The sequence below is a fragment of the Oncorhynchus gorbuscha genome, linkage group LG19 (genome assembly GCF_021184085.1).
Source record: "Oncorhynchus gorbuscha isolate QuinsamMale2020 ecotype Even-year linkage group LG19, OgorEven_v1.0, whole genome shotgun sequence".
NCBI lineage: Eukaryota > Metazoa > Chordata > Actinopteri > Salmoniformes > Salmonidae > Oncorhynchus > Oncorhynchus gorbuscha.
The window spans coordinates 17,821,988-17,965,817 of NC_060191.1; the positions used below are offsets into that span (position 1 = coordinate 17,821,988).

Genomic DNA, 143,830 nt, shown 5'->3' on the forward strand with positions numbered 1-143,830 from the left:
TGTTTTTTATAAGATATGTTTAATGCTAGCTAGCAACTTACCTTGGCTTCTACTGCATTCGCGTAACAGGCAGGCTCCTCGTGGAGTGCAATGAGAGGCAGGTGGTTGGAGCGTTGGACTAGTTAACTGTAAGGTTGCAAGATTGAATCCCAGAGCTGACAAGGTTCTGCCTCTGAACAAAGCAGTTAACCCACCATTCCTAAGCCATCATTGAAAATAAGAATGTGTTCTTAACTGACTTGCCTAGTTAAATAATGATTTCCGATTGTTATGAAAACTTGAAATCGGCCCTAATTAATCGGCCATTCTGATGAATCGGTCGACCTCTAGTCTGGATACTGTCTGGTTGATCGCTGCTAGTTGTCGTCTTCATCTCAACTAATTTGAGTCTCAAAGTGCTGTTGCGGCCTACCTCCTTTTCCTCCTCAACCTGTACTGTCACTGCCTCGATAGGAGGATCAGGCACGTTTTTTCTTTCATTCACTGCTTTTCTCGCATTGGCTAACTGCGATCATCTACTTTATTCACATACTGTATGTATATTCTTCTACATTTTCGAATTTAGTCTCTCTTTACGTTGATTCTTTGCAGGAGATGCTTTCAAACAAGAAAGTGCTGTGCGGCTCTTGAGGCATTTTAACCAATCAGGTTGCCGGAAGGGCCATTAAATGCCAGTAACCAGTCGCATGTCAGGACATTTCTCATCTTTCAGCACTACGTCTACAAAGGCTATTGCAATGTATGGACTAGCTAATGATATGCTCCGGAAAACAAGCTTTTGCATGATATATGATTCAACATGGAGAGTTTTAAAAATAGCGATTGAAGTTCTACATGAAACATGCTATCAAGAACGATATTTATGGTAGGTGTAGTTGACAAAGTTAATATAAAATTATACAAATAAAGTATTTATATACATTATTGCCGGTGTATTTGTACATTTTTTGAAAGTATAGAAATTATAGTTGCAAAATATCCCAATATCAGAAAATTGATAGATGAAGCAAAATCACAATTTTTGCCTATGGCCTTAATGGGAAAAAATCATCCAAAAGTAACTGAAAGTAGCCTAATCGGATTAAGTTACTGAGTTTGGGTAATACAGAATTACGTTGATTACAATTAGTTACCTGTTTGATTACAAACAGGTAACTAGTAACTAACGGATTACATTTAGGGTTACCTACCCAACCCTGCCTTTAGGGTACTTTTTTTTACCACATCACACAGTAGCCTACAACCAGTGTACTGTGCAGTTGGCCTATTTGCAAATGGCACGTAACATATCCAAGAAATTTGATTGTAGTAGACTAATCAGTGGATTGATTCAGGGCCACCACAGGCACCTTTTATAGTCTACATGAACATTGAGGTTTTTTTAAAGTATGCGAGGGCTTTCCTTGGTGTATGTCGCGTTTCTCTAGCTCCCCTGTCGGCTTGGGTAACCAAAGCGCATTGAAATAAAGGAGCCGTCGAAACAGTCTGCCTACTAATCTCTCTCCGGCACGGAAACAGGTTGCTGTCGGAATACGGCACAACCTAATTATTTCATTTCAAGGGAGACAAATTTACTTTAAATTCGGGCGTTCGTAAAGCCTACTACAACGTTGAAGAAGTAGAAAGTTGTGACACGCCCAACCTCACATCAAAACTGCGCCCGAGATTATCGTGAATTTATTTGGGTGAGTAGCTTTAACTATAACCACCGTCTACCTTTTCTCAAACGAAAGATGACCCAAAATCAATTTATTTGAGTAGGCTTATTTATGAGGAGCCATTTCCCTCGTCTGTCTGTTGGTTCCATTTGATGAAAATCAAGCGGTGTTGGCCATTTAAAACACTATTATTATTTTTATTTTTGTAGGGATGTGTAATGTCATACAAAACCTATGGACGCCGCTTTTACAATGTCACAAATTACGCATCAACTTTTCCATTGTCACTTGTTCCAGGCTTGAATGGATGATTCCACGTTAGACTCTATCCTTCACACGCAAGTGGCCAAAGCATTCCCCTCCCATTCTTCATGTCAATTCTCACAATTGTTTGATATAAATAACCCACTTCTCATTCATGCACTCTCTCTCTCTCGCTCTCTCTGTTTTATGGGACATAGCTGTGGTGATACCCTATATGTGTCCTAATCTCTGGGGCTATACAGATGGCATATCTTAATTTGATCATCCCCGTTGCAGTAATGTTCCTCGACAACAGGAAATGCAAACTTGTAGTGTATTCGATGTTGAAAAAGGCTTTTAAAATGTGTAATTTCCACCTAATCTCAGACTTGGTTTGCCGTAATGAAAAATGTATCAACCACAGGAGGTTGGTGGCACCTTAATTGGGGAGGATGGGCTTGTGGTAATGGCGTGTGCGGAATTAGTGGAAAGGTATCAAACGCATGGATTCCATGTGTTTGATGCCATTCCATTTGCTTCGTTCCAGCCATTATTATGAGCCGTCCTCCCCACAGCAGCCTCCTGTGGTATCAACCCCTACAAAAAAATGTCCATTGATTATAACAATTCACATTTCCTGTTGCTCCAGGATTATATTCCTGTTGTGTGAAACTGGCTCAAATTTAAGATACAGCATCTGTATATGTTTTTCCATTTGGACAGTTAGTCCTTGACAATGGATGTACTGGAGTAGACGTTTTACTAGTGTTACAGTAGTCTAGTAGTGGACCAGAATAGGTCATCCATATGACATGCAGTCAAATACACATGTACGTACACAGAGTTACATGCACACAGTCACACGTTCACACACAAATGAACTTTCAGGCACACCTGTTAATTAATTTAAATGCATTCCAGATGACTATCTCAACTGTGAAGTAACACATTTGGAATCATGTAGTAACCAAAAAAGTGTTAAACAAATCAAAATATATTTTACATTTGAGATGATACAAAGTAGCCACCTGTTTCCTTGATGACAGCTTTGCACACACCAGCTTCACCTGGAAGGCTTTTCAAACAGTCTTGAAGGAGTTCCCACATATGCTGAGCACTCGTTGGCTGCTTTTCCTCCACTCTGCGGTCCAACTCATCCCAAACGATCTCAATTGGGTTGAGATCGGGTGATTGTGGAGGCCAGGTCATCTGATGCAGCACTCCACCACTCTCCTTCTTGGTCAAATAGTCCTTACACAGCCTGGAGGTGTGTTGGGTAATTGTCCTGTTGAAAAACAAATGATAGTCCCACTAAGCGCAAACCAGATGGGGTGGCATATGGCTGCAGAATGCCGTGGTAACCATGCTGGTTAAGTGAGCCTTGCATTCTAAATACATCACAGACAGTGTCAACAGCAAAGCACCATCACACCACCTCCATGCTTCACTGTGGGAACCACACATGTGGAGATCACCCGTTCACCTACTCTGCGTCTCACAAAGACACCTGTTGGAACTAGAAATCTCAAATTTGGACTCATCAGACCAAAGGACAGATTTCCACTGGTCTAATTCATTCATTGCTTGTGTTTCTTGGCCAAAGCAAGTCTTCTTATTATTGGTGTCCTTTTAGTAGTGGTTTCTTTGCAGCAATTGGACCATGAAGGCCTGACTCACGCAGTCTCCTCTGAACAGTTGATGTTGAGATGTGTCTGTTACTTGAACTCTGAAGTATTTATTTGGGCTGAAATCTGAGGTGCATTTAACTCTAACTTATCCCTTGCAGCAGAAGTAACTTGGTCTTCCTTTCCTGTGACGGCCCTCATGAGAGCCAGTTATATCAAAGCGCTTGATGGTTTTTGCAACTGCACTTGAAGAAACTTTCAGTTCTTGACATTTTCCGTATTGACTGACCTTCATGTCTTAAAGTAATGATGGACTGGTGTTTCTCTTTTCTTATTTGAGCTGTTCTTGCCATAATATGGACTTGGCCTTATTTGGTAAAATACCATCTTCCTTATACCACCCCTACCTTGTCACAACACAACTGATTGTAGCAAACGCATTGAGGCGGCAGGTAGCCTAATAGTTAGTGTTGGACTAGTAACCGAAAGGTTGCAAGATCGAATCCCCGAGCTGACAAGGTAAAAATCTGTCGTTCTGCCCCTGAAGAAGGCAGTTAACCCTCTGTTCCTAGGCCCTCATTGAAAATAAGACTGACTTGCCCAGTTAAAAAAGAAATAAAAAAACTTAACAAGGCACACCTGTTAATTGAAATCCATTCCAGGTGCCTACCTCATAGAGCTGGTTGAGAGAATGTCAAGCTGTCAAAGCAAAGGGTGGATACTTTGAAACATCTCAAATATATTTTGATATATTTAACACTTTCTTTTTTTAGCTCCAGAGTGCGCAGCGGTCTAAGGCATTGCATCTCAGTTCTTGAGGCGTCACTATATACACCCTGGTTCGAATCCAAGCTGTATCACAACCGGCCGTGATTGGGAGTGCCATAGGGCGGCTCACAATTGGCCCAGCATCGTCCCGGTTTGGCCGGTGTCTGCTGTCATTATAAATAAGAATTTGTTCTTAACTGACTTGCCTGGTTAAAGGTTTTTAAAAAATGCAAATACATTATTACATGATTCCATATGTGTAATTTCATAGTTGTGATGTCTTCACTATTATTCTACAATTTAGAAAATAGTAAAACTAAAAAACCCTTGAATGAGTAGGTGTGTCTAAACTTTTGACAGGTTCTGTATACTCGTCACATGTCCTGCTATTGTCTCCCAACAAAGGCATAGACACAAACACCCTGTCATCAGACTCTTCTCTTTTCAAACAAGCACACAGACACACTGTCATTTCACACATGCATGCATGCACACCACACAGACACACACATCCTGTTTTTTTTAACATATTTTTCCAGTTTGCATCAATGCATATTGTCAGATAAATGCACCGGTGTGAGCGAACACACACACAGACAGAAAAATAATTGTGAGCCCATAGCCGCACGAAGGTGTTTGGGAGTGCGTAATTACAGGCAATATCCACACTGAGCTGAAGACCAGGGTTACGGCTTACAAGGAATTGGACATGGACGCATACAAGGAAGCCCGATATGACCTCAGACGAGACATCCCTACATCCCTTCCGTCTTCAAGAGAGCGAGAGTTGCACCCCTTCTGAAAAAACCTACACTCGATCCCTCCGATGTCAACAACTACAGACCAGTATCCCTTTCTTTTCTCTCCAAAACTCTTGAACGTGCCGTCCTTGGCCAGCTCTCCCGCTATCTCTCTCAGAATGACCTTCTTGATCCAAATCAGTCAGGTTTCAAGACTAGTCATTCAACTGAGACTGCTCTTCTCTGTATCACGGAGGCGCTCCGCACCGCTAAAGCTAACTCTCTCTCCTCTGCTCTCATCCTTCTAGACCTATCGGCTGCCTTCGATACTGTGAACCATCAGATCCTCCTCTCCACCCGCTCCGAGTTGTGCATCTCCGGCGCGGCCCACACTTGGATTGCGTCCTACCTGACAGGTCGCTCCTACCAGGTGGCGTGGCGAGAATCTGTCTCCTCACCACGCGCTCTCACCACTGGTGTCCCCCAGGGCTCTGTTCTAGGCCCTCTCCTAATCTCGCTATACACCAAGTCACTTGGCTCTGTCATAACCTCACATGGTCTCTCCTATCATTGCTATGCAGACGACACACAATTAATCTTCTCCTTTCCCCCTTCTGATGACCAGGTGGCGAATCGCATCTCTGCATGTCTGGCAGACATATCAGTGTGGATGACGGATCACCACCTCAAGCTGAACCTCGGCAAGACGGAGCTGCTCTTCCTCCCGGGGAAGGACTGCCCGTTCCATGATCTCGCCATCACGGTTGACAACTCCATTGTGTCCTCCTCCCAGAGCGCTAAGAACCTTGGCCTGATCCTGGACAACACCCTGTCGTTCTCAACTAACATCAAGGCGGTGGCCCGTTCCTGTAGGGTTCATGCTCTACAACATCCGCAGAGTACGACCCTGCCTCACACAGGAAGCGGCGCAGGTCCTAATCCAGGCACTGTCATCTCCCGTCTGGATTACTGCAACTCGCTGTTGGCTGGGCACCCTGCCTGTGCCATTAAACCCCTACAACTCATCCAGAACGCCGCAGCCCGTCTGGTGTTCAACCTTCCCAAGTTCTCTCGCGTCACCCCGCTCCTCCGCTCTCTCCACTGGCTTCCAGTTGAAGCTCGCATCCGCTACAAGACCATGGTGCTTGCCTACGGAGCTGTGAGGGGAACGGCACCTCAGTACCTCCAGGCTCTGATCAGGCCCTACACCCAAACAAGGACACTGCGTTCATCCACCTCTGGCCTGCTCACCTCCCTACCACTGAGGAAGTACAGTTCCCGTTCAGCCCAGTCAAAACTGTTCGCTGCTCTGGCCCCCCAATGGTGGAACAAACTCCCTCACGACGCCAGGACAGCGGAGTCAATCACCACCTTCCGGAGACACCTGAAACCCCACCTCTTTAAGGAATACCTAGGATAGGATAAGTAATCCTTCTCACCCCCCTTTAAGATTTAGATGCACTATTGTAAAGTGACTGTTCCACTGGATGTCATAAGGTGAATGCACCAATTTGTAAGTCGCTCTGGATAAGAGCGTCTGCTAAATGACTTAAATGTAAATGTAATGTAAAATCAAACATGCAAAAGAACAATATAGTAGGAATCCTATTACATGGGCTCCAACTCGCATTTTATGTGGCAGGGCTCGCAGACGATAATCGATTACAAAGGGAAATCCAGCCATTTATAAACGTTTTGCTCACATTGGCCATAGAGAGCGAGATCACACACCAATCCTAAAAACGGGCTTTCACGAAGGGAGCATAAAAAGATTATTGTGTGATCTCTCTCTCTCCATGGCCGCTGTGAGCAGAACGTTTAAACGGGTTAACAATCACAAGGCCGCCTGCCAGACAGAATACCAGGGTTCGTTCTCAAAGCATGCGCAGACCAGCTGGTGGGTGTCTTCAGACATTTTCAATATCTCCTTGTTCCAGTCTGTAATCCCAACATGTTTCAAGCTGACCAACATTGTCTAAATGACTATTGCCCTGTAGAACTCACATCTGTAATTATGAAGTGCTTTGAAAGGCTGTTCATGACACACATCAACAACATCATCCCAGACTCCCTAGACCCACTCCAATTTGCATACTGCTCCAATAGATCCACAGATGATGCAATCTCAATTGCACTTTCCCACCTGGACAAGAGGGGAAATAACTATGTGAGAATGCTGTTCCTAGACTACAGCTCAGCGTTCAACACCATAGTCCCCACCAAGCTCATCACCAAGTTATGGACCCTGGGACTGAACCCATCCCTCTGCAACTGGACCCTGGACTTCCTGACAGGTCGGCCCCAGGTGGGGAGGGTAGGCAAGAACACCTCCACCACGATGTCCCTTAACACGGGGCCCCCCCCATGGGTTTGTGTTTAATCCCCTCCTGTACTCCCTGTTCACCCACGACTGCGTGGCCACGTACAACTCAAACACCAAGTTTGCTGACGACACGACGGTGGTAGGCCTGATGATAGACGGCGATGAGTCAGCCTACAGGGAGGAGGTCAGGGACTTACCAGTGTGATGCCAGGACATCAACCTCTCCCTCAACTTCAGTAAGACCAAGGAGCTGATCATGGACTATAGGAGAAAGAGGGGAGAGCACGCCCCCATCCACATCGACAGGGCCGTTGTGGAGCGGGTCGAGAGCTTCAAGTTCCTTGGCGGCCACATCATTAATGACTTAACATGGTCCACACCTGCACAGTCGTGAAGCGGGCATGGCAGCACCTCTTCCCCCTCCGGAGGCTGAAAAGATTTGGCATGGGACCTTGGATCCTCAAAGTTCTACAGCTGCACCAACGAGAACATCTTCACTGGCTGCATCGCCACTTGGTATGGTAAATGACAGCAAAGCACTACAGAGGGTGATGTGAACAGCCCACTACATCACTGGGGCTGAGCTCCCTGCCATCCAGGACCTTTTATATCAGGCAGTGTCAGAGGAAGGCTCGAATTGCCATAGACTGTTCACTCTGCTACCATACAGTCGTGGCCAAAGGTTTTGAGAATGACACAAATATTAATTTTCAGTCTGCTGCCTCCGTTTGTATGACGGCAATTTGCATATACTCCAGAATGTTACAAAGAGTGATCAGAAGTATTGCAATTAATTGCAAAGTCCTCTTCGCCATGCAAATTAACTGAATTCCCAAAAAACATTTCCTCTGAATTTCAGCCCTGCCACAAAAGGACCAGCTGACATCATGTCAGTGACTCAATCGTTAACACAGGTGTGAGTCTTGACAAGGCTGGGGATCACTCTGTCATGCTGATTGAGTTCGAATAACAGACTGGAAGCTTCAAAAGGAGGGTGGTGCTTGTAATCATTGTTCTTCCTCTGTCAACCATGGTTACCTGCATGGAAACACGTGCCGTCATCATTGCTGTGCACAAAAGGGCTTCACAGGAAAGGATTGCCCATAAATTAACCATTTATCGGATCAAGAACTTCAAGGAGAGCGGTGCAATTGTTGTGAAGAAGGCTTCAGGGCGCCCAAGAAAGTCCAAGTGCCAGGACCATAATCTAAAGTTGATTCAGCTGCGGGATCGGGGCACCACCAGTACAGAGCTTGCTCAGGAATGGCAGCAGGCAGCTGTGAGTGCATCTGCACGCACAGTGAGGCGAAGACTTTTGGAGGATGGCCTGGTGTCAAGAAGGGCAGCAAAGAAGCCACTTCTCTCCAGGGAAAAACATCAGGGACAGACTGGTATTCTGCAAAAGGTACAGGGATTGGACTGCTGAGGACTGGGGTAAAGTCATTTTCTCTGATGAATCCCCTTTCCGATTGTTTGGGGCATCCGGAAAAAAGTTTGTCCAGAGAAGACGAGGTGAGCGGAGGTGAGCGCTACCATCAGTCCTCTGTCATGCCAACAGTAAAGCATCCTGAGACCATTCATATGTGGGGGTTGCTTCTCAGCCAAGGGAGTGGGCTCACTCACAATTTTGCCTAAGAACACAGCCATGAATAAAGAATGGTGCCAACACATCCTCAGAGAGCAACTTCTCCCAACCATCCAGGAACAGTTGGGTGACGAACAATGCCTTTTCCAGCATGATGGAGTACCTTGGCATAAGGCAAAAGAATGGGCTGCCATCAGTCAGGATGTTGCCCAGAAGTTAATTGACAGCATGCCAGGGCATATTGCAGAGGTCTTGAAAAAGAAGGGTCAACACTGCAAATATTGACTCTTTGCATCAACTTCATGTAACTGTCAATAAAAGCCTTAGACACTTATGAAATGCTTGTAATTATACTTCAGTATTCCATAGTAACATCTGACAAAAATATCTAAAGACACTGAGGCAGCAGACTTTGTGAATTAATATTTGTCATTCTCAACCTTTGGCCACGACTGTACATTAATCTGGTACTCCCTGTATATAGCTCCATTCTTGTGTATTTTATTTTCTTCCTCTTACTACGTATTTTTAGTTATAGATCTTTAAACTCTGCATCGTTGGGAAGGGCTCGTAAGTAAGCATTCCACGGTAAGGTCTACACCAGTTGTATTCAGCGCATGTGATAAATAAAATGTTGATTTGGTATGTAGTGATAGAACTTCCCATGACTGAGTGTGAGGAGTATATTGATGTATTATCGGACTATTGATTGGAACCCGTTATCAGGCCGTGCATCACTCATACACAGTAGAAACTCCCAGGCCCTGTAGACGGGCCACATAGAGAGGTGTGTCCATATGCCCCTGTCTTTCTCTTTTCACAGAATGATTCTCATCTGGGTTGCGTTTAAGCAGAACACATTGGCCCGTAGTTAGTTAGTTAGTTAGTGTGTGTGTGTGCGTGCTGACAACACATTGGGGTGTTCACTGATAAATGAAGGATATTTCTGGGGTTATGTAAATATTTACAGATACAGAGCATGCCTTTGTGCTTCAGCATCAGCATGGAAGGATGTGTGTTGGTGGTTGTGAGTGAAGAATAATTATTTAGTTTTCGTTGCTAAATCAAAAAGCCATGATGGAACATTTTTTTAAAGCATTCATCAACGTGACGTAGTAACATCTCTATTACTCATTTAACATTCATAAACAACTTCCATACCTCAGGCAAGGTGATGTCGACACACACACGCACACACACATACTTATATATACATACAGACACGCAGTAGAAAATGTCTGTTCTATATAAAACATCCCCCCCCAAGCCAACCTAAAACATCTTAGAGCCAACCTAAAACATCTGGAAAGGGAAAGGGGGAAAGGGATACCTAGTCTGTTATTCAACTGAAATGTGTCTTCCGCATTTAACCCAACTCCTCTGACTGCCAGCGAACACGGTTGTGTGCGTGTGCCTTTTTTCAATTTATGTCCATGTCTGTTACCATTAGTTTATAGTTTATCTACTTTGGTCTTGCTGCTATACGCTTGTCATAATTCTATCTACACACAGAGTTCTGTTTATTGTCCCGGCATTCTTCCATGGTTCCTGACGCTGTCTGGTGCCTTTACTTGCTTCTATCTTTGAAATACATTTTAGTTTACCTCTTCTGTCATCCCTCTTTCTTCCCTCACTTCTACAGAATGCAGTAGCTCTGGGAAACAATCAGAAAAAGAGTGTGGGGGGGAAAGAGAGAAAAAGAGCAAGACCATGGCTCAGATTAAGCTGCAGAATGTGGAGGACTACTATGAGATTGGAGAGGTTCTTGGCAGGTGAGTGAAGGTTTGGAGTAAAGAATGAAACGGCGCTAGACTTGAATTTACGTTCATTTGAATTGATTTGAATTTAACTTTACGTAATTTACTTAAAGCTAGGAATACACTGCTAAGTAAATGGTACTAGAAAGGTGCAATGCCCCTCAGTTACTCTCTCTCATCTCAAATTCAAACAAGCTTTAGGCCTATTAGCATCACAGGAGTAGTTCAGCGTAATATCGAGCACAATGCAAAAGTTCTCTATAACATCCCTCTCTGGCCCCCTCTAGTGGTCACTTTGGGCAAGTGCGTGCGGTGCTGGAGCGTGCATCTGGGGTCCGCTGGGCAGGGAAGTTCCTGAAGCTGCGTCGGAGCGCCAGTAGTCGCCTGGGCCTGGAGAGGAAGAGTGTGGAGAGGGAGGTGGAGATATTGCAGAGCTTGCAGCACGCCAACGTCATGGCCCTCAGGGACGTGTTTGAGAGTCGCGCTGAGGTGGTGCTCATCGTGGAGCTGTGAGTCAAGTGGGGACAGATGGAGGGAGGGGGAGATCTCTGCTGGTCTCTGTCTGTCTGTCATCCCCCCTCAGCCCACAGCAGGTGGGATGGAAATAGTTGTGTGGAGCACCACTCTCACTCCCACCCTGTTTAATGGGAACACAATGAGAAGCACTTGGTCCCGTCAGCCCATCTAATCCTCCTATCAATACGAATCTAATAGTCCAGGCCAGACAGACCACTCAAAACTATTAATATAACTGAACAACCCACAGACACACACAACTGCATTCAACCTGGTGCTGTACTCCAAGAGGCAAGAGTGTGCATGAATAAAATATCTTGAAGCAAATTTTTAGGCTGATTCGCTTTTGAGTAAGTTTAATAGGAATGACTGAGATGCTATTTTATAAGTCGATAGATGTAAGATCTTAATTTGAGCCAGTTTGATACAGCAGGGAAACAATTCTGCAGCAAAAATAAATGTTAATTATTATGTGGATTATCATTAATGGACATTTATGTAGGGGTCGATATATTATTCATAAAGGAAAATCAAGTCTGAAATTTCAAAGTGGAAATTCAACTTCAGAAGCCTTTTAAAGTCTCAAATATATTAATGGTTTTAAATGTTCTCTTGTAACAGGATGGTCAAATTAAGATCCTACATCTGTATGTGAGAAAGATATTCTACTGGCAAACTTACATCTATTTAATTATCTTTATTTGTTGTATTTTTTTTCTCTCTTTTTCTCTCTCCTCCACTCCCCTCCCATCTCTGCTCTAGTATCAGTGGTGGGGAGCTGTTTGATTTCATAGCAGAGAAGGAGAGCTTGTCTGAGGAGGAGGCCATAGAGTTCCTGAAGCAGATCCTCAAGGGAGTTGGCTTTATGCACACTAAGAACATTGCCCACTTTGACCTCAAGGTGAGACACAAGGATAGCAATAGAGCCGATAGAAACCAGTGTTGTTCCGTGAATTAGGTGGGACGGGCCCCTCCTTTCCTGACCCTTGACTAAATCCAGTTGGGCTGTTTTTCATTCCATCAGGATTTGGCATTGTTTGTGTAACGCTCTCTGTTTTCCATTTAGCCAGAGAACATCATGCTGGCAGACAAGATGATGCCACACCCCCACATCAAGATCATTGACTTTGGACTGGCCCATCGCCTCAAACAGGGGGAGGAGTACAGGAGCCTCTCTGGGACCCCACAGTACATCGGTAAGTGGAACATTCCACGTGTTTACTGTCTGTGTTTGGTGGTGGAATTTGTGTCAGTCAGTATGTGTGAGCATTTTGTTAGTGTGTGATAATGGTGTGTGGCTTCCTGTCTGTTTTAGTTTTTATTTAGCCTGAGCCTCTAGAAAGGTGCTGAAGTTTCCATGGAGACAGTTTCCAAGGGGTAGTAGTGTGGTTGTGGACAGGATGTGACATCAGAGCATGTGGTGGGGCACTGGGGGTAGTGAGAGATGTGTGACTAGGTGAGGAGTTTCAACAGGCCTGAAGTACGTGATGCAACCTGAGTCGCCAACACAAAGTGTAACGGAATGAATACTTGCATGGGGATTATTGTAGGGCCATGGATTCTACCATAACCCACTCATTCCCCAACTAGTTGCCCATTTTCATGTGTTTTACTGTAAGAATTTAGAGCATTTAAAGTCGGTTAGAGAATACCATTCTACTGTGCAACAGCAGTCTTAACATCACCCAGTGTTTCCCTAACACAATGACACAGTGACTGTTGTGACAAAAGGAAGTGACACGCTCCTCTATTGTATTCTCAGGTCCTTACAAAATATGTCGCTCTATTTTTTTTTGACTATCTGTTCTTTTCATCTCTTACACATACTCTCATACTCTCTTTTTCTGGATAAGGCTGGATTGTGTTGTGTGTATCTCATGATTTCTCTCTTTCTCGCTCTCCCTTTCCGTTCTCCTCCCAGCCCCTGAGGTGATTAACTACGAACCCCTGAGCGAGGCAGCCGACATGTGGTAACCATTACTACAATGTTATTCATTAGAAAAACAAAATGTCCCAGCTGCCTTGACTGCTGGGGTAAATAGTTTTGTGGACAAAGTCACTCATCTCTCTTCTCTTTCCTCTCCAGGAGTATTGGTGTGATAACCTACATATTGTGAGTATACAGAACAAGTGGACAATTTGAACTTGACATATCGTAGCTACCAGTGGAGGTTGGTGGGAGGAGCTATAGGATGATGGGGTAATTGTAATGTCTGGAATTAAATTTATGGAACAGTATCAAATATGAAACCACGTTTGACTCCCTTCCATGTATTACATTGCAGCCATTACAATGAGCCTGTCCTCCTATAGCTCTGCCCACCAGCCTCCTCTGGTAGCTACACATATTCTCTAATACCCCCCTATTCTACAGGTTGAGTGGTTTGTCCCCCTTTCAAGGAGATAATGATGAAGAGACACTAAAGAACATCGTGGGGATGATCTATGAGTTTGAAGAGATCTATTTCACCCAGACCAGCGCCATGGCCAAAGACTTTATTGAGAAACTGCTGGTCAAAGACCCAATGTAAACAAATGGTCACGCATTCATTTATTAGTGTAATTGATATGGTTGTCTATAACGTCTGTATACTATGCAACAGTCTATTACTTAATGATGTGTGTCCCTCCTACAGAGAGAGAATGACAGCGAATGAATGTCTAGTACACCCTTGGATCAAGGTGAGATAGAATTGTGATTTGATTGGGGTAACTTTAATACATAAACCCAACATAAGCACATTACAAGGTTTGAGTAGGAAAGTTGTTAGTGATTCACACTGGAAAGCATGTCACTTTGGATAAAGGCTAAAGCGTCTATTAAAATATCACGTTAAATTCCTTGTTTATCAGCCCCTCACGCGCAAACAGGCGACTAACAGAAGTCGATCATCCATCAACATGAAAAGCTTCAAGAAGTTCAACGCCAAGAGGAAATGGAAGGTAAGTGCCAGTGGTGCATCTCAATACTCCAAAGTAGCTTCCTCTTCTTTTCTCCTACCCTGTATCTGCATTGGTGTGCAGTAGTCCTACAATACTGGTGAGAGGGGGACACCTGCTGGTCCAGACATTGTATTGCACCATATTTTCCTTCTTAATCTTTCAAAAGTACTGCGTTCCTATGGACACCTCTTTTCATACCCTTCTTAACCCCCCCCCCTCTGTAGATGTCGTTTAACATGGTGTGGGCGTGTAACAGATTATTTCGCCTGCAGTTGCAGTGTAAAAGCAGGTCACAGGAGGACCCGGAACTGGTAAGAGAGCAGAAAGGACTGGGTCTAGACCAGGAGAAATGCTGGCTTCTGCCCTTTTATTAAAGTCTGATTAAGACCTGTAGAACTAACTGTGTGTACTGTCTGGGCAATCAATAATGCCAATTTTAATCAATTGTAATATACAATTAATATACAAGTAATCAATTACATGCCATGGAAGGAACAAAAACAGGAAAACTACACCCCTAGCAGACAAATGTTGCACCCATATTTCATAATATTACTATGCCTTTTATTTGAACTGTTATAAAGCCTTTATTATCCTCTCAATATCAACATATTGATGAGGCTGTTGATATGCTTATCTGACTATCTCTGCATTTGTCCCCTTGTCAGAGACAGTGTGAGAGCGACCAGGAGGACACGGAGACCAAGCCTGCTTCTCTCATTCGCCGTAGACTCAGCAGCAATTCCTAAATAAGACACTGGGGTCACTAACACAGCCTCAGACCACCTCTATCATCCCACCATGGGGAAATGGAGAGAAGTCTTTTGTGAGTGATGCACCGGTCAACACTACTCTAAGTTACAGAATGACTGACTATGGCAGTGACGATGCGCGTAACGAGCACGTGATGTGCAGGTGCCTAAAGCCAGTGTTGGTCCACAGAGTTCAATCTTAATGTCTCAGACATGGTTCCTGATAAAACCAGTGTAGTTTACAAACCACTTCTGTTGCACCTCACCCCCATTTGACCTAGGGTGTAGCCATTTTCTGAAATGTATTTGTCCGTGCCTTTTAAGTTTGACATATTTATTTTCTGAAAATGCCAAAACCTTTGTTTAGGTTTGAGGTTTACAGGATCGAGTTTGTCCCACTTATAGCTCACCTCAATTGCAATTATTCTGCCTTACAATATTATGTGGTTATTATTTAGCCTCTGATATTGTTGACTGCTGTGTGCCTATCAAAGGTCAAGGCTTTTCCAAACTGATTTAATTTTCTTAGACATATGCATTTCATACAATTAACTACAATTAGAGAGTACAATTTCTAATACAATTAGAAAAAGTACTTGGTAACATACATTATTTGATTGTGTCATCTTGATATAAGCTTATACAGAGCTACTGTACTATACACAGTTTTAGCCATGTTTGATATTACATGTTTGACACTGACATGTGTAATGTGGTCTTAGTGTGTAGAGCCTTTAAAAGCCTTACCAAACTTCATCTTAGATATACTTTGTTGAACATTTCAACTATCTTTGGCTTATGTCAAATTTACAGTTGTTTTTTTAAATGGAAAGCTATTTTATAACCTTGTGTAGGCTTGTTTTATATAAATATATATATATATAATGAGAGTTTAATACTGACAACCATGTTTTGTGAATTGTGTGATGGTGAATAAAAAATGTTTGTCTGATGTTAAAGATATTACAGGATATACGTTTGTTGCTTTGAAAACACACCATTTTTTAAAAGACAGCAGACTATTTGCACTGGGTTGAGTCATCAGTTTCTGTGGCACATGTTACCATATTAGAACCATGAGATCAAGATAGTCAAATCAAATCAAAATCAAATCAAATCAAATTTTATTTGTCAACCATGAGAGATGTTAAGATAGTCAGTGAACTGCAACCTGTATCTAGCTTGATCTCAGTGAACCTAAAGTGAACATCACAATCATTGTGAAAGTTCATTGTAAACAGACAAACAGTTTAGAAGAAGTGAAGCCTACAAACTTCAGTCTTTCAGTTCTTATTCTAAGTGTTCTAAATTGGTTCCGGGCTGTCATCCTCATGTTCTTATCAAAGGGTGGGAAATTGTTGCCATTTTCCTCTGGGTTTATACAAGGGTATGGAGGTTTTGAAACTGGGGGTTGAATAGTTGGCACTTCCAAGATGAGCAGGATCCAAGGAGTCAGCAGCATTCTTGGAGAGAGGGGGCCAAGGAAATAAAGAGCTTTCACACACTGTAAATTCCTGAATCTGCCCATGCCTTCTCTCCTTCCAATGTGCACCCTACAGAGCGCATGCCCGTTGCCATAGAGGACTCACAAACAGACGCACTCGAGTATGCAAGAGAGGTGAGTTTGGTATTAGGTTACCATTAAAACTGAATTAAAATATTTTGTAATTCGCACGAACACCCACACATACAGTTGAGAGGAGATGCGAAACTGAGTAACAGGATACACACTTATGACTAGCCAAGCATTATCGTGGGAGTGGCGACTCAAACACCGAGCAAGACAAACAAAACGTCAAACTGGTTTCCTCCTCGAGATCAAGTGACACATGACACGTTACCTGTAGACGTTAGGGCAATTCGGATGGTCTGTATTTCTTTAAATTAATTGGACAAAGTAAAATGTATTTTTTTTAAATCACCAAGACTATGGTAAACTTATAATTAAACGGTTATTACACTGTAGTTTTTCCTAATTAAACCGTGGAAGACGTGAAAAGCATAGGACAATCATTGCATCTGCGCGCTGATTGGAAAGTTGGCTATCGCAGCAGGTGCAGCCACCAAACCGGTGAGTCATTTGCAAGTAATTTATATATATTTTTTTACCTGACCATTAACTAAATGTCAGTTAAAAAGTCTAAAATGTAGGTTTAAATTAGACCTATTTGTTAAATGTATGTATACTGAACAAAAATATAAACTCAACATGCAACAATTTTAAAGATTTTACAGAGTTACAGTTCCTATAAGGAAATCAGTCAATTGAAATAAATTCATAAAGCCATAATCTATGGATTTCACATGACTGGGAATACAGATATGCATCTGGTTGTCACATATCTTTAAAAAAGGGTGTGGATCAGACAATATCTGGTGTGACCACCATTTTCCTCATGCAGCAAGACACATCTTCACATAGAGTTGATCAGGCTGTTGATTGTGGTATGTAGAATCTTGTCCCACTCTTCAATGGAGGTACGAAGTTGCTGGATATTGGTAGGAACTGGAACACGCTGTTGTACATTTCGATCCAGAGCACCCCAAACATGCTCAATGGGTGACATGTCTGGTGAGTATGCAGGCCATGGAAAAACTGGGACATTTTCAGCTTCCAGGAAATGTGTATAGATCCTTGCGATATGTGGCTGAGCATTATCATGCTGAAACATGAGGTGATGGCGGTGGATGAATGGCACGACAATGGGCCTCGATCTTGTCACGGTATCTCTGTGCATTCAAATTGCCATTGATAAAAATGCAATTGTGTTTGTTGACTGTAGCTGCCTATACCATAACCCAACCGCCACCATGGGGCACTCTGTTCACAACGTTGTCCATAGCTTATGCCTGCCCATACCATAACCCAACCGCCACCATGGAACACTCTGTTCACAACGTTGACATCAGTAAACTGCTCTCCCACACGACGCCATACACGTGGCAGCGGTTGGACTTACTGCCAAATTCTCTAAAACAATGTTGGAGGCGACGTATGGTAGAGAAATGAGCATTCAATTGACTGTCAACAGCTCGGGTGGACAGTCCTACAGTCAGCATGCCAATTGCGTGCTCCCAAAAAATTTGAGACATCTGTGGTATTGTGTTGTGTGATAAAACTGCACATTTTAGAGTGGCCTTTTATTGTCCCCAGCACAAGGTGTAATGTTCATGCTGTTTAATCAGCATCTTGATATGCCACATCTGCCAGGTGGATTGATTATCTTGGCAGAAGAAATGCTCACTGAAAGGGATGTAAACAAAATTGTGAACAACATTTTAGAGAAATAAGCTTTTTGTTCATGTGAAAAGTTTCTGGGATCTGCTATTTCAGCTCATGGAACCAACACTTTACATGTTGCATTTATATTTTTGTTCAGTGTGTTTTCAATGTGTGGCCTAGTTTATTTAGTCATGGGACATTCAAGGCATCTAGCCAGGTTCTCCAATAATTTTGTAGCAGCCTACCAAGGGGACCATACTTTTCTAAAATGGGTTGGAAATTATGGTTCGTTTGACACAATTTAAATATTCAAATGACACCATTATCAGACATGATAACATCTATCAGTACGACGACACATCTGTATCACAGGCAGCCTACTGTATTTACCGTATAACCAGGGAAACATTGTTTTCAAACATCTCATATTGACTGAAATATATTTTAAAGAACAAATGAACTGGGACAATGTAGTTTGGTTTATTCAAGTTGTGTTAACAACATTGACAGAAACATGACGTGTTTCTCCCCATCCTTCCCGAAGGACTTCATGACTCAAACTCATGCCTGGTTGGTCTGTAAGAACCTCGGTAATGATTAAAGGTAGACATATCTCAGAGGTATATCAAAGTGTGTTTGCATACTTTCAAGTTAAGTATTAGGTGGGTCACAGGAGTCATAAAAACGTCCCAATTGATGGCACTGATGGATGGGATGTTGGGGATGGGAGCTTTCTTCATGAGCCACAAATGTTTGAAGTTTTAAAAAGGACAATGAAAAGAGGAACAGGGACAACAGGAAAGCTCAAGATATATATGGTTAAATGGACATAAGGTCACAAACATGTTCAGCATGGTTGTACGTATGGTCCCAATAGGCCTATGTAACTCCAGTTAATAAGCTTAACCTTTTTAATTAGGCAGATAAGTCATTGATACAATGACTTCAAAGGATGCTGGGTAGTACAACACATTGTGCATGTGAAGCAACTGTGTAAGAACATTGGAGTGCATTAGAGCATCCTGAATGTAAAGCTGAATGAAGAGACACAGTTGAAGTCGGAGGTTTACATACACTTAGGTTGGAGTCATTCAAATGCGTTTTTCAACCACTCCACAAATGTCTTGTTAAAAAAACTGTAGTTTTGGCAAGTCGGTTAGGACATCTACTTTGTGCATGACACAAGTAATTTTTCCAACAATTGTTTACAGACAGATTATTTCACTTATAATTCACTGTATCGCAATTCCAGTGGGTCAGAAGTTTACATACACTAAGTTGACTGTGCCTTTAAACAGCTTGGAAATTTTCAGAAACTGATGTCATGGCTTTAGAAGTTCCTGATAGGCTAATTGACATAATTTGAGTCAATTGGAGGTGTACCTGTGGATGTATTCCAAGGCCTACCTCCTATCATGGGAAAATCAAAAGAAATCATCTAAGACCTCAGAAAGAATTGTAGACCTCCACAAGTCTGGTTCATCCTTGGGAGCAATTTCCAAACGCCTGACTGTATCCCGTACAAACAATAGTGCGCAAATATAAACAGCATGGGACCACGCAGCCGTCATACCGCTCAGGACGGAGACACATTCTGTCTCCTAGAAATGAACATACTTTGGTGCGAAAAGTGCAAATCAATCCCAGAACAACAGCAAAGGACCTTGTGAAGATGCTGGAGGAAACAGGTACAAAAGTATCTACACCCACAGTAAAATGAGTCCTATATCGACATAACCTGAGAGGCCGCTCAGCAAGGAAGAAGCCACTGCTCCAAAACCGCCATAAAAAAGCCAGGCTAGAGTTTGCAACTGCACATGGGGACAAAGATTGTACTTTTTTGGAGAAATGTCCTCTGGTCTGATGAAATAAAAATATAACTGTTTGGCCATAATGACCATGGTAATGTTTAGAGGAAAAAGGGTGAGGGTTGCAAGCCAAAGAACACCATCCCTACTGTGAAGCACGGGGGTGGCAGCATCATGTTGTGGGGGTGCTTTGCTGCAGGAGGGACTGGTGGACTTCACAAAATAGATGGCATCATGAGGTAGGAAAATTACGTGGAAATATTGAAACAACATCTCAAGACATCAGTCAGGAAGTTAAAGCTTGGTGGCAAATGGGTCTTCCAAATGGACAATGACCCCGAGCATACTTCCAAAGTTGTGGCAAAATGGCTTAAGGACAACAAAGTCAAGGTATTGGAGTGGCCATCACAAAGCCTTAACCTCAATCCCATAGAAAATTTGTGGGCAGAACTGAAAAAGCTTGTGCGAGCAAAGAGGCCTACAAACCTGACTGAGTTACACCAGCTCTGTCAGGAGGAATGGACCAAAATTCACCTAACTTATTGTGGACGCTTGTGGAAGGCTACACGAAATGCTTGACCCAAGTTAAACAATTTAAATGCGATGCTACCAAATACTAATTGAGTGTATGTCAACTTCTGACCCACTGGGAATGTGATGAAAGAAATAAAATCTGAAATAAATAATTCTCTCCTATTATTCTGACATTTCACATTCTTAAAATAAAGTGGTGATCCTAACTGACCTAAAACAGGGAATTGTTACTAGGATTAAATGTCAGGAATTGTGAAAAACAGAGTTTAAATTTAGTTGGCTAAGGTGTATGTAAACTTCCGACTTCAACTGTACATGTTTGAGGGCTTGAAGAGCGGATGACAGGTTCTTTAGAAAGAAACTTGACATGCCTGTTGTTTCACCTCCAACTGTTTACATTCCTGGACAGAGTCCTGTCTGGTTAGAGATGAGGAATGTGAACAATGGAGGAAGGGGAGTAGAGATCTAAGGGGGAGGGAAGGAGAGAGATGGTATATGGAGAGGGGAGAGACTGTAGATGGCCAGTCATTCAATTCATGCCTTAAAGCAGATATCCACAGACTTCCAGTCATCGTGCTAATGCTAGTTAGCATTGGCTCCTGAAACTACCTCTAACTTCCTTAATAATGGACAGAGACATAAAAATGGTATCCACAAGTTCATCTGACTCTGGGGAAGTAGATCCCAAAGTATCCCTTTTAAGACCTTTTGGTTTGACGAAAGAAAAACAGTTTTCTCACACATTGTGGAAAAGGCAGAAGAATTAAGAGGAATGTGAGAAATGGAAGAGAGCAAAAATATAAATAGGGAGAAGAAGACATGGCAGCTAGGCACAGAGGTACAGTGACATGCAGAGGGAGGCACCTGTCTGTTAATGCACTCAATCACTTCATCGCACATGTATATTTAATCTCTCTTGTTTTCAGTCTCTCAACTCATGCTCAAGCCACATTTCTTCAGCCTCCTGAGGTTGAAGAGGCGCTGTTGCGGCTTCTCCACCACACTGTCTGTGTGGTTGGACCATTTTCAGTTTGTCCGTGATGTGTACGCCAAGGAAGTTAACGTTCCACCTTCTCCACTGCTGTCCCATCGGTGTGGATAGGGGGGTGCTCCCTCTACTGTTTCCTGAAGTCCATGATCATCTCCTTTGTTTTGTTGACGTTAAGTGAGAGGTTGTTTTCCTGACACCACACTCCGAGTGTCCTCACCTCCTCCATGTAAGCTGTCTTGTCGTTGTTGGTAGTCAAGCCTACTACTGTTGTGTCATCTGCAAACTTTATAATTGAAGTTGCATGGCCACGTAGTCATGGGTGAACAGGTAGTACAGGAGGGGGCTGAGCATGCATCCTTGTGGGGCCCAGTGTTGAGGATCAGCGAAGTGGAGATGTTGTTTCCTACCTTCACCACCTGGGGGTGTCCCGTCAGGAAGTCCAGGACCCAATTGCACAGGGTGGAGTTCAGACCCTGGGCCTCCAAACTTAATGATGAACTTGGAGGGTACTATGGTGTTGACGCGGCTAGGGATGCCATCTGGGCCGGCAGCCTTGCGAGGGTTAACACGTTTAAATGCCTTACTCCAATCGGCCACAGAGAAATCAAATTGATTTATATAGCTCTTCTTACATCAGCTGATATCTCAAAGTGCTGTACAGAAACCCAGCCTAAAACCCCAAACAGCAAGCAATGCAGGTGTAGAAGCACGGTGGCTAGGAAAAACTCCCTAGAAAGGCCAAAACCTGGGAAAAAACCTAGAGAGGAATCAGGCTATGAGGGGTGGCCAGTCCTCTTCTGGCTGTGCCGGGTGGAGATTATAACAGAACATGGCCAAGATGTTCAAATGTTCATAAATGACCAGCATGGTCAAATAATAGTCATTGCAGTAGTTGTCTATGGTGCAGCAAGTCAGCACCTCAGGAGTAAATGTCATTTGGCTTTTCATAGCCGATCATTGAGAGTATCTCTTACCGCTCCTGTTGTCTCTAGAGAGTTGAAAACAGCAGGTCTGGGACAGGTAGCACGTCCGGTGAACAGGCCAGGATTCCATAGCCGCAGGCAGAACAGTTGAAACTGGAGCAGCAGTACGGCCAGGTGGACTGGGGACAACAAGGAGTCATCATGCCAGTAGCAGTGATCCAGTGTTTTTCCAGCGCGAGTGCTACAGTCAATATGCTGATAGAATTTAGATAGCCTTGTTCTCAAATTAGCTTTTTTAATATCACTAGTTCCAATAAATGCAACCTCAGGATATATGGTTTCCAGTTTGCATAAAGTCCAGTGAAGTTCCTTGAGGGCCGTTGTGGTATCTGCTTGAAGGGGATATACTAAACGGTCGGCATTGGATTGTGAGGAATTATAGGTCAGGTGAACAAAAGGACTTGAGTTCCTGTATGTTGTTACAATTCCACCATGAGTCATTAATCATGAAACATTCACCCCCACCCTCACGTGAGTGTGTCATTGAGGGTGGTCCTCAGTGTGGGGCAGTGGTGAAAAAGTACTCAATTGTCATACTTGACTAAAAGTAAAGATACCGTAATAGACAATGACTCAAGTAAAAGTGAAAGTCACCCAGTAAAATACTACTTGAGTAAAAGTCTAAAAGTATTGGGTTTTAAATATACTTAAGTTGTAAATGTAATTGCTAAAATATACTAGTTTCAAATTCCCAAATCAAATTCCCAAAATTTACCAAACCAGAAGTCACAATTTATTTTGTATTCTTTTGTATTTAATAATAGCCATGGGCACGCTCCAACACTCAGACATCATTTACAAACTAAACGTTTGTGTTTAGTGAGTCCGTCAGATTAGAGGCAGAAGGAATGACCAGGAATGTTCTCTTAATAAGTGTTTGAAGTGGACCATTTTCCTGTCCTGCTAAGCATTCAAATTCTAACCAGTAGTTTGGGGTGTCAAGGAAAATGCATGGAGTAAAATGTACAATATTTTCTTTAGGAATGTAGTGAAGTAAAAGTACAAGTTGTCAAAAATATAAATAGTAAAGTACAGATACCCCAAAAAGTACTTTAAAGTACTTTACACCACTGGTGTTGGGGTGTGGTTCGGTACTGTACCATGCAGGGCTGGAGTCTGTATCAGTGTTATCTAAACCTCATTACATGAAGCATGATATACTACACATAGTTGAAGGAATTCATTAAGTATACCACCTCCCTACTACTCTCTTGTCTCTTGGCATGCAGCACACACACACACACACACACACACACACACACACACACACACACACACACACACACACACACACACACACACACACACACACACACACACACACACACACACACACACACACACACCACCCGGTAAGGATTACATTTTTAAATGTTTCCTTTTTCTGTCGTCAAATGGAGGCCTATAGATTGTGATGTCGATGACCTTGACAAGACATCACCTTTTAGAGGTTGCTGTGACTACATTATTCAATGGGCTCTGAGCACAGTCCTACTCTCATACATATGGTATGGATTCCATCTGGTATTTGTTTATGCTCAGCGAGAATAAAGAAGAAACAGACCAGGAAGTAGGCAACAATTCCAGGCGTTTGACACACTGCGGTTCATTTGGTTCCCAATGCAGATCATCTTAATGATTCTTCAGGTCTTTATCCTTCTTCATCTCATTCTAGGTGTTTAGGACAGTGATGTCAATGAGAGTGTGGCATCTATGAATCAAACTTTTCACATTGTTCTTGTAAAATGCAGAAGGTTGAACCAGGATGTGGCTGCATTTGTGCTTTCACCTTTTCTCTGAAGTGCGCTAGTTGCGGTATCTTTTTGCTTTGACGTGACCTCATCTTGTTTCCATGACAGCATAACAAGCACAACATGCAAACCACCTAGAATGAGTTAACAATTTAGGAGCAACTTGAACTTTTGAACTCCTCAAAATCTAGCATGTACTAAATTGTCATTATAATCTAATAGTTGATTCTGTAGCTGCCATGAGGTGTATTTTTTAAATAATGAATTGCAGTGAAAGTATGAATTAAGGCCTTTACATAACATCTGTCCATTCTCTCGCACCCTTCCTCTTTCTCTCCCTCTCTCACCCTTCCTCTCCCTCACCCTTTACATTACATTTAAGTCATTTAGCAGACCTTATCACCCTTCCTTATGACATCCAGTGGGACAGTCACTTAACATCCAGTGGGACAGTCACTTCACCCTTCCTCCTTCTCTCCCTCTCACCCTTCCTCCCCCTCTCTGCCAGATGATCGCCACACCTCCTCACTCCCCTCGTCTCCCAGGCTCCCCGTCATATCTGGGAGGACACTGCGTCCCCTGTCCGGCCCCCCCACCCTCCTCCCCTTGCCCTTCCCCTCCCTCCTCTCCCTCCTATGGAGGGGTCACACTACGTCGGACCCCCCCCTCCTCCTGTCTCACACACACTCTGGACCACCTCCGCAGGCACAGCTGGCAGCCTGGAGCCATGATGTATGGCTGTCCCCCGCAGTACCAGCAACGCAGGTAGGTGGCGCACTAACGACCAATACTTACTAGTCCAGTGGTCAACAACCCGCTTTAGGTACAAGACTACAAGTTGCCCGTAGACACAGATCTAGGATCAGCTTACCTTTCCCAAATCCTAACCTTTATCATTAGGGCGGGGAAACCCAAGGCTGACGTCACATCAGTGTTGAGGGTAAAGGCTGACAAGATGGTGCCGACAGAGAAGGGCGACATCTTACGAGTTCTAACTCAACTTTGCTATATAGTAACTTTCAAAGTGTTTATCTTGACCTTTTTTGTACAGAAAGTTCATACTATTATTACATATGACCGCCAACCACTTCTGGACATCAGTTACTCACACACACTACATTGACACTCCCACACACATTCACATACACTACACACACACACATAAGCTCACACACACACGCAAACTCACACACACACACTTTTACACACATAATTTGCTGCTGCTACTCTCTTCTTTATTTTACTCTTATTATTATCTATCCTGATAACTACTAATTTTACCCTGCCTTCATGTACATATTTACCTCAAATAACTCCTACCTTTAAACTGCATCGCTGGGAAGGGCTCGTAAACAAGTATTTCACGGTCTACACCAGTTGTATTTGGCGCATGTGACAAACAAAATTGGATTTAGATTTTATTTGAGAGTGAGATAGTGATTTGAGGTAAATGCACAGCTTGCAACTCGACCATGTTCCTGGAGGGCTGCGGAAATCTGGGAGTGAGCTGTGTAGGAGTATGCTTGCTATGTTCTAATATTTGTTTTAGGGATTGGCTGATCTAAGACCAGTGCTACCAGTATATAACTTCCCACACATATAGTCAATGCTGTTGTTATCTCTGGCATTCCTGCTCTAACTGCTGGTGTTCTTATCAGTGCTGTTTTAGCTGGCCCTCTCCTACTCTCTTATTTGCTCATCTCTTCTGCATTTAATTCACTGAGCATGGCAATGTTCTTTCTCTTTTCTTGTAGCTTGTCCCTCTCTCTCTCTCTGTCTTTATCTATCGTTCTTTTTTTCCACCCATTTATCCAGGATGTTTGTTACAATTTTTCAATTTTTCATTATTATTTTTTTTTAAATTCACTAACCCTTCCACCCCTCCCCTAATTGGAGTAAACGAATGAACAACAACACTTAGGCTTCTACTTCCCGCTTATACATACTATATAAATGTTATGGACACAATCAATTTTACAATAGTTATCTTTTCAAATCAAATGGATTTATATAGCCCTTCGTACATCAGCTGATATCTCAAAGTGCTGTACAGAATCCCAGCCTAAAACCCCAAACAGCAAGCAATGCAGGTGTAGAAGCACTCTTTTGATTGTTTTTACTCCTTTCTTTCCTCTTCTTTCCTCTACCCCTCCCGTCTATTTCGAAACACCATCCAGTTTGATTTGCCTTATATTTGTAACTGTGCTGTTTCACAAAAGTTCTGAACCTATATACACTACCGTTCAAAAGTTTGGGGTCACTTAGAAATGTCCTTGTGTTTTGATTGTTTTTACTCCTGTCATTCCGCCAGTTTTATTGCTTCTTTAAGCAGGACCGTTTTCAGCTGTGCTAACATAATTGCAAAAGGGTTTTCTCATGATCAATTAGCCTTTGAAAATGATAAACTAGGATTAGCTAACACAACGTGCCATTGGAACACAGGAGTGATGGTTGCTGATAATGGGTCTCTGTACGCCTATGTATATATTCCATAAAAAATCTGCCGTTTCCAGCTACAATAGTCATTCACAACATTAACAATATCTACACTGTATTTCTGATCAATTTGATGTTATTTTAATGGACAAAAAAAGTGCTTTTCTTTCAAAAACAAGGACATTTCTAAATGACCCCAAACATTTGAATGGCAGTGTACATTTTACAGACACAGGCTACAATTTGGTTTCCATTGTCTTTTTCCTGACATCTGACATGCAAATGGATTTTAACAATATTTTGGAGAGAAAGCAGGAGAGGGGGAGGGAGACAAAGCAGGACTATAAGTGCAGCCGCCAGCGAATAAAGTCAGGTCATCAACACAACGTACTCTCAAAAACAAGAAGAGAGTGAAATCACTAAGCTACAGCCTCACACACACACACACACACACACACACACACACACACACACACACACACACACACACACACACACACACACACACACACACACACACACACACACACACACACACACACACACACACACACACACACACACACACACACACACACACACAAGCAGGATGACTGACTGCTGCTTTCTCCATTAGACCTCTACTCCCCTCCTCTCTACTCAGCTACTCTGTGACACTACCCTCTCTCTCCCCCTCCTCCCCTCTCTCCCCCAGTGTGAGTCTGGAGGGTTTTGACCCAGAAGAAATGGAGCGGGTGCTCCTTGGAGCCCTGGAGGGGTCCAGCAGAGGGGGGCGGGACCCTCGCCGAACCCCCATCACCTCCTTTGGCCAAGAGCTGGGCTCCCTGCTGTCACTCACGGAGGAGGAGGCGGGCTGCCAGACCCCGGTCTTCTCCCCATTGGAGGTGAAGCTAAGTCCAGACTGATGGGATTGAAGCATCATATGTGTGTGTGTGCGCACGTGTTTGAGTGTGTGATAAATATAATTTGCTAACATGAATGAAGATGGAAGACTTGAGATAAAGTAACCTTATTTAGAGCACAGACAGTAACACACACAGACAGTAACACACACACAGTCACATGCACACATGTCTCCTGCAAGCAGTGGCAAGCACGTCTTGGGTTATTTTGTTGCAAATACACACAGCCTCTCACTGATGCTCTTGTCTTTGTTTATTATGGAAAGAGCCGTTTATACACTCAAGTCATACACTCTATCTCTCCCTCCGCTCTCTCTTGCTCTCTCCCCTCTATCTCTTCCTCTCTCTATCTCTCCCTTCTCTCTCCCCTCTATCTCTTCCTCTCTATCTCTCTCTCTCTCTCTCTCTCTGACACACTGTGGCCCTTGTCTCTTGTCTGTGGTGTGTTAGGAGCAGTCGTCTCAGCTGCAGGGCTTCAGTGCCTCCGCTCCCTCCCTGTGTGCCAGTCCCAGTCTGCGCCAGCTATCCAATGCCAACCTCCACCATCCAACTCACACAAACACTGATACACACTCTTCGACACCTCATACACACCCCTACACACACTCACAAAACCACCAGCATCATCGTCATCAGCCTTGCCATCGCTCCTACTCAAACTCCAATTCCATCTCTCAATGCCACTACCAAGGTAGGACAGTAGGACTCTTCATTTGTGAGTGTGTGGAGACTCTCCTGACTGTTTGAAGGGCAGATATTAGTGTGTGTGTGTGTGTGTTCCTATCTGTGTGCAGCTATGCGGAAGTCTTCTTCCTGTGTTTGTTCTCACTGGGGGCTGCTGCTGCCGTCGTTAGCCACGGAACAGAAAGCGCTGTGTTCTCAGGCTCTCCTATCTCCTCTCTCGCTCTCTCCATTTCACCTTTTGCATGTTCACTATTCATCCTTTCATTCCACGGCATCAGCAGAGATCGTTTTAATCACGCCTTGATGGTGTTAAATCAACTGTCTCGTGTTGTTTCATCCTTGTCTTTCTTCATGCATTTGTTAACTCTTGGTCACAGCCATCGTTTGGATTAAACGTGTTTGCCAAGAACCTGCAGAGCAGAGAGAGAGGTTTGTCACTTATCAGGCGATGCACTTCAATCTATCTGGGATCTTAGGTGTATGTATGTATGTATGTATGTATGTATGTATGCATGTATGGAGGGATGGTTTTGAGGTAATGGGATGACTAAGTTTGTTTCTGCTTTCTGCCTCTCTCTTCCTCTCTGTATCTATCTGTCTTTCACTTTCGCTCTCTTTGTCTGTCTCTGTCTCTCTTTCTCTCTTTTTCTCTTTCTCTCTTTCTCTCTTTCTCTCTTTCTCTCTTTCTCTCTTTCTCTCTTTCTCTCTTTCTCTCTTTCTCTCTGTCTGTCTGTCTGTCTGTCTGTCTGTCTGTCTGTCTGTCTGTCTGTCTGTCTGTCTGTCTGTCTGTCTGTCTGTCTGTCTGTCTGTCTGTCTGTCTGTCTGTCTGTCTCTCTCTCTCTCTCTCTCTGTCTCTCTCTCTCTCTCTCTCTCTCTCTCTCTCTCTCTCTCTCTCTCTCTCTCTCTCTCTCTCTCTCTCTCTCTCTCTCTCTCTCTCTCACAGAGTCTTCCCTGGGCTCTGTATTTGGGGGTTCCACACAGAGGTGAGTTGTCTCTCTCTCTCTTCCTGATGGCCTGTGTTCACTAACAACCCTATAGAGCACATGATCTCATCTGTGACTGAGTGCTTTTTGTCTCACATCCCCATAGTAACACACCTTCCTCTAAGCTGAACGCCAACTCCATCTTATGGAAGGATGTTTCTCTTCACCTCTTTCTCAGTGTGGATGAGGAGCTTGGTGAGCTGTGGAGGCAGGAAGACAGGCAGCGGCTGGGTGAAGAGAGAGAGAGGCGGAGGGAGGAGAGAAGGACGGAGGGACTGAGGGGTGCTCCCCCCGGGGAGGAGAGGGGGGAGAAGACGGGAAGCCCTCTGGGACGCACCTTCAGCTTCCTGCGCAAGATGGCTGGCCAACGCAAGGTGAGAGAGTGAGAAAGAGGAGAACGTGGGTGTATTGTGGGTGCATGTGGAGGTGACCCTGTCACAGCTGTCACTATGCAGTAGAGTACTTGAGTAGAGTGCAGGACCGTCTCGAAGGACAGAGAGTTGGAGTTTGGTAGTAGGCTAGCTTTCCCCTGCAGTGTCGAGTCCCAGAGAGGAAGTGACCATATCTGCTTTATTTAGATTCACCTGTGAACCACCTCCGGTAACAGTTCTGGCAAACATATGCTATTTAATAACACAATGTTACAGCACTGATATGCAGTTGAAGTCTGAAGTTTACATACACTTAGGTTGGAGTCATTAAAACTCATTTTTAAACCACTCCACACATTTCTTGTTTACAAATGATAGTTTTGGTAAGTCGGTTAAGACATCTACTTTGTGCATGACACAAATACTTTTTCCAGCAATTGTTTACAGACAGATTATTTCACTGTATCACAATTCCAGTGGGTTAGAAGTTTACATACACTAAGTTGACTGTGCCTTTAAACAGCTTGGAAAATTCCAGATAATTATGTCATGGCTTTAGAAGTTTCTGATAGGCTAATTGACATCATTTGAGTCAATTGGACTAGTACCTGTGGATGTATTTCAAGGCCTACCTTCAAACTGCCTCTTTGCTTGACATCATGGGAAAATCAAAAGAAATCAGTCAAGACCTCAGAAAGAATTGTAGACCTCCATAAGTCTGGTTCATCCTTGTGAGCAATTTCCAAATGCCTGAAGGTACCACGTTCATCTGTACACACAATAGTACTTAAGTATAAACACCATGGGACCACGTAGCCATCATACCGCCCAGGAAGGAGACGCGTTCTGTCTCCTAGAGATTAATGTACTTTGGTGCGAAAAGTGCAAATCAATCCCAGAACAACAGCAAAGGACCTTGTGAGACGCTGGAGGAAACAAAAAGTATCTATATCCACAGTAAAACGAGTCCTATATTGACATAACCTGAAAGACCGCTTATCAAGGAAGAAGCCACTGCTCCAAAACCGCCATAAAAAAAACCAGACTACGGTTTACAACTGCACATGGGGACAAAGATCGTACTTTTTTGGAGAAATGTCCTCTGGTCTGATGAAACAAAAATATAACTGTTTGGCCATGATGAACATCGTTATGTTTGGAGGAAGAGGGGAGGCTTGCAAGCCAAAGAACACCATTCCAACCGTTATGCACAGGGGTGGCAGCATCATGTTGTGTGGGTGCTTTGCTGCAGGAGGGGCTGATGTACTTCACAAAATAAATGGCATCATGAGTAAGGAAAATTATGTGGATATATTGAAGCAACATCTCAAGACATCAGTCAGGAAGTTAAAGCTCAAATGGGTCTTCCAAATGGACAATGACCCCAAGCATACTTCCAAAGTATGGCATAAGGACAACTAAGTCAAGGTATTGGAGTGGCCATCACACAGCACTGACCTCAATCCTATAGAAAATGTGTGGGCAGAACTGAAAAAGTGTGTGCGAGCAAGGAGGCCTACAAACCTGACTCAGTTACACCAGCTCTGTCAGGGGGAATGAGCCAAAATTCACCTAACTTATTGTGTGAGGCTTGTGGCAGGCTACCCAAAATGTTTGACCCAATTTAAAGGCAATGTTACCAAATACTAATTGAGTGTATGTAAACTTCTGACCCACTGGGAATGTGATGAAATAAATAAAAGCTGAAATAAATCATTCTCTCTACTATTATTCTGACATTTCACATTCTTAAAATAAAGTGGTGATCCTAACTGACCTAAGACAGGGAATTTTTACTGGGATTAAATGTCAGGAATTGTGAAAAACTGAGTTTAAATGTTTTTGGCTAAGGTGTATGTAAACTTCGGTCTTCAACTGTATGTACAACAATGTTGTCAAAGCAGTAACCACAACAGTATTATTCATTATGTTGAGCGAGGCGCTCTCTCTTGTGCTGCTTATCTTATTAATGACGATATCTGGCTGAATTACAACAGGATCTTTTTTTTCTTGAACCTTTTACTGAACTAGGCAAGTCAGTTGAAGAACACATTATTATTTACAATGACGGCCTAGGAACAGAGGGTTAATGACAGATTTGTACCTTGTCAGCTCAGAGATTCGATCTAGCAACTTTCGGTTACTGGCCCAAAGCTCTAAACACTACCTGCCGCCCCACCTCTTGATTTTTTGAAGAACATTTTAAAGTGTTTGTTCTAGTGGGTTGGCAGTGTTTACTTTGTGTATGTGTGTGTGTGTGTGTGCGTGTGTGTGTGTTTGTTGTAATGACAATCTTTAAACAGCAGGGGAAGACTCTGTTCTGTGAGTTGGATATGAGAAGTGAAGTGGAATAAGCAGCACTGTGGACCTCAGCAGGATGATGTATGGCCAAGTTGATGATTTAGGCATTCCACACTTGAACTGAACTTGGGTACAGCTGGTGTTCTTGTGTGTGTGTTTTTAGTGTCCTACTAATCTCTGGTGGACAGACGGACGTCTCATAACTAGCATCAAGCTTCTGATGCAATTATGCAGGATTTAAATTCTGGGTTTCAGAGATTACTGTCCTACTAATAAGCCCGACCAAAGAGCAGTATGCACCATCACACTTTTTGGCAATTGTCTATTTTCTTTTGACATGTAACACCCTCGTATACATCAAGTTGATGTATTCTTGTCTGTATATTGTTCAATAATTTAAAAAAAATTAAAAACAAGGGAGACAAAAAATAGTAATTCATAAAAGCCCTACCAGCCCCTCTGACCACTCTTGCGTGCGTCCCTGATTTAAGATCCACTGGGTTGCCAGATTCCTTAGAGGTCCTTATCATGGGGGTTGCCAGATTGTGCCCTCCATCTCAACTGATTAGAAGTCTCAGTGATGTCACAGGGGCGTGGCTGTGATTTTGATGATCATTAGTTCATTTACGCGATGACACCATCGCCTCCGACGGCCTGTTAGAGACCGATAGCTGCTGGCCCTGTTTGACGGAGTTATTTCTGAAACAACATCCAACCTCTCTCTCTGTGTGTGTGTGTGTGTGTGTGTGTGTGTGTGTGTGTGTGTGTGTGTGTGTGTGTGTGTGTGTGTGTGTGTGTGTGTGTGTGTGTGTGTGTGTGTGTGTGTGTGTGTGTGTGTGTGTGTGTGTGTGTGTGTGTGTGTGTGTGTGTGTGTGATGTGGTGTAACCAGGTATGTGGGGTTTGTCCACACCCTTGGTGCTGTATGTTTAGTGGCTCCTGGACTCCAGACCATAAGACAGAAAAGAGACAACAAGGGAGAAAACCCAGAAGAGTGAAAGAACAGCAGTCAGAAAGAAAGAGACCGAGCTCACTTTTCCAGACCTTTCCTCTCTACAGCAGTTATGAGCTCTCTCTCCCTCAGTCTCTCTGTCTCTCTCACTATAACATGTGACGTCTCAAGAAGTCAGCATACTCTGGAATGTGAATCAGTCCTGTGTGCTTCTACTGTGTGTCTACAGGACTGTCTGTATTTCTACTGACCTCAGTGTTATACAGAGCTGGCTGATCTGCCTATGGATGTTAGACAGAGACATCTGGTGGCTTTAGATTAAGCCCAGTACTCTCATAATGATAATATGTCATGTCTTTCAGACTGGAGGGAGCTGAGAACAGAACACATTACAAGATCACAAGTCTGTTATTCATACACTCTTAGAAAAAAGGGTTCTTCGGCTGTCCACATAGGAGAACCCTTTTTTGGTTCAAGATTAAACCTACATTTGGTTCCTGGTTAAAATCATTTTTTTGGTTCCAGGTATAACCCTTTTGTGTTCTATGTAGAGCCCTCGGTGGAAAGGGTTCCACGTGTATTTAGTTTAGCTTATTAAATTGACAATTTAAAGAAAAACAGCACATAAAAGTGGGCTGTTATAGAATCTGGGACTTATTTCAATTGAGGTCCTCTTGAGACAAGATGGCGAGGCAAGATCAGTTAAACACAGTTAAACACAGTTAAACACAGTTAAACACAGTTAAACACAGTTAAACACAGTTAAACACAGTTAAACACAGTATGGCAGTGAAATAATAAAACAAAAACAGACACATCATGTTACATCATAGGGGTTATTCATATGGTCACAGAAGACATCAAACACATTTTAATTTTATTTTTAAAGCTGCCCGGGGAGGATGTTGTTTTTTATGGGCAGAGGCAACCCAAACGGGTTCTACATGGAACCAAAAGGGTTCTTCAAATGGTTCCCCTATGGGCACAGCCAAAGAACCTTTTCAGGTTCTAGATAGAACAAAAACGTTCTAAGAGTGTACCTGCACAAATATGCATTCTACTACTCTGAACAAAAATATAAACGCAACATGAGTTACAGTTCATATAAGGATATCAGTCAATTTAAATCAATTAATTAGGCCCTAATCTATGAATTTCACATGACATGGGTGGGCCTGGGAGGGCATAGACCCCCACAAAAGGGCTTTATTACAGAAATAAATCAGCTGTCCGGGTGGCTGGTCTCAGATGATCCCACAGGTGAAGAAGCCAGATGCGGAGTTCCTAGGCTGACGTTGTAACGGCTGTCGTAGGTGGAAGAAGGTGAGGACCAAGGTGCAGTGTGGTACGTGTTCACTCCGGCCGCAAAACCTGGGGAGGGTCTGGGCTGGCGTCTGTCCGCGGTGGCGGTTCTGGCGCGGGACGTGGACCCCACTACACCATAGTCTTGGCCCACTTAAGTGATGCCTTGGGAGCGGCGACCCTCACTGCCGACCTCGTACTGGGGACCCTAACAGCGGGCCCTGAATAGACGGGAGACTCCGACAGTGCCGGACAGGCGGGAGTCTCCAGCAGCGTCGTAGTGAAGGGCGACTCCGGCAGCGCCTGACTGACGGGCCGCTCCGGCAGCTCAGGACAGACGGGCGGCTCTGGCCTGGAGAGAGAACTTGGAGAGAGGAGACTGAGAGAAAGCCTGGTGGGTGGGGCTGCCACAGGACCCACCAGGCTGGGGAGACCTACAGGAGGCCTGGTGTGTTGAGGAGGCACCGGATGGACCAGGCTGTGGGGGAGCACTGGAGCCCTGGTGCGCAGCCTTGGCACCACTCCTCCAGGCTGGATGACCACTTTAGCGCTGACCATCCAGAGTGCAGGCACAGGTTGAACCGAGGTGTGGGTGAGCACTGGAGATCTGGTGCATACTACTCGCACCTCTCCCTTAGGCTCAATGCACACATTCGCCTGGCACGGGCGGAGTGTAGGCATAGGACGCACTGCACCCTCTCAGTGCCCCCGAGACACAGCACGCAGAGCCTGCACAGGATAAGCTGAGCCGAAACGGCGTACCGGAGACCAGACACTCTGAGCCGGCACAGCATGGTCTGGCTGGATGCCCACACTCGCATGGCACTTGCGGGGGCTGGCCTATAGTGCCCCGGGCTATGAGCTCATACTGGCGACACCGTGCTCTTGACCGCATAACACGGTGCCTGACCAATACTGCGCTTCTTCCCGTAAGCACGAGGAGTGGGCTGAGGTCTACAACCTGATTCTGCCACACTCCCCGTGTGCCCCCCACATTTTTTGGGGGCGGGGGCTGCCTCTCGTGTCTGTCGCGCTGCCGTGCTACCTCCTCATATCGCCGCCGCTCAGCTTTAGCTGCCTCCAGTTCTTCCTTGGGGTGGCGATATTCCCCAGCCTGTGCCCAGGGTCCCTTGCCATCTAAAATCTCCTCCCATGTCCATGAGTCCAGAGAACGCTGCTGATCGATACCACGCTGCTTGGTCCTTGGTTGGTGGGTAGTTCTGTAACGGCTGTCGTAGGTGGAAGAAGGTGAGGACCAAGGTACAGCGTGGTACGTGTTCATACTTTTACTAATGGAACTGAACACTGAATAACAAAACACAGAGAACAACCAAAACAGTTCTGTCTGGTGCAGACACAAAAACAGAAAGCAAACACCCACAACCAAAATGGGGAAAACAGTATGATTCTCAATCAGAGACAACGAACGACACCTGCCTCTGATTGAGAACCATACCAGGTCAAACACATAGAAATATAACCACATAGAAAAAATAACATAGACTACCCACACCAACTCACACCCTGACCAAACTAACACAAAGACATAATAAAGGAACTAAGGTCAGAACGTGACAGACGTGGTTACAAGTAGTCTGTGATTGTGAGCCCGGTTGGACGTAATGCCAAATTGGAGGTGGCTTATGGTTGAGAAATTATCTGGAAATCGCTCTGGTGGACATTCCTGCAGTCAGCATGCTAATTGCACGCTCCCTCAAAACTTGAGACATCTGTGGCATTGTGTTGTGTAAAAAAAAAGCTCATTTTAGAGTGGCCTTTTATTGTCCCTTGTACAAGTTGCACCTGTGTAATGATCATGCTGTTTAATCAGCGTCTTGATATGCCACACCTGTTAGGTGGATGGATTGTCTTGGCAAAGGAGAAATGCTCACTAACAGGGATGTCAACAAATTTGTGCACAGAATTTTAGAGAAATGCTCTTTTTGTGTGTATAGAACATGGTATGGGTTCTTTTATTTCAGCTCATGAAACATGGGAACAACATTTTACATGTTGCGTTTATATTTTTATAGTTGATATTTGTTGAGTAGGAGGAAGTTAGGAGGAAGTTATGTTTGTAGATTGACACGTACCTCGCTTAAGAGCAAACGCATCTGGACAACATATATCTGGGTTTTGTTGGTGTGTGTCCACTGTGTCCCATTGAGAGAAAGAGGAAGTGTGTGTGTGCTCAGCATCATTTATTGGTGTTGTGTGTGTCTCTCTGTGTTTAACAGTGAATGTACTTAACAGTTTTACGTTAAAAAAAGAGGTATTTAATAGCTCTTGGCCAAAGTCACACCTCTATTTTCCCTTCATTCCTCATTCCCCCTCTGTTTTCCCTGCTTTCTCTCTCTCCATTAGCTTAATCTCTCTCTCTTTCCCAGCTGGGCAGTTACTGCTTCGGGTGGCAGGATTGCATCAGCAAGCCGGCTTTTCTCCTCCGCTATCCCTCTCTCCCCAGCCCCCCCCCCTCTCTCCATCACTCCACCCCCACTCCTCCGTTCATTTGTCTCAATCCCACCCCATTTTCCTCCCTTGCTCTCAATGCCTCCCCTTCTCTGCGTATTCTCTCTCTTGCACCCCTTTCTGTTATTCTTCTGTGCCGTCCCTTCTACAGTCCCCACTCCATTTCTCTCCCTTTGCGTTTCTCTTCACCCTTTCATATATCCACTTCTTCCTCCATCTTTCCATAATTTTCTATTCTCCCTCTCCCTCCCATCTACAGTGTCTGATAATCTCTCTCTGCTTCCTCTCTTCATCTCTCTTCATCTCCCCTTCTACTTCCCTCTTTCCATCTCGCTATCTCTCTCTTCACCTGTCTTTATCCCACCCCTTCTACCTCCCTCTTTCCATCTCTCTATCTCTCTCTTCACCTGTCTTTATCCCCCCTTCTACCTCCCTCTTTCCATCTCTCTATCTCTCTCTTCACCTCTCTTTATCCCCCTTCTACCTCCCTCTTTCCATCTCTCTCTCTCTTCACCTCTCTTTATCCCCCCTTCTACCTCCCTCTTTCCATCTCTCTATCTCTCTCTTCACCCCTCTTTATCCCCCCTTCTACCTCCCTCTTTCCATCTCTACTATCTCTCTCTTCACCTCTTTATCTTTATCCCCCTTCTACCTCCCTCTTTCCATCTCTCTATCTCTCTCTTCACCTCTCTTTATCCCCTTCTACCTCCCTCATTCCATCTCTCTCTCTCTTCTCTACTTTTATCTCCCCTATTCCAAATGTCCATTCTGAGGTAGTAGGAGTTTAAACAAACTGAGGCAGGCAGAACAGCGGATATGAAACCCATAAAGAAGCCTGCGGAGGTCCAGAGAGCATTAGCCAAGCAAATATACCCTTCCTGATTAAAGCTGTCCCCCTATCGCACCACATCCTTTCCATATCGTCTAATATCCTATCATACCAACATGTTCACTACTAACTGCTCTTCGTCTCTCTCCTCTGTCCCTTCCCCATCGTCACTCTCTTTATCCCTCGCTCTCTTTGTTTTCCATTCGTCATATCGGAAACTATGCGAAGGGGGATGTCATGTTATAGATGCTTATAACTGTTTATGAGGACTCTTTCGCTAAATGACATGCTCCTCTTTTCTGTTTTGAAAGGGAATACTGTTGCATCACGCTGTTACACATTTTCTCATTATCTAACACACACACACTTTTTCTCTCACTCACTCTGTAATGTGAGGCGTTGTTGTCTCCCTCACAATAACTCTTCAGAGGGTTAGTGTGTGACAGTGACACTGTGTGTGTGTGTGTGTGTGTGTGTGTGTGTGTGTGTGTGTGTGTGTGTGTGTGTGTGTGTGTGTGTGTGTGTGTGTGTGTGTGTGTGTGTGTGTGTGTGTGTGTGTGTGTGTGTGTGTGTGTGTGTGTGTGTGTGTGTGTGTGTGTGTGTGTGTGTGTGTGTGTGTGTGTGTGTGTGTGAATGAGTGAGCGAGTGAGTGATGTTGGGTGACTATGGTCAATAGAAGTATTGTACTGTATCCAACACCTGTGTGCTATCTCATATCATACCACCCAAGTGCTGCCAGGCATCGCACACACGTGTGTGTTTGGCCATGTCGGAAGGCAATTGGTATCAGATGAGGACTCATGAAGAGAAGATGACGACCTGAGAAGACGGAGGAGGAGCTGGAGAGGATCACAGTGGAGAAGGAAGGATGCAGATAGCCCTCAACTGAACCAGAGAAGAAGAAAGAGAAACAGAGAGTGATAATACATAGTGCTCAGAGAGGTGGAGACTGGGAACGGCCAGTAAAGTAGAAATTGTGTTGAAAGCAGAGCAAGAGACTGAAAACAAGTGGGAGGATGAAGAGGCAAGGTCACACAGGCACAGTCCTGTTAGAGAGAAGGAATGGTGTGATATTGCAGTTTGGAGGACAGAGTTGTACAGAGATCCATTGGCTGTGGGTGCACGGTTGGGCGTTTTCCTCTCTCATTGCTCTCTAAATTTAGCCCTGGGTCACTCTTAAGTGCCTCCTTGATTAACCCGCCCTTCTCCCTCTTTTCCTTCTCTCCATCATAAAAGTCCATCTATTCCTTTACTAGTCTTCTCTTTTCCTTGTTATATTCCCAAATACATGAACCATCTCCAGTCCACATTTTGCCTTCAAGGCATCACCTCCCAACAGATGGTTCCTCTTCCATGCATTGCCCAAATGGGAGGTTTTCACGATGTGTTTGCCACGTCAACAGGCCAACTCACATTATGTGGCTCAAGTTGCGCAGCGTGGAAATTTCACACAATCTGAAATGTGCTGTAAATGTACAGTAAACCATAGGGGGCAACCATAGACTGTACAGGGGCACAACTCATTTAGCGAACCCCTAAACATGAAAGCTTGGTTTACACACCAAGCAACCTTCACCTCTAGAGGTGTGGTTCAAAAAATATAGCCACAATCTGATTATTGGCTTTTGATTACGTCTCTTTACCCAGTGGGCGGGTTAAGTACTCAATACTCATCTGTGGTTGGTGAAAAGAATTAAAGGCGGTGTTTTGCTCTGAATGTTCGCTCCTCCTCCCGAGTGCTGAGTTCGAGTTTCCTGCATGAGAAAATGTTCAGTTGTTCGTCGAGGCGTGTACTCCGACATATGGAGAAAAGTTAACGGATTCGCCCTCCATGCGCTATTATCTGACGCCGCCTGTTCCACTGGAAACATCTAACTGTCATTTTATCAACGTTTATGAAAATATTGTAATAAAGGGAAAGAGAAGGATAGGAGATCACCTTTGATTTAAATTGAGGATCATTCTCTGTTGATCCCGTCCTCGTTATGTCCCGTGTCACTGAACCGCTGCCAAAAACGCGTCAAGAGAGAATGAAAGAAATCAATTTACGGGTGAGTGAATAGTCATATGGCTAAATAACTGTTCAATAAAGTATTCAATAGCATAGATAATACATTTACATTTTCAATTGCAATTTGTTCAAATGTAGTAGGCCACTAGTAGTCTATATCAATAGTTCTGTAACATGGGTTATTCTGACATGTATAATAGCCTACATGTGTTTATTATTTAAATAGATCATGATGATGTCTTTACAGTAAAATACTGCAATGATTTGGAAATCCCCCATTTACTTACCCCGGGTATACCAAGATGAGTGGGGACTCCTGCTTTGTATGGTAGCAACTGGCAATGTAATGAAACAACCTTTTAATAATGATTTAGGCTATTATTAAGGCTAATGCTTTTGTCTTCTTTGTCAATGTTTGTCCCGCACCTTGCATATCATAGAAAACCATATCGCTTGGCAAAAGGGTTGCATAGTGCGGCACAGCAGCCAAAGCTTGAGACCCCGAACATGTTGTCGGTGATAGAGGAAATCGCTTGGGGGAGGGGGGAAAACCGCAAGTGTGTGTGTGTCATTGGTCTAGTCGTGGACTATACGGAATATTACGGATCAATAATATGTCGAACAGTAATTGCAATACGATGCAGTTATGCTATTAGACACATGACACGTATTCAAAAATTGTAATATTGTTCAACTGTTTTCTGAGCGAATCCGTTGCAAATGCTCTACAACGTTATACGTCAAAGAGATGCCTATAGCCTATTCTTATAATCATTGTATTTGTTATAAGTCTCCGGGCTCTGTCTGTCTTCGCCATGTGATTTGGTTGCTGCAGCATGATGATAAGGATACATTGTCTCTGTTTCGCAGTAATTGTATCAAGCACTCTGAAAGTGACGAGTGGAATATAGCACAGTTGTGGATGTGTGTTGCCGTCATGTGCTGCAGAGTACTAGGTCACACACATATACTAACATATCCAAATTGAAAAAGTAGTTTCTCAAATACACTTGTAAAAAAGAGGTGCTATCTAGAACCTAACAGGGTTATTTGACAGTCCCCGTAGGAGAACCCTTTGAAGAACAATTGCTGGTTCCAGGTAGAACCCTTCCCACAGAGGGGACAGTCGAGAGAACCCTTTTGAATCTAGTTTTTTCTGAGTGTATGGTATGGCTAAAAGATCAGAACGTTGAATGTGTTTGTGTTTACAGATCACTCCTTGTCTTGTGTGTCTGAGTTCTACTAAACATGCGTGGTCATGCTGTTTACTGTCCCTTCACACCTGTTTAAATCAGAAACATTTCTACAAGTTCAGCATCCGTTTAGTCCACATGATCTGTTCACTTCCCGTTCCCAGCCTTCTCTTCTGCTCCACTTTGGATCCAGATCTGGACCAGCTCTTATCTTCAACAAAGTCCCCATAGTATCATTTTAATGCATGAAATATTTTGGCTCTATTTTATAGTCTTAGAACACGGCAATAGTACATATCCCTCCTCTCTCTGCGTTAGCCTGCCTGCCCGCCCCCCCCCCCCCCCTGGGGAGGGAGTGTATAACCTGTTGTCTTGTGTTCCTAATCTTTGACAGGTTATACAGGTGTAATATGCTCCTCTTGCTTTATGCCTATCATTATTGCAGCAGTTTTAATTCATCTTACTGCTTCCTGATCAGAAGGTAAAGTGTGTGTGTGTGTGTGTGTGTGTGTGTGTGTGTGTGTGTGTGTGTGTGTGTGTGTGTGTGTGTGTGTGTGTGTGTGTGTGTGTGTGTGTGTGTGTGTGTGTGTGTGTGTGTGTGTGTGTGTACAGCGAATGTGTGCTACTATCTCTGTGTGATGTGTACGGTGAGGTTGGTCTGTGTGTATACTATGACACCTTATCTCACTGCTTTGTGTGTGGTTGAAGTCAGAGCTCAGATGTTTACAGGTAAGTTCCTATGGAAACACAAGTGTCAATGTAGTTCTGTCTTGTGTAGCCTTTTGCTTGGTTAACCTGTAATGGGGAAGGCCACAACAGAAGGTTTTGTTAGAGCAGGATCATGGAGAAAGTACAGTTGTTGTGAGCATAGATTGTAAGACCAAGCCAAGTAGTCAGAAGTCCAAATGTAGAAAAACATATTCTCCACTGGCAACATTACTAGCTTAAATTCCAGTGTGTGTGTCATTGTGTGCAGGGGAAATGTTGGTAGTTGATGCCCACTGAGTCAGAGAGGTTAGTATGAGATTTCCGTGTGTGCATGCATACGTATTTGTTTGAATGTGAACACGTGTGTGTGTGTGTGTGTGGGGGGGGGTTTTCGCCTGACTGTGGGATTTCAGCCTTTTGGCCAAAGCTAATTTAGCATCTCGGTGTTGTGACCCCCACCCCCACTAGAACAAGCAGACCCAAACACACACATGCCAGCAGATGTGACTGGCGGAAAGGCATGAGGGCTGGCATGCATAGTCACACGGAGCCACATGCCAATACAAACTCCTAGTGCCAGACAGTCACATATGAAATACCCCAGGGCTCAATGTCTACACATACACAGACACATGCGCACACACACACTTCTGGTCTGTGTGTATGTGTGAGAGAAAGAGATTTGGCATTGGCATACATTCAGATCAGCCAGAAATCCCATGTTTCATGCATTTCACAACCCAACCCTTTCTTTTCTCTTGGGGGTTTCATTGCTGTTCATTGGACCCTATGCACCCCAGCAAAGTTGCACATCATTGGGTAGAATGTGGGGCAGGACAGAGAAGGGATTGTGACATATACAGCCCTGGGGGAAGATGAGAGATGGGGTCTGAGTGAAAGAGATGGAATGAGAGGGAGAATCGGAGAGGTTGGGAAGGGATAGCGGACGATAGAGAAAGATATTGTGCGTGTGAGAAAGAGGGAGGAAGCTCTCTTGTCAGTTGTCACAGGGTCTCTATTGTACCAGTTGGGGAATGGCTCTGACTGGTGGGCTTTAACCACATCATCTCTCCCTCATTGCTGTGCCAATAACTCACTTCACACTGAAGTTACTTTAGATATATTCTATATGTTTAGGGCTTTGTTATTGCCAAATTGTATATCAGAGTTTTAAATCTACCTGGAGGACTAATATTATGAGATGTGTAGTTGGCTGAAAGTGTCTGGGTGAGTCAGAAAGACAGGAGGTGAGTCAGTCCTTACCTTTTTGGTAATCACATTTTGAGGGCGAGTGTTTAATTTGTGTGGGTTGCTCAATGGGTCGACAGGCATTGGGCACTTGTGTTGTCGTATATCTGTTTGAGACAGGCGAGGAGTGTCTGTTTGATCAGCCTGTTGTAGTCTCATTATGTGCTCCAGTGGTCGGTGCCTCCAGGAACAATAGCCGGGAGTCTGAATGGAATACCTACACTCACTCTCACGCACAGAAATGCGTGCACGCACACACTCCAGTTGTCAGACTGACACACTGCGCTCTTTCCTTAAACCCAAGGCCATAAGCTCCCTAATCTTAACGAAGCCTTTGATCATGTGACCTCAGAAACCTGCAATCTAACCCTCACTCTTCACTCCCCCCGGTATGCCAATATGACTTATGACCTGTAACCTTTCCTTCTTCAGATCTGCAGCCCAATGAAGGGAGACAGACCGACACCATTGAATTACAATGGATAGAACATACCTTTTTTTTAGGGGTTGATGCAAAAACAGTTGTTACAGCAAATCAAGTCTGACATTTGTTAAGTAGAACACATTAACTTTAGAAGCATTTCTAAACCTCGAATACACAACAAGTTTGCATTTCCTGTTGTGCAGAACAATTCTCAGCAACAAAAGAATGATCAAATTAAGATCCTACATCTGTGTGTGACATGCTGAAAGACCACAATAGAAGCAGGGAAACAAGTGAGCGGATGTCATTATTTACTCTTTAAACCGAATATATATATATATTTTTAAATAATGTTCTACCTAGTCAAAGTGGCATGTAGCCTTCCAAATGGTTATTTATTTAGGTTAAATGGTGACCTGTTGGTTCCATTCATGGTATTTGATATGGGCCCAGTACTAGATCAGCTTCCATTTCAGACAGTGCCGTAGAGGGGCCATTCTTCAGACTCATAAAGTGGGCATGCATCATATGTCTGCAGGCCCAGGAGTAAGGAGTGCCCAGTTAATGTGCCTGAACCGCTCAGTCATGTGACAAAATAGAGAGGGAAGGTTAAGGGCAGAGGAAGAGAATGAAAGAGAAAATGGGAAATAAACATCAACATCTCGGGCCACGTTCCCTTGCTCCCTAGTGAGAGTGAGAAGTGGTGTTAAAGTCATTGAGAGGATGGAGAGCTGGTCCAAGGCTTACTGGATAATGGTTACGGTTCGGATTGGGCAAAGGTGTGTTTGGGATGATAGACTGTAGGCTTGTAGGCCAAGGGAGGTCTGGGTAGAAAGCAGCAGCTGAAAGGTGTGTTTGGGATGATAGACTGTAGGCTTGTAGGCCAAGGGAGGTCTGGGTAGAAAGCAGCAGCTGAAAGGTGTGTTTGGGATGATAGACTGTAGGCTTGTAGGCCAAGGGAGGTCTGGGTAGAAAGCAGCAGCTGAAAGGTGTGTTTGGGATGATAGACTGTAGGCTTGTAGGCCAAGGGAGGTCTGGGTAGAAAGCAGCAGCTGAAAGGTGTGTTTGGGATGATAGACTGTAGGCTTGTAGGCCAAGGGAGGTCTGGGTAGAAAGCAGCAGCTGAAGGTTATTGATTGGTTATCCGATTTACTAGTTCAAATCCTATAACTTGAATTACCTCATAAAGAAGACAATTGGCCTGTATCAATGAACAAGGCCTTTCTTTGTGTTTGGTGGGGAACATGCTTGGTTTCAACTCTTCCAGCTTTTACAGACCAATGAGGGTCAGGTAAATGTAGCATGTTTTTTTTCACTCTATTTGTGCGAATAGAGTGATATAATAACTGGTGTGCTTTCAGAGCTCTAGGGACAGCAAGGATCCGGTTACAGGCTAGTGTGTGACTGATGCTGACAAAGCACCTCACCTGTCCCCCCCCCCCTCTCGCTCTCTCACCCTCTCTTGCTCTCTCCCTCCATACAGCACCTCCCTCTCTGTCCACCTCACCAACACACACATCTCCACAATGGCTTTCTCAAAGGTTGTAATATGAGAGGAATGAGAAGTAAATTAGAAAAAGGAACGGAGAGGGAGAGAGGTGATGTGGCAGAGGGAATTAGAGAGTGGGTGGTTTGGTTATAGTTTGGGTGGGTAGGGGGTCGGGGGGGTGGGTAGGGTGTCGGTGGGGTGAAAAGCCAGACAAACAGACCATACACTATACAACATGCACGCACACACACAAACACTTGTGTTCATGGGTTACTACTACACACACAAACACATGGGCACACCATCTCACCGTCTGTCGACAGATCACACACGGTCATTGTGGTCACCAGTGTGTGACTGCACCTGTGTCAACAGTGTTGCTTTAGGGGGCTGTGAAAACGTTCTTCCAGTCAGCCTGGTAACAGACCATGGGTTCACCTCACAGCTGTTGACTAGACTGGCAGGGGAATGGACCAATCACATGTGGAGGGAGGAGAGAAAGTGAGAGAGAAGGAGGATTAGAGATTGAGGAAGAGGAGAGCGACAGGTTTGGCTGGCTACTCAGCCACATGCTCCAGCCAAACGCCATGCTATGTTTCTTCTCGGCGGTCATAGAGCAGGGGGGAAGACTCAGTTGTCAGGCTAGCGAGTAGTTACAAAAGAGCGGGAGGAAAGAAAACATTTAGGAGAAATAAGGATAGGTGGAGGGGTGCTTAGTAGTCTGTAGGTAAAGGACTTTGTGTAAGGGGTTTGGGTGTTGCAATAGCTAGCATTTTATTACAGGTGTTTTCTTTGGAGTCTTAGCATTGCCTTTGTGAAACCCCCACTAGAGGTGACTGAGTGGGGGTCAGGTGTGGAACCCAAACTAACTAAAGCCAGAGTCACAGGAAGTGAACTCATCAGAGAGCTTCTTAAAACAAACAACACCCTGTGTGAACCTGATGACCAGTCAATAGCCCCAGTGCCCCCCTCACACTCCCCCTGAGTGGCTGCTACTGGGTTGAGTCTGCTACAGTAATTACCCAGCAGACTGAAATACTGTAGCTTCATCACATTATCCTGTCTTTCATAAGCACTGATCTGAATAGGATTACTAGTGAAAACCTATCTAGTCATTCTTATCAGTGGGAAATACACAAAATGAGACTATAAATTAGGGCTAGATTCAAATATTGATATAATGTTGTCCAAAATGTATATTGCAATATGTAACTGCATAGATTTTTTCCCCCCGATCACTAATATAAATTAATATTAGCACAAAGCATGTGATGGCTCTCTCTGACCATGCTGAAATGACTGTCTGGGCATAGATGGTTATCACAGCTGGAGCTGAAAGGACCTGGCCTACCATCTGAGCTCTGTCTCCTCTCTCCTCCGTTCTCATCACAGACAGACAAAAAGGCACTCTTCTTTCAGGGATCATCATTTTGAATTGAAGCGGTGCACTAAACTGGAATATTGTTCAGTGAAAACAGCAGTAACCCTAAATGCCCAGATTCCTCTGTTTGGTAGGCTAACAAAGACCAAGAGCAATCCATTTTATGTTTTGTCCTGGGGTCACCGACAACGATGAGACAGCCTATAGGGAGGAGGTCATAGACCTGGCCGTGTGGTGCCAGGACAACAATCTCTCCCTCAATGTGATCAAGACAAAGGAGATGAACAGGAAAAAGAGGACCGAGCACGCCCCTCATCGATGAGGCTGCAGTGGAGCAGGTTGAGAGCTTCAAGTTCCTTGGTGTCCACATCACCAACAAACTATCATTGTCCAAGCACACCAAGAAAGTTGTGAAGAGGGCATGACGAAACCTATTCCCCCTTAGGAGTCTGGAAAGATTTGTCATGGGTCCTCAGATCCTCAAAATGTTCTACAGCTGCACCAAGCTTCCTGCTATCCAGGACCTCTATACCAGGCGGTGTCAGAAGAAAGGCCTAAAAGTGGTCAGACTCCAGCGGCTCTGCTACCGCACGGCAAGCGGTATCGGAGCGCCAAGTCTAGGTCCAAGAGGCTTCTAAACAGCTTCTACCCCCAAGCCATAAGACTCCTGAACAGCTAATCAAATGGCTACCTAGACTATTTGCATCCCCCCCTCTTTTACACCTCTGCTACTCTCTGTTGTTATCATCTATGCATAGTCACTTTAATAACTCTACCTACATGTACATATTACCATATTACCTATCCGGTGCCCATACACATTGACTCTGTACCGGTACCCCCCTGTATATAGTCTCGCTATTGTTATTTTACTGCTGCTCTTTAATTACTTGTTACTTTTATTTCTTATCCATATTTTTTTGAACTGCATTGTTGGTTAGGGGCCTCGTAAGTAAGCATTTCACTCTCCTAATCCAATTTGTTTTGATTTAGTTGATAGTTAGCAACATTTTTTAAGGATTAAATATGTTTATTGATTATGAAAACAGATTTCCCCAGATTAAGATGCTTCTGTTATTTTATGTTGTAGTGGTAGAAATAAGACCTAGGGGAAATAATTGTAACCATAAAACATTGGTATGTGGACTCCTACTGGGCAACAACTCTCTCTCTCTACTGTTTATGAGTGCCGTACCTTTTGTAAGGAATTGTTCCATAAGTCAGTTTGTGTGTGTGTGTACAGATGTAGGATCTTAATTTGAGCCAGTTTGGTACAGCAGGAGAATAATCCTACAACAATAGGAAATGTGAGTTATTATGTAGATATAATGAATGGACATTGATATGTTTTTCGCAAAGGGAAAATCAGGTCTGAAATTTCTAAGTGGAAATTACAAACATCAGAAGCCTTTTAAACCTCAAATACATTTCAAGTTTTAAATCCTACATGTGTGTGTGTGGGCGGGGGGGGGTGTAGCTGTACTTGTTATTAATTAATGTGCCCTTGGGACAGTCAGGTGCTAACTAGGGGGCAGACATTTGTTTTCCCACATAACTGTGTGGGCTCGCCTCACATCATCAAGGTCATAGTGTACTAAGCCTCATGATGGATGCCATCTGTCTCTGATACAGATGTAGGATCTTTATTTGATCACTCTTTTGTTGCTGCAAATTTTAAATGCAAACTTGTAGGTTATTCAAGGTTTAAAAGGCTTGATTTGCCCTACAAAATATTTCCATGAATTATGATCCACATTTCCTGTTCATGCAAGGTTATTTTCCTGGTGTAGCAAACTGGCTCAAATTAAGATCCTACGTCTGTAGTCTCCTCTCCTACAGGAACATGCAAAGGATGGACACGTTCACACTATTATAATGACCACCTTCCCCTGCTACCACACACATACAGCACACAGATACTATATCCATGCCTCCCCTTTGCTGCCACACAAACACACACACACACATGCATGCACGTACTGAATGCACACACATACACACTAAGATGAGAACTATGGATCCACACACTCAATGTATTTTTCCGATACATTTAGTAACCCTTAGGATAGAGTTCTAAACACATCCAGTAGTTCTCTTCCCCAGTGTCTCCAGTTTCTCCATCCCTCTTTGTGTTCTTTGTCTGCTCTCTATTTCTTTGTTCCTCCATCAATACACGCTGAAATCCAGTTACCTGCTAGGCTCTCTCGCTGTGTCAGGTATTCTCTTCTCCTCGTTTGTTTCCTCGCCACATCACTCTCTCTATCTCTCTACCTCTCTCTGGGGTTCTCTCTCTTCCCCCTGTATCCGTTTCTCCATCTGTCTGCTTTTTCTCCCCCCCCCCTTTCATCCCAGATGCATTTATTTCTCACTTAGGTCTCTCTTTTTCTCCTTCAGTCGTTTCAGCCTCCTGCTCTCGTGGGTCTTCCCCTCCAAGCCTCTCCCTCTTTCCTAGGTATCCCTGTTTCATTCTCTCTCTCCCTCATACTCACTCTCTCTGTTAGATGACCTAAGAGGAGATGGAGGAGGACTTTTTGTCTAGACAGAGAACACCTTGAACTTCACTCCTTTTTTGGGGTGTTTAGGCAGAGACTCTCCATGTTGCTATTGACGATCTGATCAAGCTGTGACGCTTCGTAGTGTAGCTATTCCATCACTCTTTTTACTGTCATTCATACGTGCTATGGCGACTGGTGACTGCTGTTCACAAAGGTCGTTCTGAGGATATTTAATTAATCATTAGATATCATTTTTTTTCACTCTAAGCTGTTGGTGTCATCTGAAATGAGAAAGACAACAGACAAGCACATTGTTTATGGCCCATTAACCAGGGCTCTTCTCTCTCAGCCTCTCTCTCTCTGCTACAGCGGACAGTAGCAAGCACACTCTCTCCCATAAGACGACCTCCCCCCCGCCCCCTTCCTCCTCTCCTAGAACAGAGGGACTGCCATTAAGCCTCCGCTCTTCACGCACGACACGGGGTTAACCTGAAGGAGATCCTGGGCTTCCGCAGACCGATTGTGTCGCAAGCAAAGGCAAAAAGGGCTTTGTTCTCCCAGTGTATGTCCACATGCTGACTACCACTAACTCTGTTATGGCATGTCAATGGGACTTTCCTGTGATGTCGCAAGGACAGCCCTTCCTGCCCGACACACCTTGGTTTAGTTTGATGAACTCAAATAGAGGCCGTCTGCACAATGGCTTTTGACTGTTTACATATATCATTTGAGGAACATAATCTCATTGGGGACCACTGGCATATGTCCCCCGTAAATTTCGAACTATATCAATAGTGTCACGTTTACATTTGTTTTCAGATTTAACTTCAGTTTCTGTATGCATTCTAGTGTGGTATTCTGGGAATCCTTTGTGCACAAATGACTTTCTGTCTCATCATTAGTTAGTGATGTCATTCCGAGGTTAGTTGACCACTTATTCACCCCTCAGATTAGACTGCGCTGATCGCGCTTCAGTGAGCTGGCGTCACACAGTTGAACCCTTCTTCTCCTTCAGGTTGTGTGCTCTCTCTACATCCTGGGTTGAAAGTGGGTCGGCAAAAAGAATACATGACACATAAACAGAGGAGAGGAGAGGACACAGCCGAAGCTATTCAGTCAACCGGAACCAGGATCAGCCAAGCTTGTTATTGCCTGGCTGTAATAACTTATGACTACACTCTGTGGATAATGAGTTTACTTAAGGGAGAGCAATAGTGGGCGTACACATCAAAACAAAGCTATATCATTTATTTTAGCATTGAATCAGTGTTATGAGCTACATGATGTGTAATACATGATGAATGTATTTACAGTCTTAATGCATTTTTAAACATTGTTTTATTGAACTTTTTATTTGTTATAAGTTAATAAACATTTGTGTTTACAGCGTCCATACTATAGTTCCCAGTCATTTAGTTAGTAGAAGGCCTATGGTTCAAATTTCTAGTTGATTAGAACTTCCCACTGGGCACCGACGTCATTTCAATGTCTTGTTTTGATTTACATTTGGTTGAGTTGTCAACTAACTTGAATTCAACGTGAAATCAACAAAACATGTAACCATGTCATTGGATTTAGGTTAAAAGTTGGGTGGAAAAGGCCTCAATTCTGTCACGCTGATGACTTTTTACAAATCCAATCAGTTTCCCACGTTGATTAAACGTCATTACATTCAATCTTAGTGTTAAAATGACATGGAAGCAATGTTGATTCAACCATTTCTTTGCCCAGTGGGTTGTCACTGTTCTTTACTTAAACTACATTCACTACATATCCAGTTATACAACAGAAAAAATGACTAAAATGTCTGCTAAGTCAGTCAGACTGAACAAAATAGTTTAACAAGCTCTCCTCTGGCTCCACTGCCTTATCCATGAAACAGGAAGTCGGTATAATGAACTTCCGGTGTGTGATGTCAACACTGAAGCACTAGCATGGACATTTTGGCAGAATTACTGAGACAAAAACGGCTTTTTACAAAAATGTCTGGACTGTGTATACAAACCCATTTCCAAACTATGTTTTTCAGGCACATTGTGAGTTTTGTTTCTCCCTTTCCTGTTTAGTTTTGTTGTGTCTGAGTCTCTGAGGCTGTTTGGTTCCAGGAAGGGGAGTGAATGACATGTCTTCATAGAAGCTTATAATAGAGGGACCAAAAGTGAGCACATTCACATTCTCAGGCATCTGCAAATGTGTTCAGTCCCCTGAAAACAACAGATGCCAGTATCGCAGTCTGAAAGGGAACAGAGACTTCCTGAGTCTTGTCGCTTCCAGATAGCACCCTTCATAGAAATAGAAAGGGAAGCATCTATATGGCTCTCTGTCCATCTCATCTGAAACTCCTCTGACCTCATCTGTCATGGCAGCCCAGTAAAGTGCATGCTAGACTTTGTAGAAGTGTCATGATAAATATGAAGTGTTTATTGTTGCGGCAGGAAAACTGGTTTGACACTTGGAAACTGACTCATCAGAAATGGACGTGTGGCATAAAAACATTTTGACAATTGCTTTAAATAGTAATGTCCATTCTATTTATTATATACTGAACCAAAATCTAGACGCAATATGTAAGGTTTTGGTCCCGTTTTTCATGAGCTGAAATGAAAGATCCCTGAAATATTCCATACGCACAAAAAGCTTTTTTGCCTGTAATAAAGCCCTTTTGTGGGGGAAAACTCATTCTGATTGGCTGGGCCTGGCTCCCCAGTGGGTGGACCTTTCTCCCAAGTCCAATGTCTGCACCCTTGCCCATGTGTTATAGTGGGGGTGCTGAGGAGTATTTCTGTCTGTAATAAAGCCCTTTTGTGGGGAAAAACTCACTCTGATTGGCTGAGCCTGGCTCTCCAGTGGGTGGGCCTATGCCCTCCAAGGCCCACCCATGGCTGTGCCCCTGCCCAGTCATGTGAAATCCATAAACTGGGGCCTAGTGAATTGTTGCAATTGACTGATTTCCTTCTATGAACTGTAACCTAGTAAAATCTTTGAAATTGTTGCATTTTTATATTTTTGCTCAGTATATGTCTCTGCATACACACAGAACTCCATGTTATCTGCCTAGCACTGTGTATCTGTATCTATTTGGCTAAATTCTTGGTCATGCCAACCTCTTGGTTAACCATTAGCATCAATAAAGCCAGATCCCAGCAGCATACCCAAGCTTCATTGCTTACAGTAAACCAATTAGGTAACTTCCTTCCATCTAAAAAAAGTAATACATGCCACCTTATATAGACACCAGTGCCAGTCTAATATGAATTGACCAAACAAAGGATTAGCCATGCTACTGGCTGGCTGGCTGAATTTGGCCAAAGGTGCTCTTCGACCACTGAGAGACAAAGTCTACGATAGACTCCCCCATCCAACATAACAAGGAAAGTTGCCCTCATCATACATTTTTCTGATCACTCCCCTATAGCAGGTTTATTGACCTGCTGGTTGTTTGTGTTGTTCACCACAGCAGCATGTTAACAGCTCTTTTATCTCTGTGTCTTACCTGTCTGGGGTCAGAGTTCAGACTGGGATACTGTTAAATGGCATAGTGGTGGTTAGGGTAGAGGCTTGTGACCTGAGGGGATACTGGTTCATAATCCCCAGGTGAGATTTGTATACTGCTTTTATGGCCTTGTGCAGGATACTCATTCTCTGTAGACACACCTGACGCACGTGTGTAAAGTATCTCATTTTAGATTGAAACATGGATGTAAAAATACAGGTATTATGATGTAATCTTGGTTCAACATCCTGTTTGGTGGTGACAGCCTTTTTTTCAGTGTACGACGTTCAAAGGAGATATTTCTCCCAGTGCGGGTTTTCCGTAATACAATCAAAATACAATCACACATTCCATAGTAGATGTTTGATTGAATCCCTAGCCCTTCATCGGGGTAGCCTAGTGGTTAGAGCGTTGGACTAGTAACCGGAAGGTTGCAAGTTCAAATCCCCGATTTGACAAGGTACAAATCTGTCGTTCTGCCCCTGAACATGCAGTTAACCCACTGTTCCTAGGCCGTCATTGAAAATAAGAATTTGTTCTTAACTGACTTGCCTAGTAAAATAAAGGTAAAATATATTTTCTATTTTTTAAATCTGATCATCACTGAGAAGTTGATCCTATGACGCTTATACAGCCAAATAGGATGTTATCTCAGGGTCTTGTGGTTGGGGGTGAGGTCTTACGGAGGTAGGGTCATGGACACTAGAGGCCTCCTTAGGCTGATTAACTCAACACACTGTAATGTGGTCTCCTCTCAGACTGGCCAGGAGTACGGGAGAGGCAGTTTAATAAACAAGTCGACTACAGATTTTTACCAGTAGCTCTCCTCTGGCGTCCAGACATTCTGAGGGTCAGCCAAGGACAGATATCTGATACAGGGGAATCCTATGAGAGAGGAGGAGGGGAGGGGGACTATACACTGTACATTGAGTGTACAAAACATTAAGAACACCTGCTCTTTCTATGACACAGACTGATCAGGTGAAACCTGTGACCACTTATTGATGTCACATTGATGTCAAATCCACTTGAATCCATGTAGATGAAGGGGAGGAAAGCAGTTAAAGAAGTATGTTTAAGCCTTGAAACAATTGAGACATGGATTGTGTATGTGTGCCATTCAGAGGGTGAATGGGCAAGACAAAATATTTAAGTGCCTGGCGCACCAGCTTGAGCATGTCAAGAACTGCAACGCTACTAGGTTTTTCATGCTTAACAATTTCCTGTGGGTCAAGAATGGTCCACCACCCAAAGGACATCCAGTCAACTTGACACAACTGTGGGAAGCATTGGAGTTAACGTGGGCCAGCATCCCTGTGGAACGCTTTCGGCACATTGAGTTCATGTCCCGACTTGAGGCAGTTGTGAGGGCAAAAGGGGGATCAACTCAATATTAGGAAGGTGCTCCTAATGTATTGTACACTCAGTGTATATCCTTTTTCAGAAATGTTGGTAAATTAGTTTTTATTGTTTGAAAAGAAATTATGGAAGAGATTGGAGTGATTTTCTTCCGTCTGTGTTCATGGTATGGTGTTGTTCAATGATATACATGTATTCCTTTAAAATCTATCACTTGATGGTTTCATTTCAGAAAGACAAATAATGCTACTTTTTTTTGGCAGATTGCTACATATCCACCTCACTCTCACAGAAATAAGTGCCACTGCTAGGTTAAAAGAACTGTACAAAGTATGCATTTGTGGCATCAATATAAAATGAATGAATGCATTCCCCCCCCCCCCCCCCCCCCCCCAATACAGTTACAGTGGCAAGAGAAAGTAGGTGAACCCTTTGGAATTATCTGGATTTCTACATAAATTGGTCATAAAATTAGACATCTTCATCTCAATCACAGCAGACAAACATAGTCTGCTTAAACTAATAACACACCAATTATTGTATTTTTATTGTCTATATTGAATAGATCATTTAAACATCCACAGTGTAGGTTGGAAAAAGTATGTGAACCCCTAGGCTAATGACTTCTCCAAAAGCTTATTGGAGTCAGGAGTCAGCTAACATGGAGTCCAATCAATGAGACGAGATTGAAGATGTCGGTTAAAGCTGCCCTGCCCTTTAAAAAACACTCACAAAATTTGAGTTTTCTATTTACAAAAGCATTGCCTAATGTGAACCATGCCTCGAATAAAAGAGATCTCAGAAGACCCAAGATGAAGAATTCTTGACTTGCATAAAGCTGGAAAGGGTTACAAAAGTATCTCTAAAAGCGTTAATGTTCATCAGTAAGACATCGTCTATAAATGGAGAAAGTTCAGCACTGTTGCTACTCTCCCTAGGAGTGGCCGTACTGCAAAGATGACTGCAAGAGCACAGCGCAGAATGCTCAAGGAGGTTAAGAAGAATCCTAGAGTATCAGCTAAAGACTTACAGAAATCTCTGGAACATGCTAACATCTCTGTTGACGAGTCTACGATACGTAAAACACTAAAGAAGAATGGTGTTCATGGGAGGACACCACAAAAGAAGCCACTGCTGTTCAATAAAACCATTGCTGCACATCTGAAGTTCTCAAAAGAGCATCTGGTTGTTCCACAGTGCCACTGGCAGAATATTCTGTGGACAGATAAAACTTAAGTTGAGTTGTTTGGAAGGAACACACAACACTATGTGTGGAGAGAAAAAGGCACAGCACACCAACATCAAAACCTCATTCCAACTGTAAACTATGGTGGAGGGAGCATCATGGTTTGGGGCTGCTTTGCTGCCTCAGTGCCTGGACAGCTTGCTATCATTGACGGAAAAGGGAATTCCCAAGTTTATCAAGACATTTTGCAGGAGAATGTAAGGCTATCTTTCCGCCTATTGAAACTCAACAGAAGTTGGGTGATGCAACAGGACAGTGACCCAAAACACAGAAGTAAATCAACAACATAATGGCTTCATCAAAATAAAATATGCCTTCTGGAGTGGCCCAGTCAGAGTCCTGACCTCAACCTGATTGAGATGCTGTGGCATGACCTCAAGAGAGCGGTTCACACCAGATGGCCCAAGAATATTGTTGAACTGAAACAGTTTTGTAAATGGGAATGGTCCAAAATTTCTCCTGACCATTGTGCAGGTCTGAACCACAACTACAGAAAACCTTTGGTTGAGGTTATTGCTGCCAAAGGAGGGTAAACCAGTTATTAAATCCAAGTGTTCACATACATGCTTACACGGTGTGTTCAAATCAGACATGAAAACGTATAATTGTTTGTGTGTTATTAGTTTAAGTAGACTGTGTTTGTCTATTGTTGTGACTTAGATGAAGATCAGATCAAATTTGATGACCATTTATGCAGAGGTTCAGGTCATTCCAAAGGGTTCACATACTTTTGTCTTGCCACTGTATGTGAGATCTGTCTGTAGAACATTCACCATTGACATTTTATTCATTTAGCAGGTGCTCTTAAGTGCATTCATTTATTTTAATGTTTTTATTTAACCTTTATTTAACAAGGCAAGTCACTTAGCTATTTGAAGATAGCTAGGTGAGACAACCACGTATCACAGTCAAATATACAGGAGAGGAACATTCCATTCCAGCTAAACACATTTTCATATAATTCTAAAATCTATGAATGGAAAATCTGAGAACAGTAATATTTTACACACACATGACGGTACCCAGAAGCAATCTTTTCTGATGAAAACATTTGTGGATATGGCGTCGTGGAAATGAACTCTTAATTTCTTCATAGTACACACTTTCCCAGTCTTACTTCCTAGCCTTTTCCTTGTGATATGTCTATTGTAATGCAATAAAGACATTTGAATTGAGTAGAGGGAGAGAGAGACCAAATAGAGAGAGAGCAAGAAGGCCTTGTCTTCTGCTCATCCACCAAACAGTGTAAATTCCTCAGTGGAGTAAGGTTAGATATCTGGAAGGCTTGGGCAGAGGTTAAGTCTGTTGCCTAATCCGCCCCTTAATAGTATATTCTAATCCCTGGTCTATAACAGCAGCTTCTCTCTTCCTCCCCACTGCCCCGCCCTCTTTTCATTAAAAAGTCATTACGCCCATTTGGTAACAATTTACCAGCAGCGCCGCTCTTCAAAAACTGCAATGTGGCATTCTTTCCCTCAATTAAATGCTCTTAGCAATCTCACTCACTCTTCTCGCTCTCTCGCTCCCTCTTCCTATCGCTCACTATCTAGCTTTCTCGTCTTTCACACCATCCCCTATCCGCCCTGAGTCAGAGGATTCTAATCCAGTCTGTTAATCCACTATAGAGGAGTGTGATAAGGAGGGTAGGATAGAGAGAGACAAGACGAGAGGAGTCGAGAGAGGGAAAGGGAGCGAGTGTGTGAGAGCGATGGATAGGGGAAGGGGGGAAATTCAGTCAGTGTGCCAGATATCTAGTGTAAGAGTCAGTTCTATAGAATAAGGTCTTAATAAGGTGGTCTTGACTGATGGAGCTGACTGTGCATTAATAATAGCGAGGGAGGCAGTTTGGTAACAGTCGACTAACCTGCCTCTGCTCTGCGGGGGACAGAGTGGATTAGAGCACGCTGCCGCAGTGCTCATCCTACCGCCATTAAAGCCAGCCCGCCTCAGACATACTGTACAGGAGTTGCTAGGCGATGGACGCTACATGGATGCAGTTAAACTCTATGGATTAATTCTACCGAGAAGCTTATAAAGATTTACCAAGCATTGGCTTGGTGCCCAGTGCCAAATTGTGCACCTGTTTTCATCCTCTTCAAACCGGATTGAATGTAAATGTGGTTTACTTACTGTCCGTACTGTGTGTGTTTAGACATGAGGGTCTGAAAGTGGACCCGGTGTCCTGGACCTAAGCTGTCTCCCTGCCCGTCTCACCTCATTCCACCGCCATTACAGCGTCACAACTGTAGCTAGTCATCACACCAGCATGTTGCATGTGTCAGTGTGTCCTATATGTCCTTACCCTTGAGTCTCTTTGCGCCACTTTCACCTCAGATCAAAATCTTGGCGGGTTGCCTTTTTAATTAGCTAATGTAAATGGATGGGTTTGACCTCCTCTCCCTTCTTCTTTCACTCCATCCATTTCTCCATACCTCTCTGCTTTCTTTCCTTTGGGTGTGTTTTACATACCCCTGAGATGGTGCCACGGGGGACATGTCCTGAATGAGTTCCTCACAATGGGGCCCCCAGGCCTTTTGTTTAGGTTCTCAAAGGAACCCCTGACAAATCCCCCTTTTCGTTATTTCTCTTCCTCTTTCCGATAACATTATAGTTGTGTGGCGCGTTCCGGTGAGTTTAACCCCTCTGCTGCCCATTATGATAAACCAACCGGGTTAACTTTCCTTATGTGTCGTCAAGGGTCTGAAGTCTGCACTCTTAGAGAAAAGGGTTCCAAAATGTTTCTTCAGTTAGAATGTTTTTTTTGGGGTTCAATCTCATCGTAACACCACGTGTTGTGGAGTTGATAATTAGCTGAGAGCATTTAGGAAAACAGAGAGTGACAAAGCCACTGAAGATGGACTACTTTGTCTGTGTTCACAACATCAGGAGATTAGTTTGTGACTAAAAGGCCACCGGCTGTGAAAGGCTGTTTGGTACCTGACCATTCTGCTGACTTAGCAGCACGGCCAGAGTCACAGCCAGCAGCATAGACTGGTGCTCTGGTCTGGACACAGACAGACAGGCTGCCATTTAAAATGTGTGGTATAAAATAAGGCACCATGCTAGGAACAGCTGGATGTTACAGAGGCGAAGTAATACTGGAACATTCACATTTTAGTCACACCTACACAATTGCAAATGCACCTATACTAATTAGCGTAGTGCACACACACACACACATTCTTAGATGCACAAGGACACATGCAGTCGCAATTGCTTAAATACAGACTCACACTGAATACACTTGAGTTATGCTGAGGCAGCATGGAGAGCCCTGTAGTGTAACAATGGGATTAAAGACAGTCCCCAGGCTGTCAATCTCCTTGAGTGGGAGGGAGAGAGAGATACTATTCCTGAAAACACCACATTTACAATTCCTCATGCACCAGCTGTCCTCATTCAGTGAAACTTACTCTAGGAAACAAAGTGCATGCTGCATATACAGGATGAGGAGACCTGAGTACGAGACAAGCATCTCACAGCTGTGGAATATCCAGAACGGTTGACAGTGTGAGATGAGCGAGAGTTAAAACAGTTCATATCCACACAGATTGCATCGGTTGGCGCTGATTTGTGTCTTTGGTTACAGAACAAAGAGAAGGAGCGGATGAAGGAGAGGGAGAAGGAGGCGCGGGAGCGGGAGGCGCGCTACAGCAACGGCCACCTCTTCACTTCCCTCACCGTGTCTGCCACCACCCTCTGTTCCGCCTGCAACAAGAGCATCACCGCTAAAGAGGCCCTCAGCTGCCCCAGTGAGTACCACACACACACACATTATTGTAGGCAATACATACATTCACAAGGCCCAGACAAAAGCCTAATGTTATTAGCGACAACATTATTGGGGTATTGATGTATTGATGCATCACCAGATCAGGACCAACAGACATCTTGCCCCAAGGTTGTCATATTGAACTGTTAGGAAGATGACCTGTGTGTGTGTGTGTGTGTGTGTGTGTGTGTGTGTGTGTGTGTGTGTGTGTGTGTGTGTGTGCGTGCGTGCGTGCGTGCGTGCGTGCGTGCGTGCGTGCGTGCGTGCGTGCGTGCGTGCGTGCGTGCGTGCGTGCGTGCGTGCGTGCGTGCGTGCGAGGGGTTAGTGACTGTCTAGTGTGACTGTCTCTCTTTCTTCTTGGGAAGAGAAAGGGTGAACAAAAGAACAGCAGGAGGAAGCAGGAGATAGAGATTGGGGCTAGAAAAAGAAGATTCAAACAATATGGGTGGAGAGAGAGAGGTGGGGTAGGACGTGTGGGTCAATAAAGATAAAGGTAGAAGAGACATATGAGCCAAAGAGATGGATCAAAAGAAGGAAATAACTGAGAAAAAGAGAGAAGGAAACAGAGAGAGTATTTTTCTTTGCTTCCCTTCCTTCCCTCCCTTTGAGAATCAATCAGCTGTTGCCTTCTAGGAGAACCCTCTCCCTTCCCCTGCCCGGTCCAGACAATAGTGTTAGTGTGTGGGGAGCACAGATCAGACGGCCTGCCCCTCTCTCCACTGGCCTGGAGGAACAGCTGGGGGAGAAAGAGAGAAAGAAAGAGGGAGAGAGGGTGGAGTGGGAGAAGGCAGACTCCAGGGCAAACGGGGCAAACAAATAGAGGAAGATCCAGAGAGAAGGGTGGACAGATAAAGAGGGGGAAAGACAGGTACAGGGTGGAGGTAGAGGAGAACATATTGAGTGAAAAGACTCCTCAGGGGCCATCAGTTCTCAGGTCAAGAGAGACAGAGGGGAGGGAGAGAGAGATATTAGTTCACAAACAAGTGAGCCAGAAAGACAGAGTAGGAGACAAAGCTGTATAGATGATGCATGATGACATTGACAGACAGAGAGGAGTTTGCCTGAGATAGAGGAAGTCCATACTGTGGATTGTATTTTTGTTTTGCTTACCCCATTTTGAAATGAGCGTTATACAATGCAATAACACTACACTGCCCCCACAGCAGCAGCAAAGACAATTCAATTGACAGTCATAGTCGATTGACATTTGTATTTATCATTAAATCAATCCAAACGTACATTCCTAAAGGGAAAGAGGGATGCTTTTTGTCTTCTTATCAAGCCCTATTGCCTATTTTGATTGAATATTGATGTATGGATGAAGTTTATTGTCCTTCAAGTTGAGGAAATAGTGGCTCCATCTTCGACCTCGTTACCTTGACCCCTACGGCTCTGAAGACCAGGTTCAAAGAGAAAGAGAGAAGAGAGAGAGACAGACAGACAGACAGAGAAGGGGAGCACAGAGGGAGGGAAGGGGTACAGAGGGGCATGGGGGTGGGAGAGGGAAGGCTCTTGGCATGGGGTTTGATTACACATGTCTGCTGCCGAAGGGGGGGGTTGTGTGCCTGTGTTTGTGAGTGTGAGAGAGAGAGTTCCGGTACTTGAGAATGAGAGAGACGGTGGGCACAGAGATTGCAGTTGGGAGTAAGAGGTACAACAGCTGTAGTTTAGATAGAACACTGATCATAGGCTATTGATTTGGGTTGGGGGCATAATTATATTCAGAGGGTCGGGTCTGGGTGTGTATTTGTGTGTATTGGGCTGAAGGGGGCATGAATTCATTATCATTGCAAATTACACTGGAGAGATGGAGAGAAAGGGGAAAGGAAAGAGAGAGGATGCCTAAGTAGGAGAGAGGACTGAGGTGTGCTGATATTTCAGGTTGGGAATACCATTGTTGGCTTCTCTGTTCATATATTCACAATCTGAGCCAGTTAAGATATTTTCAGTCGAGAGTCTATTTGATTTAGATTAGATAAGAATTTAAATTGGTTTCGGCAGCATGCCTTGGGTCAGTCATAGTCAGTTTGTCTTGGAGGTTTATGTGAAACTGAATTAATATTTTTCACAGTTTTTACCTTTTATTAATTCCTGTGTTATCGTGTCACTGTCATCTCAGTTTGCTAATATGTTATAATCAGATGCAACACAACCATTAGACCTGTAAGACTTAATATAGAGATGGGGAATGACAAAGTAGCTATAGTGTAAATACAGTACAGAATGCAGACTCAGGAGATTATACAGTAGGTCTATGATGAAGCCCACTGTCTGTTGAGAGAGGGGCTTTTCTCTTTGTTTGGTGGATGCCCCCCCCCCCCTCTTGCCCCAATACACAGCTGCTACCTCGCTCCCCGACTGTAATCTGGAAATAGTGCATCTGGCAGTTGGAGTGTGGGAGATTAACAAGCAATCTGCCACACTGACGTGTGTTAACACACACGTACACACACATATGCATGCACACATAGACGCACACACACTTGCGCGCATGCACGCACACGTAGACAAACATACATAGGCAGGCAGGTCTGCACGGACGCACACACACAGACACAGTCCCAATCCCTCTTCCTCTCTGCCTCCACAGACATTAGTGGTCCCTAACAGTAATAATGATGGATGAGCTGAGGGTAACACAGTTATCCCACTCCCGTTTAACACAGTGGTCTGATAGGGAGCCATATTGCCTCAGAGACCCAGAGACGTTTTAATACGGGGTCATAACATTGTCCTACATCGGGATTGCTATCTGAGGTCCCCTGTGAATTGGGGAGACATATGTTTAGGCTGGATGCGGGGGGTGTGTGTGTGTGTGTGTGTGTGTGTGTGTGTGTGTGTGTGTGTGTGTGTGTGTGTGTGTGTGTGTGTGTGTGTGTGTGTGTGTGTGTGTGTGTGTGTGTGTGTGTGTGTGTGTGTGTGTGTGTGTGTGTGTGTGTGTGTGTGCGCGTGCATGTGGAGTAGGCAGCACCGCCTGTTTTGGGAGAATCCATTGATTTCAAGTCTGAGTGGATGTTTCCGGTTTGGAGTCACTAGGGAGGATTTCTCGTCAATGCTTTTACAATGTTGTCTATGTATTCAATCAATTAAGTACATCTTCTTGTTTTACATTAATGTTTGGTTTGAAATTGAATGAAGTCCACAGGTATCTTTTTATTTATTGTTATTTATTTCAAATTAATTTCAGGGACCCTTTATTCCATTACTGAAGAGAAAGACATTTTGTTTTTGTTTTCATCAACATTTGGACTCATGTTTATTTCCTGCTTCACCTCTTATTGTTCTCTGCATGAACAGATAACTGACCAATAGGAGCCCTGCTTGGTGTCCAGCAGGGTGTAACTTACTGTGTGTAGCTCTGTGTCAGTACATGTGAGATTACCTCCTCAGACACAGATAAAGACTCAGATTAAGACGAATAGGCCATTGTTGTTTGGCTCATTTTGACGTAATCTGAGGGCCCTAGATTACACAAAATATTAAGAACCTTTCAAATATTGAATCCCCCCCGGCCCTTTTGCCCTCACAACAGTCTCAAATTGTCAGGTCATGGACTCTACAAGATGTCAAAAGCGTTCCACAGGGATGTTGGCCCACGTTAACAGCTGTGTTAAATTGGCTTTATGTCCTTTGGGTGGTGGACCATTCTTGATGCACACAGGAAATTTTTGAGTGTGAAACCCCAACAGCTTTGCAGTTCTTGACACAAACCGGTGCGCCTTAGTACCTACTGTTCCATACCCCATTCAAAGGCACTTAAACATTTTATCTTGCCCATTCACCCTCTGAATGGCACACACATACCCAATCTATGTCTCAATTTGTCTCAGGGCTTAAAAATCCTTCATCTACACTTATTGAAGTGGATTTAACAAGTGACATCAATAAGGGATCATAGCTTTCACCTGGACTCATCTGGTCAGTCCATATCATGGAAAGAGCAGGTGTTCATAATGTTTTGTACCCTCAGTGTACAGTATTATCAACCAAATAAATATGATAATTAGCTAAAGACAAGTGAGCTGTAAATAATATAGTGTCATATGGAAGGGGGGATTCTAGGCAGTATTTGAAACCCCAAAGCATTTCTATGTTGTAGATCCACTCTGTATGGACACATCTATAATAGTATGCCATGACTCTTGTTGGGTCTCCAGTCTAGTTTCCGAGCAGCGATGTTGAGCTTTAGGGGAAGGGTCTAACAGTACTTGGAGAAGGCAGCCATGTTGATTTAGTGAGCAAGGGGCCTAGTCTGTTTGTTTTAGCATCGGGACATTATCTACTGGATGTGTTTGCCCTTCCGTAAGGAGTGGTGTGTGAGTAGCTTTGAGTATGTTTAAATTGTTTGTAGCGTGTGTGTGTGTGTGTGTGTGTGTGTGTGTGTGTGTGTGTGTGTGTGTGTGTGTGTGTGTGTGTGTGTGTGTGTGTGTGTGTGTGTGTGTGTGTGTGTGTGTGTGTGTGTGTGTGTGTGTGTGTGTGTGTGTGTGTGTAAGGGTATGCATGTGTTGTGAGAGTTTGAGCGATGAATGAGCCACAGTGTGCCTCTCATTTTGAGGTTTAAGTAGAAAGCTTGTTAGCTGAGTCCATGCTCTGTAAAATGTTGGCTTTTATGGAGAACACACCCTGAAAAGAGTGTATTTTTAGCCCTGTGTTCCCTCTCATGTGCGTGGAAACTATTGGTTGAAAATAGGAACGGCACCTAGGAAATGCACCCCACCAAAGCAAAGCATACTTCTGACAAGTGTTTTGGCTGTATTTAGCCTGCTTTGGTAGCAAATGTGTAATCTGGGCAGAGACATGGGAAAGACTAAAGTAAAGGAATATGTAGAGTTTTGTAAAGGAGATTCTGCTTTCTCTCTCTCTGTGTGTGTGTGTGTGTGTGTGTGTGTGTGTGTGTGTGTGTGTGTGTGTGTGTGTGTGTGTGTGTGTGTGTGTGTGTGTGTGTGTGTGTGTGTGTGTGTGTGTGTGTGTGTGTGTGTGTGTGTGTGTGTGTGTGTGTGTGTGTCTAGCTTTGGGCTGCTCTTAGAACAAAGACAACCCTGTGTAGTGGGCAAGAACTCTCTTAAACACTTCTATGCCGTTTCATATTGACGCAACAACACTCCCAGGACTCAGAACACACACACACACACTGATAACCTGCCTCAGACATCCCTTCAACCTCCCAGCGCCATTCCAGGAGAGCTTCCTGTCAAGAAAACATGTACCAGGAAGTGGAGCCACTCTAACAATGAAGAGAGAGTAAAGCTGGGGGAAGAGAGGGGAGAAGAGGTGTTTTGAAACATAGGAGTGATTTAATAACAGTGATAACATTTTACTTGGTGTTGGAAAGCATAGGTTTCGAGTCAGTGCCAGTATCAAATGTACAATGTGTCATTGATAACCCTATGTTGAACAGAAAGAGTTGGTACCTTTCATAACCTTTCACCAGTCATGTGTATCACTCTGTAAGCATCGCATCTTGACCGTAATGACAAGTGCCTCAAAAATAGTCTCGTGATTTCATGAAGTTAGTTGCCATTCTTATCAACAGTGCATATGCAGATATTGTGGAGTGTCGGGGAAATTGATCTTTGTGTTTCTGTGTTGCAGCCTGCAATGTCACCATCCACAACCGCTGTCGAGACACACTGGCCAACTGTGTCAAGATGAAACAAAAGGTAAGAGAGGGGAGAGAGGGGAAAGGAACGGGTTTGTTTTGCGTATGAAAAGCAAAGTTGGGCCTTTATTCTTTGAGAAGTTGACTGTTGGATGAGACATTGGTCTGAACGTGTTTTCTCTGTGTGTTTTGCAGCAACAGAAGCTCGCCCTGGTGAGGAACAACTCCGCGCTGCAGAACGTAGCTCTAAGGACCAAAAGTCAGTATCTTTTTTCCTCAACAACTTCTATCCTATTTCCTCTCCTTCTTTCGCAATTAATGCCTCCTGTCTGCATGTGCATATAGTGGTGCTGCCACCTGTTGGCTGGTCTATGCCACTGCCATATGGATGTAGTACTGACTGCATCATATTGATTTAAATCCTTTTGGACAGGAAAAGTTCAAGTGAACCCCTTGTCTCTTTCTCCAGCCCCTATGATGAAGGAGCGGCCCAGCTCAGCCATCTACCCGTCCGACAGTCTCCGTCAGTCCCTGCTGGGCTCTCGCCGTGTCCGCTCTGGCCTCTCCCTCTCCAAGAGTGTCTCCACACAAAACCTCGCAGGGTGAGCAGGCTGCTGTGTAGAGTCATCAATTGATTAACCTATGCGAGCAGGGCGCTGATGTGAAGTTGTTTGAAACGTTGTGTAACTGTTGTGTTCAAAAATGTGTTTCCAGGAATCTGAATGACGACTCACCGTTAGGGCTGCGAAGGATCCTGTCTCAGTCCACAGACTCCCTGAACTTCAGAAACAGAGCCATGTCAATGGAGTCCCTCAACGACGAGGGGGAGGTGTACTATGCTGCCATGTTGGAGGAGCTGGAGAGGGAGGGGAAGGACTTTGAGGCTGACTCGTGGAGCCGGGCCGTAGACCCCTCCTACCTGCAGACGCACCGTAAAGACGTCATCAAGAGACAGGACGTCATCTATGGTGAGAACACCTCTCTTCCTCACTCTTTCTCTCGATTTCTCTCTCTCTCTCTTCTTCTCTCTCTATCTCGCTCTCGCTTTCTGTCGCTCTATCTCTCGCTATATTCCTTTCTATTCCTATCTCTTTCTGTCTCTCTATCCCTTTCTTCTCTCTGTCTCTGTGTGTGTGTGTGTGTGTGTGTGTTATGTAAAGGTACTGTGTCCATAACTCTGTCTGTTCTCCTCTCTGTGCCCCTCTCAGAGCTGATCCAGACAGAGTTCCACCACGTGAGAACTCTGCGGATCATGGAGGGGGTGTTCCGGCAGGGCATGCTGGACGAGGTGCTGCTGGAGCCGGGCGTGGCGCACGCTGTCTTCCCCTGTCTGGAGCAGCTGATGGCGCTACACACGCACTTCCTTTCCCAGCTTATGACACGACGCACACACAGCCTGGCCCCTGGGAGCAGTACCAACTTTACTATCAACCAACTGGGGGATATACTGACTGAACAGGTAGGAAACACACTGGGCACACACACTCAGACGTAAGGACAGACACCCACACACACACATCCACAATCATCCATTAACATTAGAATGCATTCATACTAAACACCCAACGAACATATGCATAATCTAAACATATTATACACACATGCACAGACACACTGACTGAGTTGATACCCATTGTGTGTGTTCAGTTCTCAGGTCAGTGTGCAGATGAGATGAGGAAAGCCTATGCTGAGTTTTGCAGCCGCCACCCCAAAGCTGTGAAACTGTACAAGGAACTGCTGGCCAGAGACAAGAGGTTTCAGCACTTCATACGGGTGAGTGAGAGTGAGAGTGAGAGTGAGAGTGAGAGACATAGGGGGGGGTCACAGGGAGGGAGAAGACTCAGAGGTACATACAGAGAAGGGGAGAAGGCCCAAGAGCATGCTTAAAATGTGTGCTGTGTGTGTGTGAGCTCAGCAGTCCGTGTCAGGAGGTGCCAGCTGAGGGGTGTCTCATGTCTTAGCTAGGAGGAGTGCTGAACGGATAACACTGAATGGTATCAACAACTATCACATTGTAGATGTTCTATTCAAAAAGGAGTCATGAACAAGTTATTTCTGCTTTATTACCTAACTGACACTCGTCACAAGGACGTGTTCTGGCCTCAAAACCTCCATAAGTGTCCTAACTTTGTGGTCCAATCATGCTCCTATGGAATGCCCATGAATTAACATATCTTTACTGCCATTTACAGTGCCAGTCAAAAGTTTGGACACACCTACTCATTCAAGGGTTTTTCTTATTTAAAAAAAAATACTATTTTCTACATTGTAGAATAATAGTGAAGACATCAAAACTATGAAATTACACATATGGAATCATGTAGTAACCAAAAAAGTGTTAAACAAATCAAAATATATTTTATATTTGAGATTCTCTAAAATGGGATTTCTCCTGGGCTTCAGCCTCTATCGATGGATCTATACCTTTCTTTTACTTTACACATTCAAATTAGTAGTGTTATTACATTTAATGACAAAATGGTAATTATAGTATATTATAAAACAAGGGTATGGAGCACAAATACTTGTTTAATGTCCAATTGAAGTTTATTATATCAGTAAGGCACCTTGGGGTTTGTTGGCCATATACCACACCTCCTCGGGCCTTATTGCTTAATATATAATAAGTGGTATTAAATCTCATCCATCCCATAATCAGAGGGTAAGCCGGGGGCCCCTGCTGCGTCGCCATGGCATCCAGGAGTGCATCCTGCTGGTGACTCAACGCATCACCAAATACCCTGTCCTCATCCAGCGCATCCTGGACAACACCAAGGGTAAGACCTGACCTCAGAACAGCTATAGAAGCTTAGTGAGTATACTCACACAGCATAAAAGCTGAACACAGGACAGCCACAACAGCTCAGGGAGAAAACAAAAAAAATACAAGAACTGAATAATCACTATATACACAGCAGTAGAATAACCATAAACAACTTAAATGCTTTTGAATACAACTGACCTCAAGACACTTCTCATCATCATCACCCCCACCATCCCCCCAACAGGCAGTGAAGAGGAAGCCCAGTCCCTAGCCCAGTCCCTGTCTCTGATCCGGGACTTGTTGAGCTCTGTGGACCAGCAGGTGGCAGAGTTGGAGCGGACCCAGAGGCTCCAGGAGATCAGGGCCAGATTGGACCCCCGGGCCCAGGCGGAGGTCAGGGGAGGAGGGGTGTTCAGGGGAGGGGAGCTGCTCCGCAGGACTCTCCTCCACGAGGGCACGCTGCTGTGGAAGACGCAAGGATCCAGACTCAAAGGTAGGGAGGGAGTATGTGTGTGTGTATCTGAGAGAGAAAGAGGTAGAGGAAGAGAGATAAAGGGGGTATGATTGTTTGTGTATCTACAGAATACATGTAGAGAAATGAGGGTGCACACTCTATGTATCTTTAACAATGTTCCACTCTGTGTGTCTATGTAGACGTGCAGGTCCTGCTGATGACAGACATCCTGGTGTTCATGCAGGAGAAAGACCAGAAGTATTTCTTCCCATGCATAGTAAGTCTGCCCCTCTCCTTTCCACTCATCTGACTCATCCTCCTCCCCTCTCTACTCATCTCTTCTGCAATCTGACTTTTGTTCAGCAGGTCCTCCATTGCTTCTGTCTTTGCCTTTGCACACATCTAACTTTATTTAGTCTTAGTGTTATATCACAGAGCTAACCTCTTCCACCCTTTCTGTCTCTTTATATCTATCTCTCTCTCTCTTAGGACAAGCCTGCAGTGTTGTCTCTGAAGAACCTGATCGTGAGGGACATAGCTAATCAGGAGCGAGGGATGTTCCTGATCAGTGACTCCACCCCCCCAGAGATGTACGAGCTGCATGGCGCCTCACGAGACGACAGGAACAACTGGATGAGACTCATACAGCAGACAGTCAGCAGGTCAGCTACTGTAATACTCACAAACCTACTCAACTCATTCAGACCACTGCCGATTTTGATTTTGAGAATTCTCCAATTATCCTTAATGGAATCCTAGGGGTCCTTCCTTATGCCCCGGCATTATCCTTATTCCGACCATACCTCACCTTCACTCACTCTCTCTCCCTCCCTCCAGCTGTCCGTCCAGAGAGGACTTCCCCCTGATAGAGACAGAGGACAAGGCCTTACTGCGCCGACTCAGAGGTACAACCTCTTCTCCTCTCCTCACACTCCTCCACCCTTCTCTTTCTATATCAGTCCTGTGCTACACTTGTCTATTTATCTACCCTTTGTAGACAACATCCGCAACGTTCTGAATATTCAGTTGTTTTAGACCTGACGATGCATCTTACTGACTCGAATGTGTTTCTAGCTGACATCCAGCAGAAGGACAGGGAGGTGCTGGAGCTCCTCCAGGAGAGAGTGACTCTGTTCTCTGACCTGGCTGAGGTCACCGGTGGGGGTCAGGAAGTCACGCCCCCCATAAACTCTAGGAACATCTTCCGGGCCGACACCCCCTACGCACCCCAGGCGGAATACCTACTCACCGACGCCATCTCAGAGGGTAAGGGAATGTAGAATTTACCTTCATTCTAATTCCTGATCTATGGTCAGTTTGACTGTTCACCACCTAATAGTGAGGTGAGAGGCTGGTGTAGGGTTGGGTCATCCTAGGTCAGCGCCATAGAGGGTAAGGTGAGGGTTAATGCCGTCTTACAGAGAGGCAGGTATTAAATGAGGCCTAACCCAGAGCTTAGCACTGCAGATAGAGAGGTAGAACTAAATAATGAGCACCCTATAAGAGTATGAGTATCATCTAGTCATAGCCTCTCAGAAGTCAATCTGAGATCACCAACGAAACCTCCGTTATTAACCCCTGGGTGTAGTGTTGTTCAGTTACTAGGACTATGTTACATTGTGGTATTACTGCTGCTATGCCTCTTTTTCTTTTTTAATTCCCTCTCCTTCCCTCCTTTCATCAGTTGACAGGCTGAGTGAGTTGCTGCTGGGCTCCAACATAGAGCTTCCCAAGTCCAACGGTAGCACCAACGGTACCAATGATGACCAGAACCACAAAGGGGCGCCAGTGAGCAGTGAGTGGTTTTGCTTTGTCTTTTACCACTGGGAGATGGTGATGTTTCAGCTCTCACACACCAATCAGCTCACTTTCTCTCTCCTTCTGTCCCACCCATTTACAGATGGAGATTCGATCTCCGTCAACGGGACTCATGAAATGAAAGGATGTCCAGCGTCCAAGGTGAGAGAGGATGACTGTGCCTTAAGGTTGGATAACATGTACATAAGCCACAACTGTGACTGTAATACATAATGAGTTTATCATGACTTCATGTTTTGTGGATGTTTTTTATCCTCTCAGGACAGAAATGGTAACCAGCTACAGGACAGACCCCTAAATGAGGAGGTGTGTCAGAGGCTTGTGAACCTCAGTGCTCATCTCCACTCTCTACAGGTGAGGCTGAATGACCCACTGGAATCCATTTGAGGCATTTTGTATTGCATAGGTGGTCCTTCCCTTACACCCCAGCTCCAAACTAGATTCAAAACTCCCTCTCTCCTTCTCTCTCTCTCTCCCTCTCCCTCTCCCAGGCCGCCGTCATTCACCAAGACTCTGTCCTCGAGCTCCGCCTCCATGAGGGCACTGGTCCCGCCTCCTCAGGTTCCTCCACTCCCACCCCCACTCCTCCAAACTCCTTCCCCAGGCTATGCCGTTCCATGTCACGTGACACAGGTCTGGATGCGGGCATGGTGGCAGCCATGGGGGAGATGGCCATGCTCCAGAAGCAGCATGATCTGCTGCAGGAGGAGGTGGTGAGGCTGCGCCCCCTGGAGGCCAGGCTGAGGGACAGCGAGAGGGCCAGGGCTCAGCTGGAGCAGCAGATCAGGGACAATAAGGGCAAGAGGGGCAGGAGGGGAAGGAGAGGCAGCAGAGGCAGCAACGAAGACATTGTGGTGGATGTTACAGCCTTAGAGCAGGTGAGCAAAGTAACATCTGGCAGAGGTATGGGAATGTCAAGTGTGGGAGTTTGGGGTCAAGTGTGTTTGGGTTTAGGTAGACCTACAGTCCTACCCCAAATGTCTGAATCACTAAGCCATTCAAGAAGCACTAGTGGTTGATCTGTAGGTGAGCTCAAACAGGATATGATGGCTTTTCTCCTTTACTAGGCTCCTGCTAAAAGAAGAGGAAGTGGTGATGGCGAGCCCAGCCCTGTCGCGCCATTGGCCTGTCAGGAACCAGTGGACCAATTGGACGGCGTACAGGAAGGCAGTGAGGAGGAGGAGTCGGAGGAAGAGGCGGATGTAGTGAAGGTTTCACCACGCTCTGACAGTCCAAGAGGTGAGTAATTGACCCACAGTGTGTATCTTTCCTGTATTGAGAGTAATTGGAATATCTAAGGGAAAACAGTAATGCAGGCACTAGGGATGGAGGTGTGAGCATGCTGGTCTGGGCAGATGAGATGTAGTTGTTGTTTGTGTGCGTCTAAGTTGTTGTTTAAATGTATACGTTTAGTTTAGTTTATTTTATTTTTACAGGGACAGTGCACATTAATCAACGTTTCAGTAAAAGTGCCGGTTTTAGCCAGCCGGCTAATTTTCAACCGCAGTCCCTGGGCAGGTTATTAAAAACAATTACAATATAGACAATAGCACCATAGAACAAGCAAGACATAGCAACATAGGACAAGCAAGACATAGCATACAGACAGAGCAACATAGAACAAAAAGCAGCAAAACAAAATTCATAAAAGCAACAAAGTGTTTCCACACCTCACAAGCTACAGACAACAGACAACATGGAAAGCGGCAACACACAGCTAGGGACCATGTTCACAAATCTGATTGACCTTTAGCCAGGTCTTCATGCATTTTGTGAAAGTGTGATATGTGGTGCAGTTATGTGTATCTGATGGCAGTGTATTCCAGACATGGGAAGCTCTCACAGAGAATGCAGATTTACTAAAGGTGCTTTTCCTTAGGGGAACTATACAGTCACCTCTCATGGCAGACCTTGTGGATCTGCTGCCATATGTCTGGGTTTTCTGTTTAACAAAAATATTGAGTGGAGGGGGAGCCAGGCCATTAAGGATCTTGAATACAAGACATGCATCGGTGTATTGCACAAGATTTTCCCAACTCAAGAGCTCATGCTTTCTAAGGATGTGACAATGATGATGGCTATTGGGCTTCCTATCAAGCACTTTGAGAGCCTGTTTGTAGACAGACTGAATAGGTTTTAATGTTGTACAGCAAGCTTGGGCCCAACTAGTCAAGCAGTATGTTAAGTGGGGAGTATCATAGAATTGAAGTACAGTTTTGCTTCCTCTGTAGTCAAACAATTTCGTATAAATCGGAAATTAGCTAGGTTGAATTTGGTTATTTGAATTACCTTTTTCACATGCTTTTTAAAGAGAGGTTGGAATCAAATATGATGCCAAGGTACTTAACATCGGATACCACCTGGAGCTTCTCCCCTGACACATAGACATCTGGCTCAGTAGCATCTGTTGCCCTCTTTGTGAAGAACATGCAAACAGTTTTTTTCACATTGAGATGCAAACACGAGTCACTGAGCCACTTTGTAACCTGGACCATTACAGTAGTGAGTTCTTGTGCAGCTTGTTGTTTGCTCTTTGCATGCACATATATCACTGTATCATCTGCATACATTTGAACTTCAGACCCAGTACAGACAGAAGGCAGATCATTAATGTACAGGCTGAACAGGAGGGGCCCCAGTATTGACCCTTGGGGCACGCCCACATCATAGCTATGAGTGGGCAACAGTTCTGCCTTCAAGGTATGATTTCATCCATCTCAAGACATCAGGGGAAGAGTTGAACTTGGACAATTTTGTGATGAGAATCTCTTGGTTAACAGTATCAAAAGCCTTCCTTAGGTCCAGAAACACAGCCCCTACAGCACCCCCTTTGTCCATCTTGGACTTCACATTTTCCAGAAAAAAAGCAGTTGGCCGTTTCTGTGGAGTGTTTCGCTCTGAAGCCAAACTGCATGGAGTGTAATGTGAAGGGGCTGTTATTGAGGTGGGCAATCAGTTGTTCTGCTACACACTTTTCAACAACCTTTGACACCACAGGTAGTATACTAATGGGCCTGTAGTTACTCACGTCAGCAGGGTCGCCTGATTTAAAGATGGCCGTTATTATGGCCGACTTCCATACCCTTGGAAACACACCGAGACCAATAGATGTGTTGGTGACCTTACGTTTGTATGTCTGTGGAGTAAAATATTCAGATGGAAGGAATGTCTAGGGCCACTAAGGTATTAGTCATTGGTAGGGTGTAATCAGTTGAATAAAGAGGTCTATGATTCGATAACTTTGGAATTGGCCAAATCCATGGAATCCATCAAAAATCCTTATGGTGTCCATGACAACTAATATTTACACATTTCTGACCTTTAACCGTATCACACCTAGTTTACCATGTCACACACACATACTTATGTTCTTTCAGCCCTGCCATATTTCTCACTCTCTACCTCTGCATGTTGAAGGTGTGTCTCCACGTCATATCTCGATCTATCAGTTTGGCACCGATTTCTCAGCTGTTTCTAGAGCAGAGTTTTGTGCACCATGTCCTGCCCTTCCTCTATCTCTCTGCCCTCCCTCTATCTCTCTGCCCTCCCTCTATCTCTCTGCTCGCTCTTAATGGCTGCTTATTGATAGTCAATAATAGCGCTCTGTCCTCTCCACTCTTTACTTTTCCACACTTTTCATACATTTTCATACAACTTTGATCATACAGTATATGGAGGGTTTAGAGGCAACATTTAGAGTGTTGAGAGACAGTCTGTTTTTGATGCCCTTCTTACTCACTTAATCAATGCACCTCTCCCCATTCTTTCTTTCTGTGTGCTTAAAGGGTGGTTACCTCTGACAATATTTAACTCCCTCTGTCCACAGTCCTACTGTACAGTCAGTCACTGTCTGGTAACTCAGTGTACATAACAGTACTCCTCCAGTCGCATCTCGATTGGAACCTCTATTTACATTACTGAGCTAGCTAGTCCTGTTTTGATCAACACATTATTCAAACATTATCAAACATATTAATAACATGTTTATTCATATCAATAACCTTCAATGACCTCCTCAGATCTCCAGGATATCCCGGAGGAGAGCGAGTGCGGACCGGAAGCGCAGGAATCCAAAGGCTGATTCCGAGTTAACATTGACCTCAAACTGGATACGCAAACCAGAAAACAGGACTTGAGAGCTGGACCAACATATTCTCAACCTCCAACCAACCAGACCTGATAGAACTTATCTTCAGTGATTCCATCTATTCGTCTTTCTTTGGCATAGAAAGCCTACCCAGGAATTGTGTATTGTATCATGGTATAAGTTAGTTCGGAGATGTTATATGTTTTTCTAATGTTATGTTAAAAGCTTCATCCTCGGGATTGAATCCCTTTTTCCAATCCCACTCTTTGTTTCTTCTTTCCCTTTTCAAAACAAAGATGACTAATAACAGAGAGAGATTGGGGGGTGAAGAGGAGGAGTTGTTCGTAACAACAATGGAATTCTAATGGTGGACTGTTGATCTATAGGTGTCTGTTGATACCAGTAGGAACTATTCTGTACTGTAACTGCCTGTCATTGTTGTACATTTAGTGTCACCTCTCTACAGACCTGGTTTGTCTGTGATGGTGGAGCTTGAAACTGAACTTAGACCAGTAAAGGAGGGCGGGACAGGAAATGGGGGAGGGCGGGACAGAAAAGGGGGAGGGTGGGACATAAAAGGAGGGTGTACATATGCTCTATATCATTGTTTAAAATATGTGTGGCTATTAATCAAATCTCACCCCCACTCCTTATTGAACACAAACACTTTAAAACTATTGTGCTTTTCATAAACCAAATTGTTTCTTTTTTTCTAGGAAGACATCAGTAGTGAGCCACCATGAGGGGTTTTATACTGAATATTTTATAAAAATGGGGAGGGGAGGTTACAATGAACTGTTCTGACTTTTGGAGGATACACACAGAAGTACCACACTGAACCAAAAAACAACATAATTGACAAATTAATTAGGATAAAGAATTGCATCCTTAGAATAAGGATTGACTAATCTGACTGACTGTACCTGGAATATTTTCACCTCTATTATAATCTACAGTTGTATGTTTCATACATGAACTACTAAATTGAACTACTAAAACGTGGTTTACACTGTACTTAATCGTGAGTACAGATTTGCCGGGGGAATTGACTTTGATCGTCTCTAATGTATTTCACCCATATGGTTTTTAGGATGATAAACTGTTGCTACCAGCCAACTCCACCAGCAACACTGACACCAACCAAAACCTCCTTTAACAAAAAGTTCAACATTTTGCTGACTGTCTTTGAGCTCACCCCTTAACCATGAAGCGACTGTATTATGTAGGAATGTAAATTATTTGACTGGATTCAAAGGGTGTTTCCTTGTTTGAACTACATTTTTAAAATAAAATTCTTCTTTATATGTTACATATATTCTATAAGAAGTATTTGTATAAATATTTGATCTGTTCTGAAAAAAAGAAAATTACTTTAACGTTAATATTGTAATTTTGACTTTTTATTATTTTTTTATTTGACTTACAATTATTTTAATTTTGTGTGCTGTTTATAAATCTTACATAAATCTAGTGTCTTGGAAGTTGTTATTGGCGCGCGTGCATGCGTGCGTGTGTGTGTTGGGAGGGGGTCGCCCTCTGACAGGTGTGTAACATTCTCTGTGTGTGTGTGACAGTGTGTCTGATATCCAACTTCCCACTAGAAAGTACTGGATACACAAGTGATTTTATTATAGCTCCATCTATCTTACCATGTATTGGGTTTACTCCAGGTTTTATCCATTTCCTATCAGATCGGTGAACTGAACTAATGGCCAGGTAGGCTTATTGCACTTAAGGAAAAACCACAGAAATGTCACATGTGAACACATGAATGTGTTCCAAAAACACATGCTTTCATGTGATCTTATGTGAAGTTAATGTGATGACAACATGTGATAACGTGAAACTACCCATCTGAAAAAACGTGATCATACGTGAAGTGTTCCAAAAACACGTTTTCACATTTGAAATTGAATGTGAAATCATGTGATTTTCCACATGTGAAATCATGTGAGTTTTTTTGTAAGGGAGTCCAAAGCCAGGAATTTCTACAGCCAAGATAGCCTACCTATCAATAGAGACACGCCCATGGTTATAAAAGAAATGAGTGAGTGCTTCAAGTCCAGCATAGCTATATCCTATCTGTCCGACAGCAGCCACACCCTGTTGTCTTAGAAATAGATTAAAACGTCAAGTCATTTCAGAGACCTCTCCTGTCAAGCGGATACGAAACGGTCCTATCAGGTGCGTTTCATTTCATTATGCTGTATAATGGCATACATTGTTGGGGAAATATATATATTTTTAACAATATAAATCTTTGATTTATGCAGTTCGTAATTGTGATTAATTTTGGAAAACGATATGGTGATAAGCCACAACAAAAAATTGGTTTCCCTGCGTTTTTTCACATGGAGGAATCTCAGGAATTAGTGGTGGGCGAGACTGTTGTGGGCAACATCACCAGAGACGAGAGGAATTTAGTCTGTAGAGTCAGGTCGGGGGACTATTTTCTTGCTCTGGCCAGATGTTGAGTTTTGTGATACGCAAGCAGAAATGACACAACGCCGACATTTAATTTGTATATCAAAATCAAATCAAATCAAATCAAATTTATTTATATAGCCCTTCGTACATCAGCTGATATCTCAAAGTGCTGTACAGAAACCCAGCCTAAAACCCCAAACAGCAAACAATGCAGGTGTAAAAGCACGGTGGCTAGGAAAAACTCCCTAGAAAGGCCAAAACCTAGGAAGAAACCTAGAGAGGAACCGGGCTATGTGGGGTGGCCAGTCCTCTTCTGGCTGTGCCGGGTAGAGATTATAACAGAACATGACCAAGATGTTCAAATGTTCATAAATGACCAGCATGGTCAAATAATAATAAGGCAGAACAGTTGAAACTGGAGCAGCAGCACAGTCAGATGGACTGGGGACAGCAAGGAGCCATCATGTCAGGTAGTCCTGGGGCACGGTCCTAGGGCTCAGGTCCTCCGAGAGAGAGAAAGAAAGAGAGAATTAGAGAGAGCATATGTGGGGTGGCCAGTCCTCTTCTGGCTGTGCCAGGTGGAGATTATAACAGAACGTGGCCAAGATGTTCAAATGTTCATAAATGACCAGCATGGTTGAATAATAGTAAGGCAGAACAGTTGAAACTGGAGCAGGAGCATGGCCAGGTGGACTGGGGACAGCAAGGAGTCCTCATGTCAGGTAGTCCTGGGACATGGTCCTAGGGCCCAGGCCAGTTGAAACTGGAGCAGCAGCATGGCCAGGTGGACTGGGGACAGCAAGGAGTCATCATGTCAGGTAGTCCTGGGGCATGGTTCTAGGGCTCAGGTCCTCCGAGAGAGAGAAAGAAAGAGAGAAGGAGAGAATTAGAGAACGCACACTTAGATTTACACAGGACACCGAATAGGACAGGAGAAGTACTCCAGATAAACAAACTGACCCTAGCCCCCGACACATAAACTACTGCAGCATAAATACTGGAGGCTGAGACAGGAGGGGTCAGGAGACACTGTGGCCCCATCCGAGGACACCCCGGACAGGGCCAAACAGGAAGGATATAACCCCACCCACTTTGCCAAAGCACAGCCCCCACACCACTAGAGGGAAATCTTCAACCACCAACTTACCATCCTGAGACAAGGCCGAGTATAGCCCACAAAGATCTCCGACACGGTACAACCCAAGGGGTGGGGGGGGAACCCAGACAGGCCGACCACAACAGTGAATCAACCCACCCAGGTGACGCATCCCCCCCCAGTATAGAAGAGTATTAGGTCCAAGTGAAGAAAACAAAGAGCAAGTGGTGGCGTTATTTGGATTATATTTGTTTTGCAAGCTAGTACTTAAAAAAAAGTAAAAATAGTTATAGAATAAAGTGGCAAAATTTCGTGAATAAAGTGGCAATATTTATAGAATAACGTCGCAGTTGTATTTCAAGATGAATGTAGGGGATTTGGTTGGGTGCGGTGGGTTTGGTGTCGAGGCATGCAGGTGTGTGTGTGGGCGGTAAAAAGTCGGGGCAAAACAAACAAATGGCCATCAATTTAATTATAATGCACTGGTTCAAACAGGCGTCACTGTCACACGGGTATCAATCTAATGATCTAATAACTCGCACGAACAAGCACGCACACACACACACACCAAGTATCCCTCTGCCTCTTTCAGACTATGCATACACTTCAGAATCCATGGTGCGATATGAGAAACAAAACAACTTTCTTGGCACTGTCACTAAACGCGAAGAGAACTGGGGTTGAGTCCCTATAGCCTTTTCTCCGAATTCGCTACGTTCTGCTGTGTAGCCTAGGGGAAAACCTTGCAAAAATCTGTGCATAATGGGAACTATTAACGACTTTATCCATGGTACTTTACTAATGGTACTATTTCCTCCTTATGACAACCATATTTCTAACGATAAGCTAGTAGGCTACAGTATCACACTCAATAAAACGAATTGTATTGGGATCCTGGGTACCAGGGGCTATGCGTGTGTCTGTGTCCAATATCAAACTGCTCTCCAAATTCGCTACAACACCGCTATTTCCAGCAAACTATAAATCTATAGCGGCCCATTAGAGTACCGTAATCTTATAATACAGTGGGCAAGTGAAAGTAAATGATAGGCCTATCCAACGGCTGCGGGAGGAATGGAAAATGAAGCCAAGGTTTTACGCAAGTGTCTGTGGGAGGAGGCAACTGAAGGACATCTCATGCATGTGTAACGGCTGTGAAACGGCTGGTGGTGCGCGCTAAATAGCGTTTCAAATCGGTGACGTCACTTGCTCAGAGACCTAGAAGTAGTGGTTCCCCTTGAGCGTTGGGAGCGATGCTTCGTGGGTGACTGTTGTTGACGAGTGCAGAGGGTCCCTGGATCGCGCCCGGGTATAATATAAATAATAATATATGCCATTTAGCAGACGCTTTTATCCAAAGCGACTTACAGTCATGTGTGCATACATTCTACATATGGGTGGTCCCGGGGATCGAACCCACTACCCTGGCGTTACAAGCGCCGGTATGGGCGATGGGACGGTCTAAAGTTATACTGCTACACATGCAAACCAGCTAATCTGAGGCACTGTTTGAATATATTCATGGTTGGATTCTTTCTTTCTAGAAATAGTCATTTGTCTAAATGTAGGCCTATATAATACATTATGATAGGCTATAAAGAAATCATCACTGATCTGACATTACTTGTTTGGTAGCCTAGCATAATATCTCCTTTCACTATCCATCTATCCGTGATGTTTTCAATGATGGGAGGAATGAATAATGCATATCCCAAAACAGAGACATCATCTCCGTTATAGGCTATCTGTCTCAGCTATACCGCCAATTTAGGCTACAACTTGTTCACTTTATAGAGGCTAGAGGCTAGACCTGTTGGTTGTTAGATTATAATAATGGAACGTAAAATTACTGTCGCAGACGGGGCTTTCCCAAAACTCTGCCCCGTTGCTATGCACGGTCCATGACAGGGGTTTGGCCTACTTATAATAATATGTTTTGTATGTGCTAAAAGAGAAAGGATTTCCTTGTTATTAAAGCCAATTCTAAAGTATAGTTTCACCAGGTCATCTAACTGCGGGCAATTCAATGGTGGCACGCACAGCAACAGGGAGTCACCGAGACATTATTCTCAAAATATGGACCCTTTATTTTCAAAATATTGCCACTTAATTTTCGAAATTTAATTTCGACTTTATTCTCGAAATATTGCCATTTTATTCTCGAAATATTCCACTTTTAAAAAAATACTATAGTGAAAAATAAAAATACAAGTATCACCAGTTAGCTTCACTTGTTCCTAATACTCTTCCGTACGTTTGCGACACTAGAGGGCAATGAAGTAAAGTATATTGGATGGACTTCACCAACCATTGTGGCCCTGTTCAAAAACTCTTTCTATTTCCTCCCTCCTTTCCTTTGGTAATCATTGATTTGTTTGTGAATTGATACATGAAGACAATATTTCTATTGCATAAAATATCTAATGTCTGTAGTTTGGGTACCTGATTTATCAATGGTAAATGTATCAATGCAGAGTTGGACAACTGGACTGCGGGACAGTGGATTCGCATTGATACGTGAATCTGAATTTTGTTATCATGGTATCCGGGAATTATCATGAATAAATCCTTGCTAATGTGGCCGATGTGAAATGGCTAGCTCGTTAGCGGTGGTGCACGCTAATAGTGTTTCAGTCGGTGACGTCACTAGCTCTGAGACCAAGAAGTAGTTGTTCCGCGTCTTTTGTGGAGCAATGGGTAACGATGCTTCGTGAGTGACTGTGGTTGACATTTGAAATATTTGAAATATTTGTATACATATTTTATATACAGTTGAAGTCGGAAGTTTACATACACTTAGGTAGGAATCATTAGAACTCGTTTTTCACTCCACAAATTTCTTTTTAACAAACTATAGTTTTGGCAAGTCGGTTAGGACATCTACTTTGTGCATGACACATGTCATTTTTCCAACAATTGTTTACAGACAATTAGTTTACAGATGATTTACAGTTTACTGATTATTTCACTTATATTTCACTGTATCACAATTCCAGTGGGTCAGAAGTCTACATACACTAAGTTGACTGTGCCTTCAAACAGCTTGGAAAATTCCAGAAAATTATGTCATGGCTTTAGAAGCTAATTGACAACATTTGAGTCAATTGGAGGTGTACCTGTGGATGTATTTCAAAGCCTACCTTCAAACTCAGTTCCTCTTTGCTTGACATCATGGGAAAATCAAAATGAATCAGCCAAGACCTCAGAAAAACAATTGTAGACCTCCACAAGTCTGGTTCATCCTTGGGAGTAATTTCCAAACGTCTGAAGGTACCACGTTCATCTGTACAAACAATAGTACACAAGTATAAACACCATGAGACCACGCAGTCCTCGTACCGCTCAGGATGGAGACGAGTTCTGTCTTCTAGAGATGAACGTACTTTGGTGCGAAAAGTGCAAATCAATCCCAGAACAACAGCAAAGGACCTTGTGAAGATGCTGGAGGGAACAGGTACAAAGTATTTATCCACAGTAAACCGTCCTATATCGACATAACCTGAAATGCTGCTCAGCAAGGAAGAAGCCACTGCTCCAAAACCGCCATAAAAAAGCCAGACTACAGTTTGCACATTTTTTATTTATTTTACCTTTATTTAACCAGGCAAGTCAGTTAAGAACATATTCTTATTTTCAATGACGGCCTGGGAACAGTGGGTTAACTGCCTGTTCAGGGGCAGAACGACAGATTTTGTACCTTGTCAGCTCGGGGGGTTTGAACTAGCAACCTTCCGGTTACTAGTCCACCGCTCTAACCACTAGGCTACGCTGCTGCCCCAGGGATAGGGACAAAGATTGTACTTTTTGGAGAAATGTCCTTTGGTCTGATGAAACAAAAATAGAACTGTTTGGCCATAATGACCATTGTTATGTTTGGAGGAAAAAGGGGGAGGTTGCAAGCCGAAGAACACCATCCCAACCATGAAGCACGAGGGTGGCAGCATCATGTTGTGTCGGTTCTTTGCTGCAGGAGGGACTGGTGCACTTCACAAAATAGATGGCATCATGAGGTAGGAAAATTATGTGGAAATATTGAAGCAACATCTCAAGACATCAGTCAGGAAGTTAAAGCTTGGTCGCAAATGGGTCTTCCAAATGGACAATGACCCCAAGCATACTTCCAAAGTTATGGCTCAAGGACAACAAAGTCAAGGTATTGGAGTGGCCATCACAAAGCCCTGACCTCAATTCTATAGAAAATTTGTGGCCAGAACTGAAAAAGTATATGCGAGCAAGGAGGCCTACAAACCTGACTCAGTTACACCAGCTCTGTCAGGAGAAATGGGCCAAAATTCATCCAACTTATTGTGGGAAGCTTGTGGAAGGCTACACAAAAAAATTGACCCAAGTTAAACAATTTAAAAGGCAATGCTACCAAATACTAATTGAGTGTATGTCAACTTCTGACCCACTTGGAATGTGATGAAAGAAATAAAAGCTGAAATAAATCATTTTCTCTTCTATTATTCTGACATGTCACATTCTTAAAATAAAGTGGTGATCCTAACTGACCTAAGACAGGGACTTTTTACTGGGATTAAATGTCAGGAATTGTGAAAAACTGAGTTTAAATGTATTTCACTCAGGTGTATGTAAACTTCGGGCTTCAACTGTATATATTACATGTCAAATTACCCCAACACTAATTATGCCTAATCTCAATTTTAGTTACTCTGTCACTCCCATCATGGAAGCTCTGCTGAAGTCTATGCATAATACCTCTCCCAAAGCAAATGTAAGTGAACCAACATCTCCTTAGTCTGAAGAAACTTTCTCCTCATCTCCTCTCCTTCATCTGGACTAAACTAAAAAGATAGAATGGCTAAACGCAACATGACGGAAGCTGGACAGTAAATATCAGTGATAGAGGTTTACTGTAGTGACTTAGTGACACCACCCCCTCTCCCCTGTCTTGTCCAGTCTCATGAGATGTGGTGGGGTACACTGGGCACTGTGCGACCCTTCCCCAACTTCAACTCAGAGAAGGATGCCCGCGAAATTCAAACTGCCTTGGAGAGCAAAGGTACTATTCAAGGATGGAATGTCCGCTAATGAAGTAAATCACCTACCATAGCTCATTGAAAACAATTTGTTGCCTGAGAAATTCATCAATCTGATAGTGTGAATGTTTGAAGTAGTTAGTATCATACATACATATTGGATGAGGTATTCAAAATATGTGTGTGTGTGAATGTATTAGCCAGTGACGTGAACACTCTGGTGAGAATCTTGACCAATCGAAACAATGCTCAGAGACAGAGCATCGCAGAGTCCTACCATAACCTCACAAAGAAGGTAACTATAACTACCTGTTTGAAACACTATGTGGATCTGTCAGCCTAACACTTGTGGATCTGTCAGCCTACCTATTGACTACTTTTACATCTATAAGGGGACTGTGGGAAGGGATGTGATATATGGCATTGGAACCCAGCCCAACAGTCTCTATCTACCCCTCCTCTGTAGGAGTTGTGTCCTGCCCTGAAGAAAGCTCTGTCAGGGGGGCTGGAGCAACTCATGCTGGGGCTGATGATGACCCCCTCTCAGTTTGACGCCCATCGCCTCAGACAGTCCATGGAAGTGAGAGCAGATCACATGTTATTTCAATGATCATTGTAATAAGCATGTAATATATGTTAATTGTATTTTTAGGTGTGTAATTACTGTATGTACTGTAATGTGGTTTGAATGAATGTGTGGGTCTTTGTGTATGGTGTGTGTGTCAATGAATCAGTGTTGTAGTACTCAAGCCCAGGACTCGGACTTGACTCAGACTCAAGTCACGATTTTCATGACTCGTGACTCAACTCGAACTCGATCAGTGGTGACTTGGACTCGGCCAGTTGTGACGTTGTCAGAAAATCTCTCTTTTGCATAATTTAACAACATCAAATGTTAGATAGCTGTATTATCTATTTAGCCTTACAAATGTGCAACACTGTAATGATATTTCACTTGGAAATGGTTTGACAGCTACTGTTAGCACACCAAGTGACTCGTGACTCGAGTATAAAGGACTTAGACTTCGACTCGGACTCGAACACTAGGGATTCGGGACTTCACTTGGACTCAAGATTTAGTGACTTGGCTACATCACTGGAACGAATCATTTTAAATGTGTAATTGTTTGCTTCAGGGTATTGGTACAGATGAAGAGAGTCTATTGGCTGTGTTGTGTACCAAATCACCACAGCAGCTTAAAGATGCCACTATTGCCTACAAACAGGGTGAGAATTACTGTCTTTGGGTAACACACATGCACTCTTGCAAATATTTGCACACACACACACACACACACACACACACACACACACACACACACACACACACACACACACACACACACACACACACACACACACACACACACACACACACACACACACACACACACACACACACACACACACACACACACACACACACACACACACACACACACACACAGAGTGCCCTACTGTAGTCTTATTCTGCTTTGTTAACAGAGTTTGGACGTTACTTGGAGAATGATCTTATCAGTGAGACTAGTAAAGACTTCACTAAGCTGGTACTGGCCATACTCAAGGTACTGCCACACTTCTTTTCGCAGATTCTCGTTCCGGTCTTAGACTTGGTTGTCTCAATATTGCAATCTACGTAGAGTTCACTAAGAAAAAAAAGGTGCTATCTAGAACCTAAATGGGTTCTTCGGCTGTCCCCATAGGAGAACCGTTTGAAGAACCCTTTTTGGTTCCATGTAGAAGACTTTCGGTTCCAGGTAGAACCCTTTCCACAGAGGGTTTTACATGGAACCCAAAAAGGGTTCTACCTAGAACCAAAAGGGTTCTCTTCTGGGGACAGCCGAAAAACCCATTTGGAACCCTTTTTTCTAAGAGGGAATACTATATAGCCATAGTAAGTTAGAGTGCCTTGTCAAGTTTTCACCCCCCTGCACAGAGTAAGCTGTATAGTTCAGTCAGTGAAAAATAATGTCCTAATTTGAACTAATTGAAAGGTGCCATTTGTGCTTTAATACCAACAGAAGGAGGAGCTGAATTCAAAGGAGATGGTTGATTATCAGCTCATTGACCAGGATGTTAAGGTGAGTGTTCTTCCTCAAAGCCCCAAATTACCTCCAGAAAGTTCCTCCAATTAGGCAGTACTCTTGATATCCTTTGTGTGTGTGTGTGTGTGTGTTTGTGTGTGTAGGCTCTGAATGATGCTGTGAATGGTAAGAAAAAGGACCCAGCCCCCTGGATTCAGGTGTTAACCACGAGAGACTCAAACCATCTCAACAGAGGTAACAAACAAATCTCTCTTTTATCCGTTCGCTTGTCTCTCTTCCTGGCCCTAGTATGGCTGTAGCCTCCATTACCACCCTCCACACTCTCTATCTCTCAGTGCTATCCAGGTTGGAGGATCTGAGAGGGGAGACTGTGGATAAAACAGTACAGAGTCACTTCTCTGGGGACCTGAGGCTTGGCTTCCGCACTCTGGGTAAGACATCGCCTCGTTCAATTATTTTGTTGTTTGTTTGTATTTTACCTTTATTTAACCAGGCAAGTCAGTTAAAGAACAAATTCTTATTTTCAATGATGGCCTAGGAACAGTTGGTTAACTTCCTTGTTCAGGGGCAGAACGACAGATTTTTACCTTGTCAGCTCGGGGAGTCGATCTTGCAACCTTTCAGTTACTAGTCCAACTCTCTAACCATTAGGTTACCTGCCGCCCCACAATTGCTCTGTGCTAGACTAACTTTCAACTTCTTCAAATGCTCATGTGTGTTTGTCACAGTATGACAAACATTAACAGTATTTATTGATTATTTCCATCTGTAGTTGGCTCCATCCCAAGCATTCCTTTGTTCCTGGCCCAGCGGCTACACAGCAACATTAAGGTAAGTTTAATTTCATATGATGGTCTACTCCACATTCTGTTACTATGACTCTACTCCAGACTCACACTGGCTACATGACTATTCGTGTTGTGCGGTGTGTCGTGGAAATTTCCTGTATTTACCAAATCATGAGAGCAAACCACACACAAGTCAGAGTTGGTTATCACAAAGTCCATCTTTAATTATATGAGCTCCATCACAACCCTGTGACTCTCAGATCAATTCAGTGTCTATAAATGAATTCTCTGAGAGTCCCTTACACATTGCAACTGAGATCCTTTATAGCAAAGTCACACATAGCCAGACAGCATTTGTCATGCAGGTGAATGAGGACCCAAAAGCGACTTGGCGAAAACAGAGTCTTTAATCCAGTAAAGTAATTCTACAATCATAAGACATAATTCCACTCGTAATGACGAGAACAGACTGGAGACTCGATCAAGAACTGCAGGTTGCCTCGGGAAGGCACTTGAACGTAGCAGACTCAGACACCTGCTCACCACGCAGCATCTGAGGGAAACACGACACGACAGGGCGATACACAGACACAGCACGGTGAACAATAGACAAGGATCCGACAGGACAGGAACGGAAAACAAGGGAAGAAATAGGGACTCTAATCAGGGGAAAAGATAAGGAACAGGTGTGGGAAGACTAAATGATTGATTAGGGGAATAGGAACAGCTGGGAGCAGGAACGGAACGATAGAGAGAAGAGAGAGAGGAAGGGAGAGAGAAAAAGGGGAACGAACCTAAAAAGACCAGCAGGGGGAAAACGAACAGAAGGAAAAGCAAAATGACAAGATAATATAAGACAAAACATGACAGCATTGGCCATAATTTATCGTTCAGCTTTGTCTCCTAAACTATGCTCTTTTCTCAAACTCAGAACCATAAACCAATCCTTATATCAACAGGCATATATCAAATCCACCTCCTTGACAAGATCACAGAGACACATTGACTGGCACACAGACATTGTGGAGCCAAGAGATACACGCTTGACCTCTCCCCGGCCCAAATAACTTAGTCTTGACAGAGACCAGATAACTGCAAACCCCGGCCACAGTATTATACAAAAATAAACATTCTGATGAGAAGTAACTTACAAACATATGACGAATACAAAACATCTTACCTATGTTACCAACTAATTCTGATTATTCCCCAACAGGTGTAGTTGGCAAGTGTAGTAGGCATTACAATCTTGTAAGACTATCGATTTCTGTGCCTTTGTGTCAGGTCTTGAGGCAGAGTCTTCTGTAAACCAGGTTCATTCAAATTGTGTATGTTTATTGTGTATGTGTCCTGCAGAAAGGCAGTTTAGTGCAGGGGATTCTTATCAGCCACAGTGAAGAGGACCTCCTCTGTGTGAGAATCGAGTATCGCAAACTGACCAACATTTCACTCTACTCTACATTGCAGGTGAAAACATATGCACCCACACCAATACATTGAATATTCATTCTGGAAGGTTTGTAGTTTGTAACTCTGTCATAACTACGTCCCACTCTCTCACACCCACAGAAAGAATACAAAGGGGAGATGCAGCAGGCTCTCCTAGCCTTGTGTCGATCTGAAGACCTGTAAAGGAAGAATTCATTTTAACCTACACACAGTATTGTCACACTGGTATAAAGGGATCGGGAGACAGGTGCAGGAATGCGTAATAGTTTTTTTTTAAAATCCAAATTACAGCGTGCCATCTACAGGCACAGCGGCGGCGACCAAACAAACACTATACAAAACACAGGGTTGAGACCCAAACAAAAGAGCGAGGAGTACCTTGAATAAATACACAATCACACAATGATTATCACACGGGACGAGACCCCTAATCATCTGCACAATATACGTGGCACGAAATCCAAAACAACACAGCACAGGTACTCACACGACCAACGGACATTGGAACAATAAACGACAGGACAATGGTGAACAAAGGGCACACTTATACAATTACTAATCAACTGGGAATAGGGACCAGGTGTGCGGAATGACAGTTCTGGAGGGATCTGTGACAAGTACATATGATTTCCGTTGTTGTAACCTAATAACTGGTATTATGTCACTCCATTAAACAATTTACATGTCTTTGATATTTCAGCACATTTTGCCATAATTTGACCAAGTCTATTTCACCCATAGTGCTAACCATTATGAAGTGGTAATTTGCCTTAAAGTAAACGAATTTCAAACATCTCACACCTTTGTTTCTACTTCTATGAATATCATCTAGTGTGTGTGCGAGTTGGTGGGGAACAGGGCCCAGGCGTTTCATATTCTAAGTGTCTCTCTCCCTCTGTTTGTCCTAATCCCAGGTCAATGTCAGCCAGGAAGTATTAATATCCCTCAAGCATCTCAGACTCCCCTCATCCCCTCCCCACCCTCCCACCATGACCAAGGGCTGCCTGGGCCTATGGATTGTCAATCAGTAAAAATAGAAGCACTTCCTCTTTCATCCTATGGCAGTGTTTTCCCTACCATTATATAGACAAGGCACCCCGCCCCCCAATTATGATGTTGCCACTCCGAAGCTCCACAAGAGGTGTCACCTGATTCAATCGGTTTTAATCAGATGTGATTGTAATGTCTGCTTCCAACTCACACTCTCAAACACGTAGATCCCCTGAACGCAGCTCACTTTCCACCCCACTTTCCAGCTCACACTCTCAAACACATAGATCCCCTGAATGCAGCTCACTCTACAGATCCCAATTACCTGAATTCTGATCACCTATTCACACACCTGTATGTCATTATCACACACTATTTAGTTCAGTTCTTTGCACCCCATTACTGTGAGGTATTGTTTGTTTTGTGACACTTCTATTAGGAGCTCTGTTTTCCCATAATGTAATCCTCCCGTGTATGATAGTTTTTGCCTGCCTCACTAACGACACCTTTTGCCTGTTCCCTGCCTGTACCTTAGCCTATTTCCTGTTATCAACCTATTTCCCGATCTCCCGGACGACTTTACTAGCCTTTTCCCTGCCTGTACTGTTGCCCTTTTGGACCCCTGTGTATGACCTTCTGCCTGCCCCTGGACCCAGCCACCTGCCTCCTCCTGTGGTATTTTACAATAAACACCTGCGGTGCCCTGCGCTTGAAACCAGCTCTCTGTCTCCTATCATGTTCATTACAGTGATGTTGGCAGCCTTGGATTTTTGAGACAAAGTGTTTGGATCCTATGAAGAGATGCATCAAAAACCACATGTAACTGTTCCTTAATAATGCAACTTTGAACTTGTACAAAGTTGAAAACAATAAATAACAGAAGTTCGTTTTAAACATAAAAGGTTTGACAGCTGACTGGATCATGAAAAGAAACACTGGTTTGTTTCACGTGATGGGTCCCAGGCAAATTCCAAAAGCTTAGTTGGGGTCACATCATTAAAAAGTTGGTGAACCACTGGCTAATTTTGTGTGCGTGCGTGTGTGTGCAATGTCCAGCTATTGAAAAGGGACACCTTGACAGTGAATGAATGTCTGTCAGGATTTCCGCTTTGTCAACCAACAGTAAATTGTCTCCCCCCTCCACATTGAATGAGCTCACCTTTGAGACCATGTACATTCTATATCAGGGACTGTCCTACTTACGCCATTTGATTCTTGTCCATTTTTTGGTCTCACCTTCCTCCACATTTCTTTAATCTCCATTCCCCCGACTGATTTACAACTTACAATGACTGTGGTTTCTAAACTGGGAGACATTTATTAGTAGTAGTTCATATTTGGGGGTGGACTTTAAGAGGGGATGTTTCATGTCCATAGTAGCAATAACAGTGTGTGTGTGTTTGTGTGTGTTTGTGTAAGAGGGATAGTTAGAGTGGGAACACATTGTGCATGTGTGTGTCAGAGAGAAAGTGTGTGTGAGCGTTTGAGATAGATTTTGACAGACACACGGAGTTGAATAATAGGTTTAGAGGCCTTGGTCAGTGGAGGAGTCTTAAAATAGGTTGGAGGAGCGGCATAGGAGGTGGGAGTTGCCAACCTTTCCATCAAGTATAAAGCCACCCACCGTATGATAATCTGAGTTTGGCCTCTCTCTTTTCACCCATTTCTCTGTCCGTCCATCTCTCTCCCCATCTCCTTCTGGGCTCCAACTCATCCTCCTTGAACCCTTCTCCAGAAAGACATCCAAGTTCATTTCTTTGCCTCGTGAGCCTAACCAAACACCGGCAATATGGAGGCCATCAAGAAGAAGATGCTGATGCTGAAGATGGATAAGGAGACTGCTCTGGAAGCGTCTGACCAGTCCGAGATTGACAAAAAGGCAGCTGAGGATAAGAGCAAGCAGGTGGGGACACCTAGCCTAGCTTAGCCTAGCCTAGTATTCTCCGTATAATTCTAGTTAGTTATTAATTAGGTGATGCTAACTCACACACAGTTGATTAACTTTGCTAACATAAGTAGGCCAACAATTGCTAAGATGCTAACCATACCTTGGTTAGGGGAGGTCAACTGAAGGTTAATCTTGAGGCCTTACAATAGAGCTCAAATTCAAAATTGGTCTGTTAATGCGGTGAATAATCATTACCTAGAGAAGGTAAGCAACCTATGCTCACACTAAATGTTATTAGCAATAAATAACATAAAATATGGCATATAACCATATTTATTAACTACGAGTATGTTTTTAGTTTTTACTCAATGATAACAACATTCAGGGAGTTTAAGTCTGAGTTGTTTGAAGAATGCAAACAAATGATCTTGGTATTTCTACCGAAACATAGAAACAAATATCAAAATTACAAATCCAAGTTTGACAGCCAGGAGCCTTTATAAAGGCCTAAACTTAATTGACAGATAGTCACAGGGAAAGACAAATGAAGACATTATATCCGGATCCTAAAGTGATCATCGTGTTCCAGAGAGCTCCATAAAACTATATTAAGACCTTGCGTGTGGGTATTCTTCTTGACAGTGACAGCTGTCCTCCTGTCCCCAAGTTGGAATCCAATAGTAGGGTTGGGAACAACGACAAGTACAAGCAATAGTTATACACAGCAGTTCAGGGACGAAGGCTGAGAGCCTGGAGATATTAATACCCACAATGCATTGACACTGTAACCCCTCAACACAGTCATTCGGCTACTCATACTTGTACTTGATCAATTGCTCATCAAAGGCGACCAATCATTATACATAACATTCAAAAATAGTTTTATTCACTAAGTAATGAACCAAAGCTGGAAATATGTGCCATCTAACATGATTATTTGCTCTAATCTCTCTAATGACTTCAATGAATGTACTACAGAAATATGTTTTCGGAAACCTTGAGATGTTGACCTCTATTTCTCACATCATACTGTGTGTGTTTCCTTCCACTCTATAGCCTGGTCTTCACACATCTTGGCTTGTCTGAGTTTCTTCCCTATAACCATCCTCTCATACTGTATCTCTCCCTCCCTCTATTGTCCTCACTCTCTCTCCATCTCCTCTCTTTCTGCCTGTTTGTCTCTCTCTTTCCCACTCCTCCCTGTCTGTTGTTCTTTCCCTCCGTCAGCATGACGATGCGTTAATCCAGATGCAGAAGAAGCTGAAGGGGACTGAGGATGAGCTGGACAAATATTCTGAGGCCTTGAAGGATGCCCAGGAGAAGCTGGAGGTTGCAGACAAGAAAGCTGCAGATGTAAGTTCCGTTGGCACACCAAACAGCACACCACACAAACTGCCCTCTCACACCTACACATACAAACAAAGCCTCTCTTCCCATCATATTCGTTTCCACACACACACGTCAGGCCCGCACCCTTTCTCTACCTTATTTAGATCCCTCTCTCCCTATCTGTCCCTTGATAATGATGAAATGGTTTTGTTAGGGAAGCCGTCCCCTGATATAGCACGTCCACCTGCCATACTAATAGCTTGCCTTCTTATGGCAAAGCCCTGAGAAGGCTCTCCCATGCCAAAATACCATGGGGTTTAAAACAGGAGAGGTCAGAATGGTGGGGGCGGAGGAAAGGGGGGGTGGGGGGCCGGGTGTGTGTAAAGGCCATGTCTACACAGACACTGTCATGGGGCGCGATCGTAAATTCACTCAAAATAACTGATGAATTTACGAACGCCCAACACCTGTTCAATGTGGCCGGTGTCAGTAAACATCGGCAAAAAAATTAATTGGGGCAGCAGCGTAGCCTAGTGGTTAGAGTGTTGGACTAGCAACCGCAAGGTTGTAAGTTCAAACCCCCGAGCTGACAAGGTACAAATCTGTCGTTCTGCCCCTGAACAGGCAGTTAACCCTCTGTTCCCAGGCCGTCATTGAAAATAAGAATGTGTTCTTAACTGACTTGCCTGGTTAAATAAAGGTAAAATAAAATAAAATTGTTGCCAGCAGCACATGTTACAGTCAGCAACTATCTTGATAATAGCCAAACCAGTTCTGCTAGTGCGAGTAAAATGGTCAGAGTGAGGTGTTCTCTCATTTATGTCTGGCAGTAGCTAGCAAGCTAGCTAACTTTGGCCCAGTTAGCTTGGGTGCTTGAATGCCGTTGTGAGGTCAGAACGCTCAGATCAACCCTACTCTTTGACCAGAGATAACAGACAATCTGACAACGCTCTGAATTTATGGATGCCCAGAGCGCACTCTGAGCACTCTTGGGCACTCCAGAGTGAATTTACGAATGCACCCATAGAGACAATGCTGTCAAACCTCCCTGCTGGTAAATACCATGTAGTAGATAGGCCCTGAAAAAGAAAAGCACTAAGAGAACTTGAGAGGAGCCAGAATCCTCAGTGAGGATAAAGATAACACAACATCTATGCCCTGGCTCGTGTGGCATCTCATACAATCTAATGGCATAATGTCATGACTTGTGGTCTCAGTTGCCAGGACAGAATATCCCTTCAATCTTTAGTTAGTTTCGAGGGACAGAGTCACAACAAGACATTAGTGAGGCAGGAGACATTCACAGCCATGTTTAGAGATCTACACGTACTGTCGGGGCTATTACAAACCCTGAAGTGTGGCATTCTGTAACCACACAACACAAAGCAAAATGGCCATCCAGGGTCAGCCATAAAATATATACTGCTCCTCCTCCTCCCCCACCAACCGGCAAGCACCACCCCCTGCAATGGCATTTCAGTGCAAAGCCTCTCGGCATCCAAGAGGGGGTGAAATTGATTTAGACAGGGTGTCACTCTGCATAGCCAGCTGGCTACAAGACCCCCTTCCCCTCTGCTCTGCACCCAATGGGGGATTAGTGCTAATAGTGTCGCCATGTCACTGCTGTTATTACTCCTGTCATCATTGTGTTCCCGGTGACTAGGGAGAGTGTAGTGGGAACGATTAATAACGTTACACCTTCAAACTACTCGGTTTCAAATGTCATTGACACTCCCAGACTGCTGTAATCCACTGTTGAGTCCTGGGGTGTCCACTGCTCCTTTATTTAGGATTAGGGACGCGTTTTAAACGATTGGCTTGCTCTTTGTTGAGATAATCTTTCCTGGAACATTGTATTGGGAGATGTGTGGGTGGCACACATTACTTACTCTTCTAATGGAGCTGCTAGTGTTTCCTGACCCTTCATTAAATGACAAGATACATAAGAAACAGGGAAAAGATCAACTGCAGTCTTTTTAACATTGCACTGTCTGCTTAGAGTTACAAAGGCAGATCAGAAGAACTCATCCAGTATCCAATTATCATTTGACTATTTCATTGATTTAAATCATAACTTACATTTAAAATAAAATGCAACGCCACTCGTGATTCATATGTCCCCCAAAAAACTGAACCAGTACCTGGGCTTGATGAGATGATGAATATGACAAGATGTCCTCTGACGCCCAGGATCCTTTAATTCAAAGTCACATTAACTCGCTCCGCAAACTTTATAATGTCAAAATATGTTCAGTACTCACCAAAATATGGAGTTTTGCAGAGCAACTATCGTCATTAGCAATGAGTGATTTTATTGCAGGTGCCGAAGATTGATTTGGCACACGCGAACTTGGTAAAAAACAATAGATACTTTTTAGTCAGACCTTTTTCGGAAGCACATACCGTGCGTAACGGCAGAAATGACGATAGTTGCTCTCCAACTAGTTGTATTTTGACATTATAACGTTTGAAACGCTTGTTAATGGGACTTTGAATTTAAGGATCCCAGGCGAGAGGAGCTATAATCTCCTCAAACCCAGGTACTGGTTCAGCAAATACTGGCTAGTATGTGTAATCATGGGAATATCTAGTGCCATTCTCAAATCCACATACAACTTCACATTTGTTCATGTCAATACAAATTTCTGGATATATGGGGCGAAAAGAGTAGTAATACTCCATTTAAGCCATCTCACATCCATTGAATACCAGGGAATGAATCTTTACATACACTAAAACCATAACGTACAACATTTATATCCTTTAAGATGTGTCACCTGAGCATGGGCTAAAAGCAGGGGTCTCAAACCAACACATTTCACAATTAGCCAGAGCATTACACGGCAGTATACATCTTCTTTATGCTAAATAAAACCACTCACTGCCTTCCAGTCCAGATAATGGCCTGGCCAGCTGGCATATGCAGCTTGGACAGATGGCCCTGTGAGCTGAGGGCAGCCAGCCAAAAGTGCCTGGAAGAGTTGGGCCATGACAATACAGTGCAGACAGGCCCATAGACCTATGGTGACAAAAGTAAATCCTGAAGAGTAAAGCTATTGCTTCAGATGAACCGTATGACCCACTGGCCACATTGGTCGAATCAACGTTGTTTCCATGTAATTTCAATGAAAGTACGTTCAACCAACGTGCAATAGATAGATGTTGAATTGATGTCTGTGCCGTGTGTGGTTATAGCCTGGTCTCATAGACTAGACGTAACATACTAAAGTAAATCCAAGACACTCAAAATTAGTAAGATATGTTAAGGCATTTGGACAACTTTATCATTTTAGATAATAAGCAACTTTTCAACTACTTACTACTTTTGTCCTACTTTGAAACAACTTAGCATTTTAGCTAACTCTTCCCCTAACCTTACCCCTTTTAGCTAACCCTTCCCCTAACCTTAACACCTTTAGCTCATCCTTCCCCTACCCTTTACCCTTTACCCTTTAAACTAACTCCTAAACTTAACCCTAACCAGTAGCCTAGCTAACATTAGCCAGCTACCTAACATTAGCCACCTAGCTAGACTTTGTAACATATCATATGTTTTGCTAATTCATAACATAGTGTAACGACCCTGGGTTTATAAGCGAGGAAATAGACTCTGCCGCATCATGCTTTTGCGGCTCTGCTGCATGAGCATCACTGGTGTCAGAGCATGCCATGACCGTGCGCCCGTGCTTGGCTGGTGAGCGCGTTAAGACGTAGCGCACAAGCGGACCTCGGGTTTATAAGCGCTATCGACTCTGCTGCAGGCATCCTTTAGAGGGTTTGCGCACCGGACCTGCTCCTTTGCTGTTTGTTTCATTACAATATTGTACTTTCTGAAAATTCACAACATATTGTATGTTTTGCAAATTCGTATCATATTTTACATGTTGCTAATTCGTAACATATAATACAAATTGTAATTCATAACATATAATTTGAAATGGGTGACAGGATATCCATAAATTGATACATAACATATGGAATTTAACATTTCATATTAAATGGAGTGTCTCTGATTTACGTACATAATTATACGACATGTTCTGAGACCAGGTTGAGTTACTAGCTAGCTCTAAATATGACAATTTGTGTTTACTGTTTCATTGTCTTTGCGTTGGAGAACTTTAATTAATTATCATTTGGTTAAAAGTCAAAATTATCCAGGTGGCGGGAATATATAAGGCGTCAGTTCCCCTTTGACAGGGTGGAGTAGACCGGAAGCGTGCTGTCTGCTGAAATAAGGAAGAGAACGAGGCAACTGAGCAGTGGAGGGAGAGAGTAACCGTCTTGTTTTGCACAACTTTCCTCCAAATTCTTAGCAATTTGCTTATTCATCTTCAATAGACAGCTGGAACCATCACCCATACATTTTGCTTAAAAGGAAAATCCTACTTGTATTCATCTTGTTGGAACTGCCTTTCGAACCTATAGCATTTACTTTAGCCACTAGCTAGCTAACGACGCTGTCTCACTGTCCATTGACACATCGACGTGAAAACTTTGATTTACAATTTTAGGCTAGTCTATGATTCATTCGGCATAGTTATCAATCGAACTACTTGACGTTGTTATGCACATTACATTTGTCTGCCGGTAAGAATTAATTTAGACTAAGCTGACAACAGTGTTGAGTAACGTTAGATTGAAAGAAACGAAGCTCTGTTCTAATTTCCAGTTTGGACTCGTTGGCGGGGCGTTGGTTTGTCTGTTCGGGAAAACATCGCATCGGGAACGACGTTTGCCAGCTTGCAACCAATCCAACTGGAACGACTAACGTTAGCATCCTGCACGGGCTAGTTATTAGAAACGCGTTTTCAATCTTTGCAAGTTAGCTAACAAATTAAGTCGACTGAAGAAAATGGCCAATAGCATCGAGGCAGTGAAGCGAAAAATTAAAGTTTTGCAGCAACAGGCGGATGAAGCCGAGGAAAGAGCTGAGACTTTGCAAAGACAGGTTGAAGAGGAGAAGCGGTCAAGGGAACAGGTAACGTTGCAATAACATTCCGGCATCTGCCAACGTTAGGCTTTGACTTATCCAGGTGCAAGTTACAGGTCTTAGATGCATTGATTTGTTACGCTATGGCAACTTTCCAGTAGAGTTTGAACTGAACCCCCCTAGTCAGTTGGCTGGGTGGCTACGGTTAGCACCTATTGTCGGTTTCTTCCGCTGGCTCAGTCCAATAGCCTCATATTGGAGCTGGAAAAGGTTTGACAAATTCGTGCTAAATCAGATACCCAGCTACCTGGAGTTGGGCGTCCTCAGATAGAGAAGACATCATGGATATAACCAGTTTTAGCCATTGTCAATTTAAAGTAGTCAATTGGGTGGGGATTACTATGGATTGGGAGCAATCAACCAATGATCAGCACATTGTATTCAAATTGGGTGTGGTGGTTTGTAAATGGTTTGAAGACATAACAGCCATCAAGAGGCCACAATAAATGCCCGAGACACTATTTGGTTCAGGACTCCAGCACTACAGGTGGCGGTAAACCACCAATATTGGCTTTCCAATTGTTTTTAAACACAAGAAGAAAAGTGACTACTTTTTAAAATTGATATGTGTAACCGATATGAAATGGCTAGCTAGTTAGTGGGGTGGTGCGCGCTAGAGTTTCAATCGGTGACGTCACTCGCTCAGATACCTTGTTGTTGTTCCCCTTCCTCTGCAAGGGACGTGGCTTTTGTGGAGCGACTTGTAACGATGCTTCGAGGGTGGCTGTTGTCGATGTGTGCAGAGGTTCCCTGGTTTGAGCCCAGTTAAGGGTGAGGAGAGGGACAGAAGCTATCCTGTTACATTGGTGCCGTGACCTGGACCACTGGTTCCTGTGGAAAAGGAGGTCAAAAGGGGTTGAGCGTAACGGATGTGGATTCGAGTCCAGGTAGAGACTAGGAGAGGGACAGAAGCTATACTGTTACATATGGTTTCAATAGATTACATGTAAAAATACAACTTTTAAACATATTGAACCTTTATTTATCTAGACAAGTCAGTTAAGAACAAATTCTTATTTACAATTATGACATATCGGGGAACAGTGGTTAACTGCCTTGTTCAGGGGAAGAACTGCAGACTTGTACCTCGTCAGCTCAGGGATTCGATCCTGCAACCTTTCAGTTACTGGCCTGATGCTCGAACCACTTCGCTGACCACTTTACGAACGACGTGCGTCTCGTTGGGGCAGAAGTTAGCTTGTTGTTGTTCTGGATGGCCAAATTGCTGACAAGAATGGCAAACTGCCATGTGGGGAATCCTAAGTGGCTTGTTTCATGTTCTTGATACCATGTCTTGTTTTGAGGTGTTCATGTCAATGCTAATGTCTGAAATTAGCTAGCTAACCAAAAATCTATAACGATGTATTTGAGACAAGTTCTCATTGTGCACATGTATTTGTTTTCAAAAATCATTGGAGACCAAATATAGCTTACATGTTGTCAACAATCTAAGCCAACCCAGTCTGTTTTATCCCATAGTTGTGCATTTTTGTTGGTAAACAACCAACCCGTCTATGGCGCAGCCCATGCTGTTGCAGACACTATAATGGCACAGATACAAAGATGGGTCCTCGATCCATCTCTATGGGTGTCCTGCATTTCCAATTATCTTAAGAATAATTGTACCCAAAGGTCTTTGCGTCTTTCATTGATTTGGTGTTTTATTTGTGCAATACTGATTCCAAGATGAAAGTTGGTCAAATGCTTTGAATAGTTTGTATTTCAGTTGTCCCTTCATTTCCCCACTCACTAGAATTTCAAATGCGTGGCCCTCAACAACTTGCCAAATTCCTCTAAGCTCACTAGTAGCTAGTGATGTAAGCGCCTGGGTTGCCACACAGTGCAACATTTATTGCGGTTTTATGGCGCACTACTTTGGCCCAGGCCCCAGTTGTAATTCTATGGTGTAATTCTGTGGTTAAATTCGAGGGTAACTTGGTCAAACGCAGATGATACAAAGCCGTATGGTTTTCTCCTTTCATCTCATGATAAAACTCTTACAAGACATGAATACCGTCACTGATATGCGCTCAGCGTCTTTTTCAAGGAGGTACACAAGTGCTACTGTTATTTGGAGCAAAACGAATGCAATTCCATAGCATTTGACTGCAATAAATAGCCTACACAGTGGACAGTCAGTTTTTTAAAATGAGGGTCTCTTGGTCAACAGTTATACTCTAGCACAGAGGCCTGCTTTGGAAGCGGGTGAGAGAACGCAAGGCTCCCGTGGAGTCATTCTACTATTGTGCACAGGAAGTGTGGTTGCCAACTGATTGTGATGGGGCTTTTTTTGTCAGAGGAAATGACAACTAAAATTGTGTGTTACCTAAGTGGATGATAACCTGACAATGAATGTTTGGCCCTTTTCCCACAGAATAAATCAGGCCTAGTCTGAAGGAGTTGTAATCATTCCACCTGTCTGACTCAGCCTTCTGGAAGTCTACAGTATTCAGAAATGCTACTACTCTATTACATAAGCTCATCTGAAGACTCAGATCATGTTGCATCTTGGTCATAAGGTGTGTACAAACACTAAACACCACCAAGCTAACGAGAGACGCCTCATTCTCAAGTCTAGAGCTGAAGTGTTTCTGCGCTACAGTGTTCTCCATAGAGGAATTTGAAGATGCATACACATGCTCCTCAATTCCAATAGTCTAGAATGGTTTATTAATTAGAGGTCGATTAAATTAGGACCGATTGTTATGATAACCTGAAATCAGCCTTTTTGGATGCCGATTACATTGCAATCCACAAGGAGACTGCGTGGCAGGCTGATCAGCTGTTATGTGAGTTTTGGCATAAAAATGACCTTGTGGCTGCAAGGATCCAAGGTAAGTTTCTAACTAGCATTAAACTTATCTTATAAAAAATATTCATAGTCACTAGTTAACTACACATGGTTGATATTACTAGGCTAACTAGCTTGTTCTGCATTGCATATAATTCATTAATTTATCGAATCACAGCCTACGTCGCCAAACGGGTGATTAACAAAATCAGTCGCAAAAAAAGCACAATCGTTGCACAAATGTACCTAATCAACTACATCAATGCCTTTCTTAAAATCAATACACAAGTCTATTTTTTTAAAAACCTGCATATGTAATCAAAATAAATTAATGTCAGCAGCCAATATTAACTAAGGAAAATGTCGCTTCTCTTGCGTTCAGTGCAAGCAGAGTAATATATAATATACGGAACGGCTCCATATTTCACTGGAAGAATAAACGTTTTGTTTTCAAGATGATAGTTTCTGGATTTGACCATATTCATGACCAAAGGCTTGTATTTCTGTGTGTTTATTATAATTAAGTATATGATTTGATAGAGCAGTCTGACTGGTGGTAGGCAGCAGCAGGCTCGTAAGCATTCATTCAAACAGCACTTTCCTGCGTTTTCCAGCAGCTCTTAGCAATGCTTGAAGCACAGTGCTGTTTGACTTCAAGCCTATCAACTCCTGAGATAAGGCTAGCAATACTAAAGTGGCAATAAGAACATCCAATAGTCAAAGGTCTATGAAATCCAAACGGTGTGGAGAGATAGTCCTATGACTACAACCTAAAACTTCTTAACTGGGAATATTGAAGACTCTTAAAAGGAACCACCAAGCATTTTTACATGGCACATATTGCACTTTTACTTTCTTCTCCAACACTGCTTTTACATTATTAAAACCAAATTGAACATGTTTCATTATTTATTTGAGACTAGTTTCATTATTTATTTGAGACTAAATTGATGTATCAACTTAAAATAAAATAAGTGTTCATTATTCATTCAGGATTGTTGTAATTGTCATTATTACAAATCCATATCGGGATCAGCTTTTTTGGTCCTCCAATAATCGGTATCTGCGTTGAAAAATCATAATCGGTCGACCTCTAATATTAATTCATACATCCATCACCATGGCTGCAAAATACCACCTCCAGAATGTGCTTGGTCAGACAGGAAGTAGATAACTAATAGCACTCTTCATTTAGTGGCCAAGAAATATTTCGAGGATGCGAGGGATCCGGAGGGGCCAGGGCTGTTGAGGGGGTGCCGATTTGCATATCTCTATGGCGCTGGCCTACGTTGGTGAGAGGGCCATTCTTCGTAAAGTCTGTCAAACACTTGCATGCCAGTGCCATGGCAACCGGGGTTTGTCTGTGCTCCGAAGTCGTTCTTTCATGCAGCCACAGCAGGTTGTGTTTGTGTGTAGTAGGGGTAGTTAATCAAGTGCTGCTGTATACATTTCTACATCTGAAAGGTGCTGTCATTGCTTATGCACCCCTTCTGTTTTTAGTTTGGTGTTCTATGTGTCTCAATATGGCCATCATGCTAGTCTCTCCTGGGCAGTATTTGAAAACATAGTGGCAGCAGCATACAATGCATACAATTTAGCAACTGACCATGGAGGTTTTACATTACATTTACATTTAAGTCATTTAGTAGACGCTCTTATCCAGAGCGACTTACAAATTGGTGCATTCACCTTATGACATCCAGTGGAACAGCCACTTTACAATAGTGCATCTAAATATTTTAAGGGGGGGGGGGGGTGAGAAGGATTACTTTATCCTATCCTAAGTATTCCTTAAAGAGGTGGGGTTTCAGGTGTCTCCGGAAGGTGGTGATTGACTCCGCTGTCCTGGCGTCGTGAGGGAGTTTGTTCCACCATTGGGGAGCCAGAGCAGCGAACAGTTTTGACTGGGCTGAGCGGGAACTGTACTTCCTCAGTGGTAGGGAGGCGAGCAGGCCAGAGGTGGATGAACGCAGTGCCCTTATTTGGGTGTAGGGCCTGATCAGAGCCTGGAGGTACTGAGGTGCCGTTCCCCTCACAGCTCCGTAGGCAAGCACCATGGTCTTGTAGCGGATGCGAGCTTCAACTGGAAGCCAGTGGAGAGAGCGGAGGAGCGGGGTGACGTGAGAGAACTTGGGAAGGTTGAACACCAGACGGGCTGCGGCGTTCTGGATGAGTTGTAGGGGTTTAATGGCACAGGCAGGGAGCCCAGCCAACAGCGAGTTGCAGTAATCCAGACGGGAGATGACAAGTGCCTGGATTAGGACCTGCGCCGCTTCCTGTGTGAGGCAGGGTCGTACTCTGCGGATGTTGTAGAGCATGAACCTACAGGAACGGGCCACCGCCTTGATGTTAGTTGAGAACGACAGGGTGTTGTCCAGGATCACGCCAAGGTTCTTAGCGCTCTGGGAGGAGGACACAATGGAGTTGTCAACCGTGATGGTGAGATCATGGAACGGGCAGTCCTTCCCCGGGAGGAAGAGCAGCTCCGTCTTGCCGAGGTTCAGCTTGAGGTGGTGATCCGTCATCCACACTGATATGTCTGCCAGACATGCAGAGATGCGATTCGCCACCTGGTCATCAGAAGGGGGAAAGGAGAAGATTAATTGTGTGTAGTCTGCATAGCAATGATAGGAGAGACCATGTGAGGTTATGACAGAGCCAAGTGACTTGGTGTATAGCGAGAATAGGAGAGGGCCTAGAACAGAGCCCTGGGGGACACCAGTGGTGAGAGCGCGTGGTGAGGAGACAGATTCTCGCCACCTGGTAGGAGCGACCTGTCAGGTAGGACGCAATCCAAGCGTGGGCCGCGCCGGAGATGCCCAACTCGGAGAGGGTGGAGAGGAGGATCTGATGGTTCACAGTATCGAAGGCAGCCGATAGGTCTAGAAGGATGAGAGCAGAGGAGAGAGAGTTAGCTTTAGCGGTGCGGAGCGCCTCCGTGATACAGAGAAGAGCAGTCTCAGTTGAATGACTAGTCTTGAAACCTGACTGATTTGGATCAAGAAGGTCATTCTGAGAGAGATAGCGGGAGAGCTGACCAAGGACGGCACGTTCAAGAGTTTTGGAGAGAAAAGAAAGAAGGGATATTGGTCTGTAGTTGTTAACATCGGAGGGATCGAGTGTAGGTTTTTTCAGAAGGGGTGCAACTCTCGCTCTCTTGAAGACGGAAGGGACGTAGCCAGCGGTCAGGGATAAGTTGATGAGCGAGGTGAGGTAAGGGAGAAGGTCTCCGGAAATGGTCTGGAGAAGAGAGGAGGGGATAGGGTCGAGCGGGCAGGTTGTTGGGCGGCCGGCCGTCACAAGATGCAAGATTTCATCTGGAGAGAGAGGGGAGAAAGAGGTCAGAGCACAAGGTAGGGCAGTGTGAGCAGAACCAGCGGTGTCGTTTGACTTAGCAAACGAGGATCGGATTTTACAAGTAAGACAGTCCTAATCCTCAATGTGCTTTGCAGTATATGCTGAGCTGTGTCAGTGTTGGCCCCCTTCTGGTCCATCTTCTGATCTGCTCATCTGGTTGTGGCTATCTAAGGCTTAATACGCCTCCTATCCTTCTCTTACTGCTCTTTGTCTTCTGCTTTCTCTGACACTGCATTATTCCTCTGCTCCAAGGCATGGAGAGAACAGCCAGGATACTCTCTCCAAGGCACTAAAACATTTATTCACTAAGTGCTTTAACCTCCCCCTCATCCGTCTCAGTGCATTCTCTCTCTTGCTTGCTTTTCCATACCCGACCCACCCAGGATAGGCAGCAGTCATCTAGGCTGGTGTGTCCAATTAGTGTGATTCGTGGCCACATCAATTGGGGAGAGATTTGCTGTGTGCATTAGTGTATCCAACTCTTATGGTGATGAAATGTGATTGGTTGGTGTCCATTACAAAGACTCTGAGAGCACACTCCCACTTTCCCAGCTCTGTTCCAGTTCAGTGGAGTGCTGCTTCTCTCTCACCCATGCATACAGGCTGAGGGAGAGGTGTGTCCTATAACAGGCCTGTGTGTGAGTATAACTGCTGGTTGTTATGTCATAGTAACTCTCACTCTACCCGTGTTGTGGGATTGTAGGCTACTTCACTCTGTAATCCTTCTCTATATCAAAGGTTGAGGTGGTGTGCTTATGGTGTACATTACTTCTCAATAACTTCTGTCCCCATCCAGGCTGAGGCTGAGGTGGCCTCTCTGAACAGGCGTATCCAGCTGGTTGAGGAGGAGTTGGACAGGGCCCAGGAGAGACTGGCCACCGCTCTGCAGAAACTGGAGGAAGCAGAGAAAGCTGCAGATGAGAGCGAGAGGTGTGTTTTTTGAAAGGGTGAAGGTGGGGCGGTGTTCAGTCCTCACCGGGTCAACTCACTTCCTCTGATGCCACTTCCTGTTTCTCTAAGCGGGAGACTTTTGACTTCCTGTCAGGGTTTTAAAGCAGATGGGATGTGGGAGCAGGTCATTGGTGGATGTGAGCTGGAAGTGGCCTATTTGAGGGTGTACCCTGTGGGTAATGAACAGGTTTGTGTATATAGGCTAGGACTCTCTCACACACACACACACACACACACACACACACACACACACACACACACACACACACACACACACACACACACACACACACACACACACACACACACACACACACACTGCCCCCTGACCTCCTTGTATCAGTGCCCCTCCGATCTGGCCTGCATTATAAGGTCCTGACACCACATATCAGCAGAGAAGAGCTGTAGAGTTAGTTTGCCACCAGACTATACAGAGATATCAGCTTACGATTTCCTGTTTAGAAAGCTACGGCCTGCAATACACTGTAATGTGGTTATTAAGGCCTAAACACTTTTTTTGACACTCATGCCTGTCTTTCTCTCTCTACCTCTTTCTCTCAGGGGTATGAAGGTGATTGAGAACAGGGCCTCCAAGGATGAGGAGAAGATGGAGATGCAGGAGATCCAGCTGAAGGAGGCCAAGCACATTGCTGAGGAGGCTGACCGCAAGTATGAGGAGGTGAGCTCATCAGACCCCCTCCCCCCCCAAACACACACGTCACATATCTAGGACAAGGCTCTGATGTGGCTTCTGAAGAAGTCTTGGACTGTGCATCACCACTTCTTTCGTTCTCTCATTCTCTTGCTCTTTTCAAATGTTTCACTTCCTTTGCTCTCTGCCTCTCTACCCCTACAGGTGGCTCGTAAGCTGGTGATCATTGAGGGTGATCTGGAGCGTACAGAGGAGAGGGCGGAGCTGGCCGAGGGGTGAGTCGCTTTCTCACATTGCTGATTTTTATATATATCAGTGTACCTCTCACCTACAGTCATACACTGCATCTGCTTAAGCTTGTAGCAGAACACACACCCACCAGTTCCCTCACTCTTACACTGCAGAAGTAAGTTTAAAGCCACAGTGGGTTTCAGCCATATGTTTGCATGGCGTTACTTAACTGGCCCAACATGGTTTTGCCTGACTGCATGACGCATTCACTCTAGTTACTTTAGTAGGAACTGCACATCCACTTTTATGTTACTTTTACATGTTCTGAAGATTTGTTGTTACCTAACAGTGAACTGGAGGTGCTTATGTTTATCTGCTGCATTCACTATGCAACAGAACGATACTGTTACTTTTGTAATTACCTGTAGTATAATGTATTCAAATGTCTGCTAGCACTACACTGGACTAGCACGTTATCATTAGTATAAAAGTGGGAATACCTTAACAGTACCATGACGATATCCAATCTGTCCTCTCCCGGTGTGTGTGTGCGTGCATGTGTCGTGGGTTAACCATACCGACATGTCCCTTTGTCGGTTACCATCTTCTCTCTCCCTCTATCTTTTTCTGTCCATTTTCTCTCATTCTTTTGCTCTTTCTGCATGCGCTTCTGCGTCATGTGACCCCCCCCCCACTCACTAACAGCAATGCCCGGAGGTTGGAGGAGCAGCTGAGGGGTTTCGACCAATCACTGAAGAGCCTGCAGGCCTCTGAGGACAAGGTACTTTCTCCCTGTTCTTACCAACTACAGGACAGAATGGTGCCTTATGGGGACCCTCAACGGGTCTGATTACAGACGTCCATAACCACGACCTTCTGAACCTGGTTTGTGAGAACCAGGAATGCTCACAGGGATTTTCAGTCCTCCTACCCTCGCTAACATAAATTCCTGCGTTCATCTGGCTGCATGACTGACCGCTGTAATTGTATAGCTGCTGCCTCCGCGATCCTTTCCCCTTCTCGTGTGTGCTCATTTTCACTTCTCAAACTCTCAGCATATCATCCGCATGAATTTATTTAGCTTTACCGAGACCTACAGGCGGTCCATATTCCAAGTTTACTAAGAGTATTTGACCACAAACATTTTCCCTTGGTTTATCAGGGATTTGTATGATAAGTCTATGCTTTGTATTGTTGGGATATTATTTAGTTTGTAGCAGAATGGCCATGCTCTGGGTCCCATTCCTCCGAGGTTAAAGTTCATGCCTTTCTCTCCTTGTTTTTCTCTTTGTAAATCTGTCTGTCTCTACCCCCACCCTCTAATTCCCCTGTTCATTGTCACGTCTTTTCTTTACCCCCCACCGTATCCATTGACCTTTGTCCTCATTTTCCTCACGCCCTCTCCTACCCACCCTCTTCCTCATCCCCCTATTCCTACACCCTGTTAAAACCCCAACCCCAAATGAACCGCAAAAAAAAAACGAAATACTGCAGCAAATGCGCCGAGTTGGAGGAGGAGCTGAAAAATGTCAGCAATAACTTAAAGTCCCTGGAAGCCCAAGCTGAGAAGGTAGGAGGGAGGGAGGGAAAACCCCTGCATGTTGTTTGGAACTGAACGTAACTGCACCCAGGCCAGTCCTGGAGACAACTACAGGTCCATTGACCACCTAAAACCCTCCAAAACCTTATTGAACTGAAATGAGGGGAATGGAAAATGAGTGTTGCTGGTGAATGTCTTTAACTACAATATGATGACCATAACCCTGGATGTTGTGCATAACCTGAATTTGAAATGTTTGGTTTCCTTTGAGAAGGGATAAGTATTCTCTAATGTTTTAATAAGCATGTGTACTGGTATATGCTATAGAATGCTTGTCTTCAGTCTAATGCCATGTGTAATCAACTTAATTCATCAAAGTAGAGGCAGACCTGTTTGTCTTGTAATGGTGTCTGGCATTACAGCAAGTCGGTTGTGTTTCAGACATCCCCCAGAACCGGTTTGGTTCCTGCTCCCGTAACCACATGCATGTGCACCATAAGTTGATCTCTGTTTGAATGAACCGACCGATTATTTTATTTTTTTAACTGCCAGCATCACAAATTCCCAGTCAACAACAAAGTCAGACGTTAGATTGCCTGGAATGTAGACAAGTACTCTAACAGCTCTAGAAGGCTCTCCAACCCGGAGGAAAATCCAGACACACAGATGTTCTCTCCTGTTGCCATTAAAGTGGAACGAGGAAGTACATATGAGCAGGTATCAACCAGCTCACCGGGGACTCTTCAATCCTGAACATCCATTTATTTCTCCCATCTGAAGGGGCCCAGGACTGGTTCTAACTAAGGCGTTTCAGGGCAGGGAGGGAGTCTGCATGGTGGTTGTCTGCTGTGGTGTAATCCTTAAGGTCTTCTGGATAAAGAGGCCACACCCTGACTTTGCAGCTGCAAGAATGCAAACCCACATCTGGCCTACCCCCCCCTCTAGGGTGATGACACTGTACTGCACAACACCAGTGCTCTGTAGCTCAGAGAAAGAGGCCTTTTCAGCAAACTCCCATTGCCAAACGAGTGTCTGTCAATGATGTCATCTGACGAGAGGAGCCTGTTTTCGTTTTCATTCTTTTTCTCCCACCCAAACTCTAGCTGCATTGAAAGCTGCACAGATAGATAAACGGTCCATCTCTAACTCAGGCATGTTGAGTCACACTATCAGTCTACACACCTTCTCTCAAAAGCTTCACAGCTTGATGAGCCCATGCCTTCCCACTCGGTCCGCACGAACGTGGTAGAAAAGATATTTATAACTAACCAAAGAGTTTATCTGTGTCGTTTAGTGGGAGCAAATTAAGCATAGTGGGCAGAACAAGCAAGGAGGTGGGCCAAACATGAACTAGTGAGATCCTATTGGTGTGTTGTAGCATATCTCCATTAGGGAATGCTCCCTCTGAAGTGCGCGTGTGCACAAACTCAATTCGACCTTGCACTCCCAACAATGCACGTTTTTAACTTTGGCAAAGCGTCAGGTCTCTAAAACGTTGTGCACTATGTCCATAACAGATTCTAGTTTTGGGTACAAATGTCGGCCCAGCTTCACCTAGTTCCATCCTCTCACTAACCTTGGCTGGACTTCCTCTCGCTACCATATTTGGTGGTGAACATTCTAAATGGATAGCCCCGTGACTTGTCTGGATTACCCCTTCTGTCTGTGGTGGTAGAGTTGCCACTGGCAACCTGTTTCGACTCAAATCCTCATAGTACAGCAGCCACAGTCAAAAGATTATGAGCAGACTGAGTACTCAAAAGGAATGAGGAATAAGAATCTGTTTCTCCTAATTGTAGGCCAACCCCCTTCCCAGGGGGTTTCTTTGCAGGTCAGTATCTGTTCCTAATTCGTCGCAGATGTCCAGCCATGTTACTACTACATGACAGAAGAATCATGGCTGTTCTATGCGAACGCGCTGATGTTGTGCTGTCCTGAATAAACCTGAGGACTCCCTAGTGTCCCAAACATGTGGTTCTCTGATGAGATTTTCTCTTCCTTTGTCCCCTACAGTACTCCCAGAAAGAGGACAAGTATGAGGAGGAGATTAAGATCCTGACCGACAAACTCAAAGAGGTGAGATTCCCTGGAAACGTCTATCATGAATCTCTGAATGGTTGACTGATGCTGTGGTATGTGCCTGTATTGCTGTGGTGGGGGGTTTAATAAACTTGTTATGTTCCTATAGGCTGAAACCCGTGCTGAGTTTGCTGAGAGATCAGTGGCCAAACTGGAAAAGACCATTGATGACCTGGAAGGTAGGACTCTCACTCTCCACATTGTTGTAATTCACAGTACTGTTATGAGGTGTTATAAACTGTACTCTCCCTCCTGTGCCCTCTCTCTGGCTTTGTCTTTCTCTCATCCCCCTTGGCGTGTATCTCTCCTCATCCCTTTCTCCTCTCCCCCTCTGTGCGCCCACAGATGAGCTCTATGCACAGAAATTGAAGTACAAAGCCATTAGTGAGGAGTTGGACCATGCCCTCAATGACATGACCTCCATGTAAATACTCATTTAGATGCCTGTTGTGGTGTGCGTTGAACTGGAGTGTGTTAACTGTGATTAAGTAACAGTATGCAGACTGTCATAAGAGGATGGTACAAGTTGAGTTGCTAGGGAACTATTGTAGTGGAATGTGCTCTGGTAGCGTTTGGCTGTTTGTGCTGGAAAATGTATCGCACTAAACAATGTATTGAGGCATAGTCTACCATGTACACATACCATTTTATTCTCACTAGGGATGGACACATTGTAGATGGATACAAGCATATGGTAGCTACAAGTACGTCTCCAGAGACCTTGAGCTTTCCTCTTTCTCGTATCACTCACTTCTGCAAAGTAATGGATGTGAGCTGTCACCTTGGCAACGGCACAAGACACTAACACTGAGACTATGTAGATATGGCTCGCACACTATCACATGTAACCGTCGACATGTGATATTTTAATGGAAATCAATGCCTTTGACTAGTCTGTCAGGGATTCCATTTGGAACTATTGATTTGCAGCTTGTGTGTATGTTATCTGCTTGTTTGGCAATTTCTTTCAGTCTAATTCAATTACCAGTTTTTGAGTATCCCAGTCTTCTACTGTAATACACTTAAAGGGCAATTCCGCCACTTTAACCTAATTCATCTCCAGCACCAAACCAGTGTCTAAATATGTGAAAATGGCGCAATTCTCTGATCTGTGGTTAAGGTCCTAAAAACATGATGCTTCTCATCACAGGATTAATAAAAGTAAAACACACCAGGGAGTTTCTAGCCCACGATAGTATTTTCTTACTTTCCACGTCACCATACATCTTGTTAAGACAATCACTTAACTTTTGATATCATTGGGTAGAACTAACATTTTGAACAACTTAATGCGCTGTTTTCACATGTTGACACTAGTGTTGTGCTGGAGATAATGAAAACGAGGCTGAAACATTGGTGGAGTTGCCCTTAAACTCTGGTCATGCATGGTGTGTTTTGGAGTCGCATGGATTGCAGGCCTGCTGTGAGTTTACACCCCCATGACAACAATAACCATGGTGTGTCAGTATTATTTGACGTGTTAAATTTCCATTGCTCCGTCTCTATTTCAGATAAATTGGACTCGTTAGATTTCTGGAAAACCCAGTACACTCTGAATTCGGTCTGCCTGAACTGCCACAACGGTTGCGTGCTCTCCCCCCTTTCCTTTCTAGAGAGAAAGAACCAACCCCTCGTAGTCACCAGTGCCTGTCTCTTCCGTTCTCTTTGGACTGTTTTCTCATCTCCCTCTGTCATTGGCCCAGTTGCGGCCAGCACGCTGGCTGAGTTTCTGTGTTACTGTCTTTTTATTGTCCATCTGTCTGGACTCCTTTCCTATCTGTACTGCACTGCTCAGTCTCTGACAAACTCATGTTCACACACTCTGTATTTGTGACTGTCTCTCTGTACCTAATGAAGAGGGGGGAAAAAGAATGCCTCTGCTGTTGTCTGTGCTCTCTATGTTCACTGGTTTTTGGCTGTCTACACTGTCTGGGTTTCATTGGTTTCGCTCCACTATGCATTTTGGCATGGATATGCATCACCAAAGGTGGGTCAGTCAGTGTTGTCTGATGCAACAGTGAATGTTAGGCTAGATTTTGCTGTACTTCTTGAATTGGCACCAAAGGCATAACATCCTCAGACACACATACATTTTGGAAATATGTTCTGGTGATCACTCAAAGACGATCCAGTGTTGCGGACCAGGTTTGTGTAATCCTAGAATACAGGTGGAACAGACCCTTACCTTTCTCTCATGTTCACCCTTCTGAGTCACGTCTTATGAAGTGACCCAAAAGAGGAAAGCTCAAAACAGATTTTCAGGTGAATTATTACGTTGTCAGAGAACTAAGTATAGAAACTTGCAAATATAGGATTTTTTAAAATTTGTTAAATAACCTAAAAGATATGCTGGAAGCACATTAACCTGGTCAGGGCACTAATTATTGAAGTTGTGCAATTATTGTATTTTTAATGTGACCTGGTGTCAGGAATTTGTATTTGTAGATAAATTGACTCCTCCTTGTTACTGAAGCAGAAAAGCCTGTAATAGTGACAAGCTCAGTCAGCGTTGGTATTCCAAACACTGTCAGTACACACAGCATTGTCATTGTACAGCTAACTGAGCTAGCTACAGTAAGTAGTTTGACAAGATGCCTAAAATTGACTATTCAATTACATCAAAATGACATGCCCGTGGTTGCACAAAATTAATCGAATGAGCAATGACTGTCATAATGCAAGATATTAACTTGGTAATTATTGACTTAAATCTACATAATTCATTACACACCCATAACTAAATACACAACCTTTTATTACAGTCTTATGTTTGCTGTCTTGGCATAAATGCATTAGGGGTGGGATAATATTACCATAGCATAATTATAGCCAATCACAATATTCAATGGTACCAGTTACTCAGTTACTGCTGAAATTTTTGCAACAGTTTGGTTTTGAAATGAAGAGCAAAGATTTTTTACATTTTTTAAAAGTTCTTAACATCTGCAGTTTCAACAATTAGTCACCCCACCACTGTTTTGGTAAAGGGATGAGGCTGGGCCTCCCGAGTGGCACAGTGGTCTAAGGCTCGAGATCCTGGTTCGAGTCCAGGCTCTGTCGAAGCGACTGGGAGACTCATGGGGCGGTGTGCAATTGGCCCAGCGTCGTCCTGGTTAGGGGAGGGTTTGGCCGGCCGGGATGTCCTTGTCCCATCTCGCTCTAGCGACTCCAGTGGCGGGCTGGGTGCATGCACGCTCGCCAGGTGTACGGCGTTTCCTCTGACACATTGGTGCGGCTGGCTTCCGGGTTAAGCGGGTATTGTGTCAAGAAGCAGTGTGGCTTGGCTGGGTTGTGTTTTGGAGGGCTCACGACCTTCGCCTCTCCCGAGTCCGTACGGGAGTTGTAGCGACGAGACAAGGCTGACTTACCACTTGGATACCACGAAAAAGGGGTAATAAAATAAAGGGATGAGGTTGGAGAAATGCAACCACTTTCAAAATCATAAGAACGAGCGATGGACGTCAGGACTGACCAGCCATGATATAAAAATCATAGTTTTAACCATGTTTTGGGGCTTTACAGTGGCTATTTACAATTACATTGTTTGTAAACAATGGAGTAAAATGATCTTATATTTTGGGTTATGATGAGGTACACCAGCTATAGTAAGCTCATGAGGCATTCATAAGTTATATTCTTCAAGAATCAATAGGTTTAGCCTATCAATTTTAAGTCCAAAAAATGTATGTAGAAATTGCAGATTGACAGAATAAGCATTACTAACATTGCCATAAAGTCTTGGTATATCAATATCATTCAGCCATTCCATAAAGAAATCACAAGACTCACAACTAAAATAAAGTTGTATAAAATTTCCCCCACAAGGCAGGTTACCTACATTTCCTTGAATTTCTTTTAATCGCTCACAACACAAGTTGGTTCTAATGGCAGCCTGCAGTACCCCGGTCGGCCTTCAACTTGAGTTACTCGATGAGGAGGGCAGCACTGAGCTAGCCTGCAATGTCTCTTCCTGGGCTAGCACAAATTGCGCGTGCTATGTCTCAATGAGATGCCATCTTAACCGACATCATTTGACTTCGATGCACTATTGAGTCTTCACATAGAAATCAATGTTGTCAAGTGATTTGATGGCTTTGTACGTACATATACAGTAACAGTCAAAAGTTTGGACACCTTATTCATTCCATGATTTTCTTTATTTGTACTATTTTCTACATTGTAGAATAATAGTGAAGACAAACTATGAAATAACACACATGGAATCATGTAGTAACCAAAAAGTGTCATATTTTACATTTGAGATTCCTCAAAGTAGCCACCTGTTGCCTTGACAGCTTTGCAAACTCTTTGCATTCTCTCAACCAGCTTCACCTGGAATGATTTTCCAACGGTCTTGAAGGACTTCCCACACATGCTAAACACTTGTTGGCTGCTTTTCCTTCACTCTGCTGTCCAACTCATCCCAAACCATCTGAATTGGGTTGAGGTCGGTTGATTGTGGAGGCCAGGTCATCTGACGCAGCACTGCCATCAGTCTCCTTGGTCAAATAGCCCTTCAACAGCCTGGAGGTGTGTTGGGTCATTTGTCCTGTCTGCGCATCACTGCAGAATGGTAGCTGTGCTGGTTAATTGTGCCTTGAATTCGAAATAAATCACTGACTGTTACTAGCAAAGCACCCCCACATCTCACCATCTCCATGTTTCACGGAGAAAACCACATATGTGCAGATCTGTTCAGCTACATGTCTAACAAAGACATGGCGGTTGGAACCAAAAATGACATTTGGACTCATCAGACCAAAGGACAGATTTCCACCTTTTTTGTTGGCCCAAGCAAGTCGTCTTGGTGTCCTTTTAGTAGTGGTTTCTTTGCAGCAATTTGACCATGAAGGCTTGTTCCACGCTGTCTCCTTTGAACAGTTGATGTTGAGATGTGTCTGTTACTTGAACTGAATAATTTATTTGGGCTGCAATTTGTGCCTGTTAACTCTAATGAATTTCTCCTCTGCAGCAGAGGTAACTCTGAGTCTTCCTTTCCTGTGATGGTCCTCATGAGTCAGTTTCATCATAGGGCTTGGTGTTTTTTGCTACTGCACTTCAACTTTAAAAGTTCTTAATTTTGCGCCTTGACTGACCTCCTGGTCTTAAAATAAGAGCTGTGTCTTAAAGTTTGAGCTGTTCTGGCCGTAATATGAATTTGGTATTTTACAAAATGGGGCGATCTTCTGTATACCACAAATTATATTTTAACAAGGCTAACCTGTTAATTGAAATCCATTCCAGGTGACTACCTCATGAAACTGGCTGAGAGAGCTTTGCACACTCTTGGCAGTGATCAAGGGAAAGGGTGGCTACTTTTCAGAATCTCAAATATAAAATATATTTGAACTTTGGTTACTACATGATTCCATGTGTTATTTCATAGTTTTGATGTCTTAACTATTCTACAATGTGAAAATAGAAAAATAAAGAGACCCTTGAATGAGTAGATGTGTCAACTTTTGACTGGTATGTATGTATGCATGTAATCATTGTTTCAATCTAGTGCACCATGACTGTGCTACTGCAACTTAAAAAAAAAAATATATATATATAATTACGTTGGCTACAAATGTAAGCAGAAGCTGGCTGAGTGAATACATTGCTGGTTAACTTTGCTAGTATGCCTTTAAAAATATGTTTCTTGTTCAAGCCAGCCAAGATTTCATGGAGGGTCTCTTTCCAGTTTAATAAAAAAAAGTTTAGCGAACATTGGATAGTAAATTTACCGACCTAACGTTGTGATGAGTACCAAATAAAGCTACGTGTTGAGATACCTGGCGACGATGGCCATACTAGTATATCATCCAATATGCTGTGAATTACAGTCATATAAATAGAACACTTGCTGTCCCATGCAGGCAGTACAAAACGTGTTCATAGCAAGCAAAATAAAACCCCACTACTGTTGTACTTTCTTACTCTAGCGCTTGGACTTGTTTCCTTACTAGCACGGACCTGATGGCTGCTTTGAGGAATGTTTTTACTGACGTGGTTGTCTTACTTCACTACCTTAAGTTGACAAGTCTGACTACTGTATTGCTTTCCTGTCTGGCCTACCCAAAAAAGCCATTGGTCAACTGCAAAACATACAGAATACTGCAGCACGTGTACTGACCAAGACCAGATGGAGAGCACACATTACCCCGGTTTTAAGGTCTTTGCACTGGCTGCCTGTGAGTTTTGGAATACATTTTTAAGATTCTATTGTTTGTAAATCAATCTGCGATTGTGCACCCAAATACATGTCAGACATGCTTTTAAGTTATGTACCCAGTAGGTCCCTCAGGTCCTCTGGCACTGGCCTTTTAACTATCCCAAAGACTAGGACCAAGAGGCATGAAGAGACGGCCTCTAGTTATTATGCCCACAGCCTTTGGAATAGCCTGCCAGAGAAACTGTGGACGTATCTAATATCTGTCGTAAAGTATTCAGTACTGGGAGAGTCTTGGTCATTTCGTCAAACAATCATCTTTTATTGAATTATTGCAGTGAGACCGTCAGCCCACCAGTCTTGACTGACTGTAAAGGCTGAGAGTCTAGCCTTTACAGACGTTGCAGTTTTTTATATAGCTGATACCAAGATTGCTTAGTCAGTCACTTCTAACCTTCCCATAAGCCACCTTGGTTATCTACACAGGATGGTATTTTACTTTGTCACATCTTCCTGGCAACTGAGGCATTGTTAACTTCCAGGCTCTCGTTCTCTCTCGCTCTCTGTCACACACACCACATCTTGTCTATAGAGTGCTAGCTTTTAGGTTATCACCAAGTCAATTGTCAGTTTCAAGCTATCTCTAGTAGAACCCATGTCCTCAACACCCAGACTAGCTACAGGGTGCTAGAGCATTAGCAGGACATATCTTACTGTTAAGTATACAATTGTTACATAGCCAACAAATAAGGTGAATATATTTTTCCCTCACATCTTTAACATTATTTTAGCTTTTCCTTTAGATTGCTTTTTAGTTGAGTTTCTTTTTTTTTAGTAATAAATATATATATTATAATTTGTTATTCTGTAAAGCACATTGCGTTGCATTCCAGGTCCTGAAATGTGCTGAAGTAAATACTTTGATTTTGAAGTTGAATGTAAGTCGCTCTGGATAAAGGTATCTGCTAAAGGCCTAAATTGTAAATGTAGCTGACAGGTCAGACCTTTTTAATTAAATGTTCTAACGTTAGTGTGAGTAGATCTCATTTTCTGCCATGATCTCTCTCTGTCAGAGCTAAATAAGGCCATGCAGTAGCTCGGGCTGTGTTCGTTTTCAAGGTGACTTATACTGTAGTTAAATAGGGAATTATTCTCCGGTGACACCAAACCTCCATAATGTATAGCATACAACACGGCTCTCTTTGCTCTATGGAGACATTATGAAGCTATGTCATAGAATTTACCTTAGTCACCCCGGGTTTTGTTTTACAGATTAAGGCTTACATATTTGGTTCTGTCACTATATAGAGAAGTTGTTTTCAAATGTTTTGGTCTAAGTTCCCCTTTTGAGGTACTGCTAGAATTACCAGGAAGTGCTTTATGATATTTGTTGACCCCAGGTATTAAGGGGGATCTTCAACATCTGACCAGGTGCTATACCATCTTTTGGAGTTGTAGAAATGGATGTCTTACTACTTCTGTCAGCTACAGCTGACTCATTCCTTGAGTTTTTTAATGTATGTGATTTATTGTTTTCAAAGTAGTCATGTATTGATTTGACGCTATCAGGAGGTTTTGTCATGTGGATTGACATGGTTTAGCCCTTGGCGTTGCTCCACTATAGTGTAGTAGACCTCTTAGTAAACTCAAACACCACTTTAACATCTCAATGTCTTGCCTCCTGCGTCCTCATCTCACCACCAGGAGGACCCTTATCTTACATTCATTCTTTTTGTGTGATTTACAGATGCGCTAGCCAACGCCAAGGAGGAGAATGTCAACATCCACGCCACCCTGGACAAGACCCTGGAGGACCTCAACAGCTTCTGAGTGGCTACTGGCCCCTCCAACACCACCTCTTACTGCTCCACCCCCTCACCTCTGGCCCTGTCTCTCTGTCTGTGCTGGCTGACTGTTTAGCGTGGGGGGGATGTTCATTGTTTTTGGTGAAGGTAGCACTTTCTTCAGTCCACACCTAGCCAAATGTTTCTCCCCAGTAGACCAAAATGGCTTACCGCCCCTCCCACATTCCACCCCAGTATCTGCGGATGCTCTCCGGATGAGCACCCCCCCCCCCTTTATAGCCTCTTCATAGCTTTCTTTTAGTCTTAAAAGGGCAACATTTACTCAAGCACCCACATCTTAAGTGTCTCACAGGTTTCTAATATTCACATTCCAGCTTAGGGGTGTGATTTGTGTTTTGAGGCCATTCCTATGATCTTTCTTTGGCTGCTAGCTGTTTTAGCTGTAAGTGTTTTAAATACATTGAGGCTTTTCTTTCTGATAACCCTTGTTACGGGGATATTTGGTGTCCACTGGGACACATATGAAGGTGGCGAGGGTAGTAACTCTTACCTAATGATGTCTCCCTTTTGGAATGGGACCACCATTTTGATCATCAACTCTCCCTGTTATCCTCATCTGAACCACTTGCCCTACCAACATTTCGCCTCAAACTCTTGTCCCCCTCTAACCACTCACCTTCTGCTGGAACATCCTTACACAAGCACTGCTTTTCTACTGTGCCAATGCCCAGAGGGTCCACAACTATGCTACCTTTTGTCAAGTATTTTGTGTTAATTTACAAGTAAGGGCTGGGGGGTGACATGTTTATTTCTTATAAGGGAGAAGTGTTTTGTTTAGTTGCATGACATTTGTATTTTTTTTTATCTGGAGTCATTTTCCAAAAAGGGCCAATGTCACAAGTTACTGTAAACTGAATGTTCCCCCCCCCAGTTAACTTCCCCCTTCAAGATCAGGAAATGTAATTGTGAATGAGTTGTAGGTCATTGAAGGGATATAAATGTCGTATAGCTTCACACAGAATTGAATGCAGATATTCTAGCCAATTGCAGCCGTAGTCCTCTAAACTAATTGTTATTTTTCCCGATAAGATGTGGGGGAGGGGAGTGATCAGCTAATCACTACGCATTCCACTGCCAAAATGGAAGCATAGGGGCCAATGAATAGGGAGAAGGGACACAAGGGTATTATCTAAACTTATCAGTATAGGCTAAACTTATTTTCTGCAAATGAAGTGAACTGCAAACCTTATAAAATTTAAAGAAATAAAAAGTAAAATATTGCATCAAGTTTAACTGGAAATTTTCACTCTACGCCAAGGGTGTAAACATTGTGTTACCAGTAATGTTTTCATTGTAATAATTATGACACACAAATGAACACCATTTAAAAAATAAAGAACCACGATTTGTATTGACATTCCAAAATATTTTTTTTCACATTTATTTTCTTCAGTTTGACAACTCCAATAAACTCTTAATTTAGAAATTGAGTGCTATGGAGTTGCTCTTTCAAAATGTGAACATTGATTCCCTCATGTCTACTTTAATGTTTTACGAACTTAACACTTACCCTGCTATTAGAACATTGATCATGTCTGTGTCTAGTACATTTAATCCGGATGAATGGGTGTGTAATGCAGTATTGTGCTAATTTTACCATGGGTCAACATATGTGCACTTTCCAGGTTTCCAGTTAATCTTCTAGCTACATACAACTAAAACTCTTATTTTCTAGTAGCCTATTTTACATTCGAAGACTATTAATAAAAATAAAAAAAATGGCACAATGACACTTATACAAGTACAGATTAAATCATCTGCACATTGTCTTGATGACATTTGGCCCTTGCATGGAGGACATCACTAAGTACAGGTAAACACCAAAATAAAGGAAACTCCAATGTACATCAATAGGGCACCAGAAAAGTTTCATTGCACCTTGGCAGCTATTAAAGTGTTGAACTTTAATGGATGAATGTGAGTCACATCTCTCCTAGCCATGGTAGCCAAAATAATGGGCTACTGGGCATTTTTATACATCACCCTAAGCATGATGGGATGTTTTAATTGCTTAATTAACTCAAAACACCCGTGTGGAAGCACCAGCTTTCAATATACTTTGTATCCTTTATTTTCTCAAGTGTTTAATTTTGGCAGTTGTGTGTGTGATCCATGTAAATTCATATCGGTCAGTGCTAATATACACACCATTCATGTTTGGGTTTTTGATCAGATTTTAGTATTCTTGCCCTGCTACTTAGTTGATAGTACAGAACACTGTAGAGAAATAAATACTACATATTCCCACTTTCTGCTCCTCAGTGTGACAAAGATGTTCTAGGATTTTCACAGAAAATAGTGTAATGTATACCCAACTACACTTTCCAACAATAAGACCCTTCAAGTTCCTACAGCTGTGTAATGGCCCCTCTAATTCAGTCTTCTTTCACCTTTTCTTTGGCTATTGAGAGCAGCCCAGTAGCAAGCTTCTCCTCCAGTTGGGATCCATCACCCTCATTTTTGATTATCCAATCAAAATCCACTCCTTGGTCGAGCCCACATTCAGACTCTGCATCATCTATTCCTGCAGAGAGAGAGGGTGTGGTGTTGATTGTCGTTGAAGAGGTATTGTATTTCTCTCAAAAGTAAATAACATTATTAAGCTATCAGAGTAGGTATTGCACCTGTTGTGAACTCCCAGCCCCTCTCCCTCCGTGTCTCTTCTGAGGCCTCCACCCGAACACAGCGAGACTGACTAGGATACTCCCTCCAGAACCACTGCAGGTCTGACAGACGCCGCGTATCACTCACAATCTGGGGCACAATAGAGATTAGAGAAAGTATAATAGTAGAGGACAATATGATGCTTCAACTGCTCATCAGGCAGTGTCTGGAAAAGTTATTCGGTCAGGTTCACCAACACTAAATATGCAGATGGTCAGTTTCTAATAGCAAGTAAGACCTGACTCAAAAGACTTGCGTTTGACAAATTGTACGTGGCGGGACTTGGCTTGTAGTGTGTTGCCCCATAACAGTGGATCAATTGAGAATTTTGTTATCTTACCCAGATAGGCTGCTGTGCCTCCTTGATGGCCACACGACAGAAGAACCCTGGGTCCTTCTCCCTCTGCTTCTCACCCCACTGGATCATGTCAGCGCGGTACTTCTCCTTGTACTCACCTGCTCCCAACAGCTCCTCAAAGTCCAATCCATGGTCCTATAGGCATAGTGGGTAATATAAGGAGAGACAGTGGTAGTGTTCCTCCATTCACTAGTAGTGGGTATTGTAGACCCAACTGGGCATGCAGGCTTTTGTTCCTGCCCAGCGCTTAATGTCTGATCGATTATCTGAATTCGGTGTTGTATTAGATGGAACACAAGCCTGCACACCGAGGATCGGCCAGGATGATGTAGTACAACTGTATACAAGTACCAACCTGTGCGTATTGCTGTTTAAGAGGACCCGAGAGACGCAAGATACAGCATACATCTGGACCTAGTCTGATAGAAATTAAACATCAATCACATTGTTAAACGAATATAACATGTGATAGGGCATTCAATTCAGCGATAATAGCTTTGATAGGTTTGTAAACAGTATGTCAATAGTACCTTTGGTGAATCAAATCCGTCACGTAATCTTTTCCAGATTTGCGTTTCCCGCTAAATAAAAGGATGAGTTTGGGTTCTACTGTCGCCATCGAAAAAACGTTGCAGCAACCAATTTATGTATTTTATTTTTCATACAGTGCAGCTAGCCTCTTCCTGTACAAATTAACCGTACTGCATGCATTATGGTTGGTTGGGCTACAGTAATATACATAAAACAGGCGCCATTAAATATAAAATATGCTCATTTGATCGAATTTCTTAGAGAAAATATATATTTCAATACTTTTACTATATTGATTAATTTATTTAAAGATGTAGTCATTCTTATAATTGATACACTTTAAAAAATATGGGCAAACGTTGGTTAAAAAAGCTGTCATGCGAGGTTTACGGTAACAGATCGCCATCATATCATGGAGCTTACCATTGACATGCGGAAATAGGGTGCTCATATGAAATATAAAATCTGTAATGGTTTCTTTAATGACGACAACATCAAATTGAATAGGTGAATGCAAAATAATAGTGATATTGTGCTGATATTGAAAGAAAAAGTATTATAAATACGTAAAATGACTCAAGACAGTCTGACTAAGATCATGGAACCACCTACTTTATACTCAATAACCCTCTCCCCTTCTATACCCTACTGAAATCAGGACACAAGTCAAATCAAATTTTGAAATCATGGTATCCACTTTACTGGGACGGGTGTCATCAATATTTAAAACTGATTTAACCTTGCTGGTGAAGAGTCTTGTCTACAGACGGGTAAACATTGCCACCGAGATGAATGCAATAACTACCAAATCACATAAAAAAACGTATTTTTCCGTGTAAATTAGCTAGCTTGCTGCTAGTTAATCAGCAGGTTGTTGCTATTTGGCTAGCTAACTGTTAGGTGTGCTTCTATGGGAAAGCTGTGCAACAGCTTACACATTATTTCCGATGTTGACAGACATGAGTGCATTTTGCAATATTTCTGGCATAGCTATCTACATTTGTTTCAGTGTTCTGCTACAGATACATTGCTGAGAAGTGTAGGGACAGTTGACGATATGACCACTTTTGTGATGTTCATGCAAGAGCACATACTAAAGTAAATACTAAACCCGTGTAGGCAGCTTGCTGTGTGTTCTGACAGCCAGACATGTAAGCATCTCAACCTTTCCCCCAGCCCCCTCTCCACTGGGAATGTGAGCACCCCCACTGTTGGAGGAGTAGAGTGCATCAGTGGTGTTTATTAATATAAGTCATTTCTCTTACTAATGCATTTGTTTGATAGGAAAGACAACTAGCTTTTAATTCAATGGCCTCTATGCTACTTGTAGATGTGCAAGTTCAAATATAGCTCAAGTACAAGTTCTTATATAGTGCAGGAGAACAGCAAGCCCGGTTTAAAAACCCCCACATAAAGCAGCATCTCATGGCACAACACCTCTTCCCATGTGACCGAACAGTACTTGTGTGTATTTACTGACATGTATGTGTAACTGATAGATGCACACACACACACTACATGTTAAGTATTTTTTTTGTCTGTGATGTCTTTTTCTTTATGTGTCGGACCCCAGTTGGAGTCCGCTAATGGGCGTCCTAATGAATCAAATCAAAATCTGTGACTCACAACATTCCTTTTCAGCTGGTTCAGTAATCCACGTTTTTGTGTGTTATCCCAATTACTCGCCTTAAACAGCTGTTCAGCAGTGGGACTAGGTCATTGAGTGAGACTGGACCCCCCCCCCCCCGGCTAAATTCTTTCCTGCAAATGGGGGATCAATGCTGGTCCCTGGGACTTACAAAGACAAAGTGGCCTTTATCACAGGAGGAGGAATGGGGTTGGGAAAAGGCATGACCACAACACTGTCAGCACTAGGGGCAGAGTGTGTCATCGCTAGTAGGTGAGTGGAAACTTGGTAGTCAGTCGGGTGATAAATCCCAACTTTAGGTCAACACTACTGCTGCCTTCTTGCTCTCAAATGAGAAAATCGCAATTTTTTTGTGTAATTTCTAGAAAACTGGACGTTTTGAAAAAGACTGCAGAGGAAATTACAGCCCAGACAGGAAATAAGGTACTACTACTACTGATCAATTACCCACATTGAATGCATTCATTATCCAAGAGTTCTAGATACTGATAAATCAGTATGATATCTGCTTTAAGTAGTGTTTGATACTTCAAGACTATCTGCAGGTCCATGCTGTGCAGTGTGATGTTAGAGACCCCAAGTCAATTGAAGCTGCTGTGGACCAACTGGTGGAGGTCGCTGGTCTCCCTGATGTACATAGGTACAGATCAGAGACGATTTTGTCTAAAATGTGGTACGCTTCGCTGTTCTAGATGTACTGGTCAATAATACTCCATTTGCTTGGTAAATATCATCCTCCTTTCTCGTTCCTCTAGGTCAGGGGTGTCAAAGTCAAATGGACGGAGGGCCAAATAAAAAATTTAGCTACAAGCCGAGGGCCGGACTGTTGGAATGTTCATTGAAATTTTTTTAAATGACGCATATAGTCTAGTGAACCTAATTGAACCTACTGAAAACCTAACAAATATATTCCAATATGATCAGATAAATAAAGCAATATTTTCTTATGGCTCTGTCAGTAATCTTTAATTTTCAACAGACACAAAAGACAAATTTCCTTTATATAAAAATCCCCATAACATGAACATTAAATGAAAGAAACCGGTATTCAAGGCACCATCAGTAGCCTATATTTTCTATTTTAGCAAAAGTGGGCTAAATTTACTTCAAAGAAAAAAACAATAATAGCAATTTTCTATCATCCACTCAACTGAAATATTTTTAAAATATAATTGGATTGAAATACAATAAAATAAAGTGCAAAATCTATTAATCAAAAACAACACTTTGTTTAAGGAGAAGTAACATGCAGTGAAAACAAATATTAAACTTTAACTTTTAAACTTGAACTGAGTAAAAACTCTAAATATGTGATTGCACAGTAATGTTCACTTGTTTGAGGTTGAGGGTGATACTTGGTGGTGTCCCATCTTTTCCACAAGTTCATCAATGTTCGGGGTAAGGCTCTGAGCTGAGGAAATCCTCAGAATTGAGTGGAGGTGTTCAGCAGTAAGTCGACTTCTGTGTGATGTTTTGTTCAAGTTCATCAAAGAAAACAGTTGTTCACACAGGTATGTGCTGCCAAACATAGACAACGTTTGAGCAGCCTGGATGCGCAGCTGGGGCATTGTGTCGGGAGGAAACGGGTGAACTCCGCAGCACCCACTGCCGCATATTTTGCCCTCAGTGCATCATTGCATTGGAGGTCAATCAACTCCATTTGGAGGTTTGGTGGTGAGCTTTCCACGTCAACAGCAAATGGGTTACCGAGCAGTTCCAACCTGCTTTTTGTGCTTCAAAGTCAGCAAATCGGCGTCGAAAGTCAGCGGCAAGCATACCTATTTTATCAGCCAACTGTGCGCTCGGGAACGCACTGGTAGAGAGCTTCTCTTTCATGGTCTGGCAGCTGGGAAAGTGGCTCAAATTTTCTTTCCGCATCTGCATCTCCCACAGAGTCAGTTTGGTTTTAAATGCCTTCACTGTACTGTACATATCAGAGATGACACGATCCCGACCCTGCAGCTGCAAGTTCATTGCATTCAGATGACTCGTAATGTCACACAGAAAAGCCATTTCACACAGAAACATTTCGTCTCGGAGTTGTGTTGTGTCTTTCCCTTTGCTGTCCAAGAACAGACAAATCTCCTCACGAAGCTCGAAACATCTTTGAAGCACCTTTCCCTGGCTTAGCATCGCACCTCTGTGTGATAAGGCAAATCACCATGCTCCGTTTCTAACTCCGTCAGAAATGCCTTGAACTGGCGGTGATTCAAACCTTTGGCTCTGATAAAGTTAACTGTGCGCGTGATGATGCTCATTACATGCTCCATTTTCAAGGCTTTACCGCACAACGCTTCCTGGTGTATGATACAATGATAAGCTGTCAGCTCACCTGTCGCGTTTTCCTCTTGCATCTTTTCCCGTATCTTCACCACCAGTCCGCTCCTGTGTCCACACATCGCAGGTGCTCCGTCGGTTGTCAAACCCACGAGTTTTTCCCAAGGCAGCTCCATCTCATTTACACATCTTGACACCTCTTCATACAAATCATGCCCCGTAGTTGTGCCATGCATAGGACGTAAAGCCAAAAACTCCTCTGTCACGCTTAGGCTGGAGTCCACTCCGCGGATGAAAATTGACAACTGGGCAATGTCAGAAATGTCGGTGCTCTCATCCACAGCCAAGGAATATGCAATGAAATCTTTTCCCTTTTTCACAAGCTGCTCTTTTAGATTGATGGACAACTGGTCTACTCTCTCGGCAATGGTGTTTCTGCTCAGACTCACATTTAAAAAGAGTTGCCTTTTTTCTGGGCAAACTTCGTCACAAACTTTAATCATGCAGTTTTTGATGAAATCCCCCTCCGTAAATGGCCGGGCTGATTTAGCGATCTCTTCTGCCAAAATAAAACTGGCCTTGACAGCAGCCTGGCCTTGTGATTTGGCTTTTTTGAACAGAGCCTGTCGAGATTTGAGGCCTCGTTTTAATTCCTCTGCCTTTTGTAGCCTTTGTTCCATGTCCATATTCTTGTTTTTGTCCGCGTGTTTCGTTTCATAATGTCGTCTCAGATTATACTCTTTCAGTACCGCCACACTTTCTCCACACAGAAGACACACAGGTTTTCCAGCTACCTCCGTGAACAAATACTCCGACTCCCACCTTGTTTGAAACCCCGGTTCTCAGTGTCCACCTTCCGTTTTGCCATTTTTGATGGGTATCTGAAAGTTAATTTTACTGTGATGCTGACAACTGCTGTGCCAATAAATATTGAAATGAAGCAGCCTACTGCTCGGTGCGTCACCGTTGCATTGTGGGAAATGTAGTATTGGTGCGTGTAAAAGATCTGCGGGCTGCCGGCTTGCTGCGGTCTGCGGGCCGGTTCTAATAATAAATCAAGATCATCCCAGGGGCCGTAAAAAACCTTCTCGCGGGCCGGATGTGGCCCGCGGGCCGTGACTCTGACATATGTGCTCTAGGTGGTGATCAACAACGCTGCAGGGAACTTCATCTCCCCGTCAGAGAAGCTGTCTGCCAACGCATAGAGGACCATCACAGACATTGTCCTGAACGGCCGGCCTTCATCACCCTGGAGCTGGGCAAGAGGCTGATACTGGCCGAGAAGGTTAAGCACCAGAGCTATCTGATGGAGCCCATAAGCACAGATCTAGGATCAGCTTTCCCGTCCCCATTTATTTGTGTTGTAATGTATTATGTAGTGCTGCCACCAGGGGGCAGTAAAGATTCACAATTTGCCTACAACTCCTGGACATTTGATCCTCAGTAGTATAACAAGTGAGGAACCACCCAGCACATTGGTGTGGATGTAAGTGTAACATGAATCTCTGTTTTCTATATAAGTGTGTAATATTGACAGTGATTGAGCCTCAATATGAAATGCTTGAGCACTTTTCCATTCACTTGGTCATAGTCTAGCATCACTCCTGTTATCTACTGCCCTTGTGCCCTAAGCTCCTCTTGGCTTTGCGTGCATGCACCCTCTCATTCATTCTCGGCCTCTTTTTTGTCTCCTCTCCCAGCTGTCCCTGGATAAAGGGGCAATGATATATGTAAGGGGAGGATCGGAGAAGCCTTGGCTCTCATGCATTGTTGTGCCTATTTATATATGTGTGTGTTTGTGGATAAGCTTTATTATTCATTTGAATATCCCAGCCCTTCTCTATTACTGTGACTTTTCCATCTGCCCTCAGCACTGCAATTAGGCAAATCACAATTAAGCAAATACCTTGGAGTACAAAGACAAAAACATGCCATCACACTAGAGGCCCTATTCAATCTGATCTGATGTTTTTCCAAAACAGCCATTCTTCCAACAGTGCAGGAAAGCATATTTGAATTGATACCCAGGTGTCTGTTCTTCTTTCATACTATTAGGATTATTCTATTGCAGGGGTGGATACACTTTTTGGCTTGAGGGCCACATTGAGATTTTGAAATTCAACGGAGGGTCGCACATTTTTTATTTGATCGATTTGTTCGTCAAAATCAATTTGCGAGCCAAAAATAATAATTTCCCTCCCTGTTCTATCGGCTACATAAATCTAAATGTGCTTTTATCACGGTACAAGAAAGTTGCTTTGTATCTTCACCTGGCAGCTTGACTCCAGGCTTTGATTAAATAGTCTCCCAGACAAACTATCTCCTTCCACTACCCCATGTCATTTGTTTATTGATTCAGAAATTACTCTTGACTCGTGTTAAATCTATTGCAGTGTAATCTGGCCACCCCACATAGCCTGGTTCCTCTCTAGGTTTCTTCCTAGGTTTTGGCCTTTCTAGGGAGTTTTTCCTAGCCACCGTGCTTCTACACCTGCATTGCTTGCTGTTTGGGGTTTTAGGCTGGGTTTCTGTACAGCACTTTGAGATATCAGCTGATGTACGAAGGGCTATATAAATACATTTGATTTGATTAATCTGGCCCACAACAGCCACCATGTTTTATGAAAGGGAAAGGGGGACACCTAGTCAGTACAACTGAATGCATTCAACTGAAATGTGTCTTCTGCATTTAACCCAACCTCTCTGAATCAGAGAGGTGCGGGGGGCTACCATAATATTCATCCGTGTCTTTGGCGCTCGGGGAACAGTGGGTTAAATGCATTGCTCGGGGGCAGAACAACAGATTTTTACCTTGTCAGTTCAGGGATTCGATCTACAGTAGCAACCTTTCAGTTACTGGCCCTACGCGCTAACCACTAGGCTACCTACCACCCCCTGAGCTGTGCAGGATATAAAAGCCTATTGAAATGTACAATGACTAACTGCAGCTCTCAGGTCATTGGAGGATCAAGTCAGCCTATGACAGTCTAATGAAGAGAATAATTAATTGGTTTGAACTGGGATCAGTTGTAAATTATATGGATGTACATGATGACACATTGACACATATTGCTGGGCATATACTGTACATATTTTTGTTTCTTTGTGGTATTTAGACACATTGTGTTTGTAGGTGCTGCGTTTCTGGCCATCACCTCCATCTACGCAGAGAACGTCTCTGGAGTTGTGATTCCCAGCGCGGCTGCTAAGTCAGGAGTGGAAACTCTGTGCATGTAAGTATTTCCAAAGAGGCACTACCAAAAACCTATCACCGGTTTAGGACCCGTTTCCCTGTCCTAAACCAACCTGTAACCCCTATCACTAGTCTCCTTAACAGAGGCAGAATTGCACCCATCACACGTAGACATCCACACTGGCCTCATTTGAAAAGATTTGGCTCTCTCACTTATCAAACGCCTTATGAACACTAATGCATTTTTAAAGAGAAGCAGTCATTAGCATAACGAAGGTCCAGGAACATTTAATTAACATTAAAGTGTGTCTCTCTCTCCCGATCCCCCTCCAGTAGGATTTAGACAATAATGAAGACGGATGGGGTGTGTGTGTATGTACCTTGTTCGTTCACACACGTGTGAATCCATTAGTGGGTGTGAGAACCCAATAAAATCCTAAATGGGACTGACACCTTTCATGTGAAGACAGGGATGCTCTTATCAAATTAAGAATACACCTTCTTAATGAACCTCTGAGGGCTTTTACCGAAAGAAAGATCCCGCTCAATATTAGTCCGTATCAATCCCGTTGAAAGAGTTAATGACACTGAAAGGTTTCCCCATAAACCCAGGGGACTGGGAATGATAAATGAGAGAATTATTCGAGTCTCTCACAATCACGTCCCTTTTGTACCTTGATATGTTTGACGTCCTATACAAGTGACCGCAGTGTGTGTGTGTGTGTGCGGGTTCCAGACTAGCTGGAATGCCATTTAAGGTTAAGTTTGAATCCAAAATAAAGGAAACACTTGAGTAAATGAGGGATAAAGTCTATTGAAAGCAGGTTGCTCCACCCATGTGTGTTTCCTGAGTTAATTAAGCAGTTAACATCCCATCATGCTTGGGTGTCATGCATAAAAATGCCTGGTTGCCCAGTGACATTAAAAGAGGGGTCTTAAAGGAGCATATGGGGTTTGTGTAGTGGCATACTGGAGAGTTACCTGGTCCATTCATGCAGTCTTTTTTTCCTGTGTGAATGAGCGCTATTATCCGATAAAGGACCCCCCCCCCCCATATGAATTCACTCACACCAAAAAAGTGACCCCTCTATTTTGTGAAGGCAGCAGCAGCCAAATTCCATACTCATTTATTGCGCCAGGCATCTCAGGGGAGAGCTAGCCTATTTTTAGATCCTACTCTTTCATTACAGTTTTTTTGTGCGGAGGGTTTCAAGAAACTAGAGGGAATGAATCAATTCAACAAGCACCACCCTCGGCGCCTCTCACTATAATGTTCCCAGAATGACATGGAATGACTAAAGCACTCCTGGCATCTACTTTTTGGCACCCCAGCTTTTTCTGCATGAATAGTCGAGATGTATTTTGTTTTTAGGTGCAGCTAGTTACCCTCCAATTATATTAGACTTAGACTGAAGGCCCCATTTATGAGTGATTACCTATGAGAATATTTAGCAGGTAGTGCCTCACTCCTAGGCCCAAGTCTAAACTGATTCCTTGAGCTTACACTAGACCCTCTTTATTAGTACATGCAGTAGTGGTAGTTCTTGATGTCTTTTTCTTCCTTTTTTCCTGTGTGTGTTATTGTATGTGCATATGTAAACAAACTACTGTTTGTTTCTCAGGGCTTTGGCTGCGGTGTGAGTGAGGTACGGCTTGAGGTTTAATGTCATCCAGCCAGGACCAATCAGAACCAAGGTAACAGACACAACTCTGGCATGAATCTTTACAAATATACTGTGTGGACATTTACAAAATTAAAAAATAAATATCATCTTGAAATCTTTCCCTTTCTAGTCTTATCTTGGCTTATGAATGTGTAATTAGCTATGTCTTGTGACCTCTTCTCTTTGTGTAGGGGTCCTTCAGTCGTCTCGATCCTGCGGGCATGTTTGAGAAGGCCATGATCGGCAGGATACCTGTGGGCAGGCTGGGCACGCCCGGAGAGATTGCCAACCTGGCAGCCTACTTGTGCAATGACTATGCCTGCTGGGTGTCTGGAGCGGTAAGAGAATGTGTGTCTGTCTGTCTTGATAAGCTATGCAGGCAGTAGAGACCAATCACTATGTTAGCTGAATGCCTGCCTTGCAGAATGGGTATCTGGAAATTGCAGATGTCAGTAAGTCCTTCACTGTAAATGACATTCAAAGTGCACTAGGATTAACCAATGCAGGTATAGGGATGGACTATGGCTAAGGGAAAAATGATGACTCAACATTCACATAAATCGTGTTCTTCTCTTTAGTTGTGCCCATTCTCTTATATTTACAGATCTTACGAATGGAGGTTGGAGATTATGTCTCCATGGCAGGAGAATTCAATTATCTGAGGAGGGTGTGTGCTGGAACTAACTTAGTAAACCCTGTTCCACTGTCAGGACCGGAACTTTAACATTAAAAAGTCATATGAACATAGAATGATCATTTGAAGGTATTGCTACCTTTTGAATAATCTCTGTTCTGTTATGCGATTAACTATTGATTCAGTAACAAGATTGCAAGTGAGCTGTTGGGGAAATCAGCCTAATTTTATGACAGATGTTAGTTTATGGATATGTGGGTCAGGTTGTGCTAGTTTTAACTTGCTGTGTTGTGTGTGTCAGGTCACTAAGGAGCAGTGGGCTATGATGGAGACCATGATCAGGGGCAACAAGGGATCCTAAGAAGTCAAGATGGGAACATGATACTAACTCTAACCACTGTTAATGCTCCAGGGAAACACAGGCACACAGGTACTGTACACACAGACAATCTTTCCCTCTGTTTCTGACCGACAGTTCAAGTCGGTTAGGACATCTACTTTGTGCATGACAATTGTTTACAGACAGATATCACAATTCCAATGAGTCAGAAGTTTACATACACTAAGTTGACTGTGCTTTTAAACAGCTTGGGAAAAAATCCAGAAAATTATGTCATGGCTTTAGAAGCTTCTGATAGGCTAATTGACATCATTTGAGTCAATTGGAGGTGTACCTGTGGATGTATTTCAAGGCCTACCTTCAAACTCAGTGCCTCTTTGCCCGACATCATGGGAAAATCAAAAGGAATCAACCAAGACCTCAGAAAAACAATTGTAGACCTCCACAAGTCTGGTTCATTCTTGGGAGCAATTTCCAAATGCCTGAAGGTACCACATTCATCTGTACAAACAATTGTACCCAAGTATGAACACCATGGGACCACGCAGCCCTCGTACCGCTCAGGATGGAGACAAGTTCTGTCTCCTAGAGATGAATGTACTTTGGTACGAAAATTGCAAATCAATCCCAGAACAACAACAAAGGACCTTGTGAAGATGCTGGAGGAAACAGGTACAAAAGTATCTGTATCCACAGTAAAACGAGTCCTATATCGACATAACCTGAAATGCTGCTCAACAAGCAAGAAACCAATGGTTTATGGACAACAAAGTCAAGGTATTGGAGTGGCCATCACAAATCCCTGACCTCAATCCTATACAAAATGTGTGGGCAGAACTGAAAAGGCATGTGCGAGCAAGGAGGCCTTACAAACCTGATTCAGTTACATCAGCTCTGTCAGGAGGAATGGGCCGAAATTCCCCAACTTATTGTGGGAAGCTTGTGGAAGGCTACCAAAAACGTTTGACCCAAGTTAAACCATTTAAAGGCAATGCTACCAAATACTAATTGAGTGTATGTAAACTTCTGACCCACTGGGAATGTGATGAAAGAAATAAAAGCTGAAATAAATCATTCTCTCTACTATTATTCTGATTTTTCACATTCTTAAAATAAAGTGGTGATCCTGACTGAACTAAGACAGGGAATGTTTACTAGGATTAAATGTCAGGAATTGTGAAAAACTGAGTTCAAATGTATTTGGCTAAGGTGTATGTAAACTTCCGTCTTCAACTGTAGAACAGAGATTATACCATTTCAGGGAATATGGCTACAGGATCGACACACACACACACATACCCCACCACCACCACCTCACTCTGAGATTCTACAGTTGTGACCAAAAGTTTTCAGAATGACACAAATATACATTTTCACCAAGTCTGCTGCCTCAGTGTCTTTAGATATTTTTGTCTGATGTTATTATGGAATACTGAAGTATAATTACAAGCATTTCATAAGTGTCAAAGGCTTTTTATTGACAATTACCCAACGCTGATGCAAAGAGTCAATATTTGCAGTGTTGACCCTTCTTTTTCAAGACCTCTGCAATCCGCCCTGGCAATCCGCCCTGTCAATTAACTTCTGGGCCATATCCTGACTGATGGCAGCCCATTCTTGCATAATCAATGCTTGGAGTTTATCAGAATTTGTAGGTTTTTGTTTGTCCACAAGGATTGACCGCAAGTTCTCAATGGGATTAAGGTCTGGGGAGTTTCCTGGCCATGGACCCAAAATATCAATGTTTTGCTCCCCGAGCCACTTAGTTATCACTTTTGCCCTATGGCAAGGCGCTCCATCATGCTGGAAAAGGCATTGTTCATCACCAAACCGTTCCTGGATGGTTGGGAGAAGTTGTTCTCGGGGATGTGTTGGTACCATTCTTTATTCATGGCCGTGTTCTTAGGCAAAATTGTGAGTGAGTCCACTCCCTTGACTGAGAAGTAACCCCACACATGAATGGTCTCAGGATGCTTTACTGTTGGCATGACACAGGACTGATGGTAGCGCTCACCTTGTCTTCTCCGGACAAGCTTTTATCTGGATGCCCCAAACAATCGGAAAGGGGATTCATCAGAGAAAATGACTTTACCCCAATCCTCAGCAGTCCAATCCCTGTACCTTTTGCGGAATATCAGTCTGTCCCTGATGTTTTTCCTAGAGAGAAGTGGCTTCTTTGCTGCCCTTCTTGACACCAGGCCATCCTCAAAGTCTTCGCCTCACTGTTCGTGCGGATGCACTCACACCTGCCTGCTGCCATTCCTGAGCAAGCTCTGTACTGGTGGTTCCCCGATCCCGCAGCTGAATCAACTTTAGGATACGATCCTGGCGCTTGCTGGATTTTCTTGGGCGCCCTGAAGCCTTCTTCACAACAATTGAACCGCTCTCCTTGAAGTTCTTGATGATCTGATAAATGGTTGATTTAGGTGCAATCTTACTGGCAGCAATATCCTTGCGTGTGAAGCCTTTTTTGTGCAAAGCAATGATGACGGCTTGTGTTTCCGTGCAGGTAACCATGGTTGATAGAGGAATAACAATGATTCCATGCACCACCCTCCTTTTGAAGCTTCCAGTCTGTTATTCGAACTCAAATAGCATGACAGAGTGATCTCCAGCCTTGTCCTCGTCAACACTCACACCTGTGTTAACGAGAGAATCACTGACATGATGTCAGCTGGTCCTTTTGTGGCAGGGCTGAAATGCAGTGGAAATGTTTTTTGGGGATTCACTTTTTGCACGGCAAAAAGGGACTTTGCAATTAATTGCAATTCATCTGATCACTCTTCATAACATTCTGGGGTATATGCAAATTGCCATCATACAAACTGAGGCAGCAGACTTTTTGAAAATTCATATTTGTGTCATTCTCAACACTTTTGGCCACACCTGTACTGGCTACAGCACTCCCTGGATGAAACTGGATTCTCATTGGTTGAAAAACCTGTCCGTTCCTACGATTGACTTGGTATTTTGCCAGTAAAGTGTATCATTTGTTTTTACAGTGATGCCTTGAAAATAATGAATTCTGTTCTTTAAAAAAACATGTTTCAATGGCCTATCTAAGTTGAACTCCAGTAATGCTATTCATTGCTGTTAAGTGATTGTCTTGTGCTCTGTGTGTACAATACGTGAGCTTTACATGGATTTGTCTGTATGGAGTATGTTGAATAAAAGACAGGAGACATTTTATATGTCTCTGATGCATTCTTCTATAATTCTCAGCCACCTAATGTGACATAAAGCGTTCGATGGATTGACACTATTCATTTACTCCCAAGCTGCTCTATCATTATTTTAGTTACTCTGACAAATCAATAGTCTAAATGCTAAACATAGGCTTGTATGGATCTAATATACTGCTAAGCTGTTATAAATAAATAACCAAAATAAGATGTTCTTGGTCAGAAGTGGGATTTGTAGCAAGTTGAAAAGCTTGTCGAATGCATAATCATTGATGAACCGTTTAAATGCTTCGTAAATGTGTATTAATATTCTTTGAAGTAATCACTGATGTGCCACGGCTTCATTGGTGAAAGTAAAAGGATGGAAACACAGCCTTCACGCATCCAATCAGATACCGATTTGTTACCTCAAGAAAGGATGTAATACATTTTGACAACCTTGGAATTGGGCCTAAGCCTTTTATCGGTGCACCATACGTGACGCTAAATGAAAATGTCGCCAAACGTGAAGTAGCCCATGTCTCATTGTCAGGCATAGCGGGGAGCTGTCTTACTGTGATGTGTAGGCATTGTGCCAGTGAGATACTCTACAGAGGCACAGAGAGAACCCCTCTCCCTCCCATCTCTATTTGTATTGTGCAAGTCAAACTACTGTTATCTTTCATACTCTCCATTTCCTCCCTGTTCTACTTCCCCCTCCTTCTTTACCTCCTTTAACTCTTTCCCTTTCACCCCTCTTCCCCCTGTCTGTCTGAACCCCCCCCCCCCCTCCCCCACTCATCCTTACATTTTCTATTTCATTTTCCTCCCTTCCTGTATTCAAAGCCTTCTCTTACAGTTGGAGCGTGGTGGATTGTCAGGTCATATTTTCTCCTTTCCGCCAGCAGACCTTGTCCTCCCCCACTGAACAGAGGATGCTTGACTGTGTCTGATGCCATAGGACAACACCAAACAACCACAACGGAGGAAACGTCCTTTCAATCCAACACAAAGCACCAGTTCACAGACCCTCCTGCTAAAGCTGTGTGTATGTGTCTCACAGTGTTGGAATATCTCCAGGATAAACACTATTACTCTGATTGTGGTGTCAGCAACACTTAGCTGAGAAAATGAAATGTGGTGGAGTTTTATTTACCTATCCTATGAGGTTTGTGGAAATGTCCAATTGAAAAAACTACAATTCCATCTGGTTATTCCTATGTCATCTTTCATTGTGTTCAACCATTGTCCAATTTGTTTGCAGAATCTCCATTGACCATGCTTTGAAGGTCAGGGGTATGCCTGTTCTGTGTCGAGGGAAACAGGCATCAATGTATAGAGTGGAACAGTACCTTGCTTTGATTAAGTACAATTAGCTCTCCCATAATGCAGCGTGTTCCCCTCTTCCTACTTCACACCCCTACCCTTTCACGTACCAGAGTTCCATTAGGCACAGACACACACTTCACACCTGCTACATTTAACCTTTATTTAACTAGGCAAGAACATAATGCAGCTAAACTCAGATAAGCCATCTCTATACATTTACCAACTCGGAGAGAGATTCCAGCAGCTGCCCAATTAGGAGATAAAATCATCCTGCTGTCTAAACTCTCACTGCATAGTGCGAGGGGGACAGAGCACTGAGCAATGCCTTTACACTCAATGCAGGGATTTCTAAGGTTAAGGCTTCCCCCTGTCTGTCCATAAAGCAGCAGTTAGCTTTTGACCTTCAAGTGCTCCTGTGTCTACAGAAAGCTCCTGTCCTGGGAGCAGACTGTTTCTGCATTCAGCAACGCTGCATTGTTGCAACGACAAGTTGGCCAAAGCAGAAACAGATTGGCACACAGGTTAAGGACGTTCCATCTGAAGTGTCCTCACCTCCCCCTGTAAGCACATCCCTCCAGTGCTGTTCAACCTCCACTGGCTCCCAATATGCTCACGCATTGACTTTAAAATCCTGGTTCACACCTACCAAGCTATCCACAACTCTGGAGCCAAGTGCCTGTCTGACCTCATTCTACCATCCTACTTCACATACACCTTTCGCTCCTCCAGGTAAGTCTCCGTTCAGCATCCCCACTGCAGACAAACATTTATGGGTGACGGGGTCTTTCAGTTTTGCGGCTCCTCGACTGTGGAACTTCCAGTCAATATCAGGGCTGTAGAGTCTCTGACTTCGTTTAAGGCACAGCTTAATTGTGCTGTTCAGAATAGTTTTCAAATACCTATGTTAATTCTGTTCTCCTGTCCACCAGATCTGGCGATACCTGTATATAGCTTATATATATATACACACACTGAGTATGCCAAACATTAGGAACACCTTCCTAATATTAAGTTGCAACTTGTACCAATCTCTTTAACCCTCAGAACAGCCTCAATTCGTCGGGGCATGAACTCTACAAGGGATGCTGGCCCATGTTGACTCCAATGCTTTCCACAGTTGTGTAAAGTTGGCTGGATGTCCTTTGGGTGGAGAACCATTCTTGATACACACATGAAACTTGAGTGTGAACAATCCAGCAGCGTTGCAGTTATTGACACAAACTGGTGCGCCTGGCACCTACTAACATACTCTGTTCAAAGGCACTTAAAATGTTTGTCTTGCCCATTCTCCCTCTGAATGGCAGACATACACAACCATGTGTCAAGGATTAAAAATCCTTATTTAACCCGTTTCCTCCCTTCATCTACACCGATTGAAGTGGATTTAACAAGTGACATCAATAGGGGATCATAGCTTTCACCTGGACAGTCTATGTCATGGAAGGAGCAGTTGTTAACATTTTGTACACTCAGTGTATATATTACATTTTTTTATTTGTTATTTTGAAATTAAATTAATTATTTTGTGTCATCCATATCATTCTTGACATTTTCAATTCCCCCTTTGTCAGTCAAGTAGCAACACAGTGATGCACACAGTTGGGGTGTAAAGGTAGTTGTTGAATAGAGTTTTTATTACATCTTACACAGTGTTTCTGGTGCCCAGCATGGTGGGGCATGGCATTGTTAACAGTGCAAAAAAAGGTCCATGTAGCACATCAGAGACTGGCACCATCGTTGTACACAGGGCAGGTCAGGGGTCACGGGGTTTAGGCTACACAACTCCGAGATATGTGCTTGTCCATTCAGTAGTACCTCCACACAAGGCTAGCCTTCAGTAACTAACATGCACTGCAAAACGATATATAGCTTAAAATGGTCTCACATCACAGAACTGTTCTTCCGCTATTTATTATATTTAGTTTCCATGCACAACATTACAGAAACATTTTAGTAACATATTGCTTAGGCTAATGGAGGGATCTAATTCTAATAGTATAAGTTATTGTTACTAGTAGTTTGACTTCTTGGTGTAGAGATATTAATTAACAATACGGTAAACATTGTTGTCATTGGTCAGCAGGGGACACACCCTCTCTTTCAGCCAATGAGAGGCTACAGTCCTGGAGTATGTAGTATAGAGAGGACAAAGTACAGGGACTTTCAATGGTGGTATCAATCTCATTGTTACAAAAATCTGTACATTTACAAAGAGTATAGAAACAAAAGGTTTGAAAAGTATGTGACACCCTATGTCTCTGATAATGTGCCCTAGCTACGCACACACTGTCACTGGCAAATTGACAGATTTATTGAAAGAAATGCAAAAACTGAAACAAAAATACACCCTACATCCTTGGAGTTTCAAGCGACAGTATCTTTACACAATTCATGAGCGAGGGGAAGGGAGGCGGGCTAGAAGGGGATGGAGGGGGTGTGGTAAGGTGGAAAGAGGAGTGGTTTATAAGGGGGCAGGGGCTGAAATGTCCTCAGCACAGAGCACAAGAGCTAGCTCTGTCCTGTACAGCTTGCCCCCGTCTGATAGCGCCATAATAGCGGTCTTATATGTGGGGATTTTGTTGACGTCCAGCACCTGTCAGAGACAAGAAACAGATGAAGATATCCAACTTGTCATTTTTTTCCCTTGACTTTTACAGATTTGACATTAACCCTACTTTTTCCATTTCAAAATCCCCTGCGGCTTTGAGATGGTCGCTGGCCCAAAGCTTAGCTCATAAAGATGACAAAATATTTGCACAAACAAAAGAGTAGGCTCTACATGCAGGTCACATATGGCTTTGATATATTGACATCCAGATTATTATTTTTTAAGTCAGCTGCGAGAGAGTGTGAAAGAGAGAGAAAGAGTCAGAGAGAGAGAGAGAGAGAGAGAGAGATTGGATATCTGTCCAGTTCTAAGCATGCTCTTATGAGTTTGTTTGAAGAGGTATTGTGATTGTCCTCAGGCCAATCATATCACCACAGGGAACAAACGAGGCCCTCTGTGATATTTGAAGTCTCAAGATGAAAAACTAAAATATTTCTTTGGACTGTTCAGACCTAGATTCAATCAGATCCAGCGAAAGCTGACACCCGCATAGCTGGTGTTTCAGCGGTGTGGGTTTGTTACTAATTCGACTTGGCGCATCCAATGGCAATGTCCACGATAAGTAAAACGCCGGCAGCTGCTTGCTGATTTGACAGCTCCAACGCAGTTACACCTCAGACATCGCCAACATAAAAACAATGAGACTGCTATGCAGTTCTTGATTATCGCAGGTTAAGGCTGGAACTGATTGAATCTTGCCCTTAGTCTCCGCTCTTCTCCATCAATTAAACAGAATGGAAACACACCTTCTTGTTCTTCTCACACAAATCTTTGAGGAGGGCATCCAGCTCATTCTCATCCATATAGCCATTCTCATCCTGAGAGAGAGAGACAGAGAGAGGGGGACGGAGAGAGAGAAAAGGACAGAGAGAGAGACACACAAGAAACACCATTTAGCCCGCCTTTGGGTTTGGTTTGTTATGCAGTGACAACATGATGCCACGTTGCATCTCACAAGCCTAATCTCAGTAAACAAACAAAACAATAGGCTTAATGAACAGATGTGTATATTTGAACAGTCTGTTCATGGGCCCTTCTGATATTTTCTATTCATCCTCTGTGTATTTACTGGCTTGTGTGCACTGAAAGCAATATTATAACCACATCGCTGATACCTTTACAAGGATATCCCTATCCACCTTAGGGGACTTCTCTGTGTGTCCAACTCCATTCAGAGCAATAGAAATACTGTACCACAGAGTCAAGCAATCAATCCTCTGTGTTGGCAACAAGAGCGCCATCATCAGTAACCATGTGGAACAGTTAGTGCCAACATGGCACTTATAAAATTATCAATCTTTAAACCAGGTTCTACTGTATGGTCGAAGACTAAAACAAATGTAAAAGCATGATCAGCCAGCCACTCTGATTAATTGTCCTGTAATGCTCTACAGGCAAACTAAATAATGTGTTGTCATTTGCTGCCCCAATTACCTGTCTGGATGTCACATAACAGCAAGGCCCAGAACTCCTCCCTGCCCACCTTGTCTGTTTGTCTGCCCGCCTCCCTGTCTGTTTGCCGGTCAGCCTCCCTGCCTGTCTGCCTGCCTGCCTGCCTGCCCGCCTTCCTGCCTGCCTATGCAACATGAACCTGCGAGTCAATATGAATCGTAGGCGCTGCCACGAGAGTGAATGTGCCGATCTGCCGACCTACTCCAGGGACTGTCATACATTATAGGGGGAGAGAGAGAGGAAAGAGGGAGAAGGAGAGGGTGAGGGAAATGGGGAAGAGAGAGAGGAAGAGTGATGGGGACAGGGGGGATATACTGTATCCATTGTGCATACAAATAAGGGCAATAGGAAGATAAATGGGTAGATGGACAGGGAAAGAATGAGAGCAAGAAAGAGAAGGAGAAATAGATAAAGAGGATGAGAGAGAAAGATTGAGGGAGTGCATCCCTAGAGAGCAGCAATTGCCTAGACTAGCACTGTCTGTAGCACTTTCTGTCCTTGTTCATACTGTGTCTTGAGATGCATTGAATCATTCAAAAAGCCATAACAGCAAGTGATTCTTGTTTTTTTGAGAGGGTGCATAATGACAATGTATTATTGGAATGTACCTGATCGTATAACTCAAAGATCTTGTTGAACTCTCTTCTCACCATCTTCACATTCTGTGACAGAAGGACGAGCGAGAGGGGGAGGGAAATAGAGGGAGAGGAGACAATGGAGTCAAGGTCAATCTGATTTTCCGATTACCTCTTGGATTTACTCTGGGAATAACCACCAACCTGAAACTTGAGTAGAAAGTTCTCCTCGTCCGGTAGCAGTCTGTTAAAAACCACACACATTTGAAGAATTGTGTTCAGGTAATATACAGCACGATGTGGAGACAGATATATCATTCATATCACACAGGAGAAAACTCCATAAGCAGACCTCGCCATTTCTGCCAAACACAACTTCCCATCGTGGTTTGAGTCGAATATTTTGAGCTGGAAGATAAAAATAAACAAACAAATTAAATCTCTACAAAACAGAAAATGAAGGACTATACTGTATGGAGCTATTTTGTTGTAGCCATTTAGCTACAGTGTTCTCAATGTTGTTGCAGAGGCTAGCTGCACAAGTATAAACTATATTCTTACTGTGGTATGTGTATACTCGTCTAACTTCTTTTCGTCATATGGTTTCTTAGCCTTCTGAAGCAGATCTTTCAAAAAGTTCTGGAAATGAAGCAAAAGCAGAAAGATCAGTTTGACAACAACGCCTGCTATAGCAGACACATTTGAAATGCAATGCTGTCCGGGAGGTACAGTCAGGTCCAGAAATATTGGCACCCTTGATAAAGATGAGCAAACAAAGACTGTATAAAATAAATCATGCAAATACTGAGCTACGGTGTCTTCAGAAAGTATTCATACCCCTTGACTTATTCCACATTGTGTTGTGTTACAGCCTGAATTCAAAATGGATTAAATGGAAAAAAATGTTCTCACCCTTCTAAACACAATACCCCATAACGACAAAGTGAAAACATGTTTTTAGAAAGTTTAGCAAATGTATTGAAAATGAAATACACAAATAACTAATTGACATAAGTATTAACAACCCTTTGCTATGACACTCTAAATTGAGCTCAGGTGCATCCAATTTCCTTTGATCGGCCTTGAGATGTTGCTACAACTTGATTGGAGTACACCCGTGGCCAATTCAATGGTTTGGACATGATTTAGAAAGAACCACACCTGTCTATATAAGGTCCCACAGTTGGCAGAGCAAAAACTATACCATGAAGTCCAAGGAACTGTCTGTAGATCTCTGAGCTATAATTGTGATGAGGCATATACCTGGGGAAGGGTAAAAAAAACATTTCTAAAGTGTTGAAAGTTTCCAAGAGCACAGTGGTCTCCATCATTGGGAAACTGAAGAAATATGGACATACCCAGACTCTGCCTAGAGTCTGACCAAACTGACCAACCGGACAAGAAGTACCTTAGTCAGGGAGATGACCAAGAAATCAATGGCCATGACAGAACTACAGAGTTCTTTGGCTGAGGTGGGAGAACCTGCCAGAAGGACAACAGTCTCTGCAGCACTTCACCAATCTGGGCTTTATGGGAGAAAAGAAAAATACACATGACCACATGCTTGGGAGTTTGCTAAAAGCCACATGAAAGACTCTGAGATAATTGAATCTCATTGAAAATCTGTGGAAAGACTTGAAGATTGCTGTTAGCCGCCGCTCCCTATCTAATTTAACAGAGCTTGAGAAAATCTGCAGGAAGAATGGGAGAAAATCTCCAAATCCAGATGTGCAAAGCTGATACAGACATACCCAAGACGACTCAAAGCTGATACAGACATACCCAAGACGACTCAAAGCTGATACAGACATACCCAAGACGACTCAAAGCTGATACAGACATACCCAAGACGACTCAAAGCTGATACAGACATACCCAAGACGACTCAAAGCTGATACAGACATACCCAAGACGACTCAAAGCTGATACAGACATACCCAAGACGACTCAAAGCTGATACAGACATACCCAAGACGACTCAAAGCTGATACAGACATACCCAAGACGACTCAAAGCTGATACAGACATACCCAAGACGACTCAAAGCTGATACAGACATACCCAAGACGACTCAAAGCTGATACAGACATACCCAAGACGACTCAAAGCGGATACAGACATACCCAAGACGACTCAAAGCTGATACTGACATACCCAAGACGACTCAAAACTGTCATCACCGCCAAAGGTGCTTCTACAAAGTATTGACTTGGGGTGTGAATACTTATGTAAATGAGATATTTCTGTATTTCATTTTCAATAAATTTGCAAAAATGTCTAAACATTATCACTTTCTCATTATGGGGTGTTGTGTGTAGATGGGTGAGGAAAACAACATCCATGTAATCAATTTTGAATTCAGGCTGTATGCCCCTTTGGCATTCTTCCTATTTTGTTGACTTACAACCTGAAATTAAAATCTTTTTTTTTAGGGGTTTGTATCATCCGATTTACACAACATGCCTACCACTTTGAAGATGCAACATATTTTTGTGAAACAAACAAGGAATAAGAGAAAACAGAACTTGAGCGTGCATAACTATTCACCCCCAAAGTCAATACTTTTTAGAGCCACTTTTTCAGCAATGTCAGCTGCAAGTCTTTTGGGGTACGTCTCTATAAGCATGGCACATCTAGCCACTGGGATTTTTGCCCATTCTTCAAGGCAAAACTGCTCTAGCTCCTTCAAGTTGAATGGGTTCCAGTGATGTACAGCAATCTTTAAGTCATACCACAGATTCTCAATTGGATTGAGGTCTGGGCTTTGACTAGGCCATTCCAAGACATTTAAATGTTTCCCCTTAAACCACTTGAGTGTTGCTTTAGCAGTATCCGTAAGGTCATTGTTGTGCTGGAAGGTCAACCTCCCAGTCTCAAATCTCTGGAAGACTGAAACAGGTTTCCCTCAAGGATTTCCCTGTACTTAGGACCATCCATCATTCCTTCAATTCTGACCAGTTTCCTAGTCCCTGCCAATGAAAAACATCCCCACAACATGATGCTGCTGGTGATGAGAGGTGTTGGGTTTGCGCCAGACATAGTGTTTTCCTTGATGGCCAAAAAGCTACATTTTTGACTCATCTGACCAGATCATCTACCTTCTTCCATATTTTTGGGGAGTCTCCATTTGGCGAACACCAAATGTGTTTGCATATTTTTAGCTTTAAGCAATGGCTTTTTTTCTGGCCACTCTTCCGTAAAGCCCAGCTCTGTGGAGTGTACGGCTTAAAGTGGTCCTATGGACAGATACTCCAATCTCAGCTGTGGAGCTTTGCAGCTCCTTCAGGTTTATCTTTGGTCTCTTTGTTGCCTCTCTGATTAATGCCCTCCTTGCCTGGTCCGTGAGTTTTGGTGGGCGGCCCTCTCTTGGCAAGTTTGTTGTGGTGCCATATTCTTTCCATTTTTTAATAATGGATTTAATGGTGCTCCGTCAGATGTTCAAAGTTACAGATATTTTTTATAACCCAACCCTGATCTGTACTTCTCCGCAACTTTATCCCTGACCTGTTTGGAGAGCTCCTTGGTCGTCATGGTGCCGCTTGCTTGGTTGTGCCCCTTGCTTGGTGGTGTTGCAGAATCTGGGGCCTTTCAGAACAGGTGTACTGAGATCATATGACAGATCATGTGACACGTAGATTGCACACAGGTGGAATTTATTTAATTTATTATGTGACTTCTGAAGGTAATTGGTTGCACCAGATCTTATTTAGGGGCTTCATATCAAAGGGGGTGAATACATATGTACGCACCACTTTTCCATTTAAATTTTTTTTTAAATTGAAACAAGTTCTTTTTTTCATTTTACTTCAACAAATTGGATTATTTTGTGTATGTCCATTACATGAAATCCAAATAAAAATCTATTTAAATTACAGGTTGTATTGCAACAAAATAGGAAAAACACCCAGGGGGATGAATACTTTTGCAAGGCACTGTATATTGTACGCTCAACATAAACTGAAAAATGTAATTATTTTATACTAACATAGTTGCTCAAGAGAGATTTTGTTTAACGAGTAATACTTTTTTTTCACAAGAAGATAGGGGTCAAAATGATTGGCACCCCTGTTTTCAATACCTCACCTTGCGAGGATAATGGTACTGAGCCTTTTTCAAAAATGTTTTATGGATTGGAGAACACATTGGAAAGCATCTTAGACCCTTTCTTCATACAGATCCATGGTATCCTTCATCTGTCTGTATGGACCTCTTCAATTCAAACCAAAGGTTTTGAATGGGGTTCAAGTCCGGAGACTGAGATGGCCATTGCAAAATGTAGTTTTGTTGTGGTCAACTAACCATATCTTTGTGGATTATGATGTGTGCTTGGGGTTATTGTCTTGCTGGAAGATCCACTTGTGGCCACGTTTTAGCCTCCTGGCAGAGGCACCCAGGTTTTTGGCTAAAATGTCTTGGTACTGGGTAAAGTTCATGATGACATTGACCTTAAAAAGGGCCCCAGGACCAGTGGAAGCTAAATAGCCTAATAACATCAAAGATCCACCTGCATATTTTACAGTAGGTATGGGGATTTTTTGTGCATATTCCTATTTTTTGTGACGCCAAACCCACCACTGGCGTGAGTGGCCAATGAGCTCTATTTTCATGTCATCAGATAAATGTTAACACCTGGAGTTTGCATTTTTGTTTAGTTCCAGGTAAAACTATTTTGGGTTCCATATAGAGCCAAAAGGGTTCTACTTGGAACCAAAAAGGGTTATTCAAAGGGTTATCCTATAGGAGAGCCAAATAACCCTTTTAGGTTCTAGATAGAGTGTATAGCTCAATATTTGTATTTATTTTATACAATAATTTCTCTTAGGTCTTGCAGTAAAGTGCTTGACTGTTGACAGTGTTATCGTTATCAAAACACTCACGGGCAAAGCTAACCCTGTAATGTCTTTTAACTATTAATTTAGGTTATTGAGGTTTGAAGGAGGTTTGTGGTGTGCACCTGTGTGGAGGGGGGTGGATGTGTGGGTCTCGGTGCCTATGTGTACCTAATGGTTCAAGGTAATGAAAAAACATTATAATAAATGTGGGTGTATTTTGGCATGCCTACTAATGTGAAGACATGATTCAGTTAATAAAGAGTTTGAGCACGACTCGGTGTGAAATATACTCTAGGTTGTCTGATCTCTGAACCCACATTAACCTCGCACCCCTAGAACTTCAAGCATACGTTTGGAATTCTGATCCCCCCTTTCTTATCACACATCAATCCAACTGAATTATTCCACGACTTTCTTGACACTAGTCTAGGGAAGGTCAAAGCCAACGTACAGTACCAGTCAAAAGTTCAGACACCTACTCATTCCAGGGTTTTTCTTGATTTTTATATTGTAGAATAATAGTGACGACATCAAAACTATGAAATAACACATGGAATCGTGTAGCAACCAAAACAGTGTTTAAACAAATCAAAATATATTTTATATTTGAGATTCTTCAAAGTAGCCACCCTTTGCCTTGATGGCAGTGTTGCACACTCTTGGCATTCTCTCAACAAGCTTCATGAGGTAGTCACCTGGAATGCATTTCAATTAATAGGTGTGCCTTGTTAAAAGTTCATTTGTGGAATTTCTTTCCTTCTTAATGCGTTTGAGCTAATCAGTTGTATTGTGACAAGGTAGGGGTGGTATACAGAAGATAGCCCTATTTGGTAAAAGACCAAGTCCATATTATGGCAAGAACAGCTCAAATAAGCAAAGAGACATGACAGTCCATCATTACTTTAAGACGTGATGGTCAATCAATCCAGAAAATTTCAAGAACTTGAAAGTTTCTTCAAGTGCAGTCGTAAAAACCATTAAGCACTATGATGAAACTGTCTCTCATAAGGAAAACCACAGGAAAGGGAGATCCAGCTAACCTCTGCTGCAGAGGATAAGTTCATTAGAGTTACCAGCCTCAGAAATCGGCAATTAACTGCACCTCAGATTGCAGCCCAAATAAATGCTTCACAGAGTTCAAGTAACAGACATCTTAACATCAACTGTTCAGAGGAGACTGTGTGATCGAATTGCTGCAAAGAAACCACTACTAAAGGACACCAATAAGAAAAAATACGAGCAATGGACATTAGACCGGTGGAAATCTGTACTTTGGTTTGATGAGTCCAAATGTAAGATTTTTGGTATCAACCGCCATGTCTTTGTGAGATGCGGAGTAGGTGAATGGATGACCTCCGCATGTGTGGTTCCCACCGTGAAGCACGGAGGAGGAGGTGGGTGTGATGGTGAGGGGGTGCTTTGCTGGTGACACGGTCAGTGATTTATTTATAATTCAAGGCACACAAAACCAGCATGGCTACCACAGCATTCTGCAGTGATACGCCATCCCATCTGCTTTGCGGTTAGTGGGACTATCATTTGGTTTTCAAAAGGACAATGAATTAAAACACAACCAGGCTGTGTAAGGGCTATTTGACCAATAAGGAAAGTGATAGAGTGCTGGATCAGATGACCTGGCCTCCACAATCACCTGACCTCAACTCAATTGAGATGGTTTGGGATGAGTTGGACTGCAGAGTGAAGGAAAAGCAGCCAACAAGCGCTCAGCATATGTGGGAACTCCTTCAAGACGGTTGGAAAAGCATTCCAGGTGACTAATTTCATGAAGCTGGTTTAGAGAATGCCAATAGTGTGCAAAGCTGTCATCAAGGCAAAGAGTGGCTACTTTGAAGAATCTAAAATATATTTTGATTTTTTGTAACACTTTTTTGGTTACTTCCATATGTTATTTCATAGTTTTGATGTCTTCACTATTATTCTACAATGTAGACAATAGTACAACTAAAGAAA

The 143,830-nt window shown here is 43.4% G+C and overlaps 6 protein-coding genes across 20 annotated transcripts in view; 4 read left to right on the forward strand and 2 right to left on the reverse strand.

The window, feature by feature from the left end:
- Positions 1-1,413: 1,413 nt before the first annotated feature.
- LOC124006221 (death-associated protein kinase 2-like) lies at positions 1,414-15,873 on the forward strand. Of its 2 annotated transcripts, XM_046316075.1 has the most exons (12): positions 1,415-1,685; positions 10,585-10,714; positions 10,987-11,208; positions 11,978-12,116; positions 12,282-12,411; positions 13,137-13,185; positions 13,302-13,328; positions 13,590-13,742; positions 13,852-13,897; positions 14,069-14,158; positions 14,383-14,469; positions 14,827-15,873. In XM_046316075.1, the coding sequence occupies exons 2-12, from the start codon at positions 10,653-10,655 to the stop codon at positions 14,905-14,907; spliced, it is 1,086 nt and encodes a 361-aa protein (XP_046172031.1). In that variant the 5' UTR covers positions 1,415-1,685; positions 10,585-10,652; the 3' UTR covers positions 14,908-15,873. The 2 variants fall into 2 exon arrangements, with proteins under 2 accessions (XP_046172032.1, XP_046172031.1); XM_046316076.1 differs by lacking the exon at positions 13,590-13,742 and having other exon boundaries at positions 1,414-1,685.
- Positions 15,874-16,443: 570 nt separating this feature from the next.
- On the forward strand, positions 16,444-73,476 carry LOC124005245 (rho guanine nucleotide exchange factor 2-like). 7 transcript variants are annotated; one of them, XM_046314317.1, is made up of 25 exons: positions 16,444-16,528; positions 24,709-24,965; positions 27,331-27,520; positions 27,989-28,229; positions 29,166-29,205; positions 29,312-29,579; positions 58,064-58,226; positions 63,839-63,906; positions 64,041-64,104; positions 64,315-64,447; positions 64,560-64,813; positions 65,054-65,304; positions 65,493-65,618; positions 66,505-66,622; positions 66,854-67,102; positions 67,264-67,340; positions 67,553-67,725; positions 67,901-67,968; positions 68,138-68,329; positions 68,748-68,858; positions 68,964-69,022; positions 69,143-69,235; positions 69,373-69,759; positions 69,949-70,120; positions 72,901-73,476. In XM_046314317.1, the coding sequence occupies exons 1-25, from the start codon at positions 16,475-16,477 to the stop codon at positions 72,960-72,962; spliced, it is 3,870 nt and encodes a 1,289-aa protein (XP_046170273.1). In that variant the 5' UTR covers positions 16,444-16,474; the 3' UTR covers positions 72,963-73,476. The 7 variants fall into 7 exon arrangements, with proteins under 7 accessions (XP_046170273.1, XP_046170274.1, XP_046170277.1 ...); XM_046314318.1 differs by having other exon boundaries at positions 27,995-28,229; XM_046314321.1 differs by having other exon boundaries at positions 16,460-16,528; positions 29,384-29,579.
- Positions 73,477-75,028: 1,552 nt separating this feature from the next.
- LOC124004680 (annexin A2-like) lies at positions 75,029-86,763 on the forward strand. The gene is made up of 13 exons (XM_046313371.1): positions 75,029-75,152; positions 81,160-81,226; positions 81,412-81,514; positions 81,692-81,786; positions 81,958-82,071; positions 82,628-82,718; positions 82,977-83,056; positions 83,513-83,572; positions 83,680-83,770; positions 83,872-83,967; positions 84,309-84,367; positions 85,681-85,791; positions 85,894-86,763. The coding sequence occupies exons 2-13, from the start codon at positions 81,179-81,181 to the stop codon at positions 85,954-85,956; spliced, it is 1,011 nt and encodes a 336-aa protein (XP_046169327.1). The 5' UTR covers positions 75,029-75,152; positions 81,160-81,178; the 3' UTR covers positions 85,957-86,763.
- Positions 86,764-88,395: 1,632 nt separating this feature from the next.
- Positions 88,396-115,950, forward strand: LOC124005496 (tropomyosin alpha-3 chain-like). Of its 8 annotated transcripts, XM_046314810.1 has the most exons (10): positions 88,397-88,666; positions 89,879-90,004; positions 101,918-102,051; positions 102,634-102,751; positions 102,929-102,999; positions 104,450-104,525; positions 106,509-106,571; positions 106,684-106,753; positions 106,920-106,998; positions 108,086-108,180. In XM_046314810.1, exons 1-10 carry the CDS (start codon positions 88,553-88,555, stop codon positions 108,087-108,089), a joined length of 855 nt encoding a protein of 284 aa, XP_046170766.1. In that variant the 5' UTR covers positions 88,397-88,552; the 3' UTR covers positions 108,090-108,180. The 8 variants fall into 8 exon arrangements, with proteins under 8 accessions (XP_046170767.1, XP_046170768.1, XP_046170766.1 ...); XM_046314811.1 differs by lacking the exons at positions 104,450-104,525; positions 106,920-106,998; positions 108,086-108,180 and adding exons at positions 103,661-103,736; positions 114,476-115,950 and having other exon boundaries at positions 88,396-88,666; XM_046314812.1 differs by lacking the exons at positions 104,450-104,525; positions 108,086-108,180 and adding an exon at positions 103,661-103,736 and having other exon boundaries at positions 88,396-88,666; positions 106,920-107,002.
- pmvk (phosphomevalonate kinase) lies at positions 115,948-118,330 on the reverse strand. Its single transcript, XM_046314817.1, has 5 exons — positions 118,146-118,330; positions 117,971-118,034; positions 117,598-117,750; positions 117,218-117,347; positions 115,948-117,117 (listed from the first exon to the last, which is right to left on the reverse strand). The coding sequence occupies exons 1-5, from the start codon at positions 118,232-118,234 to the stop codon at positions 116,969-116,971; spliced, it is 585 nt and encodes a 194-aa protein (XP_046170773.1). The 5' UTR covers positions 118,235-118,330; the 3' UTR covers positions 115,948-116,968.
- A 15,677-nt stretch (positions 118,331-134,007) lies between these two features.
- Positions 134,008-143,830, reverse strand: part of LOC124006144 (calbindin-like) — a 23,778-nt gene continuing 13,955 nt past the window's right edge. The window contains exons 6-11 of the mRNA XM_046315952.1: positions 137,589-137,666; positions 137,380-137,435; positions 137,232-137,271; positions 137,061-137,114; positions 135,747-135,818; positions 134,008-134,985 (exon numbers count right to left, since the gene is read on the reverse strand). Coding sequence (XP_046171908.1) covers positions 134,854-134,985; positions 135,747-135,818; positions 137,061-137,114; positions 137,232-137,271; positions 137,380-137,435; positions 137,589-137,666 — 432 coding nt within the window. The 3' untranslated portion in view covers positions 134,008-134,853. The remainder of the gene's footprint in view (positions 134,986-135,746; positions 135,819-137,060; positions 137,115-137,231; positions 137,272-137,379; positions 137,436-137,588; positions 137,667-143,830) is intronic.

Excerpts from the sequence above, each read along its gene's own strand:
- LOC124006221 (XM_046316075.1), top strand. The coding sequence starts at position 10,653 with ATGGCTCAGATTAAGCTGCAGAATGTGGAGGACTACTATGAGATTGGA. Across the intron at positions 10,715-10,986 it reads ATTGGAGAGGTTCTTGGCAG|TGGTCACTTTGGGCAAGTGC; the intron begins GTGAGTGAAGGT and ends GGCCCCCTCTAG. Across the intron at positions 14,470-14,826 it reads CACAGGAGGACCCGGAACTG|AGACAGTGTGAGAGCGACCA; the intron begins GTAAGAGAGCAG and ends TCCCCTTGTCAG.
- LOC124005245 (XM_046314317.1), top strand. The coding sequence starts at position 16,475 with ATGCCCGTTGCCATAGAGGACTCACAAACAGACGCACTCGAGTATGCA. Across the intron at positions 64,105-64,314 it reads CGTAGCTCTAAGGACCAAAA|CCCCTATGATGAAGGAGCGG; the intron begins GTCAGTATCTTT and ends CTCTTTCTCCAG. Across the intron at positions 64,814-65,053 it reads GAGACAGGACGTCATCTATG|AGCTGATCCAGACAGAGTTC; the intron begins GTGAGAACACCT and ends TGCCCCTCTCAG.
- LOC124004680 (XM_046313371.1), top strand. The coding sequence starts at position 81,179 with ATGGAAGCTCTGCTGAAGTCTATGCATAATACCTCTCCCAAAGCAAAT. Across the intron at positions 81,227-81,411 it reads ATACCTCTCCCAAAGCAAAT|TCTCATGAGATGTGGTGGGG; the intron begins GTAAGTGAACCA and ends TGTCTTGTCCAG. Across the intron at positions 81,515-81,691 it reads AACTGCCTTGGAGAGCAAAG|CCAGTGACGTGAACACTCTG; the intron begins GTACTATTCAAG and ends TGAATGTATTAG.
- LOC124005496 (XM_046314811.1), top strand. The coding sequence starts at position 88,553 with ATGGAGGCCATCAAGAAGAAGATGCTGATGCTGAAGATGGATAAGGAG. Across the intron at positions 90,005-101,917 it reads CAGACAAGAAAGCTGCAGAT|GCTGAGGCTGAGGTGGCCTC; the intron begins GTAAGTTCCGTT and ends GTCCCCATCCAG. Across the intron at positions 103,000-103,660 it reads AGGGCGGAGCTGGCCGAGGG|CAATGCCCGGAGGTTGGAGG; the intron begins GTGAGTCGCTTT and ends ACTCACTAACAG.
- pmvk (XM_046314817.1), bottom strand. The coding sequence starts at position 118,234 with ATGGCGACAGTAGAACCCAAACTCATCCTTTTATTTAGCGGGAAACGC. Across the intron at positions 118,035-118,145 it reads ACGGATTTGATTCACCAAAG|ACTAGGTCCAGATGTATGCT; the intron begins GTACTATTGACA and ends AATTTCTATCAG. Across the intron at positions 117,751-117,970 it reads TTAAACAGCAATACGCACAG|GACCATGGATTGGACTTTGA; the intron begins GTTGGTACTTGT and ends CTATGCCTATAG.